The 144,179-nt window shown below is 44.8% G+C and overlaps 2 protein-coding genes and 2 pseudogenes across 6 annotated transcripts; all 4 read right to left on the reverse strand.

The window, feature by feature from the left end:
• Positions 1 to 3,310: 3,310 nt before the first annotated feature.
• On the reverse strand, positions 3,311 to 10,290 carry TCEANC (transcription elongation factor A N-terminal and central domain containing). 2 transcript variants are annotated; one of them, XM_036100009.2, is made up of 4 exons: positions 10,165 to 10,278; positions 8,101 to 8,221; positions 6,834 to 6,999; positions 3,311 to 4,388 (listed from the first exon to the last, which is right to left on the reverse strand). In XM_036100009.2, the coding sequence occupies exon 4, from the start codon at positions 4,378 to 4,380 to the stop codon at positions 3,340 to 3,342; it is 1,041 nt and encodes a 346-aa protein (XP_035955902.2). In that variant the 5' UTR covers positions 4,381 to 4,388; positions 6,834 to 6,999; positions 8,101 to 8,221; positions 10,165 to 10,278; the 3' UTR covers positions 3,311 to 3,339. The 2 variants fall into 2 exon arrangements, with proteins under 2 accessions (XP_035955902.2, XP_077920378.1); XM_078064252.1 differs by lacking the exons at positions 6,834 to 6,999; positions 8,101 to 8,221 and having other exon boundaries at positions 10,165 to 10,290.
• A 7,119-nt stretch (positions 10,291 to 17,409) lies between these two features.
• Positions 17,410 to 75,845, reverse strand: EGFL6 (EGF like domain multiple 6). 4 transcript variants are annotated; one of them, XM_036100004.2, is made up of 12 exons: positions 75,561 to 75,845; positions 56,751 to 56,863; positions 52,308 to 52,400; positions 48,181 to 48,300; positions 45,447 to 45,566; positions 42,935 to 43,069; positions 40,829 to 40,951; positions 31,381 to 31,707; positions 30,245 to 30,325; positions 28,511 to 28,612; positions 25,627 to 25,892; positions 17,410 to 18,871 (listed from the first exon to the last, which is right to left on the reverse strand). In XM_036100004.2, exons 1-12 carry the CDS (start codon positions 75,632 to 75,634, stop codon positions 18,761 to 18,763), a joined length of 1,665 nt encoding a protein of 554 aa, XP_035955897.2. In that variant the 5' UTR covers positions 75,635 to 75,845; the 3' UTR covers positions 17,410 to 18,760. The 4 variants fall into 4 exon arrangements, with proteins under 4 accessions (XP_035955897.2, XP_035955896.2, XP_077920108.1 ...); XM_036100003.2 differs by having other exon boundaries at positions 28,511 to 28,615; XM_078063982.1 differs by lacking the exon at positions 28,511 to 28,612.
• A 17,633-nt stretch (positions 75,846 to 93,478) lies between these two features.
• Positions 93,479 to 94,371, reverse strand: LOC118540718 (aldo-keto reductase family 1 member B10 pseudogene; annotated as a pseudogene).
• A 43,638-nt stretch (positions 94,372 to 138,009) lies between these two features.
• On the reverse strand, positions 138,010 to 138,174 carry LOC118540719 (U4 spliceosomal RNA; annotated as a pseudogene).
• Positions 138,175 to 144,179: the final 6,005 nt, after the last annotated feature.

The following is a 144,179-nucleotide window of genomic DNA, read 5'->3' on the forward strand; positions in this document are numbered from 1 at the left end:
CTGAACCCCATCGCCAAGGACTCCGTCAACTGTAAAGATGCAGGGAGACCATGTGGTGTACTCTTGTTTGAAACCAGTCACATGACAATGGGACCATTGCTATGGCCACCTGACTGGATGTCTCTGCATCCATCCTGGCTTCCTTCCCCATCTAACTTAACAAAGCAGCCAGAGGGAACTTTCCTAAAGGCCACTGAAGTTGTCTCACTACCAACTCCCCCCCTTCAATGGCTTCCCATTGGGCTTGGAAAAAACCCAAAGTCCTTATGATGATTGACAAGGGCCCTAATGAACCCAGTGGCTCTTGTGACTTCACCTCAGCTCTGGTCAGCTCCTGTCGTGCCCCCACCCCACCCCACCCCCCGCACCGGACCTTGGGGCCATTGTACTGGCCATTTCTGTAACGGTGATTGTAAATTAAACAAAGCTCCTTTCCCCCAGAAGCAATCTTAAAGAAAAACACTTTCTTTTTAGTGGGTGAGACATAGAATGTGAAAGGATGATTATACTTAAAAATGTAATGCTGTCTCATTGGCTAAAAGAAAAAAAAAACCCCACACTGCTATTTGCCTATCTCTGGTTCCAAAAGTCACTAACAAAGTCGAAAGGAAATGAAAAAGACTACCCAGATTTTTACATTTTGGAGAGTGAAGGAATTTCCGTTTCAAATGCTTTTATTTGTCTGCAAATGAAGTTTGCACAATTCCAGCATAAAAACTTTTTTAAAACCCCACCACACACAAAAAACAAACAATGACACGAACACTTGGTTTTCATGTGATGTGCCCTTCAGAACCCCTGAATAGTTTTTAAGATCATCCTAAGTCACATGAAACCAGTTTGTGAAACTTCAAGTTTTAGGTGACTTTGCAAGTTTCTCTTTAAAAGACTAGCATGTTACATCAAAATAGGCAGCCCTGGGAAGCCACCAGGAGAAAAGATATCAAAATAGAATTCACACTCGATGGCCTCTGATTACTTCAAACCCATTTGAACACACGAACATATTCTAGTTTTAGGCACCGTTTGGGGAATTGTGTCAGGAGGCAGGTAAACTGTGTGTCTGGTTAAGCCTTCAGAGCTCTGACATAGGAAGTTAGGAATGGTGGGAGAAAAGAACTGCTGAAAATGTGTATAACTCCGAAGTAAACTTATTAAAACTGTAACCATTAACATTCGACAAGTTCTCAAAAGAGAACAAAATCAGCTATAATCACACAGAAGGTGTGTTGTGCTTAAATAATTGCACAGGTTGGTTCAACACTGCAAAAGCCTTAAAGAAGGAATTTCCTCTTCAATTCATTTATTAGAGAAATGTTGGTAGATTCAAAGACTCAGGCAATGGACGACCTCTGACAGATCAAGGCCTGTTTTTACATTAGCACAATTGGAACTTCAGACCTAAAAGGGTTCAGAGTATGGGACCCCCAATATGCCATCCTGGCATGAGGATCATTCTGGGCTGAACGCAAATGAGAAAAGGCAGACACAAAATGAGCTCTCTGCCTGAAAGCAGAACGTAAATTCCCCTTATGAATTCTGTACCAGGAAGAAGGTAACAACCGCCTCAGGACGGCAGCGAGAAGAGTCTACACAAACAAACCTTACTAAATAACCATTATGTTCATTAGTCCCCCCATATATTTACCCTCCCAGTTTGCTGGCCCTAAAAGCCTAAAGCCCCTTTCATCTTGTTATTTCTCTACAAATGTATCATTATTTCCTAAGATGCTATTACACAAGCCCAAGTTCTAACCACCCATTTGAATTCTTCATCACTGAGTTTCTCCTGTATGTATCATGCCCGGCGTGTTAATGAACGGTTTTTCTCTTGTTAGTCTGTCTTTTGTCCGTCTAATTTGCAGGGTCCCAGCTAGAGAGCCTAGGAGAGCTTTTATCCTCCCCTACGTATCTAAACTCACATGCCCTTGAGAACATGAAGACCCCCTAACATCAGAAACCAAATTTCATAAACACTTTATATACTCTGGAGGACTTGCGCAGAAAAAACAAAAAAACAAACAAGTAAATACGCAACTCCTCTGACTAGGCAAAAGGACTCGAAACAAAATTCTACCTGTGGGATTAGAGGATAATTTTCATGGTTCAAGGGAGAGACAAGTGAGAAAAGAGAGGGGAAAGTAACAAAGCCCTAGTTATCCAATGTTAGAGCCTAAAGACACTATTCATCTTGTCCCACATCGCCAGGAATACCTTTCTCAGAAGTCAATGTTGAAGCGGTCTTGGATGGTGAATTTGGAGGAAGACACTGTGGGAGCAGTTCCAGCTGGGCTAGCTAAGTCACAGCACCCCTGGGGACCTGTTTCCTCAGGTGTAAAGTGTACAGTGACATTCTTTTCTTAGAGCCGTGAGACCATCAAGTGAGAGCCTGTGTGTGAGTAGTTCTCAACTCTGTCTCAAAATAACTTGAGGAATTAAAAAAGCCTGGGCTACATCCCATGCATTCAGATTCAATTGTTCTGGGGAGCCCCCCCGCCTTGCCCCGCCTGAGCATCAGTGGGTTGTCAAATCTCCCCAGATGATCCTCATATGCAGCCACTGTTAAGGACTACTGGCCTACTGAGAAAGCAGCACTAAACTGCCTTGAACAGGATCACCGGGGGATCCAGGAGCACGAGGCCTGGGACTCTGCATTTCTAACAGGCTCTAGGGCCTGCTGAGCTGCTCTCAACCACACTCTGAGTACAGCAAAGGACTAAGTGGCCACAAAGCACAAAGCAGACAGTCATCCACTCTCTCCCCAAACGGTCAACTTTTAGTGATCGTGGCGTGAACTTCAATGAATGACTTTCCTTCCTCTTAGGATTAAGAATATAGTGGGGGGGGGGGGCGCGCCTGGGTGGCTCAGTCAGTGAAGCATCTGCCTTTGGCTCGGGTCATGGTCCCAGGGTCCTGGGATCAAGCCCTGCATCAGGCTCCCTGCTCAGTGGGGAGCCTGCTTCTCCCTCTTCCTGCCTTCTGCTTGTGCTCTCTCTCGCTATCTCCCTCTCTCTCCAATAAATAAAATTTTAAAGATTTTTATTTATTTATTGAAGAGAGAGCGAAAGTGACAGAGAATACAAAGGGAAAGGAAGAAGCAGGCTCGCTGCTGAGCAGGGAGCCCCATGCGGGGCTCAATCCCAGGACTCTGGGACCACGGACCTGAGCCGAAGGCAGTCGCCTAACCAACTGAGCCACCAGGTGCCCCTAAAATAAAATCTTGGAAAAAAAAAAAAAAAGGATATAGTGCGTGTAAGATTTTAAAACCAAGCACAAAAGGGTGGCACCAAAAAGAACGGTATCACTCCAGTTCTCGGTTAAGAGAACATTTATTTACCATCACAGGCAGACCCACATGCTATGATACCACTGCTCCCCACATTCGTTACAGATCACATAGGTCATCATCTCCTCATCTGGATTTGAATTCCGCACCCAACTTGGCAGGAAAAGTGTTCCTCTGGCGATTACAGTGACCTTGCAATTGAACTTCTCACAGCGTCTGCATTTTATCTTCTTCGTCTGCGTGCCCTCAGTGGCGTGGGGAAGGCGATGCTCCTGTATGCCAGATTCCGTGTAGGAGGCTCTCAACTGCTTCAGTTCCTTGCTTGCCATCTCCATCACCGTCATTTCGGCGAATTCTCTCGGAGACGTGGTCCCAGAGAGCAAGTTCTGTTGTAAGTGAGAATTTTTGGGGTTCTTCAGATTGGCAACTTTGCTTCTAACACAGGTTTTGTACTTTTTGAGGTTCTTCGAATGAAGGGTAAAAATGTGCCCTTCAATTTCTCTTGCAAAGTTTTGCCACAAATCAGCTTTGGGCTGATCTGTGCAAGAACTCGTTAAAGCTTCATAGAGAAGCTCTGTGCATTTAGCTCTCACAGGTACCGTGGGATCCAGCGACTCAGTGGATCTCTGGTCAGTGGATTCTGGGTCACCACCCCTGAAATGCTCCTCCCTGGGCTCCATCTGACTCGTGCTATTTTCAGGCACAAGTGTTTCAATGGCTCCTGCAACATGGTGGGGTGATGAATTAGAACTGCAGCCGCCTGATATCTCATCCTGACTTGGGTCATGAGAAAGTCTGGAGTGTCTGCCCGTAGGGAATGATTCAGGGCTGTCCCTTGGTTTGAAGTGGAGATCCTTATAAAGAGCTTTCCATTCTGACAGCAAACGCTTGGCTTTCTTTTTCAAAGCCACCACAGGGCAGTTTTTGAGGACTCTGTACACCGCCCTGACCACGACGGTCTCCTGGAGATGCTCTTTAGTCACATGAAGAGTCTCCAGCTCAGTAAGGTGGTTGCCAAGATCCTCAAAATTCCTTTTAGACATCAGTTGCTCAATAAGGGAGGCTTTGGCAGCTACCTGCTTCTGGTCAGACATCTTTACAGCTGCAAAGAAAAGAGAAAAGAGGTTTCTGTTTCTTTAAGCTTGGGTTTAACAGTTGCAGCTTCCCGATAGTAGCGGAGCGCTTTCTGCCAGTTACCTACGCGGCGTTTTCTGAAAGAGTTATGTAACAGAAGTGGGCGTGACCTGTTAGAAAATGTCATCTGCAATGTGGTATGGTTCAGTTTCAAAAGGCTGAGTCTGGGTAGTCGGGGGAAAAAAAAAAAAGCACTGCAACCAGTTTCCACATTAACGGTTGCTTCAAAGAAGCTTACTGGAAGAGCTCTAGAACTTTTTCCAATCAAATTTTCCAAATCAATGCTCTTTCCGGATCCAGATCGGTCAATTGCTTTGGATGGAATTTGGTGGTCATGCTGGGCATGAAATCATGCCAGCGTCAGCATGAACAGGGTAAGTCTGAGCAAGGCTGGACTGTTTACCCCCATATTCAGCTATATAGCTGAACTACTTGCTGATTTTATCATCTTTAAGTGGTATTTTTCTGAATAACAGAATGAGAAACAGGGCAATAAGGGAATGCTGTTTAGATGTCCCAAGGAATCTGAAGAAATCGTGAGACAGTATAGGTTGCAAGGCAGCCAGAACCAGATCTGATGGGCCCCAAGAGTCAACGGGCACTGTGCTGACATCCGAGTCTTCTGAAAAGCAGGGTAAGGGTTCATACTAAGCGATCCGGACCATTTACGACTTTGGACCAGCTAGTCCCTAGGCCACTTTGGTTCCATTAACTTTTCTGTTTAACTCTGAGGTGCAAAAAGTTGCTTGATGATTATCTCATCCTGGGCAGGTAAATAATTACTTTATCTAACCAGTCTATTTTTCTCTCCACATAATGCACATAACCTTGCTACCTAATACCCCTGGATCTACATCTGCCCATCTGGTCTAAATATGGACTTATGCATCTTGATAGCAGGGACCCTGTCTTTTCAAAAACTCATGGGCTTCCGTTTCATAGCACTTTATATTAAATGCCCATTACTGGGGCACCTGGGTGGCTCAGTAGGCTGAGCGTCTGATTCTTGGTTTTGGCTCAGGTCATGATCTCGGGGTCGTGGGATCGAGCCCCGTGTCAGGCTCTGCACTCAGCAGGGAGTCTGCTGGACATTCTCTCCCTCTCCCTCTGCCCCTCCCCCTGCTCACAAACACTCTCTAAATAAATAAAGTAAAATCTTAAAAAAAATGCCCATCACTAAGCACATAGTCTAATAACACTGAAGCGAGCACAGAGACGATCAATGCAGTCTTCTTAGAAACCATCTGACAAGTTCTGTGAAATGCAATGTCTTTTTCTTTTAGTCAGTGATTCCATTTCTATAAAATTACTTTAGGGAAGCAAGAGATGTGGAAGCTGTCCATGTAAGAATTTTCTTCCAACTCTGAAGAAACTGTAAGGTCCCAAATGGTTAAAGTTGCACACAAATGTTCACAGCAGCATTACTCTTAATAGCCAAAAAGTGGAAACAACCCAAATGCCCATCAACTGGGGAAACAACATGTAGCCTATCCATACAATGGAATGGTATTTGGCAAAAAAAAAAAAAAAAAACCCGTAAACCCCGTGAAATTCTTATATATATACTACAACATGGACAAGCTTTGAAAACACTATGCTAAGTTAAAAACACAGAGGACCCCATATTGTATGATTCCATTTATATGAAATGTCCGGAATAGGCAAATCTATTTGGTGGTTGACTAGGGCTGGGGCAGAGGAATGCAGGGAACCAGTGGGGTGGAATGAAAGGGGGGTGGCTGCCAACGGGTGCAGGGTTTTTCTTGGGGAAAGTGAACAAACTTCTCTAAAGTTGACTGTGGTGATGAACTGCACAACTGTAAATATATTAAAAATCACTGAAGTGTACACTTTGAGGAGGTGAACTGTATGGTATATAAATTATATCTGAATAAAGTTGTTATTTAAAAACAGCATATAGGGACGCCTGGGTGGCTCAGTTGTTAAGCGTCTGCCTTCGGCTCAGGTCATGATCTCAGGGTCCTGGGATCGAGCCCCACATCGGGCTCCCTGCTCAGCGGGAAGCCTGCTTCTCCCTCTCCCTCGCCTGCCGCTCCCCTGCTGTGCTCTCTTGCAAATAAATAAATAAAATCTTTAAAAAAAATAAAAAATAAAATAAAAACAGCATATAGAGTCTGATCCAAATTTTATTTAAGAATCACATGTGAAGGGCGCCTGGGTGGCTCAGTTGGTTAAGCGACTGCCTTCGGCTCAGGTCATGATCCTGGAGTCCCGGGATCAAGTCCCACATCGGGCTCCCTGCTCAGCAGGGAGTCTGCTTCTCCCTCTGACCCTCCCCCCTCTCATGTGTTCGCTCTCTCTCATTCTCTCTCTCTCAAATAAATAAATAAAATCTTTAAAAAAAAAAAAGAATCACATGTGAAGAGAAACAGTCAAAAACAAATATGCAAACCTTTAGACAGTGACGTTTTCTGAATGGCAAGATTTTAGATGATTTTTTGTTCGTTCTTTTATTCCTTCTCATATTTTGTATGATGAGTATGTATTATTTTCATAACCGCAAAAGTGACTTGTCCAGTATCATTTCATGATAAACTCCACATATTTATAATGTTGGCCTATTGGAAAATGGCACGGTAAATGGATCAGTCTTCTACCTTCCCTCTGGAATCAGAGTATCATGAAGGTACTACGTGACGTGTGGCTTTGCCTTCACATTAGCATTCACAATTTCCTAAGAAGTCTACTGCTGGGTCTAAACCAGTTGCATCTCCTCTCAAACAGGAAGAGTTAAGCACCCTGGGTCACAGCTGTGAGGTCCCTATGGGTGTTTCCCTGCTGGGCCAGCTCAGGGACGACCGAGATTGCGGGTCTGGCAGCTGTGCCACCAGAGGGGGCTGGTACATGGACAACCTGGGCAGTCACTTGTGAGGCAGCAACTCAGGGTCTTAAGAGGCTTTTTTTTTTTTAAAGATTTTATTTATTTATTTGACAGAGAGAGACACAGCGAGAGAGGGAACACAAGGAGGGGGAGTGGGAGAGGGAGAAGCAGACTCCCCACCGAGCAGGGAGCCCGACACGGGGCTCGATCCCAGGACCCTGGGATCATGACCTGAGCCAAAGGCAGATGCTGAACGGACTGAGCCGCCCAGGCGCCCTTAAGAGGCTATTTTTATCATTATCAAGAATCAGTACTTCAAGATCATTGTTTTACCTTTTTTACAATTCCAGACTGAAAACAGTGAAGGAGTCTTCCTAAGGATCAGAGGCTCAGTAAACAAAGAGGCAAGGTAAAAATGCAGAAAAATTAAAAATACATGGCCTCCATTGCTGAACTTTCTCTCAAAATTGTCTGCCTCACATCCTAGCATCTGGAGGAAGTCACGCAGCCAAGTCACCGTGATAAGGTTTCAAGCTGCTTAAGATACTTGAGCCCTCCCCAACTTGTTGGGAAGTTTCCTAACAAAGAAGAAATACTCATCTTGCTTGCATTCCGCATTCATTCTAGAGGCACCGCTACCGAAGACATCAGGATTGAAGTTTGCCAGATGCTGGCAAGGTGGTTAGTAAGAGACAGGTCTAGAGTGCCCACAGGGAGGTTAGGCAATGTTTAACTCAGGTCAGAATTTCTCAACACTCGGTCAGAGTCTCAAGGAGAGTCTGAAGGGGACTTTATAGCTTTGGAGCTTCAGAACGATGAGAACAGCAGTCTGTCTTACCAGCAAAACTTTCTCTTCACTTCTGTAAATCCACAGACGTTAATGTATTCACACATAAGCACTCTGCTCTTTATTTCATATGTCCTTTCATTTACCTCTCCTCTGTATTTCTTTTTCATTTCTAATTGTGGTAAAATACACACACCATAAGACTTACCATCTCAAACATTTTTTCCCCATCTTAAACATTTTTTTTTTTTTTTTTTTAAGATTTTTTATTTATTTGCGAGAGAGAGAATGAGAGACAGAGAGCACGAGAGGGAGGAGGGTCAGAGGGAGAAGCAGACTCCCTGCTGAGCAGGGAGCCCGATGTGGGACTCGATCCCGGGACTCCAGGATCATGACCTGAGCCGAAGGCAGTCGCTTAACCAACTGAGCCACCCAGGCGCCCATCTTAAACATTTTAAAGCAGTGTTCAGTAGTGTTAAGTACATTCACGTTGTTGTGCGAAACACTTTTCCTCTTGCAAACCAAACTTTGTACCCATTAAACAACAGCTCCCTGTTCCTTTCTCCCCCACAGCCCCTGGCAACCATCATTCTACTTTCTGTCTTGATGAATTTGACTACGTGCTGCACGTAAGTGGAATCACACAGTATTTGGCCTTTTGTGTCTGCCTTATTTCACTCAGCATAATGTCCTCAAAGTTCACCGGTGTTGTAGCCTGTGTCCTGGATTATTAATATTCCATTGTATGTACAGACCACGTGTTCCTTATCCATTCATCATAAACACTTGGGTTGCTTCTACCTTTTGGCCATTGTGAAGAAACGCTGCTATGAACATGGATATACAAATATCTCTTTGGGACCCTGCTTTCAGTGCTTTTGGGTAAATATCCAGAAGTGGGATTGCTGGGTCATAAGGTAATTCTATCTGCAATTTTCTGAGGAACCGCCATACTGTTTTCCATCCTCCTCCATATGTCTAACAGCATTTAAATCCTGTCAAACCTTCTGTTCCCCCTGTGGGACAATGATGTGGATATAAAGCATTTATTGCCCTAGGAGGGTATACTGTGAAAGCAACTGAGATATAAAATTTTGAGTATTGCCATAAGAAGACAAGGAAAGTTGTGTATCCAGTTTATAGCTCTACAGAGTTCATTCAATAAATAATTTATTACACATCTAAGTACACATTAGATGCTGAGCCTAAAGAGATCCTCTCTGCCTTGAGGGAGCTGACAGTCCACTGGAAGGAATACGGACAAGAAAGTGGCCACTTATAACACAGGGTGTCTCCAAAGGATAGACACGGCTGCTAGAGGACACTCACAGGAGGAATGCTGGAGCCCAATCTGGGCTTCCTACCATCTGGCAGGTTCTAGCTGCCTCTTCACTGCGTTCCTTCTGATTCATGGCACTTTGTCAGAGGGATCATCCTCTACTACAGAGCTCACCAAGATATCCCCTCAACTTCCCACTTAAAGCCCTTCGGAGGTGCCCCTGTGCTCTCAGGGTGGAGCCCCAAGGCCCTTGGCCAGGTGATAAAAGGCCCCCTTCCAGCCTCTTCCGTGACCCTCCTCCATGACCTGGCGGACACCGACAGGCTCTGCCCATTCCACAGCTCCGTGCCTTCGTGTCAGTAGCTCCCTGGGCCCAGCCGAATTCTCACCGTGGGTGGCTGTCCGTCCTGACTATAAACCTGAATCGGCTGGCGTGATTAAACAGCAAAAACAAAAACAACGCCAGGGCCTCGTCCCAGGCAGAAGCGATCAGAGTCCCTGAGGGTAGGCCTGGGTATCCTCCCAGCTGTCCCAGTGACTCTGATTTAAACCAGAGCTGCCACCACTGCCCTGTACACACGGGCACGAGGCCCTGCCGCGGCAGGACCGTCTCAGTGACGCTGCCACCCCCCGAAGACAGCTCCGGACCTGCTCCTAGACCAAATACATAGAACCTCTCTGCTTTCGGACTCAGCCGGATGAGCCCCACTGGGAAATATTAAAAACACCTGCCGTGCACCGCCCACCTGAGAACCTTCTCTACAATGACAACTGGTGGTTGCAGTGTGTTAAGTGTCACGATGCACCCAATGCCCTGGACTCATTCCCTTCCTTACCTCTTAACAGCAGAAGACAATGTACATTTACTGAAGTCCATGTGCCATACACATTCATGTCATCTCCATCCTCACAATGAGCCCGAGTCAGGTATATGGCTTATCTCCAACTTACGGATAAGGAAATCTGTTAAAAACAAAACAAAACAAAACAAAAAACCATCAAATAGTTGCAGTGGTTTTTTTTCATGGTGTGTATCACATTAAAAATTGTTTTACTGTCTGCCTTCCCCACAAGACTGTAAAAGAATGATGTCTGTTTCATGCACTGAGACATGCCTGGCAAACACCTGGCCAGTGCTTACTGTTACTCAACAAGGGTTTTTTTGTTAAATGAGAAAAGAGCATCCAGAGTGCTCCCTCTCCTCTCTGCTCGTGCGCTTCATTCTTTTCAGTACAGACCAGCTTGCTTGTACCCACGGCACCGAAGCCCAGTGCCCCTCAGCTTCTTCAAAAAGTCATTTAAAATTAAAAAATAATAATAATAAAGGCAGGAGCATGGTGCCCACTGTGGGCTAATCAAGTAGACTCCAGGAATCAAACGTTTGGGGATAAGGAGGGTCAAGAAGGTATAGTTCACAGAAGTGAGGGGTGTTGAGCATGTTCGGTAAGTTCCTTGCCCGTTCTGGGCCTCGATTTCCTCATCTACAAAATCGGGGAAATTCTACATCCTAGGATTAACATGGGAAATAAATGAGATAGTCCTTGTAAACTCCTAAGAACCAGGCCTGTCACACAGTAAGCCTGACTGACAATTACACAGGACTATAATGAAAAGATTTACATGACATGTATCTATCATACCAGGCGCTGTTCTAGAGCAAGGGGTCGGCAAACTTTTCCTGTAAAAGGGCGGATAGTAAATATTTTCAGCTGTGCAGGCCATCCCATCTCTGTAGGGACTACTCAACTCCGCTGCTCTTGTGGCAGACACAGCAGCCAGAGACAATACATAAAAGAATGAGTACGGCTTTGCTCCAATCAATCTTTTTTCAAAGACAGGCAGGCTGGATCTGGCTGCAGGCCGTAGTTTGCTGACCCCTTTCTAAAGCAGTGCTATGCAACAGAAATATAATGCAAGCCACAGATACAATTTAAAATTTTCTAGTAACCACGTTAAAAAATGAACAGGTGAAATTAAAGACATTTTACCTAACCAGTGTATCCAAAATACTGCCATTTCAACATGGAATCGATAAAAACAAGTAAGTGGTATTTTACATTCTCTTTTTCATTCTAATTCTCCAGAATTCACTGTTTGATATATCTCAGTTAGGACTAGGAACATTTCAAGTGCTCATTAGCCTGTGTAACTAGTGGCTCCCTATTGGACAACACAGTTCTAGAGCATATGCTAAAATGGGTAATGCTTACACACACCTATACCCCCAGCTTCTGAATACATATCAGAAAGAGTTTATACCGGGCCGGCAAGAGCGGGTCCTATATATCTGTTGACTGAATGCATATAAAAGCTCGTAAATATTAACTAATATGGGCAGGTTGCACACATCTGCCCACATCTGGCTTAAACCCCGGGGAGAAAGGAGATCAAAGAGAAATTCTGTTTCTGGTCATAAGCCACATACGCTTCTCCAGCTACACAGGGAGGCCCTTCCTCTATGGAGAGAACTGATGCCACATGTCGGGGGGCCGCAGGTTCTCAACAGCCCCTCAACCCTGCGCTAGGGCCCTTTCATGTTAGGACGGTCCCCAGCACAGGTGCAGCGAGTGGAAGGGACCAGCCCAAGGGCCCGCTCTGGCCCGGGTTCGGGTTCCGCAGGGTGGGGCAGGGCGACAAGCGAAGCCTGCTGCAAGCCGTCCCCGTGTGCCAGCCTGGCACCCAGCCCAGAAGCGGCGGCGGGCCCGAGAGATCTGCCCACCCCGGCGACTTCGGGTGGAGAAGAGGAGCGAGGGCACGATCGGGCCTACCCGACCCAGGACGCACCGAGGGCACCCCCCGGGGCAGTGCTGGGCTTTTCAGAGCACCGGTGCGCAGAGATACCGGAGAACCCAACGCAGGGCGTCGCTCACCGAGATGCGCAGGAGCCCCGGAAACTCGGGAGACCTCCGCGTCGAGAGAGAGTTTCCGGTACGCGGGGCGGGACCACCAAGGCTCAACCAATCCAAGCCCGCAGACCAGAGAACGCTTTCCCGGGCCCCAGCGCATGCGTGCTAGGTAAATGGTGTCTGCGCAGAGCGACTAGCAGCGGCGAATCCGCCTCCGCCGCTGGCTGCGGGACGACCCCTGGTCTGGCTGACGGTCTGGCGGTCGGGCCTGAATTGAAAGAAACTACCCGCAGTAATGCTTTTCAGCTGCAAAGGTTGTTAACTATTCTACGGCGTACGCTTTCGGCTCTCATTCAAGACGTTGCTCAGCGAAATGTTGACAAAACTTTGGCCAAAAATGCGATATACTGAACGCAGTAATTAATTCGAGAAGTTATTTATTGCACCCCTAGCACACATCAGTTGATGTGTAAGTAGTAAACATTCATTAAATGGCCATGTGCATCCTGCACTTCTCACCTGTAGACATTGTTTCCCTGCAAGGGTCCAATAAAATCAAAGTGATGGTAAAACTAGAGACTTCATTTTCAAAAGGCTATTGCTTTAAGATTGTTTCTATCACAAGAACAAAGTGCAACACCTATAAATCTAATTTATTGAATAGGCTCTTGGGGGCGCCTGGGTGGCCTCAGTCAGTTAAGCGTGTGCTTCGGGCTGGAGTCCTGATTTCTGGGTCCTGGGATCAAGCCCCTGGTCAGGCTTCCTGCTCAGCAGGGAGTCTGTTTCTCTCTCTCTCCCTCTGCCCCTCCCCACTGCTCATTCTCTCTCTCAAACAAAATCTTTGAAAAAAAAAAAGTAAATCTCTTGAATTGGTAGGCTGGCTGGAGCAATTACATGTACCCGATGCCAGCTTTTATGTAATGGGGTCCAGGTGGTGGACTTTGGTGGGTTTGGGCCACTCAGCTTTCAGCCCACCTTCTGAACAGCCAATTGGGTGCCGCCATCTGCCCTAGCCAGGGGCCAGCCACAGGAACAAGCTGGGCCCATTGCACACCCCTCCCTGGAATGTGAATTTTGAGCAGAGTAATGTGGAGACTAGTATGGTGAGAGATCATTCCAGTAACATTGGCGTGCTGATCAGCAATGGCTTCTTTCCACAGCTCTGCTTCCAGCCCTGGAGCCCATTTCCAAGGCTGGATTGCTGGTCTTCCCATGCACCTGCACACTCCTGTTTCCTTACCATAACATCCCTTTGCCGTAAGTTAGCTGCGGTCTGGTTCTGTTGCTTGCTACCAGCAAACACTAACTGACACAGCCCCCATCTTAATGTAGCTGTGTGATTTGAGGGCCATCCAAAGAGAATCCCTGATCGTTGATGGTGCTGAAACTGCCTTCTTACTCGTTCCTTCATATTAAAGCACTGGAAGCTGCTATTCTAAAAGAACAAATATCAGCAAGGTTACACTTGCCGCTCTTTATTCCCTACACCTGAGTTATCTTAGAAGGGTCGTCTCTCTTCACCTGTCAGAGACCAACAGAATGGGACAGAGGACAAGTAAATGTTGACCCGGGTAAATGGGAAAGAATGAAAGGTCCGCAAGATTGGATTCTTTGAGATCTCAGGAGTCACTGAATTGGAAGATTCTAGGTATCCAGAAAGAGGCATGAGTTCACAGGACATGGGGGAGGGGAGAAATGGAGCAAAGCGGGAGCAGGAGATGCTTCAGACAGCCCTCTCTGCTGTTTGCCAGGTGGCAGCCACACACGGGCACGTAGGCCATCACAAGAGGGCACTGCCAGAGCTCTGAGAAGGGTCCAAAAACTGAATGCGAGCACCCAGTGCCTCACCTTCAGGAGGAGAGCTGTGTGACTGCAGCTTGGACCCATGAGGAAAAAGATTTGTAAAGGGACAGTGACAGCGATAAGAAACGGGGCTGTAGAAATTTTATGGGTGTCCAGGAAGACAAACAGATGTGCAGAAGGAGAGGGTTCAGGCTTTCTGAGCATCAGGCACATTTCCTCAGGCCTCAGCCCCCTCAAAATTCCAATGCCGTTGACCTCCCGCAACCCGCTTGATGTCCGGAGTCCATCGGTATCCTGGAGGGCAAGCCAGGGGACATCCCCAGTGTCAGAGTCATTGGGGGCTGGATTATACATGAGTCTGTGGAACTTCAGTTACAGCCTGCCCGGTATCGAGAGCTGAATTCACTAGAGGGGTCCCAAGTCAACTGGCACAGTCAGATAGATGAGGCTCAGCTCGGGGGGGGGGGGGGAGGGGGCTGGCTAATACTTTCACTTTCTAAAGTAAATTTTCATTGAAGTATAACCCATATGTAGAAATGCTGGTGCACAAATCCTAAGTGTACTGCTCAACGATTTTCACAAAGTGAACATGTCCATCCAAAAAGCATCAAGAAACAGCATGACCAGGCCCCCAGACGTCCCCCCTCGTGCTTCCTCCTAGCACCCCCCCCCCCCAGACGGTAAACACAACCTCAATTTCTCCAGCATAGATTAATCCTGCCTCATCTTGAAACTTATGTAGCCGGAGCCACACAGTATGTCCTTTCTGGTTTCTTTTGATCAATGCCATATTTTAAAATTCATCTGTCTTGCTGTGGGCAGCATTAGTTTCTTCATGCTCACTGATAGTATTTCATTGGATGACTATACCACAGTTTATTTTTCCATCCTACTCACAAGGGACATTATGGATATCTGAGTGGTCCCACTGTGACCATTACAAATAGTGCTTCTGTGCAGTTCTATTGAGTGTATACCTAGGAGTGGAATTCTGGGTTGGTAATACTGTTTGGGGCCATAAATGACACATGACCTTAAGTTGTTGATACAAAGTCTCTTGCATGATTTTTCTACCTGAAGTCTCTTGAAGTCTGTAAGGGAGGGACAGGAGAGACTTCCCTGGCCACAAGGAGGCTTTTCCCAACCCCTAGAGCAGAGAACTCCAGTGTCATTCAGTACCCCTCCCTGCTTATGACAAAGGCCCAGATGTGTTTTCAAAATCAACTTGGTGCTTTAGTCAGCCACTGACATTCAGCCCCAGAGAGGAGGCAAAAATGGGGGGCAAAAATTGTGCCATTGTTATTTCAATGTGTTAATATAAACCCATGAGGCCGGAGGATGTGGGACGTCCTGTGAATGTTACCTAGTCTATGCCAGCAAATAGGCAAGCACCATTCAGTGGTAATTTGGGCAGCATTCGGGGTCTGTGCAAGGTTGAAGATCATGGTTTTGTTGAAGAACCAATCTGCACAATGTGTCATTTTTTGTAACACTGCTCAGCAGTCTGGTGATGGGATAGAGAAAAGAAAGCAGTGGGGTGATCACGATTGGGGTTCTGTACGGTGGCCGTGGTGGAAGAACACAAGAGCGTGGGCCTTGGGGGGCAACGGCAAGAGTGTCTTTCAAGGGATGGTGGGCCTTAGAATCTAGGTTATGTTTTATTAGAGTCAAGATAGGAAGCCAAGAGATGGGAAGAAAATGAAAATGTCAAGGGAACAGAGCTTTCAAAAAGTCCAAAGGAGAAATGTGAGATTAAGAGAAAGCCAGATAAACTAGACAGTTTGATGTTGGAGTTCAAGTTCGGAGGTGATGATCAAGTCCAAGGTAGTGGCCATGGTGCAGTGACCAGGGAGATGATGGTAACTGGAATAGAGGTCAAAGAACTGTGGGGCTAGGACATCAGATGGGTCATTTGCATAGATGTCACATTGGTCGATGACAATGGCAACGAAGGGCCGAGAGGACTGTAGAGCTGTTTAACTGTACCCTCAAGTGGCTTTTACATGGAAATAGAGAAATAGGAGATTGTGAACAAGAGTGGAGCAACCAGGCTGCCACCTTCAACCGGACCCTGCATGTGTGCAGCATGGAAGGATGAGCAGCTTTCATTTGCTAAGGCTGCAAGGGGAGAGGTCGCCCAGGAGAGAGCTCAGCTAAGGAAGAGGTCGTTGGCAGAATTAAGATGGAGGGGAGTTTGTTTACCAGACAATGCAGTGTATGTGATGGGGGAGAGGGCAGAAAAGAGTAGAAGTTAGTATCCAGAGGAAGGAGCCCGTGTGGGGAGGAGAGTAGGAGAGGGTGGATGACAAGGGGGTTTCATGTTGAGTGGTGGCCAGGGACAAGAGATATGCATCCTGGATAAATTATCTGACCTTAGGTTCCCCAAAGGAACCCAACTATGACTCAGTGCTAGTGCAGACTAGAGTTCCATGACACGATAGCCTGTTGACTGGAATTCAAAACAATATGTTGGTATTTAAGGGTCCAAAAAGTTAGTCCCCGAAGACTATGGTCATGTGGTGGAAATGGCAGGGGCAGCCCCCAGGGGTCAGGGAAGAGTAGTCATCACCTGAGTCTGGATTGTGCTTTGTTTGAAATCCTAGATAGGCCAAGAGAGGGTTCATTTTTCTCTCACTTAATAAAATGTTGAACAGTGACCGGTTTGGGACAGGGACAGCAATGCCACAATGTCATCAAGGACCCAGGCTTCTTCCAGCTATGCACTCCTCCATAAGGTATGGTCTTTGACTTCATGATCACAAGGTAGTTCAAAGAGCTCCTGCCTGCACAACCAACCACATTGCAGGAAGGAAGGAGGAGGAAAAGCAATGGCAAGAGAGGCTGCCAACTGACAACCCTCTTTAATGAGCCTTCCTGAAAGCCCCACCAATGACTTCAGTAGGCTCTCCATCTGAAAGAGAGGTTGGGAAATGCTCTCCTACTCCTTCTAATTCAGCACATTCCACTCCTCACCCACCAAAAAAAAAAAAAAAGAAAAGAAAGAAAGAAAGAAAAGAAAAGAAAACACATACACATTTATATGGTTATACTAGTAAGGAAAAAATTCAAGAATGGATATTGGGTAGGCAACTAGAAATCTCTGCTACAGATATTAGAGAAAATGAAATACTACTATTCAATTCAACTTGACTCAGCCTTGTGCAATGATTTTCTACCCATATATAACATGATTCCCAGGCTTCCCTATTTCATTTCTGGTTCAACATCTCTTCCTCTAACCTGGATCACTGGGGCACTGGCCTTCATTGCAAGTTTTCCCTTCTATCTTCCTTTATTCTAAGCCATAACTGTGCTCTCGAATTTCCTTGGTCACTGAAGAAATAGAGGGTTTTTCTTCACGTTCTATCACAGTATTAGAAACCACCTGTATCAGTTAGCTCTTGCTGTGTAACAAACCACTTCAAATCTTAGTGTCTTAAAACGACCATTTTATTATCTCTCACAATTCTGCAGGCTGATTTGACTTAGCTAGGCACCTCTTCATCTGGTCTCCCTAGAAACACTATTTTTTGGGTTTCTATAACTAGCAGTTATCCTAACAGATACAATTACAGCTGTTGAAGACAAGACTTTGTATGCCAAAATTACTTCACACTAAAGGAAAACAATGTTTTTCCCCTACAATCTTAAAAGGTTGTATGTGTTGGTTGTATTAAAGAGAACATTGTTGAAAAAAAGGTTACTAAATTAAAAAAAAAAGGATCACTAAGAGTTTCAGTTAAAAAAAAAAACTTTAAGAGTGAGGCTACAAATATTAAAGATTAGTAAGTGGACTACCTTCTCTCTTTCCTTCCTCCTACAGCTGAAGGCCTTCATTGCTTTAGGGGATAACAGGCAAATATCTGGAGAACCTTCTGTTTATGACCCAGAATCTTAAAACATTATATACATTCATCCTCAGGGAATATACTCAAGATTCATTACCACACAAAGCTGTTGTTGAATTTGGAAGAAAAGAGAAACAGAGAAAAGAAGGCATTGGTCTTTCTTCTGAATCCTGACACTTACGTGATTTAGTTTTAGGTATTTCTCTTAGGCCTTAAATTCAACAACTTAAGCTAATTTGTATCACACTTATGAGGCCTAATAAAGCAGTTGGGTGTGCTCCCATAAAAGGAATTTCATGAATTTTTAAGAATATAGAGTATTTCCAAGGAAAAAGAAGAAAACCTACATTTTCCAGTAAAACAAATAATTATACACATAATGAAACAGAGCATTAACAACACATTTTCTTTCTTAGAAAAACTTAAACCATGACACAAGGTGATTATTTGAATATTATTACAAAGAATTTAAATATACAAGCTTGGCTATAAAAGATCAGGCTAAGCCACTTAGATAAAAATCTACCTGTGATGTCAGTTTCCAAGAAGTGCCAGAAAAGTCAAACAGAGAAACAATTCCCTGTGGGGTTTTTGTTCTTGTTATTTGTTTTTTTATAATTCTAAAAATGTTATATAAAGGTTCATCAACTCACAGAGACAAATCAGATACACTGGAGGCGGGGGGGGGGGTGGAAAGCTGAGCTTTTTCCACATTTCCACATTTTATAAATTCAGAAATGAATGAGTGGTACTATATTGAAAGCAAATATTGGCACATCTTATACAAGAAAGGCACCTTACAATAATGTTTCTGTTGGTATGTTACGATTTTTCAGTTTGTATTTCTAAAGTGGGGCGATCTATGATGTAATATCAGAAAATAGGGAACTGACATAAGAAGCCAAATATAAAGACACAAAAGACCATAGTAACATTCAGCCATTCGCAGATAAAAGGCCATCTGGACACAAGCCCGAGAGCAGCAAGACACCGTCCACTGCAATTTCTCCACTTTTGCCCTTGCCGCGTTCTGCTTCAAAAATGATCTAATAATGGAGAAGATAAAAAAATATTACTTCAAACCATTCAAGTCAATGACAGAAACAAACTATTTAATAGCGATTAAAGACGACTGAACTCGGGGCGCCTGGCCAACTCAGTCAGTGAAGCATGAGACTCTTGATCTTGGGTCATGAGTTCAAGCCCCACTCTGTGCATAAAGATTACTTAAAAAAAAAAAAAAAAAAAAAAGGACCGAACTCATCAGCCCCTACTGCAAACGAACAGGCACTGACATTGCATATATAGTAATGTATTTTCCAGATGCCAGTATCTTGCACTGAGTGGATTATATTCAGAAAAAACAGGGTCACTGCAATTCCTAAAAGTATCTGCACAGCCCTGAAAAGCTGAGAAAGGTATGGCTGAAGAGGAAATTTTGGAATTCCCATTTAAAGAAAAGAAAAGAAAAGATAAATGAATGATGTGGTTTTCTTTTCAAAAACCAGGCTAGAAGAAATTTAACACTCCTGGTGAACATCTAACATAAAACTATATAGTTGAAAGGGAATTATTTTGATATATTCAGATTCTGTTAGTTTGTACTAATATAGTTATTTTTCTTAAAATATTGGCTTTAATATTGGAAATTATTGGGAATGTCATTGTTTTTATGTGTTGAAAACTGTTACCTAATAGGCTATGATCATTTTTATCCATGATAAAATAGATCAAATAAAATATCTATTATCTATTAATAATCAAAAGAGCAGCAAACTTCTTTATATTTTAGAAATATCTAATGTATAGAGAACAGAGAGAAGATGAATACTAAAAAATGTATCTTGAAATTGGACACAAAATGACAGGAGTGACTCATTTAACAAAATTAAAGATATACAGTTACTATTTTATATTCATTCATCCAAAAATATTTACAAGAAATATTATTAAAATAGCTGAATGTTTTTCTTTTTCCCATTACAACTTTTAAAAAAATTTTAGTTCCAGTATAGTTAACATACAGTGTTACATTAGCTTCAAACGCACAATATAGTGATTCAACAATTCTGTACTCAGTGCTCATCATAAGTGTGCTCTGCATCCCCTTCACCTATTTCCTGCATCCCCCCACCCCCCTCCCCTCTGGTAACCATCAGTTTGTTCTCTATAGTTAGGTGTTTTTAGTTTGTGTGTGTCTCGCTCTTTTTTGGGGGGGGGGTTCATTTGTTTTGGTTCTTAAATTCCACATATGAGTGAAATCATATGGTACTTGTCTTTCTCTGACTTATTTCACTTAGCATTATATCCTCTAGTTCCATCCATGTTGCTGCAAATGGCAAGATTTCATTCTTTTATATGGCTGAGTAATATTCCATTGTGTATATATACCACATCTTTTTTACCTATTTGTCTACTGATGAACACTTGGGGTGCTTCCATATCTTGGTTATCATAAATACTGCTGCAATAAACATGGGCGTGTGTATATCTTTTCAATTTAGTATTTTTGTTTTCTTTGGGTAAATACCCAGTAGTAGAATTATTGGATCATACGGTAATTCTGTCTTTAATTTTTTTAAAGATTTTATTTAATTATTTGACAGAGAGGGAGAGCACAAGCAGGGGGAGCAGCAGAGGGAGAGGGAGAAGCAGGCTCCCTGCTGAGCAGGGAGCCCGATGCGGGGCTTGGTCCCAGGACCCTGGGACCATGACCTGAGCTGAAGGCAGACACTTAACTGACTGAGCCACCAAGGTGCCCTGTAACTCTGTCTTTAATCATTTGAGGACCCTCCATACTATTTTCCACAGTGGGTGCACCAGTTTGCATTCCTCTCCAACAGTGCAAGAGGGTTCCGCTTTCTCCACATCCTCACCAACACCTGTTGTTCCTTGTGTTTTTGATTTTAGCCATTCTGACAGGTGTGAGTTGATATCTCATTGTGGTTTTGATTTGCATTTACCTGATGATGAGTGATGTTGAGCATCTTTTCATGTGTCTGTTGGCCATCTGTATGTCTTCTTTGGAGAAGTATCTTCTACCCCTTTTTTTCTGTTTGTTTGTTTTAGAGAGAGAGCACTCGAACTGGGGAGGAGGGGCAGAAAGAGAGAGAATCCCAAGCGGACTCTGTGCTGAGCTTGGAGCCTGACTCGGGACTTGATCTCATGACCCTGAGATCACGACCTGAGCTGAAATCAAGAGTTGGATGCTCAAATAACTGAGTCACCCAGGTGCCCCTATCCATTTTTTAATTGGATTTTTTTTTTTTTTTTTTTTTTTGGTGTTGAGTTGCATAAGTTCTTTGTTTTGGATACTAACACTTTATCGGATGTCATTTGCAAATATTTTCTCCCATTGAGTAGGCTGTCTTTTAACTTTTTGTTAATTGTTTCCTTTGCTGTGCAGAAAGCAGCTTTTTATTTTGATGTAGCCCCAATAGTTTCCTTTGCCTTAGGAGACATCTAGGAAAATGTTGTTGTGACCGATGTCAGAGAAATTACTGCTTTGCTCTCTTCTAGGATTTTTATGGTTTCAGGTCTCACATTTAGGTCTTTAATCCATTTTGAGTTTATTTTTGTGTATGGTGTAAGAAAGTGGCCCAGTTTAATTTTTACATGTAGCTGTCCAGTTTGCCCAACACCATTTGTTGAAGAGACTGTCCTCTCCCCATTGTGTATTTTTGCTTCCTTTGTTGTAGATTAATTGACCATATCTGGGCTCTCTATTCTGTTCAACTGCTCTATGTGTCTATTTTTGGGCCAGTACCATACTGTTTTGATTACTACAGCTTTGTAGTGTATCTTGAAATCTGGGATTATAATACCTCCAGCTTTGTTCTTTTTTCTCAAGATGGCTTTGGCTATTTGGGGTCTTCTGTGGTTCCATACAAATTGTAAGATTATTTGTTCTAGTTCTGTGAAAAATGTTGTTGGTATTTTGGTAGGGATTGCATTAAATCTGTAGATTGCTTTGGGAAGTATGGACATTTTAACAATATCTGTTTTCCAAATCCATGAGAATGGAATATCTTTCCATCTGTTTATGTCATCTTCCATTTCTTTCATCGATGTTTTATAGTTTTCAGAGTACAGTTCTTTCACCTCTTTGGTTAAGTTTTTTTCTAGGTATTTTATTATTTTGAGTGCAATTATATATGGGCCAGCTTTCTTAATTTCTCTGCTTCTTCGTTATTAGTGTATAGAAATGCAACAGACTTCTGCACATTGATTTTGTATCCTGTGAACTCACTGAGTTCGTTTGTCAGTTCTAGTAGTTTTTTGGTGGAGTCTTTAGGGTTTTCTACATGTAGTACCATGCCATCTGCCAATACTGAAAGTTTAACTTCTTCCTTACCAATTTGGATGCCTTTTATTTTTCTTGTCTGATTGCTGTGGCTAGGACTTCCAGTACTATGTTGAATAAAAGTGGTGAGAGTGGACATCTTTGTCTTGTTCCTGATCTTAGGGGAAAAGCTCTTGGTTTTTCACCATCATGATGTTAGCTGGGGGTTTTTCGTATATGGCCTTTATTATGCTGCAGTATGTTCCCTCTAAACCTACTTTGTTGAGGGTTTTTATCATAAATGGATGTTGTACTTTGTGAAATGCTTTTTCTGCCTCTATTGAAATGATTGTATGATTTTTATCCTTTCTCTTATTGATGTGGTGGATCACATTGATTGATTTGTAAATATTGAACCACTCTTGCATCCCAGGCATAAATCCCACTTGATCATGGTAAATGATTTTTTTTAAATGCACTGTTGGATTTGGTTTGCTAATATTTTGTTGAGGATTTTTGCATCTATGTTCATCAGAGATATTGGGCTGTAGTTCTCTTTTTTTGTGGTATCTTTATCTGGTTTTTGTATCAGGGCAATGCTGGCCCATGGAATGAATTTGGAAGCTTTCCTTCCTCTTCTATTTTTTGAAATAGTTTGAGAAGAAGAGGTATTAACTCTTCTTTAAATGTTTGGTAGAATTCACCTGTGGAGCTGTCTGATCCTGGATTTCTGTTTCTTGAGAGATTTTTGATTACTGATTCAATTTCATCACTGGTAATCAGTTTGTTTAAATGGTTGTCTGAGGTTTCTATTGAGGCTAGATTCTTAGCCAACAAGACTCCAGCCTCAGTAAAGATTTGTGTGTCCTGGCCATGCATGGAAGTTGAAGAGATGAGTGAGTGACTTTACGTGCAACATGGGTACATAGAATATCCATGGCCCCCATGATGAAGTAAAAATGTGCTGCCCTCTCTTAATATCTGTGCTGCTTTTAGCCCCTCAGAAGCGCAGGCCACCCTAGGGAGGGGCACCCTCCCTCAATCCTACATGAGCAAATAGCCGAGAATGAATCCCACCCCATCCCCCTGCCACATGAAGGATGCAGCTTTATATTCAGATATAATTTGATTTAGAGAAAGTAACGTGCCTTACCTTGTATGCCTGTGTTCATGGAAGAAGAGTTGCATCTGCTACAAATATCCACGGCCAATGCGACCTTGACAAACTGGTATGCATGCTTTAGTCTAGATTATTCAGCATCCCCACCCTCCAGTATGCCCCAGTAAGGGTTCCCCTCATACTGAGAAAGTTCAGGGCATAGGTGCCTGCATCAGGGCCTGGCTGGGCCTGAGCATCCCTCTTGACAGAGCTGTGTTGTGTTATAGGGCCATTGCTGGCCAGGCTCTTTGGAGGCATATTTGCAAAAATGTGTATTAAAAAAAAAAAATCACTGTTTTGATGGCACATGCTGTTACCCACCCCCAAGCTACCATGTTACATAACGTATTTCTCAGTATATAAATTCAGTTATGGAGGTAATTATGAATGCTGTGCCGAGGTGTATTTCAATTCTCCAACAGGATGTCAACTATACGTAGCACAGCTCAGTGTCACGGTCCCCAAACCATGCTACAAACACAACAATGTAAATATGTGGATTGGATTTGTATCGATGCAAATATGCTGCAATCAGCATAAACTAGAATCAATGTGTTCGTCAGCACTAAACAAACATGGGCAAGAGGGAAAGAATGGTGAGAAAATTCAACTACAGCCCAATGTGTATTTTATCTATAGTCATATTGTAGGATGTATTTTAAATAAGATGCTCTGCTTAAGTGGGACAAGTAAATAAAAAGATATTGAATATAACGTCTGACACCAGACCCCAGGCTTTCTATTACTGCCTATTATCAAAAAACAGGATTTTCCTTATGTTCATGAATCATTATCTTTCACAAGCCAAGTGTAAATGGAATCCCAATTTATGGATCTACTAATTGCTCTTCCTCTTGAAACCATTAGTTGGTACTCAGGGTTTCATGTATCTCCTTCTAGCTTCCACCCTACCTCTTCTCTTCCCACCCCAACCAAGCTTTACACAAGGGTCCACAGTGGCTGCCTCCCAGGCTCTGCTCTCTTCCCTCCTCATCTCTCTATAGGCTGGCCTTCCCCTTCCCCTCCAAAGAAACAACCCCTGCAAGGGGCACCAACCACCTCCTGATGGTCAAACTTGATAGACTCTTTGTCATTTTTATCCTATTCATTCTTTCTGAGCGTTTCATCTCATTGACCAGCTTCTTCTTAGATGTTGTTCCCTTTTCCTTTATTAAACCCACTATACAGTAAAGGATTGATCCAGGAGGTCTGGGTTGTCCAAACCCTGAACATTCTAAAGAAAGGTTTGGCTCTTGACTGGTTCCTGGGAGATAACCTCTAAGTCCTCGGAATATCTTGCCTCTTAAGAGTGTCTTTGCCCATGCCAGATAATCGATGCTAACAATGTGATTTATAGCGGGGGCCCTGAGTCACAAAGAAACAGTCTGACCTCTGGAGAGTCTGGAGACTGAGTAACTAAGGTCAGCTATGCAGGCAGTCATGTGGGCAGACTGAACCCAACAAAAGCCCAGAACACCAAGGCCTGGGTGAGCTTCGAGGGTGGGTAACATTTTGTGAGTGTTGTCACGCATCATTGCTGAGAGAATGAAGAGCTGTACTTATGATTCTACTGGCGGAGGAATACCACAAGCTTGTGCCCACTCTCTCCTGGACGCTGCCTTATGCACCTTTTCCCTCTGCTGACCTTATTCACCACCCTTTCACTGTAATAAACTATATTCATGAATAGAACAGCTTCTCTGAATTCTCTGAGTCCTTCTAGGGAACCACAGAACCTGAATGGTCTTGAGACCCCAGACAACAGCCACAATCTCAGTTTAATTTAAAAAACATTAAAAAAAATGACCTCCTAGGGCACCTGGGTGGCTCAGTTGGTTAAACATCTGCCGTCAGCTCAGGTCATGGTCTTGGGGTCCTGGGATAGAGCCCCGCGTCGGGCTCCCTGCTCAACAGGGAGTCTGCTTCTGCCTCTCCCTCTGCCTCTATCCCCTACTCGAGCGCTCGTGCTCTCTCTCTGATAAATAAATAAAATCTTTTAAAAAAAGGCCTTCTAGCTTCCATTCATTGTGATAAGTGCTGGGCACAGAATGACTGAGCAAGACATTCTTGTACATATTAAGGATTTTACAGTCTGGTGTGAGAGGCTGCTGGGGAGGAGCCTGACACGCAGACAGATCGTTTCTATAGCATGTGATGCGCATGCACTTGACAACACCAGTGGTGCTGATCCATCGCCTTGCCTATTTTGCTCCAGAATATAAACTCTTTAACTGTAGGGAAAAAGTCGTAATTACTCAGCTTTGTGGCCCCAGTGCCTAGGTCCTTGAGTGTTTTGTTTTATTTGCTGAATCACTGAAAAAGAATGTCAGGATCTCATTTAACACTGGCTTTCCACTTACACTTTTGGTAGTGTCGATCCCTTGATGCAACTGAATTTTCCCAGTCTTCCACCTCTCATCCTCACTTCTGGTCTCCTCCCAGGCCAGGGCATTGTTACTGTTTTTCACAAACACTCGAAGCTTCCCTACTTTGTCTCCGGCCAGCCGGTAATCAAAGAGCAAACAGAAATTGCTTTGGGCTTGCAGGTCAGGGAGGAGGAGTTTCAACCGGCCGATGTCCTTCTTACGGCCCACTAGGGCCGGAACTGCCATGTAGTAGCCAACAGCTGCAAGAGAAAAAAAATGCCCAGTTAATGAAGCCATTGTATAGGGTCTGGCTATAGTGTCTAAAATAGGATAGAAAATGAATGATAACTGGAATTAAAAATTTTTAAAAACCATTAAAAAAAAAAAGAACATGAATGACAGTCTCCTATAGGGAAAGCTGAAGTTCTCTCCATTTCCAACACAGGAACAAAATTTACATGCTAAAATGGCTTTTAGGGATCACAAAGATGAAATCCTTTATGGTACAGAAAAGGAAACTGAGGGTCAGAGAAACTGAGGAATTTGTCCACATTCACAAAACGTGGTGGTAGCAGATATGCGGTAAGAATCTAATGAAATAGTCTTTTAGCACTGCAGGTAATTTGCAGCTGTTGGAGAACTTGCGTTCCAGAACTTTCCACCTTGGTTGTTGGAATGCATTTTCCCACAGAGTCAATGATATGTATGATGGCCAGCTCATTAGGTAGTGTGGCATTTAATCCACAACATACATGAATTTGTCCTAGCAGTTTCATGGAGCTCAACCACCACTTGCAATGTATCACTCTGAGTTCCGATTTAGGATGACAGGGACATATCTCTTTCTAAGATCCATCTCCTGAGTATCTTTTAACCAGCGGTAGTGGACATTGCTCATCACCAATCCTCTGGTTGTGGCTTTGATAAACCTGGGCAAAAAATTCTCATAGAATGGGGTCTCATAGAGTGGGGTCTGAATGAAAAGAAGGAATTCCTGTGGAAGCCGGGAGGATTACACTGGGGGCAGGGAGTGGGGGCTGGAGTCTTCTGCTGGTACCTTCCTGGAGACACCTGCAGGAGCCAGGTTGACATTGCCTTAGTTTTCACTGGACTCAGAGACTGTCTGGTCTTCTTCCCCAGCTGGTAAAGTTGCAGATTCAGCAACTAAAGATACAGGATGCTCAGGAGAGTTTGCATTTCAGATAAGGAGCATGTCTGAGATACACTAAAAAATATTCACTGCTTATCTGAAATGTAGGCATCCTACATTTATCTAGCCACTCTACCAGTGACACCCTCTCTTCTGTGACCCACTGTGGCCAATTTCTCCTTCTCTCTCAGCTAAAGCCCATTTTGATCTGTCCTTGAGATTTTATCCTTCTAAAAATGCTGATTCATCCTGTGTTTCTTTCTTATATTTAACTCTGTAGGGAAAGACAAGCCCACCTAGAGGTCTGAAGGGGGTTCAGGAGGGAAGAAAGTACGCTTTGAGGGACACAAAGGCTGAGAACCCTGGGGCCATTTGCGAATCGTGTTTGTAAACAGGGGACTTCCCATTGTTGGAAAACCCAACTTAAGACACTGCTGACCATGTGAACTGTCAAGATCCTGGAATAACTTACAGGCTCCCCATGTGATATAGCTCTGGCAGACGTAAACTTGCAGATGCCATGATGCAAGAAAGGAGAAACTCAAGTTAGCTATCGACAAGACAGGCTCTCCGAAGATGTACTGTCTCCAGACTGATTAAACTTGCCCCGTGCTTGCCCTGAATCTTTGGCGATAGTCCCACTCATGCAACTTGCCGCGTTACATGTATCCCCCCTACCCTAATCTCCAGTTTCACGAGGAATTTTTGTTAGGGGATATCCAGGTTTCCTGGTTGCATGTGAAGGCTTGAAAGGAAAGATCTAAGGGAGGAATTAATCTAGAGGAAGGATGCAGAAGGATCTGGTAACTGAGGGCTAAACTTGTAGGTCCCCAAGTTAATAAATGGACTGGTAAAGAATCTGAGTCCCCACAGTTGTCTCTAACTACACAGTCAGCCTCAGGAGACAGGGATTTGGTTTATGCTCCAAATGGGAGCTGCCAGCCAAATGCTCTACCCAAGGGAAAAGATAGGGCCCATCAGTAGTGTTTAACCAAGAAGTGGAAAGGGCTGGAATGCCACAGCTCAGAGCTGAAGTTGAGAAAAATCCAAGTTTAAGTGGCCAGAAAGAAATCTGCAAGCAATAGAGGGGAAAGTTCGGGTTGCTGACCTGACGGCTCCTTATGGTGTTGATACTTTGAGGGGTGACTTTGCTAAAACTTCAGGTATAGGTAGAGGTTATATTTCCTTTTCAGATTTACTTTTCCCACAAAAAGCAAAACAGAAGCTACAGAGCACCATTAGCCAGCAAACTGGGGAAAAGGAACAATTTCTTTCTACCTTTTCCCCCAATACTCTTAAAACGCACATGAATTCTGGGGCACCTGGCTGGCTCAGTTGGTAGAGCATGCAACTCTGGATCTTGGGGTCATGAGTTTGAGCCCTACGTTGGGCATGGAGATTACCTTAAAAAAAGTTTTCCTTTAAAAATCTTAAAAAAAAAAAAATGTACATGAATTCCAACATCTCTCTCTCAGCAGCAGGAACGACTATGGGAGTTTTGCTGGAACATCTGGGTGTGGGTGGGTGGGGGTAGGAGGGATAAGGCGGAGCATATATGCTGAACCAACTTAGCCATTCGTCACGGGAGATTTCAGGAAGGTCTAAAAGTTTCCAAACATGACAAACAACCCTGACCTAACAAGTGAGAAGAATAATAACCCCACATCACTGGAGAGCCTTCTTTACCTGTGTCATACCACAGAACACAAAAGAGTAAAATCTAAATACCATTATCTCGGTCAGCAGGATTCCAGTCAAAGTCATCCTCTATATCCTGTTTCCAGTCACAGACCCCATGGTCAAAGCTGCAATCAACTGAGATATTTAAATCTGCTAAGAAAAAGGGTACATTTCATAATCATTAAGAGTATTAGAAACACGTCTAACATTTGGAGCTTTGGAAGGCCACGTCATGTTTTCAGTTGCTGTTGAGCACTGAGCTAAGCTACTCCATGGTGTTGCTGCCTCGGCAACCATTTTGTTTGGCCAAACAGCCTACAGGAGCCTAAAACTGACCTTCATCCCTCATGCGAGTGCCAGCCATAGATCTAGAGCAGCCTGCCGAGTCACAAGGAAATGTAAGTTCTTGATATAACTTCCCAACAGCTCTTGTGATCAACAGTCCCCCCGTCTCCCAAGGCCATCCTTTTAGGGGACCCTAAGGATGCACTCCTTAGATAAGACTCCCTTGGAGCTCAACAACATCCTGACCTTTCTGGTTTGAGTTGACAAATCCAGCTTCAGCCCGGGGAACCCCAAAGTACTCCGCATAGGAACACTAATAAGGGCATGTGCCCCAGGTCCTGTCTCTCTCTAAGCACCCTGCCTCGACTTCCCCGTGTGGCCCTTGATGTGTGCCATGATCTTCCAGGACCTGTGAGTAATAAACTTCTCCATTTCAATTTCCCTTGTGGTCTTTTGTTGAACCATCTGGCACTGGGGGGCTCTACTTAACAAATATTAATTTAACAAAGTCAGAACAACTGCGTGGAGTACAGATCATGGCAAACGAAATGGCCTTAAGAACAGTGTCAAACCAGATACTCTGTTTCAATTTAAATCTGTGAAGTCCTTCTGGACAAATTCTGTTATGACCTTAAAACAATGACTTCCTGTATCCATGTTCTTCACAATATAACTTTGCGGCACCATCCCCAGCACTTAAGTCCGGCCCGGCCTCGTGACTTTCCTTGGACAATAGAATACAGAAGTGAGCTGAGCCAGTCCTGAGCCTAGACCTCAAAAGGCCTGTGTGCTTCCACTTGACTCCTTGGAACCCTGCCACCGCTTCATGAGAACCAGCGTGGCTGGCCTGCTGGAGGATGAGACACCACCTGGAGCAGAGCTGAGTCAGCCCCGTTGTCTCAGGTGAGGCCTCAGGTCCGTGAGAGAGCACAGCTAAGATCGGCCAAGTCACTGAGTCGGCCCACGGCTGACTACAGACACGTGGGTAAGCCCCACTCAGACCAGCCCAGATCAGCAGAACTACCCAGCTGATCCACAGACTCATAAACAAAAATAAATATTTATTGCTATAGGCCACTGAGGGTGTGCGGTTGTTTATTACGCGGCACTACTGTGGCAATGGGTAATGGACACTGGAACTTGGGTCCGGAATTTAGTACATGGTAATTTTCATGTTGTGGGCCCTCAGGTGTTGCAGTTGAAGCAATTGTGTCATTTTCTCCCATCTTCAAATATATACTATCTGCCTTGACCCATCACTCCAGGTGTCAGGCAGGAGTAATGCAGAGAAGACAGCCTTCCTATATTGTTACCATGGGTATTAATCATGTAAAGGCCTACTTTCATACTGACGCTGTGGGTCAAGATGTTTGGATTCTTCCCTTGGTGTTTAGGAATGAAGCAGTGATTCATAAACAATCATCTCATCGTACGAAGACATTAAAATGATATGGGACATTATCGAAGAGCATACACTTGAGAGAAAGTATTATTTACCTTTATGTTCAAATCTGGATGTTACCGGTTTTCCGTGGACCAGACCCAGACCCAATTCACCTGCTTCATTCACCTTAGGGGCTAATAAAGAACACTTGATCAGTTAAGAAAAACCCTGAACCTTCACATGCTAAGAAGGAAATGAATGAATGACCGAACAAAGAGTTTTATCATGTATTCTAATTATAGAATATGTTAGAGCAGAGTTTCCTTAACATTCCCAAACCATTCACGTTGGTTCCACTTTCCTTGTCTAGAACATTGTTTTCCAAAGATGTCCCAAGCATCTACACTAGTAACATGTCGCTTCTCACCAGGCTTTGGAAATATACTGTCTTGAGATTTTCACTCTCTATTAGAGGAGACAATGTCATTGATATGGTAGTTCTTGGATAGGTGGGCGTGGGTGTACTTTTCATTTGGTTAAATCTAACAGCCATGGAACCAAGGACAGACAAGGCCAAAAACAGAGGCAGCAACAAATGCCTAGCAAGAAAGAAATACAAAGTCTCAGCGTGGGGATATGCGGGGATTAATAAGGAAACCACCCTGGAGGGGCTGAGACTTATGGTGGGGTTCCACAGAGCGACCAGTGAGAAGGGCAGTCATCCAGTACATGGAGAAAACTTAAGCTCTTCTATAGAATGTTCCTCCCTACAACTGTCATTTGGGCTTTTTAAATTGTAGCCACAGAACTGTGAAATCCCCCTTGCAATGAGTGGGCCTGTCAAAACTGCCTTTAGGAAGTAAATACGCAGCGGTTGGCAGATCCACCTGGATCCGGGGGCTCTCTGGTTTGGGGGTGCGCTGCGTGGACAGCCAGGCAGCCAGACAAGTATGCTTGTAGGGCAAGCCCCGTGTGCTTGGTGGGGAGCAGAAAGAGGGTCTGTGTCAAATAGGAACAGCCCCCTGGGGGGGAAGGGGAAAGTTCTTATCCTCCTTGTTTCCCACGCAGCAAATTTGATTTGGGATTTGCAGAAGATGTTGGTTTCCACACCTTACAGACAACCCTGCTTCTTAAGGATCAGCACCGAACCTAATTTTGCTTCAGGCACGAAGCTGTCTTCTTTCACTTGCCAGGAGAAGTCACAATTCATTTTTCATAAAATGTGTAAACTAACAAAAGTTTTACTCACAGAACACATCTCCTCGAAGGCTTTGCTCCCACTCCACGTGGTTTTTCAGGGCTTGCTCATTTTTTTTCTCTTCCTCAAGCCCCTCTTTCTTTCTCTCTTCATTCTGTTTCTTTCCTCCATTAGAGTTCCTAGCTCTGGAAACAGTCTCTTCAGAGTTGAGGGGCCGCAAGTTAACCTTAGGGGCAGGAGTTCCAGAAGGTTCTGTGATGACATTTTTAATTTTTACCTTCTTTTTCATGCTGTTTTTGTGAGCCAGCAACTTCTTGATTCTGTCTTTGATGACACCACGTGCTCTGAGGACTTCCTTCACAGAATTTTCAGGGATAACTAAAATAAACAATAAAGGTGGGACGTTTCACATTGGCCATTAATTAGGTCACTCATGAAAAATGCAGCATTTAAAGTGCAGTAACAAATGCTTCCAGAATCAACCCACTCGAGGCTCTACCACCCGATATTTTAATTGTTTTTGAAGTAGGCTCCACGCCCAACATGGGGCTTGAACTCACGACCCTGAGATCAAGAGCCACATGTTTTACCAACTGAGCCAGCCAAACTCCCCACTACCACTTGATATTTTAGGAAGAACTGTATTTGCATCCATTTAAAGCAGTTCCAATGTTATGGTAGTATCTTAGCTACCTTTCGTTAGAGGACACACTTTCGTCTTGCGTCAGAAATTACTACAATGAAATAAATAGCTGCTCCTCCCAAGGTGGGCTACAGACCCCACAGTGATGGATTTTCCAGGGTCCTCTACTCTTTCTGCATTCAGACCGCTGTTCTTCAAAGCTGGTGTTGTCCGGGCAACCTACTGATTTGTCCAAATTTGACGTTCTAAGATTACAACCATAGCGATAGGTTGAACCATATAAATTGCCAATAATGGGTCACTTATAACCTACAAAAATGGTGATTTATGGTTCAATGTATACAATTTTTCTTCCCTGTTCTCTCTCCCCTTTGAATCTCTTCACCTCAACCAACTACTATCTAAAACTAAATGATTTTACTTATTGAATATTTAGAGAGGCTTCTGTATTTACTATCTTATACTCATTTTTTATTGCTCACCACTAAATTAAATTGCTTTTAGAAATGCACTTCTAAAAAATATAAAATAGGGCGCCTGGGTGGCTCAGTCGGTTAAGCATCTGCCTTCGGCTCAGGTCATGAACCGGGGGTCCTCGGACTGAGCCCTGTGTCGGGCCCTCTGCTCAGCGGGGAGTCTGCTTCTCCCTCTCCCTTGGCCCCTCCCCACTGCTCGTGTTCTCTCACTCTCTCTCAAATAAATAAAATCTTCTAATAAAAAAAAAATATATATATATATATATAATAAAATAACACACTTCCGGGTTGATTCCTCTTACCCCCCATGGACCAATGTCCCTGGGGTGGGGGCAGAATATGTTTGTGTGGAAGAACGCAAGAGGTAGAAGAATGGTCATTTAGCTCAACACCTGTGTTTTGTAGATGAGACAACTGGGTAATGTTGAGTCACTTGCCTAAAGTCACTCAGCTACCAGGGGCAAAGTTAGAATTTGAGGGTCAAGAAGATGAATGACTCCTTTTCCAGTCCTATTTCCATGGCAGGTTTATTCCTGCTTTAGGGTTAAGGGTTACTTTTCTACAGACTGGTTCAAATTCCTTGAGATCTAGAGTCCAAAGATACATGCCCTTTTTCCAGGGATCTACTCATGATAATTAAGAATATCCAACTGATATAAAAAAAAAGTAATTTTTATTTTATTTTTTTAAAAGATTTTATTTATTTATTTGACAAAGGGAAAGAGCACAAGCAGGGGGAGTGGCAGGCAGAGGAAGAAGCAGGCTACCCGCCGAGCAAGGAGCCCCGTGTGGGGCTCGATCCCAGAACCCTGGGATCATGACCTGAGCTGAAGGCAGACACTTAACCAACTGAGCCACCCAGGTGCCCAAAAAAGGTAATTTTTAAAGAATTAAAAACACTGATCTTTAAAATCAGATATATTGTCTTTTTATAAAATATCTAGGCATGTGCCAGTCTAAGACTAGGCAAGAAAGGGTCTAATAACACCTGAACCAATTCACTCAATTCTACTACTTGGACATAGTTTATAGGAAAATGAAATAAGGGAGTAGACATTAAGTTCAATGTCTATAAACAATGCTAGAAAAATAAACTGGATTGGGATTTTATTAGAATATTTTTCTTGGCAATTTTCTAATCTCTTCTCCCACTCAGTTCTTTCTCCATCATTTGGCTGATTCAATCTGTACCAAAGTGGTAGAAAAATAAACGAGAAGAAGTCTCCAATATTTGGGATAATCAAAAGAAGAAGGAACAATGCTTTGAAAATATATATGGTCTTAATTAACACGTTGCTTTTACTTTGAAATCAATCTAAAGCTGTTATGGCAAGAGCTGCATTTCCTTTTTCAACAAAATGTTCTAGCTGTTTATCAGTGTGACAGTCCGTAGTTATTGGTTGGAAACCAACTACTAGTAATACAAGTAATGCATCATTACTCATTTTCCTGACCTTCCAATGGCCTGTTTTAGCTTCTTTGCAAGAGGCTGCATGTTAAGTTTTGATTGTAAGGTGCTGATAATATGGACCTTCCTCTGGAGGTCCCACTGTGTAATTTTGTCAACGGTTCCCTGAGTCTTTTCCCAAGACCTCACATGAAAAATTAACAGGAAACACCCATTCTCTGGAAATTTCCTTCATGCAATCAGTAACCTAAAACTAAGGACCTTTACTAAATAATGGGAAGAGGGTTTCAACCCACATCAGGCAAACCTAAACATCTGCTTTCAGTTTCTGCTTTGAAGTTTCGATTTTTTTCCAATTGAAAAAAAAAAAAAAAATCAAACCATCACAACCTTTGTGGTGTCAACAATTTCACTGCTTTAGTATGTAAAAAGAGCTGGGGCAAGGGATAAAAGCTAGGCATGTGCATGACTATGAATGGATAGATGTGGCTTTATCTAGATATTGCTGTTTCAGTGCTCGCTTCGGGCAGCACATATACTAAAATTAGATATTGCTGTTTCAAACTTAACTGGTGATTGTTCCTCTTAAACATTTCTTGATTAATGCATCATCTTTGTGAGAATACAAACACGTGGGAGTAGTTACAGTAGGAGGGTCATTGGCACATTTGGGGATCGCTGACCTAAAAACAGGGAATTCCAGAGTTTTCAGAATCACAGGCCAGTCTTCTGTAAATGAAGTTGACAATTTCTCTTGGGAGAGATTTGAGAGTTCTCCAAATATCCACTTTGTCAAAAACTTCTATCTACCTGAAAATCTTAGCTTTAGAGAAGATCACTATGATGTGAGAACATCTTTCCCAAGAGGAACAGGACTCTGACATTTCATTCACCTGGGCTTGGTTCATCAGATGATCTCTAATAACCTGGCAGGAGAAACGTTCCTCTCGTCTGAACTTTGCACACACTGCTGGGAGGAGAGGCTTAATCATGGGACCCAGGAAACAGGGCGGGGCTAGGATGGCAGAAAGGCTGAGCCACAGCTGTTTGTTGCGAAAGGGCCCACAAGAGGTCTCCATCTCCAAGGAGTAGCCACCGGTCATGGACACACCTAGCCTGTGTTTAAGCACACAGCCCCAGAGCCCAGTTCCCTTGGTTTGACTCCTAGCTCCTGCCTTCTCTGGGCATTTGTCCTCAAACTAATACTTAACTCCTCTTTGCCTCAGTTTGCCCATTTGTAAAGCTGGGATAAGAATAGGGTTTTTATGAGGTTTAAATGAGCAAATACCTGTCAAAAGATTAGTGCCTGGGGCACCTGGGTGGCTCAGTCAGTTAAGCGGCTGCCTTCAGCTCAGGTCATGGTCCCAGGGTCCTGGGATCGAGCCCCGCATCAGGCTACCTGCTCGGCAGGAACCCTGCTTCTCCCTCTCCCACCCCCCTGCTTGTGTTCCCTCTCTTGCTGTGTCTCTCTCTGTCAGATAAATAAATAAAATATTAAAAAAAAAAAAGATTAGTGCCTGACATATATTTGGCCTATTTGCATTTATTTATTTATTTATTTATTTATTTTAAAAAGTATTTTATTTATTTATGGTTTATTTTTTAAAATATTTTATTTATTTATTTATTTATTTATTTATTTATTTATTTATTCAAGAGAGAGAGAGGGAGAGGGAGAGAGAATCTGAGGCAGATCCCGTGCTGAGCACAGAACCCAATGAGGGACTCGATCCCACAACCCAGAGTTCATGACCTGAACTGAAACCAAGAGTCAGATGTTTAACCAACTGAGCCACCCAGGTGCTCCTGTTTGCTATTATTTTTTAAAATTCACCACTAGAATGTTTAAAATCTTTTACTGAGTTAAAAAGAAATTTTTTCCAGGCCATACCTCCAAACTTCTAATGTTTATACTGTAATCAAAAGAAGCAAGTTGGAATGGCCCATTTTAGCAACGCCTGTGATCTTGAATATGTGGTCTATAAATGGAATTAAATCAGAAGCACATTTCTAATGACCAAGGAAACTGCTTTTAATGGGAACAACTGTTGAATTCTGGTAAAGAAGCCTTGGCCACTACCACTCCTAGGACTAGTGCACGATTATCGAGCATTTAATATAATCTCGGCTGGAACTAAACCCTTTATATGGACATTTATTTATTTTGTTGGGATTATTTAATGTAATCATCAAAAGAATATTAAGGGCCAGATACCATTATCTTTATTTTGCAGATGTGGAAACTGAAGCACTAGCGTTTAAATCGAGTTTGTTGACAGCCCACAGGTAGTAGGCCAGGGAGCCAATAGTCAAGCCAAGGTAATGTGATTCCAGAAGCCATGCTCCTGGTAACAAAATGACATCGTTTCCATTCCTAAATTGACTTACTGCCCAAGTTGGGTGATATTGAAGTTTTGCTTAGAATGAGTAGAGCTACTGTCAAATTAAGACCAAATTATCTAACAGTGTATTACCAATACTCACATATATTAGACCAGGAAAAAACCATACATGTCTACATTTAGGGTACTCCTTCCTCTGGGTACGTATGAGCATAAGGATAATCCACTAACTCCTCTTTTTTTTTTTTCCTTGGGGACGGGGGAGGAAGAGAGGGAGAGAGAGAATCTGCAGCAGGCTCCATGGAGGCTGATACCCCGCTCGATCTCACGACCCTGAGATCATGAAATCAAGAATCAGACGCTTAACCAACTGAGCCATCCAGGAGCCCCCTAACTCCTTTTCTGTACTGCAACATAGAGTCTGGACTTTTGCAGAAACAATGAACTCATAATAAAAGTTGCTATATCAGTGCTGTATATTATGTAACAGTAATTCACGTGCATACAAATGTATTTTACAATGTAACATTTTATAATGCTGCATGCTAATTGGATGGGATTCTCAATTTTGCTTGCATGACTTTCCCGTGCACACAAGAGTGAATTTGGGGCTGTCCTTTAAGCACTGTGGTTAAGAGCCTGTTAAGATCGGGGGGCGCCTGGGTGGCTCAGTCGTTAAGCGTCTGCCTTCGGCTCGGGTCATGATCCCAGGGTCCTGGGATCGAGCCCCGCATTGGGCTCCCTGCTCCGCGGGAGGCCTGCTTCTCCCTCTCCCACTCCCCCGCTTGTGTTCCTGCTCTCACTCTCTCTCTCTCTAATAAATAAATAAAATCTTTAAAAAAAAAAAAAGAGCCTGTTAAGATCAATTTTCAACAGAGATATGGCTATCTATTTTACAAAGAATCAAAGCAGAATGGAAAGGGCTGGACAAATAATACAGTGAACGACCCAAACACAGTTTTCTCTTTTAAATAAACACTCTGGTGAGAGATGAAAGAAAAAATTCAGCTGCAGAATGGGTAGTAACAAAATGAATGGTTTCAAGGTATCAAACAGAACATTGTGAGGAATTTGAGGTTTCAAAGAATAAAGAAAAATTTGTTTTACCCAAGAATATGCCTAAAGCTGGAGGGTCAAAGAAAAACAAAAGTCTTCTTGACATAAGAAATGTTTGTGTTGAGGTGGGATTTATAATTTCAAAATGCTGTGGGACAATATAGAAAATGTGGGCTGCAAAGAGCTATCGTGCTGCATGCTTAGGGACGTTGCCTTCATTTGGACATGAATAACACATTGTGGGGGCGCCTGGGTGGCTCAGTCAGTTAAGCATCTGACTCTTGATTTTGGCTCAGGTCATGAGCTCAGCGTCCGGAGACTGAGCCCCACGTTGGGCTCCACGCTCAGCAGGGGAGTCTGCTTGAGATTCTCTCTCTCTCCCTCTCCCTCTTTCCCTCAGCCAGCTCACACACTCTCCAAAATAAATAAATAAATAAATAAAATAAAATCTTAAAAAAAATAACACATTGTGGTTTCAAGGAGGTTCAATGATCAGGAAGGAAGATGACTTCAGGTTTATTCTGGGCAGTTCTTGCTTTGATTCTTAGGCTTGGGGCCAGGGGTGGGTATGCAGAGGTGAGTTGCTCGCTTTCTGAGACAAGTGTTTTCCTGAGGCTTTTGTATGCACAGCATTTGTGCATCTACCTTCACAGAATTTCAGATTACAGAGTAGCTGGCCCTTAGCACACAGCTCTTTGAAATGGCATGAATATCAATAACCGTAACTAACTTTATTGAGCATCTACTATGCGCTCAGGTGAACTAAGGTCTCTACTTATATTACCTCAATTCGAATCTCGCAATGCACTTGAGAGGTACCTGTCTTCATGAGCGTTCCGCCAAGGAGAACCTGAAACAAGGGCTTGGGTGCAGGGGGTTTATTTGGGAGGTGATCCCAAGAGGCAGGCGTGGGGGAAGGAGGAGAGCAAGACAGGGAGGGGGGAAAAAGCTAAAGATGGTGCCTCAATGGGCAGGAAATCACCGTCGGTAAGGGGCTCAGTCCTGCTGGGGACATCTGGAGGCCAATGTAGAACACAGCTCAGAACTGTCCGATCCTGCGACCATCTGGGGTATTTATCCAGACCCCTGGTGCCCACTGGTTGAAGGATGCCCTTGCAAAGGGGCTGAGCAGTACTCTAGAGAAAGCGCAGGGCCACGTGCAGGGAGCCCGCGGCACTGGGGCTAAGGATCCGCATGGAACTGTCCACCCTGCCTTGCTGAAACTAGGGCGTGTCCAGAGACTGAGGCCTGGCTCGTCACACGCTGCACAGGAGGAAACTGGGTTTAGAGAGGTTAAGACAACTTACTAAAGGTCACAGCCAGGAGGGGGCAGAGCTCAGATTCAGATTCAGGCTTTCCTAGGTCCTGAGCCTCAGCTGTTGACCATTACCCCAAACGGCCCAAGACAAGTGAGGCTGGAATATACATGTTCACGTTTGGTGGCATGAAGGAGCCCTTGACCATCATCCAACACAGAACGATGATTTACTCAGTTTCCTCTCTGGGGGCCTCTCCACGTTACACATCCCTCCTCCCGATCCACCCATGTACAGCCCTGCACAGTCAGCCAATCTCTCTCTCTCTGTCTTTGAATAAAGTTCCGGAAGGAGATCATGAGCACACTGTGCACAGAGGGACAGACACCACAGCATCGAGTTGCTGGAGGCTGAGTGGCTCTGTAATCCCACCTCTAGCCCAAGGCAGGAATCCTGCCAAGGGCCAAGAGTAAAGAGCCGGGCCTGGAAGGCTGCGTGGTGGAATGTGCCCCTTGGCAGGGCTCCAGGGTCCACTCTCAGATACCTGGCCGTCATTCGTAAGAGAGAATGTAGCCTCCACCTTGCTCCTAGTCTCCACATTGCTCCTAGTGTGCTTTGGGAAGTCACTTTTATTTTTAAAGATTTTATTAATTTATTTGACAGAGAGAGACACAGCGAGAGAGGGAACACAAGCAGGGGGAGTGGGAGAGGGAGAAGCAGGCTTCCCGCGGAGCAGGGAGCCTGACTCGGGGCTCGATCCCAGGACCCCGGGATCATGACCTGAGCCGAAGGCAGACGCTTAACGACTGAGCCACCCAGGCGCCCCTGGGAAGTCACTTTTATTTCACAGTCCTTCAAAGATCTATAGGCACCATTTATACTTTTCCACACTGTTTCTTCCAGACGAAATGCTGCCCAGTTCTTCTGGCATTCCTCAGAGAATGTGATTTCCGGACTCCTCTTCCTTCTCTACACACTCTCGTCCAGTGGCACTCAACCACAGCCCACGGGGTACTGTGAACCTTTACTCCTCCGCTGCTCAATGTCTGTCACGTAGCGGACACTCTGTTTTTGCTCTGCTGTGTCGTCAGGAGCACTGGCCGCCCAAGGGCACATGACAGGTCAAGGCACAACCTGCAGCCATACGTGTTGGAAGACGTGGGGACTCTGCTAAGGGGTCCACAGGAGAGTGGAGTCGGGGCAGTGAACAAATCCAGGCACATGATAAGTCAGTGCTAAAAGGGACAAGAGCAGGGGCGCCTGGGTGGCTCAGTCGTTAAGCATCTGCCTTCGGCTCAGGTCATGATCCCAGGGTCCTGGGATCGAGCCCCGCATCGGGCTCCCTGCTCCGCGGGAAGCCTGCTTCTCCCTCTCCCCTCCCCCTGCTTGTGTTCCTGCTCTCGCTATAAAGAAAATCTTAAAAATAAATAAAATATTAAAATGTCAAATAAAAAAAATCTTAAAAAGAAAAAAACAAATCTAGGGGCGCCTGGGTGGCTCAGTCGTTAAGCGTCTGCCTTCAGCTCAGGTCATGATCCCAGGGTCCTGGGATCGAGCCCCACATCGGGCTCCCTGCTCGACGGGAAGCCTGCTTCTCCCTCTCCCACTCCCCCTGCTTGGGTTCCCTCTCTCGCTGTGTCTCTCTCTGTCAAATAAATAAAATCTTTAAAAAAAAATAAAAGGGACAAGAGCAGCCAGATAAACCTGCTCGGGTCATGATCCTGGGGTCCTGGGATGGAGCCCCGCGTCGGGCTCCTCGCTCAGCAGGAAGCCGGCTTCTCCCTCTGCCTCTGCCCCTCCCCCTGCTCGTGCTCTCTCAAATAAATAAATAAAATCTTTAAAAAAAATGTGAATGTAGGTTTGAGGATGACAGATAAAGTGACGTTAGCTTCATCATACTTTCTTTCGGTTGTGCATTCTGGAGGAAGTTTGGTTAAAAAGTTTGTGGTTCTAAGGCACTGATGCTTTAGGATCGCTTGTTACTGCCACCATAACCTACCCCATCCTGACAGATAACATCTGCAGAGCGCCATTTGTCCTTAAAGCTTATTTTCAGTATTTGAAAGTAAGTTGTGACCAGAGAAATATCCAGAACCTTTGCTGGTCTTTAAGCTTAGTGCCCACAAGTTCAGTGAGTAATGAAGATGTGGTCCGATTAGCAGAAAAGACAAGACTGAGGCAGAGTGAAAATTCTCGAATACATGCATGCAGACAGAGATAGACAGACACAGGGAGAGAAATGAAGGGAGGAAGGAAGGAGATATGGAGAGAACGCTTTAGCGAGAATAGCTAAGACGCCATGAGCAAACGCTACTTACCAGAACACTGAAGTCCATTGCCTTTATATCCCTGCTTGCATTTACACTTGAAGGATCCTTGGGTATTGAGGCAATTGGCGTAGAGGCTGCACGTATGGGTATTCACGGCACATTCATTTATATCTAAAAATGTGAACATTCCCGTGAACAACTTTGTGGCAGCAGGGCTTGCTAAAAGACTATCCCTTACTATAAGACTACCACTTGGGCAACTCCATGGCCGACCACTCAACACTGCCAAACAAACCGAGTGGGGCCTGAGAAGGGAGAGGTGTTCAAAACGCCCGACGCCTTGGCCCAGAGCCCGGCCTTTGCCTGACACCAGCACACGGGGAGCTGGGGGGCTCCCTGCAGCCCGCCGCCCCCATGGCATCTCGACTACTCATCAACACTACCGAAATCTGTAAGACGTTCAGGTTTTTTTTTTAACTTTTTCATCCGTCTAATTCAGAATTAAATAACAGTACCAGAAAATAAATTCTACACGTGGAAGGGCTTGGGACTCCTAACCAACAAAAGATAAGGGGGCGCCTGGGTGGCTCAGTCGGTTAAGCATCTGCCTTCGGCTTGGGTCATGATCTCAGGGTCCTGGGATCGAGCCCGACATCTGGTTCCCTGTTCGGTGGGGACTCTGCTTCTCCCTCTCCCTCTGCCTGTCTCCCCAGCTTGTGCTCTTTCTCTCTGAAATAAATAAAAATCTTTAAAAAAAAAAAAAAGGATAAGGTGGGCTATGAACCGTTGACATCATCTGAATTCATCAGCATTTTGTTCAAAGGCTGCCAGGAGCAGGGTCAGGCTGGTCTGAGCTCGTCTGCTGGATGGAGACCAGGAAAGTTTGCCGAATCCTACCCTAGTGAGAAGTTCATTAGCCAGAAGCTCTTCTCCATCTCACCCGCTCTCCACGCTTTGGGAGACATACGCACACAAAATAGTCCATTGTTTTTAATTTAGCCACCAAAGGAGCTCAGATGCTAATCTTAATCACTTAGAATCACAAGATGTGTTTCTCTTGGAAGCTCTCCATGTGCATTCCCGCCCTGTCCAGTGGAACCTCCTAGGTATCAGCGAACAGGCTTCTTCTCCCGATGGGTCTGTAGCAGGGCCTGGGGGCCGAGCCCACGAGAAACATGGATTTTATGAGCCCGTGTAGGCCAGCCTTTGTGTTTAAAAAGATCTGAGTGAAGAACTGTGGAGGCTTCACGAGATGGTTCAAAACCCTGGAACCAACCGTTGCCACAACATGGTTTCGCAGGACATGTCCTGGGATGCTCTGGATGGAGGGTTGAAAGAAATCCTACTTCCCCCCCAACCCATTAGCGTTCCCCATCATACACACATTTGCTCCACATGTTACATGAAGAGGCATCTACAGGGAGCCTGAATCTCCCTTCACGGTAGGGCAGGCCCCGTCCTGCGTTATATCAAGGGCAATGTGAATGCGTGCCAGGGCTCCCAAACACCCCCCTTCGCTTGCTCATTCAGGCTTGGAATCCCTTCACTGAAGGCCAAAATATTTTATTTCACACTGAGACACAGAATCTTATCAGAGTAGCTTCGGTGACCTGGAAAGGGCATATTTTAGGGGATTTGGACCTTGAACCATGACAGGGCCGAACAAGGAAAGAGCATGCACCTTCATCTCCCTCACACATTTTTCTAAAGCCTCCCCTGAAGGACGCTGTTATGAACAGATCAATGAGATCAAGATCAAACAGACCTTTTTATTCTTCCTTTTGTGCTTTATTGTTCCCATTTTTAGATATGTATCCGGGGAATCAAACATTAAAAAGAAAACCAACCGAATTTTCAACAAATCCACAAAAATCATCTCAAGATATTTGAGGTATTTCCACAAAGCAAAACTATATCCCCGACAGCCCCTTACTTTAAACTTTTACTGACCTGGCTTCACCTAATTCATCTCACCAGAGTTCCCTAAAAGCCAGAAACAAACAAACAAAAAAAGTGACTTCTTCTGTATTGTCCAAGTGGTCAGTACAGTAGATTGTTCCACTACTAGACTGAATTGACATCCAAATACCTGTAGACAAAGCCTACAGGTTTGGCAGGGAGAGGGCAAAAGGAAAATGTGCCATGCACTCTTACCTACGCAGTCATATCGGCCCCTGACATATTTCAGTTCAAAACCAACGTGACATTTGCAGTAGTAGCTGCTGAACGTGTTCACACATCTTCGATTATAAGGGCAGACAGCTTTACCGGAGGCACATTCGTCGATGTCTAGGAGGTAGAACCAAAAGGTGTCAGTGATAGCAAGAAAAGCGCTCTCCCTCGAAAACACACACACACGCACATGCGCACGCACACATACACAGTTTCTCTAGTGGAAAACTCTGATTATTCTGCTGCCCACATCACGCCCCCTGGGAAGTGTTCTAGATGCCCTCAGCACACTCACAGCTCCTCCTTTATGTGTTTCTGTCACGTTGTACATATCGTTTTCGAGACATCAACTCACTGTCTTGTCACTACTCACATCCCCATCTCTCCTGGGGCAGGGAGCGGATGTCTGGCACTTGGCACAGAGACATGACATGCGTGTTGATGGAATTAATATTTCTCTGGCTATGTGTATTGTATGGCGTATACAACTTTTGAAAACCGAGTCAGGTAACTACACATTAAACAAACCGGATACACCCCTTCGATGTTGTCTTCTACGGAAGAATTATTTCATCGGTCAGCTCCCCCAAGGCTCCCACGATACTGACCCAAATACTAGAGACGTGGTTTCCTACAACCGCACTTAAACATAAATTGTGGGTCAAGTGTAATGATGTTGTGATGCAACTTGAGCAGACAAGAGGCTTCCCTGCTTTCCTTGAGAGTCAGGTTACTGAGGGGCTGGCAGCTATGCTGACCCAAATAGCCAGACTCAGGCTTTGCTTTTACTTTAAAATGATAAATCGAATACATGTTTTATGTTGTTAATTTGGACCTGTGGTTAAACATGCAAGTTGGTGCTGGCTTATTGTTCTCTTTGCATTCTTAAAATACTAAATACGTGTTGGGTTGACCAAAATAATTTTTCAGGGACCACTTTTGTGTAGATCATCTTTCCCTTCAATAAAAATGACACCCTTCAAATCAGAGCTGGGTAAAAATTGACTTCAGTTTGGTCAAGAATGAGCCTTGTCATATAAATCTTATTTCACCGAGGAATGCTAAACCCTGTGAATCTAATTAAATCTGATTACTCTCAAAGAGCAGGGCCAAAATTTTAATTGTACAGGGATTTTTTAAAAAGTATTTAACTGACTTAGGACCTATTTGGCTGAATTTTCTAAATGCAGCTTATCAAGGTATGCACATTTGGGATAAATAAACGTCCAGCACTGAGAAATGGTTCTACTTCAGTAAATGAGTAAGAATATTAAATTGTACAGATATTTGCTTATTTAAATAAAAAAGATTAACAACTCGTTGAACATTCTGATTTGGCTTGATATCCCTTATTAATGCTATGTGCTCACTTGCATATAAGTACAGAAGGATGAGTATATACAGTTTGGTTACTGAACATAATTCAGATCCACCAGGGAACTAAGGCCGAAAGTGTTGCATCAGTCACTGAGGGTGCCCTGTGGGGTGCCCCACCCATCGCCCTTGGCACTCAGTGTGTCCGTACCTGCCTAAGGCTGCACCTGTGACATCCTGCAGTGACCCTCATCCAGGCTGGGCTGGGTGTGCCGGGGAGTCAATGTTCCAGAGCAGCGCCCCTCCCCCAGTCAGTAAAGAACAGGAGTTGGTGCATAAATCCCCAGCGCCCTTGACCCAGGAGGAAAACTTAGAAGCAGCTTCCCCTGTCTCCTAGAGGGGCACAGATGCTTAACCTGCTCCTTGAACTCAGCCTGCGCTGGGGCCTTCCCCCACCTCCTCCTCAACCAGGGTTCCCTGGGATCACCTCCCAAATCAACTACTTGCTCAGGGTCAGCTTCTGCGGGGCCCAAAACTAAGACACAAAATAAGACGGGGGAGAGCAAGAGACAAAGTTCTAATCCATTGATTTGATTAAATTCAAAGCTATAAAGGAGGGCTCTATCTCCTCCTTTAATATCATGGATTTAATTTGCTCACCATCTCCAAGCAGAAATGATTTTGGAATACTTCAGAGCAACCTTTAAAGACAATGGGAAGCTGGTTACTTGCTAACTTAAACAACGTAGAAAGGATATACTATTCTCAATAGTCTTAGATCTAAAAACAAAAAATACGTAAATACATTTTTGTAGGAAAATATTAGCTGGAACCCAAAACGGAGCCCAATGGCCCTTGGGATTTCATTCACTGAATGACAGTATGTAGCAGGTTTCTATGGTAATTGAAGTGAAACATGCAGGGTAAATATACTAAAATAAAATTACCTTTATCCTTTTTCCACTAGGGCATTAGACAATCCCAAAGTAACAGAGAAGTGTTCTTTCTAGCATCCCAAAGTGTGTCTAGAGTCTATGTGGCCAATCGGCTCAGAAATGGGCAGAAATCTCTACTTTCAGGAGCTTTCAGTCTAGTCAACAAGCAGATTGTGCTGAATGACAGAGAAGGAATTCAGCAGAGGGGGAAGGAGGAGGAGTGGAGGCGAGCCGGGCCGCCCTACCTATACAGACTCTTCCATTGGGGGCCAGGCGCAAGCCCGAGGACGGACACAGACAGCGCGGCCCCTCCTCCGTGTCTTCGCAGGCGTACTGGCAGCTCGTCACGGCACACGTCCTGGAGTCTGAAAACGTATGCAAGTGTTAGCCTTCTCCTCCCAAGCCGGTAAAAAGCCCTCACTGAGAAAGGATCTCTGCGTCCTAGGACATTCGGTGTCATATATGGGATGTATTACAGGATGAGCATCACTGTCTGAGACCCAAATGGAATCTGGGCAAGGGTGGTGTCTTGGTGGCGCCACGGTCTCTTCTGTGGGCCAGTGTGTTAAATTTGCCTGTCTTTAGGTCGGGCAGGCACCCCTCAGTTACCAAAGGCTGCATCCTTCTCTCCTCTTGTACATTTTCTCATCACGCCTTTATGTCACCTGGCTGGCCTCTCTAGGCGGAAATGCAACCTCTGATGGAGATGATCAATCCGAGTCATCAGGGGGACAAAATCCATTCTACAGATCTCTCCATACATACCTAGCTTCAACGAGAGCTACTCAAGTTGTGAGACCTGGTCATTTCCATGCCTGTATTAAAACGTGGCAAATACGACTGACTGGCTACCCCAAAGCCATCCTGGACCTCTTTTCCTCTCGCCACTCCCATCATTGAGGCTTTAAAGTCAGTGACTTGTCTTCATCCCAGCTTCCCTTGCAGCAACAATGGGTGGCCATAGGACCCAGCTGTGGCCAAAGAGATATAAAGATAAGTCTGATGGAGGGAGCAGGGCTTCTGGAAAAGATGCTGCTGCATGATGAAAGGGACAAGCGTGAAAGAGTCATTCATTCACTGGCATTACTCCTCTCCCCTTTGTCAGGCCTCCCTTAAATGTATGTGTGATGTCTGCAGCTGGAACAGCCATCTTGTGACTGTGAGGTCACAAGTGTGAGAATAAAATCAGTACCCTGAAAATGGCAGAGAGTGAGTCCTTGCTGAGCTGTTCTGGAACTGCCTGCCTCCAGCTTTTTTGGTAAATGAGATAATTTAGGTGGATTTTTCTGTCACTTGTTGCTAAACACAACTTATCTCACAAAAATGCATTTCCTTAGCAGAAGTCTACTATATCTGGATCACAGGTGTCTCCAGCAGGGAAGTGCAGTGAATACGCTCCCTTTATCCAGCGCCATCCATAACATGCCGATCACCCAGCGGGACAAAAGAAACTGCCAGGAACCAGGTGAAATAAAATCAGGAGAGGGGTCCAGGACTCCCTGCACACTTTGAGCTCTAAACAGGGAGGCCCGAGCAACCCTTCCACGTACAGAAATAGACAAAGAAGGTACACACATCAAGGTAATAGATACACACATCAAGGTAATATAACAAACACCTACCAATGATAACATTTCTCCTTTATTCTCTTTTCTCTTTAGTTGCCTTCTTTTAAAATTAGTCTTCAACATTTACCTAATCCTATCCTTGCATTTGGGAAAACATACCTTTTTTGGCATTGATTGGGCTTTCATGGAATGTTTCAAAACATCCATTAGCATAGATCTTTTTAAAAATGTTAAGTGATCACTACAAAAGCCTAGATAGTGGTTCCCGTGATGGGGTATGGAGGTGGGGGGTTCTGGTAAAGTTCCCCTTGGTAGTGGTTACACGGGTGCTCGCCTTATAAGAATTCATTCAACTACATATTATGTTATATATATCATATATATTATATACATATTTGTCTCTTAATTTATGACAATAAGGATTTTTAAAAAAGACTTCGAGTGTCTGCTTTATCTCTTAAGCCTTCTTGCCAACAGAGGATCTAGGTGACTGGTGGTGTTGGGGCCCTTTGCCAAGGATGGAAAACACAAGGACAAGCCAGGGGAGCAGCAAACCGTGCACTAGCCAAGACTGTGTAACTGTGGCAAAGCCCCAGATGGGCTAGGGAGTCCATAACTCTGTAACCCTAGGAAGCTAGCAAAAGCCATAAGCTTCCAGGTTTGGTGGGGGCTACGGTACAGAGGAAAGAGAGATGGGAGCGGGGAAGAGGGGAGGAAGGGAGACAGGCAGGGAGGATGGGTTTGCCTTTCAGCTGCAATATTAAACCTGATTCCCTCTGGATAAATGACTGGATATACTCTTACCTCCCACGGGACATGGGTTTCTCTTTATCACAGAAGGACTTTTCTTTTTCAGGAACGTGAATCGGAATGTATTTCCAACAAGAGTCACTAATCTTTGAGCATGGGGCAAGGGGCGTGAGAAAGGCAGCTGGTGGGAAGAACTGATGTCCCAAGATGGAATTTAAACGTTATCACCTCCCTAAAACAATATGCTTATTTTCATGAAGAAACCCCATACACCCTGCATATATAGAGATATAGAATTTATTTTTCTCCCCAATTAGCCTCTTTCTTTAAAAAGCAGGTATCCAGAATGGGCAAATCCAGAGAGACAGAAAGCAGATTAGTGGGTGAGGTGGGGGGTGGGGGGGGGCTGGGGAGGAAGAATGGGGAGTGATTGGTAATGGGCACAGGGTTTTCTTTTGGGGTGATGAGGATGTTCTAGAATTAGACAGCAGTGATAGTTGTACAGCATTGTAAGTGTACTAAATGCCACTGAGTTGTACGGTTGAAAATGGTGAATTTCATGTTATATTTATTTTACCATGATTTAAAAAAAAAAATTGTTCCTATGGCAAACATCTAGTCTCAAAGGATGAGCGCGAGCAGCCTGGCCATTGGAACTTACTCGCACATGTGGCATCCGGCATGAGCATGTGGCCGCTGAGGCAAAAGCACTTGTAGCTCCCGTGCGTATTCACACATCGGTGTTGGCACGGCCGGGGTTTTACTCCACACTCGTTTACATCTGCAGGGGGCAGGCAGAACATGAAGAGAGGCTAACTGGATCAGGAAACATCAAGATGGAGAGTTGGGTTGGCTTCCCTGGATCCCACCGGTGGGGGTGGGGACACGGGGCAATGACTCACCTCTTCTCCAATCATCAGTAAAACCCCATTCTGAAGGACTGATGACGATGTGGGGCAAACAGGACAATCATGCACCGGTGGAGGGGAGGCAAATGGGCACAACCACTTTGGAAAACTGTTTGGCAGAATCTACTGTAGCTAGAGACACGGATACCCATGACCTAGCAATTCCACTCCCGACTAGATCCCCAACGGCAACATGGATGTGCGCCCACCAAGAAAACATGTACTAAAATGATCACAGTAGCACTATTCTTAATAGCCCCAAGCGGGAAAGAACCCAAACATCTCCCAACAGAGGGCAGGAGAGATGACTTGTATATTCGTGCAAAGGAATACTATACAGCAATGAGGCTGAACGAACTATAGCTCCAAGCCACAACGGATGAAGCTCACAACCACAAGAGTGAGTGCAAGAAGCTGGAGACAAAGGAGTACATTAAAAATCAGGCAAGGGGCGCCTGGCTGGCTCAGTCAGTGGAGCATGCAACTCCTGATCTCGGGGTTGTGAGTTTGGGCCCCACATTGGGTGTATGGATTACTTAAAAATAAAATCTTTAAAAAAAAAAAAAAAAAAAAAGCCAGGCACAGGGGCACCTGGGTGGTTCAGTCAGTTAAGTGTCTGCCTTCCGCTCAGGTCATGATCCCAGGGTCCTGGGACTGAGCCCCATGTCGGGGAGTCTGCTTCTCCCTCTGCTCCTCTCCCCACTAATGCTCTCTCAAATAAATAAATCTTTAAAAAAAGTCAGGCACAACTAATTTGTGGTGTAGAAGGTCAAGATAGAGCTCCTTGGGGGTGGGGGGCAAGTCACTGGAGGGGAGCAGGAGGGGTCTTCAGGAAGGCTACTGAGTTTCTGTTTCTTGGTTATGTGGATGTATTTGAAAATTCATTGAGCAGTACATTGTTGATATATGCACAATTCTGTGTGTATAATAGAATAAAAAGCTAGAAATACAATTTAGATACTTTAGCCTTTAGTACTGTCCCAGGCTACCTATGACAGGGGCCCACAGCGATGCCTCCTTTCAGTTGTTCCTGTTTTGGGCAGCCCCACACCAACTAACTTGTGTGGGCTCACACCCTTCCAGAGGGAGCCCTGACAGGCAGCTATCGGTGGTGAGGCTGTAGGACGCCATTTAAGCCTGGGAGGCTATGCTCTAAATGCCAATAATGGTTATCTCCAGGGACTAAGATTGAGGGTGACTTTCTTCTCTGTGCGTCTCAGTGCTTCCTAAAAAGAATTTAAATACTAAGAATTAATGACTTTTTGGGGCACCTGGGTGGCTCAGTCGTTGAGCGTCTGCCTTCGGCTCAGGTCATGATCTCAGGGTCCTGGGATCAAGCCCCACATTGGGCTCCTGCTCGGGCGGAGTCTGCTTCTCCCTCTGCCCCTGCCCACCCACTCATGTGCTCTCTATCTCTCTCAAATAAATAAAAATATTTTTTAAATTTAATTTTATTCATTTATTTGACAGAGGGAGAGCACGCACAAACAGGGGGAGGGGCAGAGGCAGAGGGGGAAGCAGGCTTCCTGCTGAGAGAGGGGAGCCCAACGAGAGACTCAATCCCAGGACCCCGGGATCTTGATCTGAGCCGAAGGCAGATGCCCAACTGACTGAGCCACCCAGGTGCCCAAATAAATAAAATCTTTAAAAAAAAGCAATCATGGGTAGAGGAGCTTATCTTTGGAAATGTGGTCATGTGGGTGCCTCATGGCTTAACTTCTTCAAGGAAGATATAGGAAGGAGAAAAGAGCCAAATTCTGTGTAAGACCAAAATTCAGCAGGGCAACAGGCAAAGCGTACCCTTGAAAATAAAGAAGTGGCTGCTTTCACCTCTGACAAGAACCTTGTACAGGAATTTTCTGACGTCTTAGTGGGACATTTGAAAGCTCTTCGTCCATTGCTTATCCCCTCTACTCTACCTTCTCCTGCATGGGTTCTAACCCCTTCAAAAGGGGGAACTGGAAAAAGCTAATTGGACATTAATGGGAAATCCAGAAATACCCCATCCCTTGGCCCTAACTCAGAGGTGACTCACTCGTCGTGTGGAAGAAGGATTTGGGGGGAAAGACACCACAGTGGAGGGCTGAGGCCTGTCACCATTAATGGATATATAAGGACTTTGATCATGCCACCCTGGGGCCAGGAAAGCTGCGGGAACCTGAGCCAACTAGACCACTCCCTCAACACTAATATTTTACCGGGAATTGAAAACCAGCATGAAAAATATCTTCTCTCTTCCAAACCTCTGCAGAAGATATGTTGGTACAGAATCCAGGACAATACAGAGAAACAGGTTTTCTGGTGTGAACCCCTCTGGTAAGGGACGTGCTGGATCATTACTTATGAGAGCACGATCCTTGACGCGCCTCAATCAAGCCGGTGGGTGCAGTTCTCAGAAGCACCCTAGGGTGCTGGCCTCTTCTGGTGGTGGGACAGCAGAGACTCAGAGGTTCCCCTCTGAGCTGCAGGGCTGGTAGCTATTTCAGTGTATGCGGCCAACCTTGGGGCTTGGCAGTGAGGCCTAGGGGTGGCACAGTGGAGTGGCTGCCTGCCCGTCTCTAGGACTCCATCCTTCCTTCCAGAAGGCTGGCAGCCCCAAGGACAGCTGAACTTGATGTGCTCTTAGCTCAACTGCATTATCGGACTGTGGACACTTTCTTAATTACAGCAGGCTTCTTCACGCCCAGGTCTCTTGGCCTCAGCACTGCTGACATTTGGGTCAGATCATTCTCTGCGGTGGGGGCTGCCCTGCGCACTGTAGGAGGCTGAGCACCTCCCTGGGCCCCACCCACTAGATGCCAGGAGCACCCCCAAACGTCTTCAGACCTTGCCAGATGTCCCCTGGGGTAAGGTTCCCAGATGGAGCAAACAGAAATACGGATGCCCAGTTAAATTTGAATTTTAGATAATTAACTAATACTTTTTTCGTAGACGTATGTCCCATGCAATATTTAAGACCTATGCACCCTATAAAATTATCTGTTGTTTATCTGCAATTTAAATCTGAACTTGAGATCTATAATTTATCTGGCAACTCTTTCTGGGGAATAAAATTGCCCAAGTTGAGAACCACTGTGGTTAATAGTATAAATACACTCTTTAATATCTTCGGATAAACAGCTTATGATAAGTCCTAAAGTACCTTTTAAAATATGTCAATTATAATAAAAACATGCATGTCATTCAACCCAACAATTCTATTTTCAGACGTTTATCCTATAAAAATACTCAAGGGTGCAAGGATATGTGTAGAATGACGTCTGACTTAGCACAGCTTGTAATGGCGAGAAATTGGAGACAAAGTAGATGAGAGTGGTTAAACAAAGTATTTTTTACACAAATGATAAAAGCGTTTGCATCGGGGCTGAGGATACAGCCTTAAGAAGCACAAGCTAACTCTGTATGTGCTGACCCGTACATGCAGTAAGAATGGACCGACCCAGAGAAGGGCCCTTCAGAGACTGAGGACAAACTGTTCACACTAGTTCAAGGAGGGACTGGGGGGGGGGGGGCGGAAACTCCCACTTTTTAACTTATATCCTTTTGCATCGTTGGGGTTTTTTTTCAGTAAAAAATATGCATTACTTTGGTAGTGGAAAAACACAATGAAAATCATTTTAGAAGACAAAAGTTATTTGACAGGAGAAAAAAAGGCCTTTGATCTGGCATCTTAACAAAAACATCGGAATGACTTTTATACTTTTCTGGAAGAGACTGATTGAGAGACCTAGGTCTGAAACCCTTTCATTTGAAGATTCGACTTACAACCTACAAAATGGCGGGCACGGGAGTGTCTATCACAAACGCTGCTGCAATGACTGCGTAGCTTCTGAAAGCTCTGGGGTACGTCTGTACTTGGACCCCGGCCCGTAGTACTGACCTTGACTGCAGGTTTTCCCGGTGTATCCTGGAAAGCATCTACATTTGTTTGGTCCCACACACTCACCAAACTTGCATCCAGGTTCACACGTAGCTGTGGAAGGGAAAAGTGTTTTGATGGTAAAAGAACAGGAGTAGTTAGAGAAACGCACACAGGTCAAACTCAGCAGCCTTCTGTATGGCGGAGAAATCCATGGGGGCACAGAGAGGATGATCTGCTTCCTCTCTAGTCTGTTTTCCCCTTCGGGATACTGGAGAGTGTTTTGCTTGTGAACTAGATCACTCTCCTCCACCCCTCCACCCCAACTGAGTGCGAGTTTATCCAAGTTTATCATAACTTTGCTTAGCACTGCCATGCCTCCAAGTGACATTCAAAGAAAAACAAAGCCTCCCAGACCACAGTCAGCTAGTTTTGCATATAAACACAAAAACATTTAATAAAAGAACTGTGATGTGGGAGCTGGAAGGGACTCCAGAGCCATCCTGGGTCAAGTGCCAAGGTCCTCCTTCTTTCTGTCACTGGCCTCTTCTTTGTCTTCCATATTTTCTCTCCTATTTTGCTTTTGAATGATCAAACTCTATTTTTAAAGCTGTGTGTGATCAGTCAAAATGATGGAGCCACAGACTGTAGGCAGGGAGGCACAACTTCTAGCCCTAAGGATGGGAACTAGAAGCATCATGAGGAGGAGGATGGTGGCATGATAAAGGCAGGATTTGTTTCTTCTGGGTTTGGTTTTGTTTTTTTTTCACTTCTGTATCCAGACACCTGACACAAATTGGGCACTCCATAAATATTTGCTGGGTGAAAGAAGTGATGGGAGAGACACCAAGAATAGAAAGTTTTACTGGGTTGGGGGCAAGAAAAAATAGTCAAAGATGATGGGATGTTTGAGTCCAGCTCATAGGGAGGAGGTAGGGAGAAGAGGCAGTGGATGGGACAAAAGGAATATGGGAAAACCCAAAGAGAAGGAGGCGAGAGGACAAAAGAAAAATGAATGAGAGAGGAGTCTAGAGCGAGTCAGGAGCCCTGAGCAGCTTCTGGATCTAGTAGGAGCTCAGGAACTAGCCAGCGCCTGAGAAGATGACTCAGCAATGGCCCAGGAATGCTGTCTACTTCCCTTCCCGTTGAGTCCCTGGCTCAACCCCAGCATCTCCCCCTTGACCCCAAACCCTATTCTTTGTTAATGTTAACATTTATCTCCCAGTCACCTGGACTCAAAATCCCATTCATCTCTATCTTCTCTTGTCCCCAAACTCATCAGTGAGAACATCCTATCCCTGCTTCTACCACCCAAGTCATTCATTGAACAGACACTCATCTAGCTAATGGAAATCATGCTGCCCACAGAGATCTGGGATATTACACTGCACCTCTCCCCCCCGCCCCCCACCCCCGCCCTGCCCCTGCTTCTCCCCACCACAGCCTGTGACCTGGTGCTTAACTGATATGGGGTCTAACAGCCTAGCCCCTGCTTTCGGGGCAGGACAAAGTCTGTGGTGTAGAATTCCCTGTGGGATCAGGCTGAAGCTAGACTTCTCTTGAAACCACATCTTTGCCTGGCTCCTTCCCCTATTTCCTCACTCCCTTACAGATTTCTCTGCAGAGCACCCTGCAACAGATGTTTGATACAAGAATCCCCTTTACAGGCTCTGCTCCTAGGAAATCTGATGTCAGATACAACATTAAACTGATATTCCAAGAGCACGACTCTGATCATGCCATGCCTTGCACAGAAGTCACCAAATAATCTTTATTGCCCTTTGAGTATCGTACAGGTATCATCACCAGGACCCAGCTTCCATCTTAGTTTGTACCTTTGGCCTACTCTGCTCCCTACATGTAGGCAACACTGTGGTCAAACTAGATTGTCTGCTGTTCTCTAAACTGGACCCTTTCTGCCTCTTCCTGTCTTGTTATCCCTGCCTTGGGGCACCCCTTCCCCACCCTCCAGTGGTTAATATCCTCCTGATCCTTCAAGAGCTACCTTGCATGAGCCCACCTTCCAGAAGCCTTCAGTGATTTCTCCGGCCATATCAGAATCCCACTCAACTTTGAGAATTCCACAGAACTTGGGCAGGCCTCGCCCATGAAATCGATCAGGCTCCATCTTATGAAATAATATATTTGGCTTCTATCCTTCACTTCTATCTACTGCCCGATTCCCAGCCCCTTCAGAACGGGGACTTAAACATTCATCTTTGTTTCTCCTGCTGCATTTAATAGTGCTGTGGGTATGTTAGACACTCAAATAGTTTCGAATAGTAAATAAAGTAACCGGTATAGACCTTTTAACAGGGAAACATTTTATGGCTCTGAATAAATCATAAGTGAGAAGGTAAGGAAAAAATGCTTCTCAGCAAAATTCTTTCCCTCCTGGAGACAAAAAAGAATTTTGCTTTCCAGTGTCTATTTTGTTATGGATATGCTCTTGGAGATGCAGCTTTAAGTTTAGATGTTAGAAAAATAAATTTTTTACTTTTTTAAGCCTTGAATGCCTCTGATTGCTCCCTGGAAAGTTATTTCCAATGTGGGCCAGATAGGAAAGCCAGGATCAACGCCAAATAGAACATAAGAGAAATGGTGAATAATACCCTTGCTGCTGTAAGGTCAAAGCTCCAGCAAGATGTTTTCAATTTCCAGCGACCTTGGATCTGTGACTTGTACAGCCAATCTACAGCACAGGGAAATTTAGTTTATGTCTAAAATGGCCTGAGATTTAAGTGTACTTTAGCTAGAGTTCTTGTTCAATCCTCCCTCTAACTCCTCCATCTGCAGCTGTTCATTGGGATTTGTTCAGGGACGACTCTTACCACATCTTGCTAAGTGACATACATTTGAAGGTTAATGATACAGAGCTGAGCCATCCCGCCCTGGGAGCAGATTTAGGCAGGGCAGGAGCCAAGATCTAGAAAGCTCCAGCATGGAGTCAGGGCCTCTGGAGGAACGAAGGGTGAACAGATGGATGGAAGAGGAGTCCGGGAGGACTGGGATCTCCCAGGCTGGGGTGCAACTCTGCCTGTTCGGGCAAGTGGGCATGGGTTCTCATCTCATTACCACACAGCCCACACTCTGACTTAGGAATCCGAGATCTGGCAATCAGGGGCTCATCACCCCGTTACTTGGTGCTTCAAGGAGCAGATGACTTTACTGTCAAGAAGGACCATACAAATTGGATATAATACAATAACAGATTTTAGATACAAACATCATTGCAATTTAATACGTGAACACTTCACCAGGGCGGCGGGGGTGCTGATGAGCTCTTGCGCTTGCCAAACATGCCTACTGAGCATTGTGCTTGAACCCTCGGCACGTGCTCTTTTAACAGTTCGCTTTAAATTCTTTCCTGCCTATGGTATTACATTGTCCACAAAAACATCAAGAATGTGACCGGCTGTCTGCGGCGTGGCCAGATTGCTTTGATTTAGTAACAGAATAGACCTTACAGAAAGCCAAAGCTCACCCTCATTTATTCACCAGAGACATGTAAGTTTTATGGCAGGAGGTGCTGAGGCTCGTGTAAGACTCCAAATCATGCGGTCCACGTGGTTTTTGCCCCTTTCCACCTGACTGCCTTCACATAAAAATGTGCTGTGTCTAGAAAAAGACTACAGCGACATGTAATGCCTGCATCACATGTGCTCTGAAGGGACAGGAGAGTCAGCCGTCCTTTCTGAGTCAAGGGTGCTTTAGGAGATATTTTCTATGCATGCCAGGTAATGAGCATACCCTTCAATGCTTACACTCTTTCCCCTCTGAACTAGGGATTAATCTCTCCACGTTGCTGACGAAGTGGAGCCTCAGCCAGCTTACCTACGCACCCAAGGTCACCCACATCATTCTGACATCCCCAAGACAATGCCCTTGATCATGACACTATAGACCCAGTCAGCGTGAGGACCCACCCTCTTTTTGAATTGACAGAGCCCCAGGGGGATCTTCTAACTTTCTTTATCTGGGTAGGCAATAATGCTCTTCAAATATCTTTTCTAGTATCTTGATACTCTTGTCATCTTGTCACCAGGAAACTGCTGGTGGAAGGTTTTGCATGAGACTGAGCCCGTAGGAGCCTTATCAGTGCTTTTCAATGGTTTATAGATTCTGGATATTATCAAGTTCTGTCTTCACTTGTGGTCTATCCAGATATTTTTGAACCAGCTAGAGAGGAGGAGTTTGGGGCAGAGACAGAAAGAAGGTAGTACTGTTATTCTTACCAAAACAAGCTAAGATTTTTGTGCTTTACCGTGTATAATCCAGCATGATCCACAGTAGCACCTAAAGTGTATGGGACATGTGGTTGTGTGTTTATCCTATTTAACAGATTAAGGGATTTGGTGACAATGGGTGGACAATTTGGTGACAGCTTATGGTGTCCCGGATAAAAACCTAAGGACACTGGCCTACGACTTGATCCCAGGGTGGTCTGAGTTTTCACACAATTACCTTCACAGACTCCCTTGCTGTTCCTTCTCCAGCCATAGCAGCAGGCCAGCTTAGTCCCATAGCGACAGACCCCGGGCTGCAGCGCGGACGTGGACAGCCCATGATCCTTTGGACTGTGGGTAAAGAGTCGCATGTTAATATGGAGAACACAAAAAGGGCAACAGAGACTCTTTCCTGCCAGTAAATGAACAGGAGAGATGACAATTACCTGGTGAAATTCAATAAACCTGCCCTAAGGGCTCAATTAGATCCAGAAAGCCTGAATTTGGGGTTGCCAGCCTTCTCCAATCATGGGTGTTGTCCATTTCTCTCTTCCCCGGGGTTAAAAGAATCCGGTTACATAATCTATAAAACTAGGGCGCGTGAAAGTGGCCAAGAGCTTGTCTCCAAACCCTGTCGAGCGCCAATTTTCCAATCTGCTCTGTACAGACACAGGGGCGGTCCAGGTCTGTGTCCGCTCCAGCGCCGAGTGTGGTAATGTGACGCCGTGGCCCCGTGGCTCTGTCCCTGACAAGACTGCTGTGCGTTTACCTCATCGGCCACCTGGGAACCACCACACAAACTGGACTCTCCACACACCCCAGACAGTTCGGAGCTGGAAGGGCTCTAGAGAACCTCCAGCAAAGCCCTCCCGTGCCCAGATGAGGAAGCGCCAGCCCAGTGGGGTACAGCCACGTCCCCAGCAGAGCCACATGTCAGGGACTCCAGCCCAGGGTGGCTTCTCATTCCTCACTGCCTCCTCGGAACACCATTTGCTAAACTCTTTAACCGTAGAGCAGGGGTTGGCAAATGCTTTTCAGAAAGGGTCAGATGGTAAATATTGTAGGCTTTGCCATCAAGAGGGTCGAGCGGTCTCTGTCCATGCCCAAGAGCAGCTAGACGGGCAACAGTGGCCAACAGCAAACAGACGGGCATAACTGGGTTCAATAAAACTTTTATTTATGGACACCGAAACTTGAATTTAATATACTTTCCACGTGTCATGTAATATCATTCTTCCTTTGGTTTAGCTTTAACCAGTTGAAAAGGTAAAACCAGGGGCGCCTGGGTGGCTCAGTCAGTTAAGTGTCTGCCTTCGGCTCAGGTCATGATCCCGGGGTCCTAGGATCGAGCCCTGCACTGGGCTCCCTGCTCAGCGGGGAGCCTGCTTCTCCCTCTCCCTCTGCCTGCCGCTCCCCCTGCTTGTGCTCTCTCTCTGTCAAATAAATGGATAGAATCTTTAAAAAAAAGGGTAAAACCAGGCTTAGCTCACTGGTCATGTAAAAACAGAGGGCCACCAGCCTTGGCCTGCAGGCCTTAGCTTGCCGACCCCTGATCCAGAGACCCGAAGGAGTGAGCCTGGCCACCAAGTGCCCCTCAGCATTCTGGGCCACGACTGGACCTCACTGCACAGTTACGTACTTACTGACCTAGTTAGTAGTGGGCGGGGCTGCCACCAGCTTCTGGAAGAAAAGACTTGAGTTGTGTATTTTGTGGAGGGCTGGGATTGTTTCCTTGGGCAGATTAAATTAAACGTAAAATGGTTCCTGGGCTCTTTAACAGACAAGGGATGCACATTTGACCACGTGCTTTCTGCTGCAGGACTGAATTCTCTGCAAGTTAATAATCCTTAGTCAAGGCTGGGAAGTGCCACAGCCTTGCAGTTCTCCCCTGCGCTCTGCCTCTCCCACCCACGTGGTTCTTCAGTTAAGAGCCACAAAGATATGGTCTGCGACATTTCATTAACTGAGAACACCAAATGCAAGGATGATTTTATGATTTAATTTTCCTTAAAGGGACCTTTTTTTTCATCTTCTGATGAAACTAATTTGGGGGATTTGTAAGTCATTTGCTCAATCATTTATTTTTTTAAAAATTTCATTTATTTATTTGAGAGAGAGAGCACAAGCAGAGGGAGTGGGAGAGGGAGAAGGAGGCTCCCTTCTGAGCAGGGCGCCCGACGTGGGGCTCAATCCCAGGACCCCGGGATCATGACCTGAGCCGAAGGCAGATGCCTCGCCATCTGAGCCACATAGGCACCCTGCTCAACAATTTAGAACAGGGTTTTTCAACCTCTGTACGACTGACTTTTGGGCCAGAGAAATCTTTGCTGTTGGGGGCTGTCCTGTGCATCTCAGCCAGGGTTGATGTACCAGCATCCCTGGCCTCTACCTATAGATGGCAGAAGCACCCACTCTGCAGTTGTGGCAGGCAAAAACGTCTCTGGGCACTGCCAACTGCCCCTTGTTAAGTCCTACTGCAAGTGAAACATTTATTCAGTACCTGCAGTATCTCAAGTACTGTCTTAGGCACGCAGAGTGATGAAAAAGACCCAATCTGTACTCTCTTAAATTCCCAAACCATCATAAACAGATATATTGCAGCAGAGGACAGCATGGTAAGTATCATAATAATACAGTCACCTTACATAATCTAATCTGGACATGACTAACAATTCTGCAGGGGATACCACAATCTTGACCCCGTCTGCACATAACTAACAATTCCCAAACAAGAAACTAGAGACTACTGAACATAAAGTGTGTCAAGTAAATAAGTGCTAGTCCACACAGAATGATGGACTTAAGAATCTTTGTGTAGCATTTTTAAAATGGATATAATTCACATAATAAAGTGCAGTAATTTTTAGTATATTCACTATGTTATGCAACCATCACCACTATCTAATCCCAGAACATTTCCATTCCTCCAAGAAGAAATACCATACCCATTAGCAGTTAGTCCCAATTCCCCGCCCCCCAATCCTCCAACCCCTGGTCACCACAAATCTACTTTTTGCCTCTGCATTTACCTTTTCTGGACATTTCACAGAAATGTAATCGTACACTATGTGATCTTTTATGTCCGGCTTCTTTCACTTAATATGCTTTCAAGGTTCGTCCATGCTGTGGCATGTAATAGTACTCCATTCCTTTCTATGGCTGAATAACCTTCCATTGTATGGATGGACCACATTTGTTTATCCAGTCATCAGTTGATGGACATTTGGGTGGTTTCCATGTTTTGGCTCAAACGAATAATGCTGCTATGAACACTGGTGTACAAGTTTTTGTATGGACATATGTTTTCATTTCTCTCTGGTATATACCTAGGAGTGGAATTGCTAGGTCATATGGTAACCATGTTTAACTTTTTGAGGAACTGCCAGACTGTTTTCCAAGATGGCTACTCCATTTTCCAATCCTACGAGCAGTGTATAAGGGTTCCAATTTCTCCATCCTTACCAGCACTTGTTATTGTCCATTTTTTTTATTACAGCCATTCTAGTTGGTGGGAAGTGGTATCTTACTGCAGTTTCTTTTTAAGACTTTATTTATGGGGGCACCTGGGTGGCTCAGTCAGTTAAGCATCTGCCTTCGGCTCAGGTCATGATCTCCAGGGTCCTGGGATGGAGCCTGCATCCGGCTCCCTGCTCAGCAGGGAGTCTGCTTCTCTCTCTCTCTCCCTCTACCCCTCCCCACCACTAGTTCTCTCTCTCCAATAAATAAATAAAATCTTAATTTATTTACTGGAGAGAGAGTGAGTGAACATGAGTGACGGTCTCCTTGAGTTTGAATCATGACTCTACTATACATGAACCTGTGACTTTCAGCAAGTTACTTTGCCTTTCTATGCCTCAACTATCTCATTCGTGAAATGGGGATAAAAAGGGTATTTACTTTAAGGGTTTTTGTGACAATGGAATGATGCAATATATATAAAGGGCTTGGAGCAGTGAGTAACACAGGAAATGTTCCCTAACTCATCACTTTTAGTAGTACTAGCAGTAGGATTAAGATTGCTGTTAGATGTGTTGAATAAGGTATAAAGTTTAAAACTGCCATGGACTCATAATCAATGAAATGAATTGCAGTTTGAACTAGGTTTCTGCTTTAGTCTGAGTCCTCTGAGAAGCAGAAGCCATGAGGGGAATAAACACGCAAGGATGTTATTACAGGAAACACCTGGGAGAGAGAGCTGGGGAAGGCTGGGAGGGCCATCGGATCACCATGCGAGGCTGACCCCGAGCAAAGCAAAGATGGAACAAAGGTCGGATGGAGGTATCCAAGGCTGCTGGGTAAGTCTAAGGAGGGTTTGGCAAAACTGAGGAGGAGTCTGGGAGCCAAAACTGACCTTCAGAGGAGAGTGGTATTTCCCACAAACAGTCCTGCCGTGGTATCCCTGCCATGCTCCTTCTGGAAGGTGGCCTGGCAGAAGCAGCCCGTGGGAGGCATGGCCTTGCTCAAATGTGGTGATGGCTTTCCAAGAGCAGAGTAGTGGGGGCCCTGGGTCAGTCGCACTCCCAGCAGCTGGAAGTCTGCAAGGCACATTCTCATGGCTGCCACAGTTCCCATGTGACTTAACTTTTTAATGTATGTAAGAATCAGTTTTCACTGCAAGGGGAGCTCACTGTAGAATTTCACCTTAAAGAAAGTGACCTCAGACATCAGCCAGTTCTAACCTATCAATTTACACATGAAGAAACCAGGGCCACAAAAAAAGACCAGGTGACTTTACATTCATATTAGAAGTCAGGCAGGAATACAGCTGACCAAAGTATGGAAGGGGAACAGGATTTGCCACCCCAAAACATGCTTCTTTGGCATAAGGATTATTTTGGGCTGATTATTTTTAAGAAACAGCAGACACAGGAGAAGCTCTGAAAACCTGAGTAGAAGTTACCCTTGTGGGGCGCCTGGGTGGCTTAGTCAGTTAAGCATCTGCCTTCGGCTCAGGTCATGATCTCAGGGTTCTGGGACTGAGCCCCAAGTCAGGTTCCCTGCTAAGCGGGGATCTGCCTCTCCCTTTCCCTCTGTTGTCACGCACATGTGTGCACGCTCTCTCTCAAGCAAATAAATAAAATCTTAAAAAAAAAAAAAGTTACCCTTGTGTAAGAGATATTTATATTTATAAGGGAAATCTCCATATACAAGGCTGTCTCCCTCTCTGAATCTCAAGAAGCTGTTATCAGCGGTGCCTGGGTGGCTCAGTCGGTTAAGCATCTGCTCTCGGCTCAGCTCGTGATCCCAGGGTCCTGGGATCGAGCCCCACATTGGGCTCCCTGCTCAGCAGGCAGCCTGCTTCTCACTCAGCCCCTCCCCCCTACTTGTGCTTTCTCTCTCTCAAATAAATAAAATCTTTAAAAAAAAAAAAAAAAAAGGAAGAAGAAGCTGTTATCAATGGAGAAGGCCAGGGCTTAAATCTGTGTAACAACCTTATCCTTACTTACTGTGCTTTGCCTGGTCACCTCCCATAACCTGCTCCCCCAACCTCCAACAACATCTTTTATCTTTAGCCAGGTATTAAGGTGGTGGCTTGTGCCATTTTGAGTTACTCAGTTTTCCTGGGTATCTCCCAGGTGTACAGCAGGTATATAAGTTATTTACTTCTGTCTGGTTTTCTCCTATTAATCTTTTATTACAGGGGGATCTCAGCCAAGAACCTAGAAGGGTAGAGGGAAAATTATCTTTCCTCCCCTGCACTATTCATTCATCCATCTATCCACTTTTTTCACCTAAAATGTATTAGGTAATTACACATGTCAGGCACTGTAGTAGGCACTGAGACTCTAGACATATATGAGAACAGCCCCTGCCCACAAAGAACTTACAGTCTAGGGATGCAGCTGGGCAAGTGAACAGATTATTATACTACAACTTGACAAATATCATGAAAGGAGTAAGTTCTTGGAGCTAGGGGAAGATGTAGGAGTCGTTAGGTTAGGGGTGGGTGGGTGAGGGGTTTTCTGGAGGAAATGGGGCCTGATATGAATCCTGGAGACTGGTGGGACTTACCTGGGTAAAATGGAAGGAGGCTGTTGGGTAGGGAAGGTGTTCCAGGCAGAGAAAACAGCCTGTGTCAAGGAGGGAGCCACCAAAAATCTGAGGAGTTGGTGGCCTGTAGACTAGAGTCTAGAAAGTGGTGTGTGCTTAGAGCAGGGGAGTGGGAAGGGAAGTGGGGAGGGAAGTGGAGAGAATAGAGGGGAGGAGAAGGTAGCAGGGAGATAAGCAGGGGCCGCAAAGAAAAGGCCTGTGACCATGCAAAACATTTTGTCCACCCTGAAGGCTCTGGGGAGTTATAGAAGGATTTCAAGCAGTTGGAAATATCAGGGATTTTGCAAAACAAAGCAGCCTCCATAAGACTAGGGGGAACTCAGTAAGCAACAATGTACTGAAACTTGACACCAAAAGCAAAAGCAAAAATTGACAAGTGGGACATCAAACTAAAAAAACTTCTGTACAGCAAAGGAAACCATCAACAGAATGAAAAGGCAAACTACTGAATGGGAGAAAATATTTGCTAATCATATATCTGGCAAGAGGTTAATACCCCAAGTATAGAAAGAACTCATACAACTCAATAACAAAAAGACCAATCTGATTAAAAAATAGGAAGAGGATCTGAATAAACATTTCCCCAAAGACATCCAGATGGCCAACAGACACATGACAAGACGCTCAACATCACTCAACATCAGGGAAATGCAAATCAAAAACCACAATGAGATATCACCTCACATTGGGCAGAATGGCTATTATCAAAAAGACAAGAAATAACAAGTGTTGGTGAGGATGTGGAGAAAAGGGAACCTCGCGCACTGCTGATGGGAATGTAAATTGGTGCAGCCGCTGTGGAAAACAGTATGGAGGTTTCTCACAAAATTACTACCATTTGCCAGCAATCCCACTTCTGGATATTTATCCAAAGAAAATGAAGCCACTAACTTGAAAAGATACATGCATGTCCCATGTTCACTGCAGCATTATATACAATAGCCATGATCTGGAAACAACCTAAGGGTCCAATGACGGATGAATGGGTAAAGAAAATGTGGTATACATACACAATGGAATACTATGCAGTCATTAAAAAAAAAAAGAGTGAAAACCTGTCATTTGGGAAAACACTGATGGACCTTGAGAGCATTATGCTAAGTGAAATAAGTCAGAGAAAGACAAATACCACATGAGCTCACTTATATGTGGAATCTAAAAAACAAAGAACAATAAAAAACAAGCTCATACATACAGAGAACAGATTGGTAGTTGCCAGAGGCAGGGAGGTGGGGGGTGGGGTGAAATGGGTGAAGGGGGTCAAAAGGTATAAACTTCCAGTTATAAAACAAGTCACAGGGATGTGACGTACAGATGGTGACTGTAGTTAAAGTACTATTTTGCATATTTGAAAGTTGCTAAGAAAATAAATCTCAAAAGTTCTCATTACAAGAAAAAAATTTATAAGTATGTATGGTGACAGATAGTAAGTTGACCTATTGTGATCATTTTGCAATATATACAAATATTGAATCATTATATTGTATACCTGTAACTAATATAATGTTACATGTCAGTTACACCTCAAAAAAAAAAAAAAGATTATCGAAACTGTTAGATGTGAAATCACAACAAAAAAAATTGAATCTGGTTGAAATATATTTTTTTAAAAGCCTAATTAAAAACTTTAGTGAAAGAGTCCAGGGTCCTCTGTACAGGTGGGCAAACCATTTCATATGTATTGGTCAAAGTGAATTACTTTTGATTGTAAAGAACACTGGCTGGGGTTAACTAAAAGGAGAAAGTTACCAGAAGATGAAATTCATATACTGTTTGCACATTACCACAACTCTCCAGAGAAATCCTCTTTCTCGAATTTTATTGCTTTCACATGCTTGTCTTTAGGTGAAAAGGTGAAGCTGAGAAATCTGAGGTGTATCAATTTCTCCCAAGTCATCATTTTTGACATTGTACAAACTATCACTTGTAAAGCTCTCCAAAATGTTAATGACTAACACTTGGGCCACCAAAAACTTGTTAATCAAGTAAGGTTTCTTATCCACTGGAAAAAAATCCTTCTTCAGTCACAGATGCATTTTACGATTACAGCTTTGTTAGAAGATAACAAATTTGTTATTGAATCTAGCCTTATTTTCACTTGTTTTAAAAAAAAAAAAAAAAAAAAGGGAAACAATCAGTAAGAATCGACTCATGACTGAGAACCATAAAGTGGATTCTGATGTTTGGGCAAGTACACAAACCAGAAAACAGCAGTTTGGCCCACAGCTGCTCTGTAGATGCAGTGACATGTTCTGTGCATATTTCCTAGAGAAGACCAAGTAGCTTGCAACATCGTAGGAAAAACCATCAGAGAACCATGCACGTCCATAAATGAGCAACATGCCTTTTAATTGATGGACGTGCCATCCCTGTATTCACCCAGTTTTGAGAGATGCCTCAAAGGGACAGCCACAAATGGGATTTTAGTAGTTTAATCATCAAATTCTACATCTGGTCATGAAAATGGAAAAACAGTTTAAAGGGGGGAAATCTCTGGTGGATAAAATGGCTAATAATCACTTGCTGATTTGTAGATGCCAGAGGAAATTGATTTATTACACCAAGCATTCAGCTCTGCATTCTAAGCCTGCCAGGGTTTTTTTTAATGCACATATGCAGTCATTTAAAATTATGGATAAAAAAGAAAAGTAAATACTAAAATATTTCTGTTTAAGTTGAAACAATATTATTGGGGGGAAGAAAGGAATCCAGCACACGCAAGCATGACATTGACAATAAGAGCAGGGCACACTATCTCATAAACTTTTTAAAAAACTGCTTAAAAAGCTTTAATCTATAGTTGCATACATAGTTCTTGCATGGCATTGTAAGTTAATATTAACAAATTATTCACATTACTTCCCCAGCATCCTCTCCTTCTACCTGTCCTTTGCTCTAATTCCTGTGCAATCACTAACTTTCCCATCATCAATTCAATTATTCTTTTATTTTAATATCTGGTTGTGAGTGTTCTGGATAAGGGACGTAAACGATTAGGTTAAACTACATGAAACTTCTATAAGTTAAAAATGGCCAAATATCTGTAATTTCATGTTACAATTTAATGATCATGGAAGAGAAGTTTCAGTGCTCAGCAAACCTATTTCTCTCTCTCCTGGGCACAAAGCTACACCATGCTCCCCAGCCAGCCTGCCGGCTAGGTGGACCCACGTGACCGGTTTAGGCCAGTGGAACGTGGGCAGACCACCTCCAAGCCTGTTCACAAAGCCTCCCACGGGATCCTGGACATGCTCCTTTTCTATCAGCCCGCTGAATAAAAAGGACTCTGCTGGCCTGCAGGAAATGGCCCTTCAAGATGGATGGAGCCTGGTCCTGTGTGAAAACACACAGCAGTCTCTCCAACATGTCGGGGACTTCAAGGCAGACAAAGAAATAAACTTTACTGTGTTCAGCCACTGCGATTTTGAGACTGTTTTGATGTAGAAATTAGCCTACCCTGATCAACAGAGTAGTATTTCAAGAATCATTTCTTTTCCTAAAGTCTAGGGCACATGATCTTTTTCCTCATATGTGAATCTAGTCATACAAAAAGAAATCTTATAAGGGGTGCTTGGGTGGCTCAGTCGGTTAGGCGTCTGACTCTTGATTTTGGCTCAGGTCATGATCATGGGGTTGTGAGATCAAGCCCCGCATCAGGCATGGAGCCTGCTCAGGATTCTGTCTCTCCCCCTCACCACTCCCCCTTCTCTACCTCTCTTTAAAAAAAAAACTTACAAAACTATCAATATGAATTGCATTTAGTTCCATATTTAGTGAAGCACGTATTTTTTAAAATGTATAAAATTGGAGCAGCGCATTCCAAGATACCAGGGAGGCACGGTTCTGGCAGAGTACCAATCACTGGAATGTAATACATGTCTGAGTATAATGAGCTGGTATGCATTTGGCTGGATTGACCCAACCTCACGGGACCCGATAAACGTGGGGTAATCAATCAAAAGGAATTTAGGAACCTAGAAAGAGAACTCCTGATCTTGGACGGAAATGACCCCAGCAACATCCTCTGCCATCTCAGGAGGTCTGGCCGGGCCAGCCAGCAGCTCTCTCAGATCTCTCTTGCTGAACCCTGGTTGGCATATGGAAGGCCCAGGGAGCCTGGTCCCAAGGCAGGGAAGTGTCCGTGCAGGTGAGCGAGTCTCTGTGGAGAGGAGGCCCTGAGCTGTGGGAGTCTGAACTGAACGCTCAATTGTCCCAGTTCCTTTAACGCATTATACAGCTTGCTGTCTACACTGATCAAATTAATCACAAATGCCGTCTCCACAGCTGAGGTTAATTTAAAAACATTCCAGGGATTGTGTAAGTAGTGTAGTGTTTCTTCCTGGGATTCCTTATTTTCTGCGAAAATATACCTTGCCTGAATTCTTAGTGTGCTTGTTTATGGTCAGGTTCCAGGAAACTTTATGACAGTGTTTCTCCAAGACAAATTGAGAAGTTAAAACTTCTTTTTGCTGATATTTAAATGTGGCCCAACAAATGAAATAAATTTTTTTCTAAATAGAGACCATAAGGTCCAGCCATGAGGGTTCTTTGTTTTGTTTCCTTTTGTTTTCATCAGCATTCCCAGTACGGCAAGTCCATTGTACCGTACTGGTTAAGATTAATTCTGGCTTCCACCCATCTTCAACATACAGAGTCCAGGTCCAACAGGCCCAGGGATGCCCCAAAGCGTCTCAGCTGCCTGGATGTGTGGGCATCGAAGAGCCTCGTCAACAAACGGCTGGTTATCAAGTGCGTACCGGTGTGTGTTCTCCATCTTCAAATTTCCCATGTCATCGGCGGTAGATCAAACCTCAGCACCTTCCCTTGCTTCCTCTATTTCTCTCATTTACCTTCCACGCTCGGGACTTGGGTGGAAATCGGGCATGGGGAGTGTCTTAGTGTGGGCTCCCCCAGAAGTAGACTGAGACAAGGATGTGAGCGCAAGTGGTTTGTCTACGAGGTAAAGGCACATGGGTGGGGGGTGGGGAAGTGAGATGAGGAAGAGAAGGTAGTCAATAAAGCAAGTGTCATCCAGGCAGCTCCTTTAGTTTCCATCCACAGAGAACACGGTGGGGAATGACAGAAAATGGGGAGTTAGAGAAACGGGCAAGACCCACAGGGCCTTTTACGCCATCTTAAATAGAACAGATCTTATTCTGAATCCAATGCAAAGTCACTGGAAGGCTTTAAGGAGATGGCTAACACGATGTGATTTAAGTTTTAAGAGGAACCCTCTGGAATGTGAACTAGAGGGGGCAAGAGAAGCAGCAAAGGGCAGCTATTGTTGGGGTTCAGGTGAGAGATGACAGTGCGTGGCTGGGTGGTGGTGGGCAGGAGAGAGAGAAGCAGATGGGCTTGAGGCTCCGTCTGCGATAGGATTTAGCACCAGAGTGAATACAAGTGGGGAGAAGAGTAAGTTGTCAGAAATGACGCCCAGGTTTTTGGCTTGGACCAGTTTGGATACTGTTTGTCCTGGAATAGGGAGAATGGGTGAGATGGGGGACAGTGAGTTCTGGAGAGCTGATCCAGAGCTCAGTTTGGGATGTCCAAAGCTCAACGGGACATCCCAATGGCTAGGTGAAGAATGCAGCAGAGAGAGGATGGGGCTCGAGATTCACATTTCAAAGTCATCTACATCTATATAGGAGACAGAGCTCTGTGGAAACCAAGGCTGGTAAAAGAGGCTGAGAAGGAAAACCAGAAGGTGTGATGTGGTTTTAAAATATGCCCACAAATTCTTTGATAGTCCACCTTCTAAGAGGTGAAGTCTAATTCTCCCCCCGCCCCCACCTTATGTAGGACTGGACTTAGTGCCTGGCTTCAAACGAAGAGGTCGCGGTGGGAGGGGATGGAGGGTAACTTCCAAGATCAGGGCACACAAGGCAGAGCTACTTTCACCTTCTCTCTCTCTCTCTGGGTCCTTGCGATGTGGAAGCCAGCTGCCGGGCCAACGAGGACACTCAAGCAGCCCCAGAGGGAGCTCCACCAGGCGAGGAGCTGAGGCTTCCTGGCCCCAGGCAGCGAGTCACTGAGGTCCCCTGCCCGAGGTGGTGAGCGCACCACCTTGCAGGCAGGCCCCCCGCTGGAGTCAGGCCTTCTGAGGACTACAGCCTCGGCCAATAACTTGGCTGCAACCTCGTGAAAAACCCCAAGCCCCATCCAGCTAAAGTGCTCCTGAATTCCCAGCTCACAGAAACAGTGAGGGGTAATAAATAAATGCTGTTTTAAATCTCTGAGCTTCGGAGTATTTTGTTGAATAGCAACAGATAACTCATACACGTCGTGCCCAGAAACAGAGCAATACTTGAAGAGCAAACGTGATGATCTTTGTAAAGATGGTTGCTGCTTTGGTATGTTGAGTTTTAATTTTGCATTTGTGTTCATCCAATCTGAGCTACCATGGATTATAAACACACTGATAGTATGTACATTCGGAAAGGAAAAAGGCTGCCAATTTCACTAAACTACAGTGTATTACCTTGAAGATAATTCTGTGCGATTGTGGGATCATTCTGAGCGTGAATTGGTCACGATGGGGTTATCTTTACAGAACACAGCCTGCAATGCCCTGCTTTGCTCTCTGCTCTCACAACAAAGCCCAAGCTCCTTGGCTCAAAATACAGGGCTCTTCGCGGCCTGTTTCCAGCTTGCCTTCTTGGCTGTCACTGGGCTCGTGCCCCCAGATGCTGGCCAGTGCACTTCCTATCTGGGGCCAAAGCCTTCCTTTTATATCCCTTTTGCAGCTATGTATCGATCCAGCCAGCCATTTATTTATTCCTATGGAATACCTACTGGGAAGTAAGTACTGCAAACTTGCCTTCTCCCCTCTGTTTTAGGTCAGGTGGGCTCACGTTCATTCCACAAGGACAGTTTCAATGTCATCCCCTGTCCTCCACTTTCCCTGACTGACTCATGCAGACTCAATTTCTCTTATCTGATTTCTATGGAATGGTTCATATGTTCTGTATGTTCTCTCTCTCTGTATACACACACACACATAATTTTGCATGCATATATATACACATAAACATACACAGTTGATCGGTGAACATGGGAGCTAGGGGTGCCGACCCCTGGCACAGTCAAAGATCCTTGTATAACTTTTGACTCCCCCCAAATGTAACTACCAAAAGCTTACTCTGGACTAGAAGCCTTACCAATAACAGAAAACAGTTGATTCACACATATTTTGTATATGTATTATATATGGTATTCTTCCAATAAAGTAACCTAGAGAAAAGAAAATGTTATTAAGGAAATCATAAGGAAGAGAAAACACATTCACAGCGCTGTACTATAAAAAATCCACGAATAAGTGGACCCGTGTAGTTCAAACCTGTGTTATAGGTCAAGTGTAATATGTAAAAACATAAATATACATAATCATTCTTTTGAATGCTTATATATAGAAGTATAAACACACGTTATTTATATGTAAGTAACATTATCTGCCTCTCCACCAGAGTCCTGTGGTCATTCATTAATGCACCAATTTTTTTATTCAACACCTACTATGTGCCAGGAACTGGGCTAGGAGCTAGAGTTAACAACCCTCACCCTGCACCCCACTCACCAAAAAAGACAGGTATGTTGCCTGCCCTCCCAAGTTGTTCAGTGGGGGCAGCAGATAGATATGTATCTCTGGCATTCAGGAGAATGTTTGAGTATGTCATTTGTTCATGTTGAACCTGAAGTGAATTAATTTTAGCTACTTTTAGAGTATTGGTCTTTTGCCTTTTGTTTGTTTTCATAAGCACAACCTTCAGACTTAAAACAGGTTATTGGAACCACTACGTTGAAACCCAGCAAGTTAACTGATGAAACAGGAAGTACTGCTGATTACTCTGGACAAAGCACCCCATGGAAAGTGATCTAATTATCCTTGGGAGACAGCCATGGCTTTCAATCTGCCACCTGTTCACTGTGATATTTTAGGCAAATCACTTAATCGCTTAATCTTTTGAAACTCACTTTATTCATCTGTAAACGGGATATGATCCCTAATTTACACATGGCTGACATTGCAAATGGTACCTCAATATCTGTTCTCCCCTTCTAAGTAATAAGACCCTGATTACGTGGCCCCTCCTCAGAAGCCCTCAACCAATGACTGTTGGGAGTATAAATACCCCAGCTCCCTTGCCTTCAGGGGGGTTAGCTCTGAGGCTTGTGTCCTACTATCTTCTAGAATTGCCCAGCAGGATTGAATCACAGTGGTAACTTATTTCCATAACATTCTTTCCCTATTAGAACTTTCTGGGGTCATCTCACAAATAAACCACGTACACTCAAATCCTGATCTCAGAGTCTGCTTCTGAGAGAATGTAAACTTAGAGGAAGGAAGTGTACTGGGGAGGGTGGAGCCTCAGAAATCCCTCACTTATTCTACACACATCCCTGGGTCATACTGGGCAGGAGTCAAGCTAAACAAGATCATCGGCAATAACGTATGAGAATGTATTTTGCAAAAATGTCAGCTTTTATGTATCCAATATTTTTGGAGAAATAAATGTGGAACATTGGAATGGCACTGCTCTTAAAGCAGAAAATCGTATCAAATAAAGTTCTTGGAAATTCATCGAATTTCTTCAAGTTTCTCCATCCCAATGTCTGTCAAATAGGCACAATTACCTATTTCTTAGGGTTGATGAGAGAAGTGATTGAAATCACACTGAAAAGTGTTGACACGTAGTAGAGTCTCCACCAGTATTTGTTGAATGCCAATCGGATTTATGAAGACTAGATAATAGACTTATTTTCATTTTAATGTTTACACAACCTTGGCTTATGCATATAAATCACATATAAATAGGACCGTAATATCCTCTAAACCAATGAAACTATTGAAATAAGGTTGCTCAGAAGTGATTTCTATGTTGTAATCAAACATTTCATGGTCACTATTTCCTAGAAAAACTCAGCTCTTGAGTTTTGGGGATATTCCCACAAATTCTAGTTTTAAGAATAGGAGATGAATGATACCTCAACCACTCACAAATCACTAAAATCATGTTTCAAAATGAGAAACCAAGAACAACCGACTCACAGTTCACACTTCCTATGCAAGGCTGAATAATGGCCTCCCCAAAGATGTCCACGTCCTACCTAATCCTTAGAACCTGTAAATGTTATCTTATATGGCAAAAGGGAGTTTGCAGATGTGATCAAATTAAGGATCTTATGATAAGGAGACCATCCTGGATTATCTGGGTGGGCCTGGTATAATCATAGGTAAGGGATAAGGGAGGAAGGAGGCTAAGAGAAAAAAGAGCAAGGTGACGAAGAGATTGAAGTGACGTGGCCACAAGCCTAGGAATGTTGGAAGCCTCTAGAAGCTATGAGACAAGGAACGGAGTCTCCCCTGGAGCCTCCAGAAGGAACAGCCCTGCCAACACCTTAATTTTAGCCCCTTAAGACTTACTTTGGATTTCTGATCTCCAGAACTCTAAGAGAATAAATCTGTGTTTTTTTAAGCCACAAAGTTTGTGGAAAATTATTACAATGGCACTTCCTTAGCGGGGCTCTGAGAGGGATCAGTTCTCAACGCAGGTGTGATTTACAGAAAGCAGGCATCTCTCCCTGAGTGTAGACCCTCAGCATGAACCCAGTCATTCCTTCATCTCACGTTATTTTTATTTGAATTCAATAAAGAAAAAAAATGTATAACAAAAATACACTATAAATAGGGAGTTGCTCCAAACGTGAAAAGAATAGCAAAATTAATATTTATCTTATGTGCTCAAGGCCAAAAGATGCCAGTGTTAGGTCCTAGAACCCTGTGGAGAGGGAATTCAGATCAATAAATGTTCTAGACTGGCAAATGGTCCCCATGCCCAAAGGGCATTTAAAAAGTCTAGGGTTCGACTGAATCTCAGCTGGTCCACCCGACACCCCCTGAGCGCCAACCCTAGTCCCCCTCGCGGTCGCATTTCTGCTCCAACAAGATGAAAGAAACCATCACAAACCAGGAGAAACTCGCCAAACTGCAAGCACAAGTGTGCACTGGTGGGAAAGGAACTGCTCACTGAAAGAAGGTGGTTCAGAGAAGGGCTACAGTCCATGATAAAAATAAACTTCAGTTCTGGGGCGCCTAGGTGGCTCAGTCGGTTAAGCGTCTGCCTTCAGCTCAGCTCATGATCACAGGGTCCTGGGATCGAGCCCCGTGGCAGGCAGCGGACAGGAATACTATGCTACCTGGCATCTGACACCAACTTGGTGCAGATCGTCTGACTCATTTAAGACTAGCTGAAGCTCTGCCCACACAATCTGTGGGTGGAAAAACACCACTTGCTACCGGAGACCAGGATGATGAAGTTCCAGATCTTGGGGAGAATTTTGATGAAGCTTCCAAGAATGAAGCAAATGGAATTGAGTTACCTTCTGAAGAAGACAAAACTTGAAGAAGTTACTGGGAGCTGCTATTTTATATTATGACTGTGTTTTAAAATTTTGTTTGTGGATCTGATAAAACCTAGATCTCTAGTATTTTTAAGCCCAAGCCCCTTGGATACTATAGCTCCTTTCAGCTTTTGCTTAGACACAATTCATTCTTTGCAGCTAATTAAGCTGAAAAAGCCTGGGAATAAAGTTTGAAACAAGGTTAATAAAGTCCTTTGCCTAGTAAAAAAAAAATAAATAAATAAACAAACAGAAATAAAAACAAAAAGTATAGGGCTCAAGCCAAATTCTGATGCTTATGACCAGGAAAATGCATGCTGATGATGATTTATTCATTTGATGAATGTTAACTGTCTACTATGCACTAAGCATCATTTAGGTGGCATGCAGTTTTCTAGATCACTAAAATTATGGTGCAGTATTTCTATTTAAAAAAAAAAAAACAAAACCCACGGGACACCTCAGTCAGTTAAGTGTCTGCCTTCAGCTCAGGTCATGATACCAGGGTCCTGGGATCGAGTCCCACATCAGGCTCCGTGCTCAGCAGGGAACCTGCTTCTCCCTCTGCCTGCCGCTCCCCCCTGCTTGTGTGCTCGCTTGCTCTCGCTCTCACAAATAAATCTTTAAAAATCTTAAAAAAATTTTTTTAAATAAAAAAAATTAAAAAACACCCCAGTGCTTATATTAGAAATTTCTACAGAGCAGTCACAGTGGGCTGTGAAGCCCCAGGAAGCAAGCAGTGGGCACCTTGCCTTTTCTGTAAAGGTATCACCCCTCATGTGGAGGCTGGAGTTGATGGAACACGGTGTATAGGCAGCTCCCAAAGAGCTGACCGCTTCACATTTCCAAGCCTGTTGAGCAGATAAGAAACACACCAGCTTGGGAACCTGATACTGTGTAAAGAAAGCACATTTCACAAATTGAAAACCACAGAATTGTAGAATCCGGACATGGATTCTTCATTTTAATATTCCTTGGTTTATAGGGGGGCTTTTCAGCTTTTCATTTAATTTGGTGGCGCTTTGAAAGTGAAGCTCTTGGAGGTCCGTTTGCAGGCTGCTAAGGAACTGCTAATCTCATCTCCCAAAAGCAGTTGGTCTTTCTTAAGTGGGCTTTCTAACAATACAAGAACCTCCAACGTTCAGGGAGAATGTGATTATGAGCAAATTGCATCTGCTTACATTTTTATTGTGGAAAGGAAATTGAAACTTACGATCCTACATTCTGAGAACCTGGTTTGAGGTTTGTTCTGTTTGAACTTCAAAATCCCTTAATACTGCGGCTGACTGATGAAAGATTTTTTTCCTGTAAGTCAAACAAAGATAGTCAGGCTCACCTTTCAGAAGCCTGTTCCAAACCAAGGCTCTCAGCCTGCTCTCCCCAGGAATTGTTTGACTAAAAAAATCTCCACAAGGCAGTGATTCTGCAAGCCATTGCCCCCCATCTCCACCTTGGGCAAAGACTGGAGACATTTTTGGTGGAGAGGGTGCTACTGGCATCTAGTTGGTGGAGGCCACAGATACCGCTCAAAATCCTACAACGCACAGGACAGCTTTCGGACCATCCCCAACCGAGCACTATCCAGCCCAGCGCAAAAGGTCAACAGTGCCCCAGAGGAGAAACGCTGCTTTAGTGCTCTGAGCAAGGCAAGATATCACAGCCAGAGAACCAGGAAAGCTTTTCCAGTGAGTGATTCCTAAAAGGCTGCCCCAGTGCCCTAGAGAAGAGCAGGCCCCTGAGCCAGACCACCTGGGTTTGAATGCCCACTCCATCACTTACTACTGGCTGAGCCTCCTTGGGCAAGTTATTCAACTTCTCCATGCCTCATTTTTCTTCTCTGCCACAAGGGGATTATAATACTAGTAGTTGTCACACAGAACACTTACGGGCTCTCAAATGGGTTAATAGTCCTAGAGTGTTTAGAATAGTGCCAAGCCGACAGCACCATGTACGCGTGCACTTACTAAGTGGCTTTGCTGATCTCAGGAAAAATAAGTTTCAGGGCTTCGACAAGTTTACCAACAGTAGAGAAACGGCTTCAGATTCTAAATTGCCATAGACTCCTTTTTGGAGTCGATTTCATCTGACAACCACATCCTTTCTTTCCAGTTCATTAACCTTAATCAGAAAGGCACGGAGTAGAGGAGCCCCCTTCCCAGCGGGCTCAGCCCAAGCACAGCAAATGCTTACTCTGTTGTCCTGTTTCTGCAAAACCAGCGACTGACAATCAGTTGGTGCGCTTCAGATAGAACGGCAAACACAAAACTACACAGGCCCAGGACCCACCCGCCCACCGCCACTCGCACCCCCGCGGGCACAGTAGATGCGCGCCGACCACCAAGCCAGAACGCACCCACCCGGCTGCGCGCAGAGCCTCCCTCCTCCGTGGGGCCCGCTGGGTGCAGAGAGTCTGGGAACAAGTCTCGCCAAAGGGGCGCGGGGAGGAAAGCCGGTGCGCGCCCCGGGCCTGGCACCTGGGGAAAGCCCGTCTCAGCACGCACAACCACACGCGCGCACACCCCCGCGGGGTACCTGGAGGGACCGAGGACAGAAGCGGCCGCGAGGAGGAGCTCAGGCCGGGAGAGGAACAGACACTCACCTGGCCGTGTTCGCTAATCCACCTGCCACCCAGGGGAACAGCAGCGGGAGCGCCAGGGCCCAGCGCGGCCGCATCTTCGCGCGGGGCCTCCCTCCGCCGCCCCCCGCTGCTCCTCCTGAGCCCCCTGTCGGGAGGGCGCGGGTCCCGGGGCGCTGCGGGCCGGCCGCCTCCGCTCTCCTCGGCCGCTCGGGGCCTCCGCTCCTCCCGGGCGCGGTCGCAGCGGGCGGCGGGGGCGCCCTGGCGAGGCGCGCGGCGGCTCCTCTCCCGGTGCGGCGGGGCCCGGCGCGCGCGGGGAGGGCGGGGCGGGCCGCGCACATCTGGCTGGGACCCGCCTCCAGCACGACCCGCGCATCCTCCTCCGCGCGCGCTCTCTGCTCACCAGAGAAACGTCCCCCAGACTCAGTGCGCTTCACTCTGGTCAGAGTCACCACGTCGCGCCATCTGTTTCAGACTGCTGTTTCGCGGCAAGTTTCGGTGATACCTGCGCTCGGATTTCAGAATCTGGTTAAGTCAAAGCGGGAACCAAGAACGCTGGTTCAGAACACTTCTATACCACTTTTGTTTAGGTTCTCCTCATACTCTGCTAGGTGTTCTTCCACAAACTGCAAATCACGGGCTGCTACAGCTGGAAGGTCACCAAGTCCTGGGCAACCCCATTTGACAAGTGACCTCCCATGCTCATGTGCGACAGCTTACTCACATGGGACCACCGGACGATACTGTAATATAGTAACCAGTGCAGAAACTAGTGGCAGAAACACGACTGGTCCCTCCACCACCCCTTCTCTGCATCCATACCCTTCGGTTTCATCGCTTTTCCTCGGGACTTGGCTGTGACTTGCTTCGACAAATGGCCATGGCATAAGGGCAGAAGCTAACCAAGTTGCCAGTTCCAAGCATAGGTCATAAGACACCTGAGCCTCTCTCACTGCCGCCAGAAGACCATGCCCCAGCCGGCATCGTAGCCCAAGGAGAATGAGGAACAGGTGGGACGGAGCACCTCAATCGAGCCTAATGTACGTCGTCCAACCCACAGATACATGAATGAGCTCAGCCAAGGTCAGCGGTGCCAGCCAAGCTACTGAGGCTTATTGTGACTATCCATTACACAGCAATAGCTCTCTGACACCCCTATGACCTAGTGTTAGATATAAAAGGAAGAATATGGAGAAAGAGGAAGTTTGTCTTGATAAGCTTGATTTGTGGTTATATAATGGGCATATGCCTTAATCCTAGCCAATAAAATAAGAGAAGTGGAGATGGGGAAGATTCTTGCTGCAGATTCTTCATTTACACCATAATGGATCTCCTTATTGGCATAAGTCGTGTTTAATTGGATCTTTGGTTTTATGGTTGAAGGTATCCTAATGGATTCAGTGTCCTTGGTTAGTAACCAGTTAGGCCATTGAGCTGTTCATAGAGAAGAGTGACAGGCCCTGTCCTAAACACTCTACATGCATCATCTTACTCAACACCCACAACTCTATAGGTAGTGATCATTGGTTCCCCCATTTTTGAAGTGTCAAGAAATGGAGTCAGAGAGGTTAAGCGACTTGCCCAAGGTCATACAACTGACAAGTGTAGAACTGGGATTGGAACGGAGGGCCCTTCTCCGCTGGGCTCTGCTGTTATAGAAATCTTTTTCCTCATCTTACTCCTCGGTGGCTTCAGATGTCAAATGAGTCTCATGAATAAGGTAATAAGATGACCTCTTCCAGGCCATTACTCTTTGTACCAAAACTGGTTTGAGTTACTGAAAATATTAAAAGTGAAAGGAAAGAATAGAAATATGAACCGCCTACCTGCAAATATCTTAAAGGAAATGGAATCTAAAATGTGCCTCAGTGTGGCTTTCCCCACAAGCACACCACAAGGCAAGGGGCGGAGGGGAAGTGATTTTCTCTGCAGGTGCCGAGGACACTGGCGGGGGAGTGGGGAGTCAATCAGGAAGGGAAGGAAATAGCAAGTATGTAGCATCGGGTCATCACTGAGGGCAACTGGAGCTTTGTGCACTGAGCATCATGCCAGAGCCAGCCTAGAACATGCCTCTCGACATGATCTCATCCAAAAGGCATCTACCAGGGTACTGATCCCAGGACTTACTGCTGTGCTGACAACCAAAGGCAGCCCCCAGCCTTGTAGATGCTGACTGTGGAAGTCCTACTAGAATGGGAAGGCCCAAGGGAGTTTGGGCAGGGCACCACGTTGGTGGCTACCTCATGTCTAGAAATGGAATTAAATCAGCAAGTAGGAGTTTTTCCTCCCTAAACATGCTGATCCAAATGACTCCCTCCTCCAGATAAACCATTACTCCAAAAAATCCTAATAAAACATGAGTAGACTAACACATGAGGGCCATCCTGCCTTCTTAGCCCTGAGTTATCAAGTCGACAAGGTTTCTGTTTTTTGCTTTCATCAGAGCAGACTTCTCTTCTGTAGGCTTAACGGAAGGGATGAGCATTACAACAGGAAACTTCCAGAGTGGTCAAACTCTCCTCGGCCAAACCACTTACTATCTCCTGAGGGGAGCTGTGGACAAAGGTGCCGTCAGGTAGCATGAGGAACAGAGAAGGAGCCTGGAAATGATGTGTGGCCAGGTGAGAAGACACTGGATCCAAACGGCCATGCAGAGGCAGGTGTTTTTAATAATCACACTGGCGTTGCTGACTTTGAAGAGCAGGGCTCTTTAGGGGGCCTCACTGCATTCTACAAAGGAAAAAGCAATCTTTGATCGGAATCTCATAAAATCATCCACACCTCTTATGGTGCTACTTTTGTTTTCAATCTATTTTCACAGAGCCCCCTATGTGGTACAGGTGTGACGGGATATTTTTGTGCCTTCGGAATATATATCCATAACACACGTATAGAACTTTCAATACTTACATTGTGCCTGGCTCTGAGATCCAAAATTATATTGAAATAGCAGCACCAGAAGCAAAACATCATCAGATGAAAGAGCTGGACGCAAGAGTGGCTAAGCCAGACTTTTCAGACTTTAAGGTCAGTACAAATTAGCTGGGCGTCTTGTTAAAATGCAGATTCTGATTGTGGAGCTCTGGAGTAAGGCCTGAGTCTTGATTACTAACAAGATCCCAAGTGATGCCTATGCTGCTTGTCTGAGAACCTCTTAGGGTAGTGAGAGACTCGAGATCACCTGGACGAGTAGTTCTCAAGTTCAGCTGCACATTGAGATCATCTGGGAAGCTTTGAAACTACTGGTGCCCCAAGCCCACCTCCAGAGTTTCTAATGTATGAACAATGGCTTGAGCATGAGGACACGTAGAAACTTCCCTGGTGGTTCTAATGGCAAACCAAGATTGAGAACCATTGATTTGGACCAACTCCAACATTTTACAAATGGAAAAACAGCTCCAGTGTGTGAAGCACCTTGCCCAAGGCCACACACAGGATGAGTTCATGTCTCTGTTTCCATCACATGGCCCTCCCCTCAAACTTCACATTTTTTTTTTTTAAGATTTATTTTAGAGAGAGAGCACGAGCATGCATGAATGGGGGGAGGGGCAGACTTCAAGCAGACTCCCCACTGAGTGCAGAGGCCACCCCATCACAGGGCTCGATCCCAGAACCCTGAGATCATGGCCTGAGCAGAAATCAAGAGTTGGCCACTTAACTGACTGCGCCACCCAGGTGCCCCAAACTTCACGTTTTCTTGATCACTGTTCCTACTGAAGAGGAAGATGGCACTTCTTAATTCTTCATCTTCTAATTGTAGCAACGTGTTCTAGAAGTGGATGGGTTTTCCCAGTCTGTTTTTCTTTCCATTCTTTATTCCATGAAAGAAGTCAACGAAGACGTGTAAGAGTCTCAGTGCAGACACGGCTACATTGTGTACAGGAAGGTGTGTCTTCGGGGATGCACTGCTTTTCTTCATCCTGTGCCTGTCGAGCACCCTGTCCTTGGAGCTCGATGACAGAAGAAAAATCCCAACCACTTTCAGTCTTCCTTCCCTTCCTTCGCCCCACCTCTCCTTCCTTCCTTCTTTGTCCTGTCCCTCCATTCTTGCATAAATGTTTATCTGGAACCTACGAAGTGCCAGGCCCTGTGCGGCCCACATGGTAGAAATGTGTCCACGGGACAGTCACTAGCTTTTTCCTCCCTGGAGACCTGGGCTGGCCAGCTAACACGTGGTTCTTAGAACGTCTGACCTTCAACATAATGGACCACACCTCTTGAGGAACAGAAAAAAGTGAAGGTGAGATTAAAAGAGAAAAAAAAAACAACAACACTGATTCATTTTCCCTCAAATTTTGCCAGCTCGTAGAACCTCCCACTTGATAATTGAAGAGAAATTGCTATTTGTGGAGTGATTATTATATAAGAGAAATTATTTACTGTTGACAACAAGGTAGATCTTATCGTGCCATTTTACACATGAGGCATGTGAAGTTTAGAGCAGTTACGACTCATCTATGGTTATCTATCCATGGAATGGAAAGAACATGGTTTTGGGAGTCAGAATTCACTGGTGGTTAATTTGGCTGCCAGACTTCATTCTTCATAGCAGGGATTCACGGCCTGGTGGGGGTGGGGTAAGGTCAGTTCACCACCAGAAACAATGAATATTTTAAATATGTCGGTGAGGATCAGCATGGCTTTCGTCTGATTTTTAAGTGACTGAGTCTATGATCTGTGACCCTTTAAATGTCACTACTATGGGACGCCTGGGTGGCCCAGTCGGTTAAGCATCTGCCTTCAGCTCAGTCATGATCCCAGGGTCCTGGGATTGAGTCCCGCATCAGGCTCCTTGCTTAGCAGGGAAGCTGCTTGTCCCTCTGCCGCTTCCCCTGCTTGTGTGCTCGCTCGCTCTCTGATAAATAAATAAAAATTTTTTTTAAAAAAATAAATAAATGAATGTCACTACTACACAGAAAAATATCCTTGCCTGGGAATGAAATTTCACTGTGTGAATGTTAGCGCCCTTGGCTTTGACTAAATATATGTTTGCAACTTAAGGCACTCAGTCATCGAGGGCTTTTCTTTTTGTCTTTCTTGGGGGTAGATAGAGCTGGAGTCCACCCTGTATACTTCCTTCCTGTTCCATGTGTAAATATCCTTTGCTATTTTCCTGTTCACAATTGAATGTAATAACTTGACATACCCCTGCAAGGCTTGTCTATTTATTTTGTCCTAAAGAAATGGTATACAGGGGCGCCTGGGTGGCTCAGTCGTCAAGCGTCTGCCTTCGGCTCAGGTCATGATCCCAGGGTCCTGGAATCGAGTCCCGCGTCAGGCTCCCTGCTCAGCAGGAAGCCTGCTTGCTTCTCCCTTCCCACTCCCCCTGCTTGTGTTCCCTCTCTTGCTGTGTCGCTCTGTCAAATAAAAAAAAAAAAGTTTAAAAAAAAAGAAAGAAAGAAATGCTATACAATGATTTCTGAGAGTGAAAGTCAGGCACCTCCATTTACATGGGCCTTAAAAGAACAGACGCTTACTCAAAGTCACTCCAACTTGACTTGGGAAAGCTTGGTTGAGAAATATGCTGTGGACTGTAAAATTGGAACTATATTTGTGATTTTTTTTTTTTGAGAATAAAAGTAGCAAAATTTCCTAAAACAAATATTGCTTTTCTTTCTCTCGCTCTTTTCTCTCGCCCTATTTGCAAAAAGTTCTCATATGGTTTACAAACTTATTCCCTTAACAAACATTGATTGTCCTCTTGCCAATCATGGGCTGGACACTGTGTCCGGTTGGGATGTAAAGACGAATAAGAGATAATCCCTTGCCCTGGGTGACAGACATGTAAATATATTAGAATTAATGGTTTAAGTCTTAACAGAAGTACTTTGGGGTGCCGTGGAAACAAGGAAGGAAGAAGATTAAATTCTTTGGGTTCTATACATATAAATGCTGCTCCTGGATTATCCCCTACATTCATGAACTGTTTTCCTTTTTTTTTTTTAAAAGGTTTTATTTCTTTGACAGAGAGAGACACAGCGAGAGAGGGAACACAAGCAGGGGGAGTGGGAGAGGGAGAAGCAGGCTTCCCGCAGAGCAAGGAGCCCAACATGGGGCCTGATCCCAGGACTCTGGGATCATGACCTGAGCCGAAGGCAGACATTAACGACTGAGCCACCCAGGCGCCCCCATGAACTGTTTTCTAAAACAATTTTGAGATGGCAAGATTTTTACGAAACAGGAAATCTTGAAAATTCTTTGCTTGGAGCACTGAGTAATGTATAGGATTGGTCAATCACTATATTGTACACCTGAAACTAATATCACACTGTATGTGCTATTACTCTCTTTGACTCATCGGCCATCCAAGTGTCCTCATCCTCTTTAAGTACAGAGCTACACCCCTAGCACTCCTTAGGAGTAATAAGTAGGCATATTTTAGGGTGCTTGGACATCTTATGATTCCCTCCCCAACTTTTATTTTTTAAAAGATTTTATTTATTCTTTTTAGAGAGAGTGAGCCAGCAGGGGGAGGGGCAGAGGGAGAGACTCTCAAGCAGACTCCGTGCTGAGTGTGGAGCCCAACGTGGGGCTCCATCTCACAACCCTGAGATCTTGAACTGAGCCAAAATCAAGAGTCACACGCTTCACTGACTGAGCCACCCAGGCGCCCCACCCTCCCCAAATTTTAAAACTAGATCCTACAATCCAACTAACGTGGTAGGCTTAGTAGTCAAGTTTGTGCCCTGTGACTCACCAGGACTTGGCCATAACTGATTGGACCAGGGTGGATATAAAAACCATACTTTTCCTCTCCAGGACTGTGGAACTGGGACACTAAGGTCGTTAGTCAGCAGTAGAGGCTGGAGAGTGGCAGTGGGACAAGTCAAGCCGTGTCCAAGCTGAAGTTAGGGCAGGGGACTGATGGGGAAGCAGGAAAGGGAGCAACAAGACTACTGAGTGGAAAGGAGCAGATGCTCAGGGACTAGGTGGTCCCCTATCAATCTTTATCTGCATCTATATCTGTATCCATATCCCTATCTGTATCAATACACAATCTATATTGTAGCTAGACAGCCACATATCTATAATCCTATATCACAGTGTATCTCTACAACTGTAACTATATCCATGTCTGCCTATATCTATACATCTCTAAGTATATGTCTATCACTCTCTGTGTATGTTTAGTTATTTCTATATTTCCACAACTATCTAATACTGTATCTACATGTCTGGAACTCTACTACTATACCTCTATCACTATATGTATAATTAGATCTCTGTATCTATAGTTATCTATGTCCCTAGATCTATCACAATATCTCTATATATTTACGTCTCTATTTCTATAACTACATCATCTATATGTCTGTTTCTTTATCCCTGTCTGTATCATATCAATATCCCTCTATATCTCTAGTTTGAAGATTCTTCTGTTCCTTTAAGGCCTGGATCTATCTGCTGCTCCCCATCTCTAGGAGTCCCTGGATCCTTCTAATATACTTTCTTTGAACTTGAGATAGTTTTTATCTCTTGTATCCAGAGAAGTCCTGACTAAAACAGTATTACATTCCACCTCCTACCTTTTGCTCAGTCTGGCCAGCCCGCACTGACCCTTTCAAGCAAAGAAAAGAAGAGGTCCATTTGCATCAAACATAGAACCTTAAGATGGAAGAAATGCTCGAGATCATGTGGTCCAGGCCTCCCGCTTTACAGACAAGAAAACAGGGACAGGGAGTTCCAGCCTGGAGTCGGCTACCCCAGTTGATTTTCATTGGGAAAAGGAAATGCACCAAGAACTGAAAGACACAGTTTCATCAGTTGAACTTTCAAAATCTATTGTAACAGATGCTACCAGGAAGTCACCCCTAGCTTTCTGGCGCTCTCCACTGATCGCCAAAGGCTGCTTACCTTGAACACCTGCCAATCTTCATCAGAGGGCTTTTCAGTCACTGAGGACAGCTCAACTAGTGATGGACAGGGATTTGGTGGCTCAACACCCCAGCTACCTCATCTCTTGCTAGGAAGAACTCTACACGGTCTCCCCGTGCTCCCCAGGGGGATGGAGCTCCACATGCCTAGCGTGGAAACTGGCTTGATTATTTACTCTTTACTGGCTTCCTTCTCCTCCCCATCTCACTTCCCCATTCCCTTGTTAATATTTCCTGGGATCACCTTCCAAATAACCTACCTGCATTCACCCCCTTGCCTCTGGGGAAACCCCCAACAAGACACCTATGTACATTCTAGTAGAAACAATTTCCATCTGAACTTTGGGGATCTCCTTTTAAGTCCATTTAACATAAATTCTATAGTATATATATGAGCTCTGAGGTTCTCCATGGTCAATTTCAAAACAGTGAGGTACTTTGGTGTTCTTTAGATGGTAAGTGGCCATTTTGGTACAATTCTTTTTATCCTCATCTGACTATAACCAAGGGGATAAAACCCATAAATCTAACCCTAAATTCATTGTGTGGCCCCATACCTTTCATTTTACTGAACTTACAAACATGTGGTGTTTTTGGTGTGGTATAATATTTGTATGGTGTGAAAATAAAGAAAATGCATCTTTTAAAATTTGTTCTCACTATAACAAAGTGCACTATAAATTCCCTAAATGACAGATTTATGATGTATGTAAATTCTAGTATTCCTTCTTTTGTCAAATTCCTGATACTGCTTGGATGCCAGAGACAGGAATTTATATAACTGTGCTTATGTTAGAAACACAGTATAATAGTTATGATATATTTCATAGATACCTTTGCTAAACAGAAAAATATGTATTAAAATTTTATTGATGTTAAATAATCTTCATATTATGAAAGTAAGATACCCCATGTTTGCTACCAGGCTCTATTAAGATAAGTCAATTACTAAAACATTGTAGATGATTGTATATATTCAGGAATTAATAATACAACATGGGTCTGATGGAAATGTTTGTGCTTGAAGCTTACTTTTAAAAAGTTGATTTTATTTGCTCTTTCGTTCAAAAGCTTTCCCCAACACCTATCTACAGAACAGAGCAGAGATGGGATGCCTGGGTGGCTCAGTTGGTTAAGTGTCTGCCTTCAGCTCAGGTCATGATCCCAGGGTCCTGGGATCGAGCCCCTCATTGGGCTCCTTGCTCAGCAGGGAGTCTGCTTCTCCCTGTTCCTCTGCCTGCAGCTTCGCTTCCCCTGCTTGTGTGCATGCTCTCTGACAAATAAATAAAATCTTAAAAAAAAAAAAAAAAAGCAGAGAACAAGAGAAAATTCCTGCTCTTAGAACTTCCTTATGAGGGAAAATAAATAATGAACAAGTAAGTAGATATAATATAACTTTTGCTTTTTAGTTTTTTGTTTTTTTTTTTAAGTTGAACATCCTGTTACATACATAGGCCCTTTTTCTAATTTGGCTTTATAATGACAGAAAAACAAAAACGGAGATTTTAGTGAAGTCAATGGTCCATGTTTAGCTCTACATAGCATTTATTTAAACCGCACCTACTTCTTTTTTTTAAGATTTTATTTATTTATTTATTTGAGAGAGCACGAGAGCGGGAGAGAGCACAAGCGGGAGAAGGAGAAGCAGGCTTCCCACTGAGCGGGGAGCCTGATGCGGGGCTCGATCCCAGGACACTGGGATCATGACCTGAGCTGAAGGCAGACGCTTAAGGACTGAGCCACCCAGGCGCCCCTGCAAAATCATTTATATCTATAGATATGTACATCCTATGCCCTGGAGGGTCAAGAGACTCTCCTCCCCCATGGTGGAAGAGGCCAGTTTGCCTCCATCTACAAGTTCATTTCAACCTTCCTGAGCTATGTGTCTGTTCTTTGGTTTCTCCTTCGAACTAATTGTACTATCTTACTAGTTCCCACAGGGAAGAGTTAAATCAAATCTTTAATCATGTAGTCATGTGTTCATCTTACATTTTTATCAGAGTCATGATTTGACCTTTTTTGAAAATTTTCCTTTAATTAATCTTAATCTCTAATCAGAGTTAACTAATAATAGAGCTTAAATATTTGAAAGCTAATATGAACATATATAGAAAAAATACGTTTAAAATATTGGTTCTCTTTATTTGTGGGGCACTGATTTGATAACTAGAACATTCCCAGTTGCTGTTGCTCTAGTCTTCATTACTTTCATCACCTGGGATTTCCAGTTTTGTTTTTTTTTTTAAATCACAATTTATTTCCATTTACCTCCAAAGGAGTTCTTAAATTTGAACAAAACAAAGTATCTCCCCCACCCAAATTCACTCAAATAGAAATAAATTTAAGGAGCACCCAGCTGGCCCAGTCTGTGAAGCATAGGACTCGATCTCAGCATTGTGAGTTTGCGCCCTACGTTGGGTATAGAGATTACTTAAAAATAAAATCTTTTAAAAAAATAAATTTTAGGGGCACCTGGGTGGCTTAGTCATTAGGCGTCTGCCTTCGGCTCAGGTCATCATCCCAGGGTCCTGGGATCGAGCCCCACATCGGGCTCCCTGCTCCGCGGGAAGCCTGCGTCTCCCTCTCCCACTCCCCCTGCTTGTGTTCCCTCTCACTGTGTCTCTGTCAAATAAATAAAATCTTTAAAAAAAATAAATTTTAATTAAAAAATGAATATATTGGGACCATCTATGTTGACTGGGAAGGGCTATTAAAAAATTAAATGGCAAGTTAGGAGAAGATTGATTTCTCACCAGAGAAGCTAAAAATGACTAACAACATAGGCTAGCTGTTATTCTAACTACATCCCATGTGTTTTTTTCCAATACTGCCAAACCCTTCACTCAGTTCTCCAAGGACACTGACCAAGTGTCCCACAAATTCCATTCGATTCTGACACTATCTACCCAGAGATAACATCCGGTTACACAGGTTAAGGGCTCAGTCTTACAAGACCCCCACCAACGTCAGGCCCCAGTCCCAAGTCCAGGTTATCACCTGTGCTTCTGACCAACAAGCTATAGATCGGAGGTTTCAATGATCCCTTCCTTGGGTTTAACTTGCTAGAGCCGCCCACAGAGCTCAGAAACATTTTCCTTACTGGATCACCACTGCATGAGAAAAGGATATAACCGTGGACCAGCCAGATGGAAGAGATGCATAGGACAAGGCATGGGGAAAGGGTACGGAGCTTCTATGCTGAGTGTGTCACTCGTGCAACCAGATGTGTTCACCAACCCAGAAGCTCTCCAACCCCTGTCCTCTTGGGTTTTTATGGAGGCTCTGCTACATAGCCTCGATTGATTAAATCATTGACCATTGCTGACTGAACTCAATCTCCAGCCTCTCTCCCCTCCCCAGAGATCAGGGGGTGGGACTGAAAGTTCCAATCCTCTCCTCACTTGCTTGGTTCCCCTGGCAACCAGCCCCCATCCTTAAAAGTTTTCCCAAAGTCACCTCATTAACATAACAAAAGACACTTTTTATTGCTCTCATCACAAAGGAAATTCTAAAGGTCTTAGGAGCTCTGTGCTAGGAACTGGGATGGAAGACCAAATGTATATTTCTTATTGTGAATCACAATATCCCACTACCATTTTATCTTTGTGGACAAAGTCAAGGCATTTTGTAGGTGATTTAGACCAAGGTTACTTTCTTTGGAGGTGTGTGGGGGAGGCTTGGGTTTGATTATACAGAGTGACCAATTTGTCTGTTTGCCTGGGACTTTTTGGTTTAGCGCTGAGAATCCCCCGTCCTAGGAAAACCCTCAGTTCAGGGCAAACTGCGATGGTTGGTCCCCTTAGGTTTGAGTTACCAAAAAAAACTAACTATATTGAATATAATTATATTAATTTTTTAAAAGATTTTACTTGCTTATTTGAGAAAGAATGTGTGTAAGAGAGAGAGCACAAGTGGAGGGGAGGGGCAGAGGGAGAGGGAGAAGCAGGCTCTCCACTAAGCAGGGAGCCTGACACAGGGCTAGATCCCAGGACCCCAGGATAATGACCTGAGCCAAAGGCAGACGCTCAGCCGACTGAGCCAACCAGGCGCCCCCATCATATTAAATTTTCAATCATCTTCATATTATAGTAGAAAAAGTATGGGCTTTGAAATCTAACTTGGGCTCAAATTTTGGCCATGCATCTTACCAGCTGTGTAGCCTTGGGCAAATTACTCAACCTCTCTGGTGCCCGGGTTAATGAGGATAACATTACATGAACTTAACGCATGGACTCCAATGACTTTCATGCACAGCAAGCTGGCCACGTGCGGGGCTCACAGATAGGGCTGGTGGTGCTGAGGTGGGACGTGCAGGGCACTGGGACATGGTTAATGGCATCATGCTAACAGCACAACAAACAGCAACAGCAGCTCCCATTTGCGGAGTCCTATGGGCCAGGGACACGTCTAAACCTTTCCCCTGAATTAACAAATTTAATCTTCATTCCTCACAGCAACCCTAAGAAGTAAGCACTGCTGTTAGCTCCATTTTACAGGTAGGGAATCTGAGGCAGAGAGAGCATATGTGATCAATAAATGGCAGAACCAAGGTTCTGATCATGAGATGGGCTGGGTTAAATTTGGAGGGACTGCTAGGGCATCTAACAGGTGGCTAGAGGTGCAAGTCACAGGCTTACAAGAGAAGTCAGAACTAGGGCTCACGATGCCAGAGTGTCTTTCCCAGAACAGCCACATCCAGGAGGGCAGCAGAGGAAGGGGAGTACTGAAGAAGGTGGAATAGGAAAGACCAGGGAAGGAAAGAACATCAAAATGAAAGGGAAACTTTCAAGAAAGCATTCCGTTATGTCGACAAATTCGAGATCAAGGATGATGGGAAAAAGGCCATTGGGCTGGGCAGGCAGGCCCCTGAAGGCTTTCCAGTGCATTTCCAGGGGGCTCAGGGAGAGGAATCCAGCTTATAGTTACAGCACGTGCCTGTCCTTTAGAACCATCTGGCAAACTCTGCCAAAAGTAGGAGTTAGGCCCTACGACTTATCTCTAGAGATTCTGATTAAGTTGGTTGGAGGTGGATCGCTGGCTTCCTGGTATTGGTGTTTCTTAAAAAGCCCCCGAGGTGATTCACTGTATTAATGTACCACTCAGTTAAATAAGGGCAATGGCTTCAAAAGGAGTGAGGGTAAAATTGCAAGTAAGTCTAGAAATGGGTTTAAAGGAAGGAGAAAGACAATTGAGGAACAACAACAGCAACCATATGAGCTCCTACTATGGGCCAGACTCTCTCTAAACCCTTGGCATACAATTTTGCATTGTGACCATCGGAATAGCCTATGACATAAGAACTCTTATCATCCTCATTTTCCCCATTAGGAAACTGAGGTCTGAAGAGATCCAGAACCTTGCACAAATCACCTTGTGGTTAAGCAAAGAAATCAGGATCAACCCCTGGCAGCCTGGTAAATACAAATTAAGTTATTTTCAGGTTATCAGAGAGGGGGGCATATTAATGGTCAGGAGGGGAGACTTTTCTATCACCAGTTTACTTTCCAGCGTAACTTGTATTAATTTCCTCTCTACAGATTAATTTATTTTTAATCCTATAGATTATACTTCCATGTCCAACATCCATATTTTCCTCTGTATCTTCTTCCTCCCACCCCCAAACAGTATCCGTGAGCAAGTGTGATGGTCTTCAGAGTGGAAACCACTCTTCTGGAAACTCAATGCCAGTTCTGGAAACATGGCCGGCACAGATCTTTCACGACTCCAAAACTCCAACGCACTAGGAAGGGATCTGGGAAGACAGGACGCTATCATTCGAGGAGGCGGAGGGCTTTGGTCATTTGGAAAGTGTTCTCTCTGAAAGCTGGAGAATCTAGACGCATCTGGGCTAGAGAAACAGATGCACATCCTCCTGTCTCACCACCCACTCCATATTCCACAGTATTGCCCAACACCACAAAGCTGAAGGGGTCTGCTGCACAGCCTTCAGCTCATGTGGGCTTTCCATGACAGGGTGGCTAAACCCACCCTGATGATATAGATTGTTCCAGAGAGGTTCTGTTTATCACCCATGGGCTCAGCTATGCTGATTGTGCTCCACAAAGATGAACAGCATCACAAATCTCCAAACCTGTACCTCCCTTGACTGCCCTACCCCACCCCACCCCAATCCCTCACCCTGGCAAGTGTCCGGAGAGAAATAGGGTACTCTAAGCATCTCAGGCAAATACTGTGCTCTGTCTCTTCACCACTGGCTAGTACTACTCCTACTCTGGCCTAAGATATATATAATCCTCAGGAACTCTTTTTGCTTAAGATCTAGGCTACTGCAGACCTATACAACTTATCCTCCAAGAGGGGCGTGCTTCTTCTACCTTCTGAGAGGGAGACAACCCAGGGCCCTGGCCACAGAAGTCCAAAGAGAGAGAAGAGTAATGGAAAGATGATCCTGTGGAGTAGGGGATGGCAAACTTGCGGCAAAGGACCAAAGAATAAATAATTTAGGCTTTGCAGTTCATATGGTCTTTGTCGTAACTACTCAACTCTGCAGCTGTAAAACAAAAGCAGCCCTAGGAGACACATAAATGAATGAATGAATGTGGCCCTGTGCCAATAAAACTTTATTTATGGACCTTGAAATTTCAGTTTTATGTAATTTTTAGGTATTGAGAAATATTCTTTTGTTTTTCAACCATTTAAAAATGTAAAAACCAGGGCATCTGGGTGACTCAGTTGGTTGAGCATCTGCCTTCGGCTCAGGTCATGATCCCGGAGTCCCAGGATCGAGCCCCGCATTGAGCCCCACATCGGGCTCCCTGCTCAGCAGGGAGTCTGCTTCTCCTTCTTCCCCTCACCCTGCTCATGCTCTCTCAAATAAAATAAATACAATCTTTAAAAAAATGTAAAAAGCATTCTTAGTTCCCAGAATGTACAAAAACAGACTGTGGGCAGGATGTGGACCATGGACCCTACTTTTCTGATCCCTGCTGTAGAAGGAAGATCACCCGGTGATCCCACCCAGTCATATTTATACATGCTTTGATTTCTGCCATTACACGTCCAGGTCTTTCCAGTTTTAGTCTATGTGCTGCCAAAGCACTACACACGCCCATGTCGTAGCAGACCAACCTTGACGTACAATCAGAAAACTGTTTTGTCCACAGCTATGACGAGTCTCTTTCTCTCTTGAGATAAGAGTTGGGAGAGACCTAAGTCCCCTGCAAAGTGAAGTTATGGGGCCAAATTTTTCACTGGTTGGTGAAATTTGAAATTTTTAAATATTCAACTGCAAACTGGAAGAGCTTTCCAAAGATTTAAGGAAGCCATTCTAAATACACATACATGTTTTTCTCAACTTGCAACAGAACACAAAAATATTCTGGGAACTGAAGCTTAACTGAATAAGCATGGCATTTGGTCTGAGTTCTGGGGGAATTAAGTTATGGGAAACACCAAAACCACTTATCTGTGGAAAGTCCTCAAACCCAGAACACAGTAGCTGATCCAAAGTGAAAGTTCCAAACTTGTAACTGGGTGATAAACATTTTGGGTGTGAGGGCTTCCTCAGGGATCACAACGCTTTATTTTCTGTCAGAATGCGTTTCTCACTGTTCAGCTAGAATAGAGGATGGTCACTTTTAGTAAACACTCTGTCCTTAATATAGAAGAAAAAGGAAAGTCCTATTAAAATGACTCAAGTGTTCTGGTCAGTTGTATAGGAAACAAAGAATATAAAGGTCTTTCAAATATGGGCCTCTGAGCATTATACATGTTGACATTCAAAAATCAATCAGTTAAGCTGCTCTCAGCAGCTAATAGGAGCCTTTGGCATTTAAATTTCCAGAAAGAAGCTTTATTTGGAGAGAAACCTAGCGGCAGGAAGGTTATAGTGCTAGACTTTAGGGAGTTTAAGGGTTTTTTTGTTTTGTTTTTTGTTTTCTTTTTTTTTTTTGCCGGGGGGAGATTGGAGGTGATGGAGGTTGGACTGGTGTTTGAAATAAAGTATGGGTTTTGACAGCAACCCACACTTTCTGTGTTGTAAAGATGCTATCCTGAGTTTAGACCTCTTGAATTTTTTCTGCATTTTTTATTAAAGTTTTTATTTATTTATAATCTCTACACCCCATGTGGGGCTTGAAATCACAACCCCAAGATCAAGAGTCACATCCTCTGCTGACTGAGCCAGGCGCCTTGGCTGCATTTTACTTTTGGAGAAACACAAGACAGACCATTTCACGCTGAAGTCTAAGAGGCAACAATCATTCCAAGACCACATCAAGGTGTCCTGTTCATTCCTAGAAATGGAGTCCCAGGGACTATAATCTATAGGTATGGAGAGCCTAGACCTTGTTGGGAAAATGAAAGCTTTAGGGTTCTGGCAGTAGGAATGGAAGGGTCAAAGGAGGAAAAAACAAACAAACAAACAAACAAACACACCCAGCAAGATAACATAGTGGATATAAATGATAGAAGAGTGGGCTTCTAACGTTTTCATTTGGGAACTTCCACAGAAAACAAGCAGTTAAAAAAAAGGCATCACATCTATAAGAGAAATAGAGAGTCTAGTCTTAAATAGCATCAGCTGTAAGTTAGAGAAACATTCAGTGGGTGATGTCCTGTGTACATTTGGAAGCATAGAACTGGGGTTCAGATAAGTTGGGGCTGATCCAAATTAAAAGATAGTTATCCACAATTTTAGAGCATTCTTCGAATGGTAACACGAGTCAAAATTAATTTTCTTTTTAGGAGTTTGACTCAAATTATCATTAAAAGACAAACAAACAAAAAAAAATAGAATTTATTGACTAGCAATAGTATACCCCCTGAAGTTGTTATACTATTGAAACTATTAAACAGAATAACCTCTGGCAATATGTAATTTATAGCATTTATATCAATGAGTGAGGCAGCCCTGGCCCTTGATATAGACATGATACAGACACATGGTGCCTCTGAGGACAGAAGGTGGGCCCTGGTGAACAAGGAACCCTGAACCATAAGCAGGGGGTTGTGGAGGCAGTGGGGCCTGGCTGTGTCTTAGGAACTTGCTTCATCCATTCAGGCTACACTCTGCAGGCCCCACTGGTCTTCCTGTTCATTCTGATCGCAGAAAGATTTCCTCTGCTGTTCCCATCGTCGGGACCACTCTGTCCTGAACTTTACAAGGCTGGGTCCTTCTCACCATTCAGGTCTCAGCTCAAACATCACCTCCTCGGAGAGGTCTTTCCTCACAATGACATCTGAGGCTGTCTCCAAAGCTCTCAATCTGTACTGCACACACAGATCTGTTACAAAGCAGACTTGGACTCAGTGGGTTCAGGAAGGGAGCGGGGGACAGCGGTGGGAGGCTGAGATTCTGTATTTTTTTTTTTTTTAAGATTTTATTTATTTGTCAGAGAGAGGGGGAGAGAGAGAAAGAGAGCAAGTGCACACAAGCAGGGGGAGCAGCAGGCAGAGGGAGAAGCAGGCTCCCCGCCGAGGAAGGAGCCCAATGCGGGACTCGATCCCAGGACCCTGAGATCATGACCTGAGCCAAAGGCAGACGCTTAACCGAATGAGCCACCCAGGCATCCCTGAGATTCTGCATTTCTAACAAACTCAAGAGATGCAAACCTGCTGCTCCCCGCACCACACCCCGAGAGGCAGCCCTATCCCTCAATATCTGTCACAGCACCTGTTTCTCTTTCTTCATGGGGTGTCTCACACTTTGAAATTATGTTTGTGTACTGGATCATTCATCGGTTGTTTGATTTACTAGAAGGTAAATTCCACAAGAGGAGGGACTTATTTTTTGCACTATTAGTCTTTTATTTCTTTTTAATCTTCATTAGCAGAGTTCCCTGGTGATCAGATCAAATAATTATTAAACAAAAACAAAAAAAGGCAAAAACACCACAGTCATTTGTTTCTCAGTCATACCCCCCTGTGATAATCGGTTTGTAGTTGAGCACACTGATCGAGATACAACGCTGCCTAGATTTGGGCCTACAGCAGGGCCAGGCTCCCTGATTGCAGATTAGCTTGGCTGAAACAGGACTCTGGTAGAGAGTTACACCACAGTAAAGTGAAGAGAGAATATGCCAGGTAATCTTGTCAGGAGATTCAGCCTCAATAACCTGCATTAAAGGGATAATCCTCCAAACGAGACATACAATCACAGTCCAGGCCCTCCAGTTCCTGTTGAAGCTAGGTATGGTCACCATCTCCTCATCATTAATCCATTTAAAGTCAAAGGCCTCAAAGTTCTCAACAATGCATGTCGGTGACAAACCTGAGGATCGCAACTCTAGTCCTCTGGATATGGAATTGGATCAGACCCTGGGCTGTGGGTTTTTTGTGCTTCATATCTATCACCTGAATTTTGGGATCCTCCAGAGGTGAAGATCCTCTGGCTAGGCCCAAAGTCTTTCGGGAGAGCCCAGAAGGCTTTAAGTTGTGACAGCGATGCCCTTGGAATGGCTGTCCTGGATCCATTTTTTCCTGTGAGGCAAGGGGGACACTCGATCTGGTCAGTCACTTGTTTGCATTTCAGCCTAGGTTTGTTCAAGAGCCTTTTGATCTGGAAGTGGTCGAAGACTGCAAAGGCTCTCACCAGCCCCTCACCCACCAGCTCCTCCATGGCCTCCCAGGCACCCAAGAATGTTAGTTTACTGGTGAGGTCATTGCCTTTATGGTCTTCAGGGGGAAAAGTCCTTCGCAGGCTGTAATCCTTGTGACCAGTGAATAAGATAGATGTCCAGATAGTCCTGTTTCAGATTCTTGGCAGTCTTCTGATCGGCTTCCTTCACTAGGATTCTCTCAAAGGTAGGACCTAACTTGCTAATGATGAAGAGGTCCTCCTGCTTCACGACCTTCTCTTGGATGGCTTTTCCCACCTCGTTCTTACCTTGATAGACACAGGCACAGTCAATGTGATGATATCCTGCATCAATGGCCACCTTCACAGGCTCCTTGACTTTGCCTGGGGGAGACTTCCAGGTGCCCAGGTCCACAACAGACATCTATCTCAGCTTTAGTATTGGGCTCCACAAGGGTGGCAGTGGCTGGTGCGGGAACATTTCTGAGCAAGCAGGCAGACCCACCGTGCTGAGGTTAAGGGCACTGGCCCTCAAGCAGGGACTATTGTCCAGGGTTTTCACTTTTCTATTCCCAACACTTAACACAGGACCCGGCATGTTACAGATGCTCTGACAGTACTGTTAAATGAATGATGTTTTCCAAAATTCATTCATTCCTGGAACTCTTTAGTACCTGCTTACTGACTCAGCAACTGCTTCCTTATACAACAGGGTCTAGATTGTAAGTGAAGGGCAGAGGTACTCAAGTGCCAGGCCAAAGTGGGATAAGAAGCTTGTACTAGAATGTAAATCTGATGTTACTCAGCAGTATTTAGTTAGTATGAACTTCTTTTTCATAGCAACTTTCTTGATGACGTAAATTGCTTTCCCTTTTGGCACAGGCTCCTTTTCTCATCACAGAGCACTGTGAACTGGCAACTGTGGGTAGGCGGCATTGTTCCTAACACTTATACAGAGGCAAGCAGCTTGGTAAGATATATACTCCAACTTCAGGAGCGCCTGGGTGGCTCAGTCAGTTAAGCGTCTGACTCCTGATTCTGGCTCAAGTCAAGATCTCAGGGTCATGGGATGGAACCCAATGTCGGGCTCTAGGCTCAGCAGGGTGTCTGGTGGAGGGCATTACGGGAGGTGAGGGGGCATTACGGGAGGCGAGGGGGCATTACGGGAGGCGAGGGGAGCTGTGTGTAGAAGAAAAATATAAAAGTGGTAAATTATAAGAAAATAAAATTGACAGACCATGGAGAATTGTGAGGGAGATGACAATTATAATAACAAAAATTGTGGAAGAGAATAGAGAATTATAGGAGATGCATATAGTTACAGGAGGCTTGTGGGAGCCGCAGAGGCTTGTGGGAGCCGCGGAATATGAAAGAATTGCTAAAGAGAATATAAAATTATTTTAGCATAAATTGTCAGCATGTATAATAATGAGGCAGATGGAAATTACAATATTGAAAATTGTGTGAGTGGCAGGGAGACCTGTGGGAAGAACTGAGAGAATAGAAGCTTAGTGAAAAAATTTCTGGGGGAATAAAAATTGGGGTAGCTGATGAGAATTGGGGGAGAAAATAAGAACAGAATAGAATTGTAAAGGAAAACAAATTGTAGGAGAGCCTGGGAATCACGGGAGAGCAAGGCATTGTGGGAGAGGATGAATTGTGAGAAGAGAATCTGAGACGGAGAATTGTGGGAAAGAATGAGTTGTGAGAGACAGGGCAGTGTGGAAGCTGAAATACAAGAGCAGCACCCTAAAACAGTGAGGAATGGCAGGTTTGGAAAGGGGACTCATTTTACCAGGACCGAGTGTAATTCAGCTGGCAACTCGCACAGCTGCTGCTTTTAACTCTGCTGAAGCCTCGCGTCTGACAGCAGCAGTTCCTATCACATTACTATGGACTGGCAACCTCCTCGGCCCTGCTTCCATTGTTCAAGGGCTAGGTTAGTGTTCCGGACCAGCTCCATGCCGTCCTCACAGGACTTGCTCTGCGCCTCAGTTCAGAAAGTTCAACAGTAATTTAGTGCCTCTAGGCTTTGCCTTATCTCAGCCCCTACTTTTGGGGGCTCTGAGAGGTCTAACTTAAACAGTCACAAGACACTCATTTCTCATGTCATTTTCAGTTGTCCAGAAAGAAAAGGAAATATAGATGCCTTGCTAAGTGACATTTTCCCCCTTTTGTACTGAATTTTCCAATGAATGGTAGGAAATCTGCTCATTCATCAGGAAATGGCCCATTTATCATTTTCATGAATAAATGTAATGAGAATGCTAGTTTGGGCTTGGAAGTGTTATAAATATAAATCACTGGCTTCAGAATTTAAAAAAAAATCTTTGCTCGCCTCTGGCCAAGAGCTGAGGGCTTCATCGTACTGCTTTTATACATCAGAGATTTCCTAAGTGTTTGTAATTACAACCAGGGAGATCTCCTGGATGTAATTCAGGACTCTTTCACTTCTTGGTCTATAATATTTTCCATATGTTGGTTTGGAAATGTACCTCTGTTAGCAGCCTTCCCCCCCCCCCCAACCCGGCCTTAAAAAGCCATCAGCTTTAAAAAGGTAAAATATTCCTCACGTTTTTAAGTAGGAAGAACACTGTAATGTTACAGAGAGTTACTTTCTCTTTGAGGTACTTCTGTGCCTATACATATATATGAGCGCTTTAAAGACTATCTTTGGGGCGCCTGCGTGGCTCAGTCTGTTAAAAGTCCGACTCTTGATTTTGGCTCGAGTCATGGTCTCAGGTTCCTGGGATCGAGCCCTGCGTTGGGCTGCCGAGTCTGCTTGTCCCTCTCCCACTGCCCCTGCTGTTTCTCTCAAATAAATCTTAAAAAACAAAAAACAAAAACAAAAAAACTGAAAGCTGACCATCATTGGTAACCAAGGGGGGGCGGGGGCGGGTGTCCAATTAATCCCTCCTCCCAGGAGCAAATGAGCGAGTGAAGGCAAAATGAGAATCAGACTCTACATTACAAAAAGAATGTCATTGGAGGAGACAAGCCATCCGGACCATCACCATCCAGCTTTGATGGCAGCAGGCCAAGCATAGTGTTACCTCGTTGATTAAATGCTAAGTATCTACACAGTCCAAGGAGTATCCCATTTTCATGGTTTAGTGGCTTTTTCAGAGTTCATTTTTTGTTGTTTTAAAACTTAGAAAAAGTGTATTACTTCCTCAGTACAAAGTAATTGAAAACATTCGTGAGCATTAAGTGAGAAGTCAGCCTCCCTGTGGCCCCGTCCTCCAGTCCCTCAATAACCCTCCCTGGAGATAATACTATTACCATTTCCTAGGTAGAGAGGATTCATTTTCAAAATAAACACCAGTGCTGAGCTCAAAGTGTTTTCCACTAATATTATTCAATATTTGATGTGGCAAAATTCCATTCCAACAGAACAATCTGCCATGAACTGAAATGATAGGACCCATGTTTGTGTAGCCCCACAAGGAGTGCTAAGAGATTTAGTAAGAGTCCGTGGGTATATTTGAATGAGAGACACCTGAATGATCATGGAGTCAGTGACTTCTGTGCCCGGGGAAACTTTTTGGGTCATTTTTAATCTAGCAGTTGCTCTCCTGTACCAATAGCCGGGTGGCTTTAACCCTCAACTTCAGTGCAACTTGGACAAAGGCCAGAATGTCCCTAAATTCTGCAGTTCAGAGACAAAAGACATGCCCAGGTCCACTGGGGATTCCAGACTAGCAAAGGAGAAATGCAATCTGCTGGAATTTCTTAAATCTGTGCTGTCACAATTAGGGACATGAGAATCTGAATCTTGAAGACACAGTCATCAAAGGCTGTGTACTCCACAGACAGACATCACAGGAGACTAAGACTTACTATGATCGGGAATGACAGAGCACCTGAATAGGACAAAGTAACCTTCCTGATAAGGCTGGCAGGACATGCCCAGCAGGGCGCGGGGCCATGAGACAAGGAGGCCCAAGGTCAACAATCAAGCTAGCCAACAGAAGCAGCAGGACTCTGGATAGCACCACGGGTTAGTGTAGGTCCTCCACAGACCATCGACCAAGAGGAGGTCAGATGTGCAAGGATCTGACCGGGGAAATCCCGCAGGAGAAATAGGGTTGATGCTAGTGGAAGGCTGTAGCATCAGAACTCGCTGCATGTCTGACCCCAGCAAAGGAGAGCAGGAAGGCATGGTGGCGGAAGGATCCTAGCTACTGTGCAGACTAAAGAAGGTTTGGCCGAGGTGCTGGGAAGTGTTGGAGCCAAGGTCCACCAGTAGAGGAAAGTGGTGTCTCCCATCCACAGGCGGCCTCAGTTTCCCCCTCGAACTTGGGTAATTGGCAGGCAGTACCACAAAGGAGGGATGGCCTCAGCACCAGCGCAGTGATGGATTTCAGAGCCCACACGCTAGGCCCCAGGTCCCTGGGGCGGGGGCGCGTGTCCCCTCCGTACAGCTGAAGGCCTGAAGGGGATATGCAGATGGCTGGCCTAGGCCAAGGCCGGGGTTTCTCTCAGGCCTTTCTCTTCAAGAATCCACCATGTCCATCTGAGGTGGAGTCGGGAGTGGAGGTCACAGCAGTCCCCTCCAGCCTCATCCTGATCAACCCCGATTTACTGCAGTGAACTATTTAGGAAGCTACATATAGTTCGTTTCCTGAGAGGATTTCATGTTGCCTAACTTTTCTGTGGTCATTTTCTCTTCAATAAAAGAACCCTGTTAGCTATGAAGAGAATTGAACGGGTGAACGTGGCAACGGCCCTCGGGTTGCTGGCGCTCAGAAGAGGCAGGGCACGCTAACGTGCGCTCCGTGCAACAGGAGTCCTGCTCAGGCCCGCATTTCAGGATGCGGGAGCACCGCCTGAGGCCCGTGGACAGCCAAGGCCTCAGCCGGAGTAAGACGGAGCAGAAGCTCCTGGCTGAAGCCGAAAAGGTCTATTAGACAAAGAGGAGGCCCCAGTGGTGGAGAAAATCCCCCAACTCCGCCACCTCATCCTGTCAGCCCTTCACAAGGGCTCCGTGTGACAGAGGCCACAGCGCATCACAAAATCCCTTGAGAATATGAATGCCCCCCCCCCCCCCCCCCCCGGTTTTCACATATACTCGGGCTACAGTCCATCTCCCATTTCATGATCTGTTCAAGTTTGTCGAAGCGGGGGCCGGGGGGGGGGGGTTCAGGAGCAGCACATCTGTGGGAACAGAACACAAGGTCTGCCTGGGCAATGAAAGCCAGAGAGGTAGAAGCGGGTTCTGCAGGGTGGCCGGCCGGACCCACACGGTGCCCCGCCTGTCTGCACGAGCAAAACTCGGAACCCAGTCATCAAAACCCTGGCGACATTTCTGGCCTCGCAGCACTTCCACCCAAGTTTCTGTAAACACAGCCCAAGACCTCCTTCTCCATCCAGAACCATTTTGGAAGAACTCTGAAAAGGGGTTTCTGGAATTCATGGTCTTCTATTTGAAGATTTTTAAATTTTACATGAAGATTTTGAGAGAGAGAGAAAGAGAGGGCACACAAATGGGAGGGGGAGGGGGAGAGGCAGAGAATCTCAAGCAGACTCCCTGCTGAGCGTAGAGCCCGATACTGCGGGGCTCGATCTTACCACCCTGAGATCAGGACCTGAGCAGAAACCAAGACTCCAATGCTTAGCCGACTGAGCCACCCAGGTACCCCTAAAAACTTTCTAATTTGGGGTATAATTCAAAAGTACAAAAGGATTTGCCATGAAAAAATATATCCTGTTCCTTCTCTCCAACAACAGTATTGAACTCTACCTGAGCCCCATGCTCCTGGAAGACAGCAGAAAGAAATCTCCCCAAGCTCTTGTGTTTCAGGAAACCACTTATTGCTAAGAACCACCTTTCTCCATAGGACTTTGAGAAGAGTTGTGGAGAAACCCTTTGTTTATCTCAAAGCCAGACACAGACTCTCCTAATTGCCATTTTTTGCCTTAAAAGTGATTAGCTCAATTGTTCTGCCCCCACCAATCCATTGGAACAAAATGCTGGTTGACAGAAGTTTGACTAAGTACCTTGCCTTCCTCCAGATCTGGAACTTTGGCTCACCCTCAGCCCGAGCCCGAAGACTGCCCTCCTTAGGACAGGCTGGCCTCAGGGGAAACCCTTCTTGCAAGAATCCTTTTTAATAAGGTCTTTATCAAATCCGGGTTTTTTGTTTGACCTCCAACTCCCACTTCTCCCCAAAAGCAACCCCTGTTCCTGGCTTCTTACACATCCTTCCCTAGATATTTCTGTAAATACACAGACTAGGTTTGTGAACATTTGCATCATTTCTACCATCTTATTTCCATAGAACAGTGTAGTTTACAGATTATTCCCTGTTAGCATACGTGGATGGCCTCATTGTGTTTTGAGCTAGAGTCTTCTAAGGCCTTTTGTGGACACCCTTTTATCTACACAGTCCCCCATTGATGGAAATTTAGGCTGTTGCACAAACTCTAATGTGAGGAATTTTGCATACGTTTGTCATCTTGCATCTAGGTGCCCATGTCCCTAAAGAGAATACCTAGTTGGGGAATTCTGGGTCAGAGTACACAGGTATTTTTCATTTTGGTTGATAGTGCTGGATTGTTCTAAGATGCTGTACCAATTTACACTCCCACTGGCCAATATTTTTCTAAAAATGCAGAATCTTGGGAGCGTCTGCCTTCGGCTCAGGTCATGAACCCAGGGTCCTGGGACCGAGCCCCATGTCGGGCTCCCTGCTCAGCGGGGAGCCTGCTTCTCCCCCCCCCACAACTCGTGCTTGTGCTCGCTCTCTCAAATAAAGATCTTTTTAAAAATGCAGAATCTTGGACCCCAACCCAGATTTACTAAATCAGTTTGCCTTTCCCCGAAGCCCCAGGTGATGTGCACCAGGTGATGTGCAAGCACATTCAGGTTTGAGAAGCTGCCTTAGAGCAGGGGCGCTCACCCCAGGCCACTTATTAGAATCCCCTGGGGAAGAGTTCAAGAATTCTGATGCCCGCACCACACCAGCCTAACGAAATCAGAATGGGGGGATTTTTTAAAGCTCCCCAGGTGATTACAAGGTACAAAGCAATTACCTTAGAAATTAGAGGTTACAAATGACCTGTTTTATCATTATCTGCCTCTTTGAAAGTGAAGAAGTAGAATGTAGCACAACAGTGATAATTTAAGGGTTCTTATTTAACTTCTGACTTTAACACCCTCAAATTGGAGCAAATAAAGCAGGGGCCATTTAATGTTGGGGACCAACAGGGAGTTCCTTTACCCTACTGAATCTTTTGTTTTAACCCCATCTGTGACCATTTAATGCATCCCATTTCTTAATAGCCACCGCGAGACTGCCACCCTGCTGGGTGGGGGGGGGGTGGCAATCCCGAGACTCTCCTCTGTTTCCCTATCATATTTCTCTTACGCACGATCTCTTAGTAAGTTTCAAAGTTTCTACCTTGTAGACGAGAGTCCCTAGACTCCCCTCAGCCTATTCCTATTCTCATTAGTTAACCTAATGTTCTTATTAGCATTTGTAAGACACAGGAGGGGAAGCAGAGACAGCCAATTTGCTGCTCTTAGGTTAAATGGGGTACCCCTGTGAAGGGAGCCCCCTTAACCGCAGCAGTTACCGCGACCTGGGTAACAAGCATACTTGGTGGGTGACTATCTTGGTCATCATAAAGCTGGTCCCACATGGCTTGCAGAGAAACTTCTGAGCTGCTTTATCTGGAGCATTCCACTTGGTATTCATAAAGGGAGGTGGGCAGTCCCCCTTCTCAGGGTTAACAGATCTTACAGTGGCTTTTATCCAGCCCACTAGGCTGGCTGTTCCTTCAGGAAGAACCTCCTAGGTGTCTGGATCACACAAAGCCATCTCTGATCGGTCCGTGGTGAGCTGTGCGTTCTGTACCAACTCAAAACCTGCTCTTCCACTCTGCAGCATGAAAAACCAAAGACACTCCTAATTAGTCGCTTTCATAATCCATGTCAGCAAAGGCTGCTTAGGAAACTGATCCACAAAGCGATGATACCAATTCACAAACTACAAACAACTTCATACTATACCCCCTGGTTTCAACAGTTTCTTAGCTTTGCCCTTCCATCATGTTGACTAACTTCTTGGTGACCACAGATCTTAGACTTTGTGTCATCCCTGCAGAATTCCCCCCTTTCTAGGTGGCTTCGAGGCTAGTAGCCAAAGCTCAGACTCACTGAAATTTAAGTTTGGTCTAGCATCGAAGCCTGACCCAACACTCTTTTAATTTCATTTTACCTATTACAGATAATAACCCAAGGTCCAAAATATTTGCCCTTTTCTTAGTAGCCTGTATTTCCTTATGCATCCAGTGAACCAACTCCCCAGCAGTTGGATCCGTCTCTAGGTTCCAACGGCAAACTTTTACCTTTCATAACTCAGGAATGGGCCCGATGGGAGAGACGCACGGGGCTAGGGCGCGTTGCTTCCAAGTCCTCTCCAAGCACGCACCCAGCTCCTCTGCACCTCCACGCATTCACCACTGGGTGACCCCCGTCCTTCTGGGTTTTTATGGAGGCTTCATTACCTAAGCATGATTGAGTAAATCATTGGCCATTGGTGAATCATTGGCAACCAGCCCCCATCCTTAGGTGCTTTCCAAAAGTACCCCATTAACGTAACAAAATGCACCTTTACTGCTCTCCTCAGGCAATTCCAAGGGTCTTAGGAGCTCTGTGCCAGGAAATGAGGCCCTAGACCAAATATATATTTCTTATTATAAATCACAATATCACACTCAGGCAGAATTTTTCTGAAAATACAGCCTAAATCCTGTTACTACTATCCTGGAAACTTGAAATGGTTTTCCATCCTCTTCTGCAAAGTTGAGTTTTTTGTAAATAGATTCCTGGACCCACTGCCCTGAGCTATGGAAGAAGAATCTCTGGGATAAAGTCAGGAGTGACCAGCAGACCGTCTGACATCTTATAAGATCTCCATACATATGTGTTGAAAGAATGAATGGATCACACATTTATACGCTTAAGCTGGAATGCATATTGGAACCACCGGGTGGCGACCGTTAACAATACTGGTGCTCAGAGGCTCCCACTGGGCCAATTAAATCAAAATACCTGGTGGTGGGGGCAGGCCACCTCAAGTGATCAACTGTTTCAGAGTTGAGCACGACTTTATTCAAGCCTTCTAACCCTCCAGCTCAAACTCACCTGCAAGTTCTTTGGGACGAACTGATTTGTCTTTAATTTTTATTTTGCCACCCTTGTGGATTTGTTCATCTCTCTCTCTCTCCATCTGTGCTGTACGATATGGTAGCTACTAGCCCCACATGGCAATTAAAACTTAAATTAAAATTAAAAAATCCAGTTACAATAGCTGTTTCAAGTGCTCAAAGGCAAATGGTTATTTAAAATTAAAACAACATTCCTTAGTTTCACATTTCTGGTGTTTAATTGGCATGTGTAGTTAGTGATCACCATATTAAACAAAGCAGACCCAGTGAGGGCTAACAGGATGGAGGAGAGTATATAGTAGGTAGTGAGTGTATGCTCTAACAAGGGATAGTTCAACTATTTTTTACTGGGGAAATTAAAAGGATGGGGAAGGCATTTATCATCTTTCAAATATTTCAATTATCATTGGTGGTAGTGAGGCCAGGCACTTTAGTTCCTGGACCTATTTTTGAATTAGAGTTGTTTTGTTCCTTACTTACTTAGGTTTTAGGCACCTCTCTTTTTGTTTGTTTTTGGTTTTTGTTTTAGGCACCTCTTAACCTCATGCTTGACCAATCATTAACTTTGCCTTTTTGACTCCTCCTCCTTTCCCCACTGAATGTAGACATTTAAGGGGACCTGACACCTGCCGGTAACACTTGCCTTGAGGTATCTGATCCGTATCAGGCCCCAAATAGCGCCTCATTGTCCGGAAGAACGCTTACCTCCGGATTGTTTCAAGGCCCCCTTCCCTCAAGGTTTTGTAACTGAACCAACATGAGTTCACTCCTTGATGAGTCCGAAACTGCACCAGCTTGAATTGTCACACCAAGAAAACTTTCATTTGCAACAAATAAGGAGATCACGGGGAATGGCTTGCAAAGCCATGACTTCTCAAGAGAGGGGAATGGTTCCTTTTGTTTAGGGTTAGGATATTTTGTTTTTTTTAAGATTTTATTTATTTATTTGAGAGAGAGACAGTGAGAGAGGGAACACAAGCAGGGGGAGCGGGAAAGGGAGCCTGACAGGGGCTCGACAGGGGCTCAACATGGGCTCGATCCCAGGACCCCGGGATCATGACCTGAGCCGAAGGCAGATGCTTAACGACTGAGCCACCCAGCGCCCCAGGATGAATATTTAGACAGGGAAGCCGTGGGGTCGGCCGGATGGGGCGTCATGTCACACATGCACCTTAAGGAAACATGCTTTCCCGTACCTTGTATGTTATGTAAATGAGGCTGAGGCTCCTCCCTGGGTGGAGATTTTAGTAGTATTATGAGGTAAAGGAGACTGTAGGTCATTCCAGAGGTCACTCCAGGGTCCGTCTGCACAGGTGCAAGCCAGGGGGTTTAGCTGAAAAGGTCTGGGTGGGTCTGAGCCCTGTTGCAGGTCTTGTCAGGGCAGACATCACCTCAGGTTTCATCTGTCTGAGTCCAGAGGTAGCCCGGCAAGAAGAGCTTAAGGAAAAATATAAGACAAAGGTGGGTGAGTACAAGCAGGTGGGCACTAAAGGTCAGGTCTTGGGATCCAGCTGGTGACGCTCCCTCTCGCTTTACCCGCGACCTCACTGTGTGGCCCTTGGGCGTGCCATGTACCCTCTAGGTCTTGTGATGTAGCTTGTTCTTCAAAGTCCCCTGAGGTTTTTGCTAAACTGCGTCCTGCAACTGTAGTAAGAACCACACGGACTCGTCCCACCACAACACTGGCTCTGGGCATGGAAGTACCAGTGGTGGCTCACGGGTAGTGTGGGCCCAGGTGAGTGCCCCAGGCCTCCCTAGCCAAGAGCACCACTATCAGTAGGCTGAGAAGACACAGTAGAGCCTGAAACATCTTTTTTTTTTAATGTCTTTTTTTTTTTTTAAAGATTTTATTTATTTGACAGAGAGAGACAGTGAGAGAGGGAACACAAGCAGGGGGAGAGGGAGAGGGAGAAGCAGGCTTCCCGCCAAGCAAGGAGCCTGATGCGGGGCTCGATCCCAGGACCCTGGGAGCATGACCTGAGCCAAAGGCAGATGCTTAACGACTGAACCACCCAGGCACCCCAGAGCCTGAAACATCTTATAACACCAGATAGTAAGGACAGTTTCACAGGCAATTAGGATCATGTCAAAAGACTCAGGAACCAACTTGATGAGGCTCCCACTAGCCCAATATGGTGCAATTTGAGCTTTAATAATGATAATAACTGCAATGGATTGAAATCCTCAAATGTTTAAATACATGAATTTATAATAATATTTAGAGTGATGATGATGACTGTCACCTCTATAAGAAGACAGGAAACCAATGTGCTGTCTTGAAAATTAATAAATAAAGGAAGCAAATCAAAGATTTATCCCACCCTCCTCTATGAACTATAACACTTTAACAAGTAGTAAATGAGTGGAAGTCCCTAGAAAGGGTAAAATTAGAAAAGAACCATTTTGCAACCCCTGATGAAGATATATAGATATGTATTAAGCATCAGTGGGTGGTAACATCATCAAAACAGAGACAACCAGACATCATGAGCTTCCATCACCATCCTGTGGTTTTGCCAGAGAGATCTGACCTGAGTCTGACAAGTCTCAGGATCCCATTGCTGAATTGCAGGAAATATGGAGGACAAAGAAACACAGTGAACTGCGTCAGGAGTGTTGTGTTAGTTATCTACTGCTGCATAACAAATTACCCCAAAACTTGGCGGCTTTAGGCAATAATTCACACTTACCATCCTCATAGTCTCTGGAATTCAAGAATGGTTTAACAGGGTGGTTCTGGCAACGGCTCACACGTGAAGTCACAGACAAGATGTTCTCTGGGGCTGAAGTTATGTGAAGACTTAAATGGGGCTAGAGCAGCTATTTCCAAGGTGGCCTCCCCACGGGGCTGTCAAGTGCATGCCTGCCGTCGGTGGGAGGCCTCAGTTCCCCCTCACAAGGGCCTCTCTCAGGCTGCTTCAACATCCTTGTGAGGTGGTGGCTGGCTTTTCCTGCTGAGTAATCCAAGAGAGCAAACCAGAAGCAGCACATCTTCTATGACAAAGCCTCAGAAACCACATGCTACCACTTTGCCTGTATTCTGTTGGTCACACAGACCAACTCTGATACCAGGTTGGGGGTGAGGGGAGCTAAAGTGTGTGAAGTGAGGCTCACCGGCACCCATCCTGAAAGCTGGAACCACAAGTACGCAATCAGTGAACTCCACACTGTGAAAACATGACTCTTTAAATAGTCTAGGTTCTTTTTTTCTTTTTTTCAAGATTTTATTTATTTATTTCAGAGAGAGAGAGAGTGCAAGTTGGCGGGGCGGGGGGCAGAGGGAGAGGGATAAGCAGGTTCCCTGATGAGCAGGGAACCCGACGCAGGACTCAATCAATCCCAGGACCCCGGGATCATGACCTGAGCCAAAGGCAGACGCCTAACCAACTGAGCCACCCAGGCGCCCCAGTCTAGGTTCTTCATTAGATAAATTGTAAGCAAAAGAAAGGAATGGGCAAGGAGCCTACAGTTTGAAAGAGACTTAAAAGACATATCAAATTTTAAAATATGGGCAAGACTATATGTCCTATCCAGGTACACATGTCTGGGTAATAATATTAAAACCTGCAAGGAAGTGATTATCAGAAAAGCCAAAGTGGATGGTTACCGATGGGGAGAGCGAGGGAAGGGACTGGAAATGGGTACGTAGAAGGGGCTTTGGGGCAGCTAGCAACATTCTTTCTTGACCTGGTGATGGTTACGAGGGTGCTTACCTTCGAATCCTTCACTAAGGCATGTGTTCACTTTATGTGATTTCCTGTATCTATTTCTTTTTACAATGAAAACACTTAAGAAAAAATTAGAAATCTTAGCCCTGAGGTACAATGTTAAATCCTCCTGAGGGTATTTGTTGGACTTTTGTGCAGAAGTCACAGTTCCTTTGAACACTATAAATTAGGAGGCCAGAACATAGGTCTTTTTAAAGACCTTTTTCAAAAGTACAAAATGAAATGAAATGCAAGCATGCCAACATATTTACAACATTCCTACTGTTTTTTTCTCCCACCCCTCTTCAAGGTAGTAAAAATAAGGAATTTCAAATGACGTCTCATGCACTGTAGAGGCACAATACTCTCTCTTTCCTCAAGTCCAGGTTATCGTCTTTGGAATGGAAATAGGAAATTGAATGTGATGGAATGTCCTTCCACCCACCTTTCATGAAAGGAATTTTTATTGCAAGTAGCACCAGTATCCCAGGCGTGCCTTTTGAATGAAAGAATGAAGGCCATTTCTTCCTACCTCCTCTGTCAATAAGCTTAAGTTATCCCAAATATTAACAGAGATAACCTCCCAGCAAAAGATATAGTTCTCATGTTTCCTCACAAAGCCCTAGAAGAAGAAAAAAAGAAAACACACCACCCTAATCCCAAGCAATTTCTTAGCTATGCAGCTAAAACAGAAAACCAAATCAAATCGAAAAATCATCTTTTTTCTTAAGTGAAAACTGTTTTGCACTAGAAATCAGGGTTATTTTTACTGGTAGGTGGCTGAGTGAATAGGTCCCATGGGTATCTTTGAATTTTCTAAAAGCTGTTACAAGTTGGGGGCCACTCATTTTTGGTGGAGAGAAACCAGTTCCTGATCTTCTTCCCTTCAACCAATCCCCTAAATTCAGCTGAATTCCCTTGTGTGCTTATTCTTCTGTTATGCCTCACTCTCATTTCCAGGAATAATCTTTTACTTTTTATTTTATTTATTTTTTAGATTTTATTTATTTATTTGGCAGAGAGAGACACAGCGAGAGAGGGAACCCAAGCAGAGGGAGTGGGAGAGGGAGAAGCAGGCTTCCCGCTGAGCAGGTAACCTGATGCGGGGCTCGATCCCAGGACCCTGGGACCATGACCTGAGCCAAAGGCAGATGCTTAACGACCGAGCCACCCAGGCGCCCCAATCTTTTACTTTTTAAGTTAAATTTTTTTTTTTGAGAGAGAGCAAGCGCAGGCGGGGCAGTGAGGGGCAGAGGGAGAGGGAGAGAGACTCTCAAGCAGACTCTGCACTGAGCACTGAGCCCGGTGCGGAGCTTGATCTCATGACCCTGAGCTCATGAGCTGAGCCAAAATCAACAGTCAGACACTTAACCGACTGAGCCACCCAGGTGCCCCAGGAATAATCTTTTACAAAGGTAGACAACAAGGGAAGAAGAACCCCAATGAAAGTGTCTTTGGAACACTTGGGGGCTAGGCCAGAGTTTAAAGTAGAGGAAATTTCTTTCCTGACATGCATCTGTCAGGAGTAGTCCAAGCCTGTGTATTGCCTTCACAACAACCTAGGGCTCCGCCTTTTTTTTTTCCTTTCCTTTTCTTCCTCTTCTCATTTTCCTTTTTTTGTTGTTGTTGGTATTTTAGAAATTAAATTTTATGATTTCAGGTTGGTTCAGGAATCTTGAGGCACGCCAAATTAACCTGGGCCAGGTGGGTAGTTTCTCTGTCTATATTGTTTAATGAGAGGGAGTGTTATTCATATCACCATCATTATTATATATGAACTTAATTCAAATCAATTCGGTAAACACTGAGAATATGCGATGTTAGAATTTTTTAAGCATCAAATACATCACACCAATATGATATTTTTCTATCAGTGGCCTTTAGAGCAGGGCTTAGATGTACAGAAGCAGATTCTCAAACCACAGGGCACCTCATAAGGCCAAGGATTTAAGGAAACAAAGTCTGGACTCTGACCAATAGAATATGTTATCTGTGTCCAGAGACATGTAAGTAGGCACAGGAGGGAGACTGTCTCCTTGTCAGTTTCCCCTGCTTTAATCAGCGGTCGCCTGTGCCGCAGTGGGGTGAGATTAACTGGTAAATTCATCATAGGACTGATCAACTGGAACGACAGAGGAGTGGTGCTCCAGTTGTGTTCACTGGGGAATAGACTTTGGAATTCACCCCTTTTGAAAAATTTTCTTTAAAAATATTTAGGAAAACTCACCCAAACGGTACGTGTTCTGTCCATCAATCTAGTTAGCACTTCTCAAAGGAGTTTTGCACCAGAAGCATGTGGTAAGGGAGTTAAGAATACACACACATGGCTCCAGCCAAGACTCCTTGATTCTTAGGTCTAGGGAGGTCTAGGCAGATCATGGTGAAAGCTCCCTAGGTGGTCTTTATGCCTACACCTGCTTACCCTCTCACCACAGCCTCCATTCTCCACCTGCTTCCCACCCTAACACACGAGGGAGTCCTTGCAGGCTCACTCTTAATAAATTTGGGGACAAACATTCTAAAGTCCCATCAAATCCTGAGGGAGGATGGCAATAGAGGAATGTTAGATGTCAGATGTCAGTTTGAAAAATCTCCCCAGCTGATTCAAATAGGACTCCTCATTTTCCCACTTACACCAAGAATCACAGCTCTACAGTTTATCCTTGGATGAAACAATATATCTGAAAGCAGTTTAACTGGACAAATACATTTTGATCCCAAGCCCTTGTTTAAGAATTGCTTTTGGAAACTCTCAGAGTTGCACATTTCCCTTGGCCTTACTAGAAGAACATATATATCAAACTTGTCTATTTGTCACAGGGTCACTGATGAGGTCCTTGCTCAATTTTATACTGTTCCCTTTGCTAGGACTGAGGGAGAACGGAACCTCTTCCTAAGAATTAGCTTATGCTGTATGGACGCTGGATCATGTAATTGTCTGTTTCTCTCTTTGGCTTGGCTATTTGAAAGCTCAGAACCAAATTTGTGGCCACAGCATGGATGCTGAGCAGTTCACTCTGTTTTCTTTTGCCTAATTTCTTCGCTTATTTTTAAAATTAACCTCATCTCTGTTTAAACGTGTTCCAGTTGATACATTTGAAATATACTTATAATCAGTACATTTGACACAATGTATAAGTATACATGTAGCAGTTGAAATACTTGTAAATGACTGATAAATTTGTAACAACTGATGAGTTTATTTATTTTTTAAAGATTTTATTTATTTACTTGACAGAGGGAGAGAGAGCACAAGCAGGGGGAGCGGCAGGCGGAGGGAGAGGAAGAAGCAGACTCCCCACCGAACAGGGAGCCTGATGCGGGGCTCGATCCCAGGACTCTGGGATCATGACCTGAGCCGAAGGCAGAACCCCAACTGATTGAGCCACCCAGGCACAACTGATGAGTTTAAAAAGTATGCAACATTTTATATTTGTGTCAAATCCATTCTTGGAAGATAGCCTGGTATAAAAAAAAACAGATAAAAAACAACAGATATACACTATTGCTTTGTAGATGTACTGATGAAATGCCTGGTAATTTAGAAACAATGTAGTGGACTACTGGGGGGGATGGGGTCCAGTGAGTGTTCATTTTAGTCAGTGGCTTTTCTAAATGGTTCTCATATAGGGCCTTCCAAAAGAGGATCACTTGGGGAAGCTGAGGCAGCTTAATGACTTTTTAGGCCTGGAGTAAATCGGGTCTGTCTGATGGCCTGCATCCAAACTGATGATCCTTCCCAGATTCTTGTTCTCGCTGATGTCTAATTCATCAGTGTCCCTAGTATCTTCTTGGTATTAACAGGGAACCCAGAAAAAAAACTTTCCATTTTGGCATACACATGAGTGCACACAATGTATAAACTGTATTTTCAGAAAAAAAAGACATTTAAAAAGAAGCCATTCCTCTTTATCAATTCTTCTATTCCTTCTTCCTCCTATTTCCTGACTATGGTGGGATGTACTTTATACGGTGCATGCATTTTCTTTAAAAATAAGAGAATGGCATTCCATGAATATCTGCTTTGAATCTGGACTTATTTTCTTCCCCACGCTGGTGAGATCCTTTATAATATGCTATAAAATGAGGCCCCAATTTCCTCAGCCTATAAAATATCCAGAGGTATTCAAAGCCACCTTCAAAATGCTGGAAACCGCGCCATGTGAGACTGGCCCCCGCGGAATGGCCTAGGCCTCACATCTGCGGAGGAAGCCATTAAAATCCCATCCCAGAGTGTTCCGTTTTCCTTCACTCTGGAAATCTGCTTTCATTTGTGTGCAATGTGTCCTGGTGGAAACAGCACATGCGAGGCTGGTTGGGGGCTGCTTAGACCCTGTGAGTGGGTGCCATGGGCAGAGGGGGGTCGGCTGGAAATCATGGAACTTGAAAGTGATGAACTTGTACTTGGCAGGGTTTGCTTGCCTAGTGGTTCCTGGTTCCCCTGCAGCTCATTCAGAGATCTGGCCTTAATAAAGGCAAGGTGCCCTCAGAAGTTTTGGTAAAGGACCAGAAAGGAGGCTCTAGGGCACATCTTGTGAAGAGAAAAGCACACGGCTTTGCGGCACCCTTAGATGCACGCTGGACAAGAGAACTCGGCAAGAATGCAAATTGTTTTTATCTGTGCTGTCCCACAGGGTCACCACTAGCCACGGATAGCTGCTGAGCACTGGAAGTGTGGCTAGTGCAACCCGGGAACCGAGTATTTTATTTCATTTCATTGTAATTAATTTAAATTTAAATCACTACCTGTGGGTAGTGGCTACCGCATTGGCTGGCACAGCCTTTGACAATTTCATGAGGATAACTTGGCTTGCAGACATGCTCAATGCGAGGCCTGCTCCGTAAGTTATTTCTTAGCGTCCTTCTATGTTTCTAAGGCTGTGGTCCCTGAGGATTTGCATCACTCAAAATAAGCATGTCTGCGCCCCAGCTTGTCCGTCTCTGTCATCTTTTCAATGGGTTCCTCCTTTGCAAATAAACGTGCTTTCTTCCTTCCTAACCTGCTTCTTGCACAGCCAGAGGACAGGGCTGCCTGCCAGCGCTCTACCCCGTGCCTTAACTCAAGAGGATGAGAGCTAGTCCCTCGGGGAGGATTTGCTGAGACAGATCTCTCCAGCAGAGGGCTGGGGCCTTCTGCCTTGACATGACGCCGCTCCCTTCTTTAAACAAAATGCCAGGTGAATTTAAATTGATGAGGAATTTAGGTCAAGGACAAGGCAAGAGCCTGAACAAATTGTGAGCTTGACAATAGCTACTTCTAGTTTAACTTGAGCAGGGGCTGCCTGGGGGCTGAAAATCAATACAGGGCCCTGAATTGGGGTTTGCTCACCAAGTCACACACTCATCTCCCACAAGCAGTAAGTCCGGGGGGTCTTAAGCCCAATCAGGAACGTGGCCCAAAATACGAGCTGTAGTCAAGCATCCTGACCACATGGTACAGTCTTCATCGGGATCACTGCAGGGGCCCCCAAATCCCCAAATCTGATGGTAGCAACTAAAAACTGGCCCCAAAGCACATGAAAGACAGTAGTGTATCTATCAGTACAACAATTAATTTTAAAAACATGGGTTAGTGGGGTGCCTGCGTAGCTCAGTCGTTAAGCGTCTGCCTTCAGCTCAGGTCATGATCCCAGGGTCCTGGGATCGAGCCCCGCATCGGGCTTCCTGCTCGGCGGGGAACCTGCTTCTCCCTCTCCCACTCCCCCTGCTTGTGTTCCCTCTCTCGCTGTGTCTCTGTCAAATAAATAAATAAAATCTTTAAAAAAAAAAACAAAACATGGGTTAGTGATTAGTAAATGCTGGTCCTCAAACTGGGAGCTGGAAAGACAGAAGAGAAGGAAACCAGCTCTCTACCTTCTAGTTGCTCACTGGCCAGTGGCAGGAATAGCAGGAAAGACCCAGACACTGTGATAGGCTGTGGTAAGGACTCTCATAAAAGAGTGCATGGGAGGCCATGATGGCACATCGAAGAGCCCAGTGCAAGAACACTGTGGACAGAGGCATCTGTCCCAAGGCCCAGAAGCAGGAGAAGCTTGGTGTATTTGGAGGAAGGGAGATGCTATATTCTGCCCCTCAGTATGTAAACAATGCATATTATAATGATTCAGAGCACACAGAACTGGTGAAAGTAGAAAGTCAAATGAACCCTTTTGCTCCAAATTCCATGCCCCAGGGACAGCCACCATGAACTTTGTGATGTATCTGTATTAACTGTACACAGAGCTTTGAAAAATAGTGCTTTGCACATAGTAACTACTCAATAAAGTTAGTTCAGTAAATGCCAACCCTGTGTGCACGTGCGAACGGCCACAAAATCCAGAGGCAGGCTCCCTCATTCTCTCCCAAACATGAATCTGTCCACGTCCTTCTCGATGTCTCCTTCCATTTCCATACCCGGAAATCATCAGAGCCAGCTCCCACGGCAAGTTTGAGGGCTTTCTTGTTGGTACGCAGTCTTGCATAGAGCTTTGAGGCCCCCGAGGGTCATGCTTTTGCTGGAAGGTTGTTTTAGAACCTCTCACATAAGAATTTCATCTCGTTGAAGGCTATTCCCCATTTGAACCCTGGAGGGACTCCCCCTAGGAGCACTGCCGTGGAAGCCAGAAGCTGCCATCTTAAATCTATGGTGCTCCTATTAGTCTAGTCTCCTGCTATTCCAAGTGGGATGCGTGGGACAGCTTTTAGAAATGTGAGGGATGCCTGGGAGTTTGTTAGAAATGCAGAAGCTCAGGTCCCGCTGGATCAGAATCTGCACTGAAGACCCCAAACTGACTCAGGGGCACAGGGCAGTTTGAGAAGCTCCGGCCCCGTCAACACAATTCTGATCCCCGGGAGAAACCCAAGTGCTAGCCCGTGAGCTCAGCCCTGCCTCCCCACTCCCCTCCCGCTCACAGGCCCTGGCTTTTGAAATCTCCCCAGACAGAAATCGGTCTGTTTCTGCACTGTGCGTTGTGCCATTTTCTTCTGGCTCTAGCTAGGGGCCCTTTATCCTCTTCCCGACCCTCTCTACATCCCCAGTAATCCTCAAAATTGCCACTCTGAGCCTTGGTCCTCTGCGGGTCCTTCTTGGTGGCTTCTGTCCCTCTGACCTCAACCTCACCCCTTTAGTTATGCAGAAACAGCTCAGCAGTCTTGGAGCATATGACCTATGTCGCTGCCACTGTGGGTTCAAATCCCAAGCAGTTGTACCTTGGGCAAGTTATGTCACCTCACTGTGCCTCTTGGTGGCTCCCGAATTCATTCACAGACACATGTCCACACTGGGGTGTAAATCGTACCTCCTGTCATTGCAAGCCGGCCATCTCTACCCTCTCCAAGCGAACCTGTGCCAACAGGAAGCTCAGAGAACTATTCCTGAGACAGTAAAAGGACTTACTGTTTTCCTGATTGCGATTTACATAGACTGGCTGGCGGGGGGCCCTACCCACGGGGTAACACATGGGTAACCAATTCCTTTTCTTGGTACTACTTAGACTGAAGTAGGTTCTAAGTAGGTTCTTGGGTAGTGTCCCTCTCAGACAGTCAAGGGCTTCAATAGAGCCAGGTTGATGCACACTTTCTCAACATTCTGTTCATCTAAGTAGTGAGAAGCTGCAAAAAAGCTGGATCTGGATACACTAAGAATTACCCAGATCCGCCACTTTGCTGGTGTATAAAATGTATAGCTCTATAAGAAGGATTTTAATTTTAAAAGGAAAGTTCTTTAAAAAATAAAATAAACTAGGGGCGCCTGGGTGGCTCACTCAGTTAAGCATCTGCCTTTGGCTCAGGTCATGATCCCAGGGTCCTGGGATCGAGCCCCGCGTTGGGCTCCCCGCTCAGTGGGGAGCCTGCTTCTCCCTCTCCCTCTGCCTGCCGCTCCCCCCGCTTGTGCTCGCTCACTCTCTGTCAAATAAATAAAATCCTTAAAAAAAAAAAAAAAAAGAACCCCATTGATTAGATATAAAATTCCCTGTAGCAAAATGTTGCATTGCCATGGGTGAACCTTAAAATCATTATGCTCAAAGAAGCCAGATACAAAGACCACATACTGCACAATTCCATTTATGTGAACTGTCCAGAAAAGGCAAATCTAGAGAGACGGAAAGTACATCAGTGGTTGCCAGGGCCGGGGGCAGGTGTTGGGAGGGTGAGTGAATATGGGTAGTAGGGATCTTTTGGAAATGATAGAAATGTTCTTCGGGCGCCTGGGTGGCTCAGTTGGTTAAGCAACTGCCTTCAGCTCAGGTCATGATCCTGGAGTCCCAGGATCGAGTCCCGCATCGGGCTCCCTGCTCAGCGAGGAGCCTGCTTCTCCCTCTGACCCGCCCCCCTCTCATGTACTCTCTCTCATTCTCGCTCTCTCAAATAAATAAATAAATCTTTAAAAAAAAAAAAAAAGAAATGTTCTTCAACTGGATTGTGGGGATGGTAGCACAACTCAGTAGATTTACTGAAAAGCATTGCACTATACATTTCAAGTGGGATCATTTTATGATACAAAATTGTATGTCAACAAAGCTGCTAAAAGTTCACATTGCCACACTTGACCAGCAGCAGCACGGTGACTTTCTTTTGGGGCTCAGTGGTTTCGTTGTGGCTCACCCCTGCCCTTTTAGCTATACACCTTTTGTTCTTTGATCACCACCTTTAGTTTGTGAAATGGACAGAGTAAATGCAAAGAGACCTGGGGTATTCTGGGGAACGAGTGGGGGTGGGAGACACGTCTCTGATGTCACTTAATGTTTGTGAATTTCCAGTACCTTGGTACTACCATAATTGTTGTCATCAGCTTACTGGAGCAATACGATGAAGACTGGAAAATCAAAGTCATTCCGGCAGTTGCAAGCTGATCTGGGTTCTCTTTGAGTCTTACATTCAGAGTTGGACAGATAACTGCCCACTTACTCTAGGCCTTCTCCCTGTGGGGCTGGAGAGGTTTTTTTTTTTTTTCCACGTTTTTCAGAGAGATTTTAGGTTCATAGCAAAACTGAGAGGAGGGTACAGAGGTTTCCCATACACCCCCTGCCCTACCCCCACACGCGGCCTCCCCCACTGGCCACGTCCCCAGCGGACGACACATTTGTTACAGTCAACGAGCCTACACTGACATCATCATCACCAGAGTCCACAGTTTACAGCAGGGTTCGCTCTTGGTGTGCTACATTCTATGGGTTTGGACAAGTGTATCATGATGTGTAGCCATCATTACCGGGGCTGGATTTGTGAGGTTAAAACTACAGGGAAACACTGGGCATTCCTGGAGAGATAACATGGTATCTACACAGAGCCATGACGGATCTGATATGCACAGTTGTCTTAATCCTCCTTTTCCCTTTTGGAGGTTTGCTAGGTAGATACAGCTGAACCTACTATGAATTAATTAATTAATAATCTATTAAAAGATTTACTTGAGAGAGAGAGAGCATGTGAGCAAGGGGAAGGGCAGAGGGGGAGAGACAGAGACAGAGAGAGACACAGAGAGAGAATCCTCAAGCAGGCTGAGTGCTGAGCCTGACTGCAGGGCTGGGGCTCGACCCCAGGACCCTGACTGAGCTCATGACCTGAGCCGAAGCCAAGAGTCGGACGCTCAACCGACTGAACCACCCAGGTGCCCCCCCCCCCGCCCTTCTTACAAATTTAGAAAGACTTGGGGGAAATTCTGATGGCCAAATCCTGCTATATTGTTCCACTGTTGTTAAAAACTGTTGCTTGGAGACTAAATCCGATTTATAGAAACAATTTTGTTCTTCTTTACCTTGATGTGATTTATCACGGGGCTGGGCTGCCAAACCGATTTCCTATTATTCTGTATAATTGTACAGCACATAAAAATAAGGAGATGTCTTAAAAAGTTAGCACGGCTTGCTGCTAGTACGGAATGCTGCCAGAACCCCTCTCCCGGCAAATGAAAGTGTTACATAAGGAGTTTTAAGCCTTCTGTGGGACTTAATTCAATCCAGCAGACGTTCAGATGATGCTTAAAGCTTATCCTTCCTTAGTGATCTGAAATGTTTAGCAATAGCCGGAAGAATTTTTCTTTGACTTAGCCGTTCCTGTTTCAAAACATTCTTGATGTTAATCTCATCAAGAGGGCAATCTTGAGCCCTTACTGCAATTATGGTTTTGTAGGCGCTCCTGATAACCAAAGGCCTCCTCCTTCCGTCTTGGAGACCCAGCCAATTGTCAAAAGTGGCTGAGACGAATGGTCTGAGATGTACCCTATTTAACAGCCACCAAGTTGGCCTGCCACAATTCCCTTCGGGTAGGCAGAACACAGACAGAATACAGAGACGCCCAGGACAGAGCCAAGCACAGCAGGCAGCACAAGCCCCCAAGTCGGACTTGTCTGATGTGCAGGGGGGCCCCGCGTGCACGCTGTGCATGCTGAGGCTCTGTGTCAAAGCTGAGGGACACAAGATTTGGAACCCCCTAATGGGCCAAGGGGGCAGCAAGCAAACCTGCCCACCTTTGCCCTGGAGGGACCCATTATCTTCATTATCCTGGTCAGGAAGTAAACCTGCCCTTTGCCTCAGAGGGAGACACTATCTCTGGATTCCAAGGCTGGGTCCTATACAAACACCCTAGGAAGAAAGATAATCCAGAACAAAGGCTTTTGTCCATGCCTTTGCTCAAAAGATGGGCAGAAATGCAAGAGAACTGCCTAGATGTCCCCTCTCTAAAACAGCCCCCCTATGTCACTTGCTCCCCCTGCATCTGCTTTACGTTTTTGCATACCACCCACCACATTCTGATATTTTCCGTAGTTACTTGTCTGTTGTAAGTTTCTTCCACTAGAAGGCAAACCCCACGAGGGCAGGATGTCATCTGTCTGTCATTGCTGTACCATCAGGGTTTAAAATAGTGCTTGGCTATTCAATAAACACTTAACTAAATTCGTGAATGAACCAACAGGCCGTCATTGAGTATCTCCTGTATCCTAGGCGGTCTATGTTGAATGAGAGCACTATGTTTATCTGTACTTATTAATTCTTCCCAAACAAATTACTCCGGACACTCTGCTCAATAATGGGGTGCCCTGCAAAGTGCCCAGGGTTCTTTAATCACCCTGTACTCTGAAAGATCCAGCCAAGTTTGGGATCCAAGCTCGTGGTTCAAAGCAGAAGCCTCATTTCAGCCTTCAACACAGAAAGGAAAGGGGCAGATGAGGACCTGTCTCTTTGGGGAAAGGCCCCACTAACGACATGGCCAGTGCTCGTAAGCTATTAGAGATCTGAGGCTGGGCTCAAAACGCCTCAGGAACCAATCCATGGTGGTATGGCACACAGACCACAGACTCAAGAATTTCAACCAAGACACTGGCATTTATAAGAACTTTTTTCCAAAGGAAGAGGAAAATGCTCACCGGCCAGGGACTGGGAAATCCCATGTCCCAGTTCCTTGACACATCGAAAGTAGGAGTGGTCTTTTAGAACGGGGCATAGCCGAAATATGCATCACAACCCCCAACCCCTGTGTGAAAAAGACTTCGGATTCATAAACAAGCTTCAAAAGACTAAGCTGATACTTTACACCGAGAACAAGGGCAATCAGAGACATCTAGCTTAGAAGAAGCTTTGCCAGTTCCCCCCTGCTGGGCTCTTCCGTGAGGGGACATGGGAGGGACACCAGAGGAGGGAGAAGGCTGTGCTCCTTGTTTACTGCGGTTTCTGTGAGGTCTCCCCCAGGAACAGTCCCTCCCCTTGGGCCTAGCAGCTGGTTCTAGTTCCTGCTTTTTCCCTACATCATAAGACCAGCCTTACCACACCTGCTCAGCCACATCGGAGCCCTGAGATCGGATCGGAACCCCTCTTAGCGAGCTGGGCGGCGGCCCCATGGGGACCCTCCTACAATCTTGCACTTTCAGATAACCCCAATCTCTTCCCAGTGAGCCCAAGGGGGAGGAGCTGCTTCCAGCAGGTACTATCTCCGGGACAATCCAGTACTTGATGTGTCGTGGGACGCAAGCACAGGATCCTATGTTCTAGTTACAGTAGTTCCGATGCCTACGTCTCAACTTATAATAGCCAGACATTTGTCATCATATCATAAGGAAGTGTGATCTGTGCCAGATGTCACCACACTCTATTTTAAGGTTTTCTGAATGACAGGCATTTCCACATTACATGTACTACTGGTGAGAAAGGGAAATTATTCACAGATATGTAAGGGAAGGAGACATTTAGTACAATCCCAGGACCTGCTTCTGACCCTCCGTGCTCCACAGAGCCTTCCTCGGCAATGTTCTCCGGGTTTCCTCTGGGCAGGGTTACTGAAACACAGCTGGCCTCCTTGGGGGGTGGGGGATGGCTGTCTAAGTCAGTATCTCACACCTGACGACAGACAGCATACATTTTTCTTATAAAAATAACTCAGGGGACAATGAGATGAAACATACCTCCTGAGGAAAGAACACAACACTGCCTGTGGACTTGCCAAAGACATTGAACTTGAGTCCATTCAGTCCTCTGGATCCAGATGAGAGTGGAAGGAAATAAAGAAGACAGAGGTCAGGGTCAAACTGCCCCAAAATAGAAAACAGCAGAATCCTGACAGTGGGAAATGTTATAGGTTGAATGGTCTTAATGGTTCAATAGATAAATCATAAGAAAAGAAAGGGACAGAGAGGAAACCTATGGATTCAAAAAGATTCAAAAGATATATCAAGTTTTTGGGGCCCCCGGCTGGCTCAGTCGGTAGAACATGTGACTCTTGATCTTGGGGTCATGAGTTTAAGCCCCATGCTGGGCATGGAGCCTACTTTAAAAAAAAAAAAAAAAATTTTTTTTAAAAAGATTCAAAAGATATATCAAGTTTTTTAAAATGAGTAAGACCAACCTACAATGTCTAGGGACAGACACTGCGTGACAGAATGATTAAGATACACCGAGAGGTGACTGCTGTGAAAATCAGGTGGCTCCTTTTGGGGCTGTGACTGAGACCAGGGCTTAATGAATTTTTATGAGAGAAATACCTTTGTAACCACCATGCTGGTCAAGAGCTCCATCTCATTAAGCCCCGCTGCTGTTGTACATGTGTAGGCATTTGTATTTGCCCTCTATTTCACGATAAAGATCGGGAAAAAGCAAAGTAGCACCTGAGAGCCTGACGCTGTCAGCGAGGCTTTGATGTTGCCAGTACTTAGGCTGGTACTCACAGCTGGGTCTTGGCACGGTCCTGTTTGACACAAATATGTTACAGAGCACCAACGTCACACGAGGCCACTCTGTGACCAGGATGGAGCCAAACGAAAATAAGACCGCCCCACAGTCAATGTGTGAATACAGAAGACAAAACACGACCCTTGTAAGGTCCCCAAAATGAGCACACATGTCCCTCTCCCGGCAAATATGAGTGACTGCTGCTTCTACCAAGGATAGCTTTGGCTTCAATTTAGTCCCTCTGCTTTATAAATAAGACTGGATCTAAGATACCTAATCATAAAACTGCCCCCACTTCTTCACAGCATCTATTCTAAAGCAAGACCCCACTTTTTGAAACTCTCCACCAAGTCACCTAACACAAGCCCAAATCCTCAAGTAAGTCCCTCCTGAAAACCTCTTCATGAGATGCGCGGTGGCTCCCCAGGGTGTGGGGAATCCATAGGTTTCCTCTCTTGTTGTAAAGCGCAATAACCCCAACATGTCCAACCAGATTCATGTCAACCACAGGTGTCCCTCCTGGTCTTTGCCAGGAAGTCTTTGGACAAGGCAAAGAAACGAAGAAAGGGGGAAAAAAAATGCTCAGAGGTAACACTCCCGGTCTGTCTGGAAAAGAATGTTCCAAGCATCCAGAAACCTCTTCAAGTCGAGGTTCACGTTTGCTGTGGCTAAGTATACAGTGCTATACGTGGAAACATTTCTAGTTCCTGGTTCATTTGGGAAATGGAGAAATACCACTGCAGTTAAGTGTAAATTGGAAAGCATGATGAACACACCTGGATGTAAATTCCAGAACTATCTGGCTTCTCTGCTGGCTTCATCCAGACAGAGGAATCCATACTGCTTTGGCGTAATCGGCAAGTCACCGAGACTACTTGGCAATGACCAAATTGAGGAATCTGAATTAGTCTGAGACCCAACACAGAAATATTCACATTCACTTCAAGTTGGAAAAGATGTGTGCACATTTCACAGCCGCTCTCCCTTATATTTGTGAACTTGCATACATCTTGAAAAAAGCTTTCATATACCTTGCATTATTTTACCCTCAAAGCAACCCTGAGAACAACTGAAAACACACTTTCATCCGTCTTTTACAGATGGGGAAAACAGAAGGGTGAGTTGACAGTCTCAAGCACACCTAGCATGCCTCACTAGCCAGGGCGAAAGCCAGGCCTCCAAGCCCCCTTAACTTCTCACTGTTGAAAATGCTTCTCCCTTTTGTGGCAAACCTTGATCGTTTTGGGGTTGATTTGATTCTTTGAAAGAGTCACGTTTTGTTTCAACAAAGTCTGGCAAAGGAGAGGAGTAAAACTTTTTATGTTTCCAGAAATGTAAAAGGTCTTATCCTTAAGAATAAGCCTGATGTTTCCTGGCTCTTTGACCAATTCTCCTTCCAAAATATCCTATTGTCTCTGGGGGGGCCATTTAAACTTTGTGCTGTGGGGTTGTGTCCCGGCACTTCAAGGGCAAGGAGGGTTCACAAGAAACACGTCTAATATCATCATTCCATTGCCCTTCAAAGATTGGTGAACATGAACCAAAAGGGTAACTTCTTTGGAAACAATATTATGGTACAATTTCTGCTTCCAGAACTTTCTGTTCACTCCCTCCAGGAGTGCAGTATGAGGAGGCCACACTAGAAGGCCTTTCGCATGCTGTGGTGACTGCGAGGACCCTTGCAGAGTCTCTGTTCCCTCATCCGTACAGTGGGAGGTGGGGTTAGATGAGTCGAGGTGGCTTCTAGCTCTGCTCTGCAATCCCGCAACCTCAGCAGGGTCCCACAGCCCACATCCCCTCTCCTTTCTTCTGGGCGCATCTCTGCTGGTGCGGCGGCCCAGGCCATCACCCTCCCGTTATGCTGAGGTGCACTGCTGCATGGTGGCTCGCCGCCTGATTGGACCGTAGCCTCTCTTAGGACACGTGGTTTATGGCCCCCACTTTCCTATCCTTCAGTGAAACTCACAATGTAATCTGCCTTCCCAAACCTTTTTCTTCCCTTCAACAACTACTCCTCTAGTAGTAACACACAAAGCAATTCATAATGAAATGTATTTCGACACATAAACAGCCAAGCATGACAACGCTGGAAGCATCACTGCCCTCTCCTTATCGGAAATCCTTGTAAAAAAGCCTCCATGATCAAATAAATTTGGAAAGTTCTGGATTAAATAAAGTATAGCATCTCCCAGGACTTCTCAAGAGACTTGAACATACTACCGTCTATTGCCCAGTTACAAGGGAGAAGCCGGTATGTAGCATTTTCCCAAATCATGAGACTGCGCAAGCCCTTCTTTAGGGATGTTTCACACAACTAGCGATCTTGTGGACATGCTTTGAGAGACATTTTCCTACATTGGTCATGGATTACGTCCGATCCTGAGTGACATCATCACAGCCCCGTAAACTGTTCATTCTCAAGGCCAAGTGTTATGGGGTCTAGGGATGCAGAATTAGAACAGAAGCTCATTTAGCAGCATCCTGGCCTCTACCCGCTCGATTTCAGTAGCAACCCCCTCCCAACTTCTGACAGCAAAAAATGTTTCCAGACATGGCCAAACGTCCCGTGGCGGGTGAAAGTATTTCCAGTTGAGAACCACTAACTCTTTTTTTAAATACACGTGTAACATAAGACGTGACTTTAGAATGTTGTCCTGATCACATTTTACAGAAGATATTTTCTTTAGATTCTCCACATGCATCTTCCAACAGTGAGGTCTTCGTCATTCTGGGAGGCGCTTTTTGAGTTGGCTAAAGGAATCTTTCAGATTTCTATTCACTACCTTTCTATCTTACTTGTTTTGAGATATAGCCACTTATATCTTGGGGCCACTGAACATTTTATTCTCAGCCATGGTTTTTTCATTCATTGTGTAGGTATTTGTGATCTTCAAACCTAATGATACATTCCATCGCTTTTATTTTTTATTTATTTATTTTTAAGATTTTAGTTGAGAGAGAGAGCACAAGCAGGGGGAGAGGCAGAGGGAGAAGCAAGCTCGCTGCCGAGCAGGGAGCCGGAGGTGGGGATTGATCCCAGGACCCTGGGATCATGACCTGAGCCAAAGGCAGATGCTTAACCAACTGAGCCACCTAGGTGCCCCTTTATTTATTTTTTTTAAGATTTTATTTATTGATTTGAGAGACAGAGCACAAGCTGGGGGAGGGAGAGGGAGAAGCAGACTCCCCACTGAGTGTGGAGCCCGACATGGGGCTCAATCCCAAGACCCCGAGATCATGACCTGAGCCGAAATCAAGACTCAGACGCTTAACCAACTGAGCTGCCTAGGCACCCCTCCATCGCTTTTAAAGAGCTGCTGCAAAGGCTCGTTCACACTCACATGCACGGACCGTGGCTGCAAGAGGCGGCTGGTGCAGGGGCCGGAGCGCAGGCCTCACAGCCAGCCCGCCTACGGCCCTTCCCTGGCTCTCCCGCTCCAGTGTCTATGACCTAGGGCAAGGTACTTAGCTTTTCTGGGCCTCAGTTTTCTCCTCTGCAAAATGGGGGTATTAGTACTGACCTCAGAGGTGTTCTGGGAGGATTAATGAGCGGATATGAGTAAAAGGCCTAGCCAATGCTTGGTAGTCAAAACATGGTAGATATTATCATATGCACAGGAATCACAGCCCATCTGTATTAACAGGTGTTTTACTCCTTTTCACTAGGGACTTCTTTCAGTGACTTTTATAGGTCTCCAAGATTAATACCGAGTGAACTCATTTTGAGTAAGTAGAGGGTTAAGGTATGGGCAGGGAGAGATAGGGGGCCCTTGACTAGGCTCTGAAAGAGTGAACAAGAGATAAGGGAGTAGACCAGACCACCGGGCCCCGGATGTGAGGGAGTATTTTTCTTTGGTGGCTACAGTGTAATCACAGAAATTGACCAAACCTCAAAGAAGTCAGTCATTAAGGGTGTTATCAATAGTCCCTGCTCAGACCGAGATGGCCCAAGAATCTCAAGGCCACAAGCTCCCCGGGTCAAGTTTTCAATAAAAGATCGGCCTAAAACCCCTCAGTGGCAACCCATTCAGGACCCCTCTCATTCTAGAGAGCTTTTTCTTTCCTTTCTGCTCTCACCTTCACTTAACAAACTTTCACGTCACCCCTTTGTGTCTGAGAGGTCATTCTTCGACTCTGTGAGACTAGAACCCTGCGATCCTGCAACAATATCAGGCTAATTTGCCTTTCACTCAAAATACTTCATTGTTAAAATAATTCAGGGAGGACCCTGTGATATGAAAGACTTCATATAAACTCAAATTTAAGATGACTCCTTTCTTTTCCCCCCAGGGATGCTTTTGAGAATTACTTTCTTTAAACTCAGGAAGCTATGGTAAATTAATTCTCAATTTAGACAAGAATGACCAGAGCAAAGTATATTGCTTGGTTCGGGAGTTTACAATGTTTACTGAGAGCTGACTATGCGTAAGCGGATTTCTGGGCCTGAGCTAAGTGCAAGCACCAGCTCACGCACTTGAACATGAGCTCTCGCATAGGCATGCCCCTGAGATGGCCAGCCCCTCCCTGACTCTTAGAGGCCCGTAGGTAACCATATGTCCTAGTATCTCCTCCACTCAGCACTAAACTCGCACGTCGAAATCTATATAATCTAGCTCTTCCATCGTGGAAATGAAGGGTAAGTTCAAAATAATCAGGCCCTGCAGGTCCATGTGCCCTTGACCCTGCTTCCTCCCTTTCCTCTTCTTCCACCACCTTTTTGCTCCCGTGTCTAGGACCCACCAAGCAGTGCACTTCACCCTCAGTGTCTCTTTCTTCCTTCCGCGTGGTCTCTGTATCTTTTCCTCTCCTTCTGCTGTTCCTTGCCATGGCTCATTCATCCTCAGAACTGACTTCATGGCCTTGCTGGAGAGAATACAGTCCACTTTGCTATCCGTCTGGTCCAGTTTGTCTTCTCCAGGAAACCAGGGACAGGCACACCTCAGAGATATTGCAGGCTCAATTCCAGACCACCGCAATAAGGCGAATATCATAATAAAGCCAATCAAGTGAGTGTTTTGGTCTCCCAGTGCATAGAAAGTTCTGCTTGCACCATACTGTAGTTGATGAAGTGTGCCATAGCATTATGCTTAAAAAAGCTAATATACATACCTTAATCAAAAAATACTTTCTGGGGGCGCCTGGGTGGCTCAGTTGGTTAAGCGACTGCCTTCGGCTCAGGTCATGATCCTGGAGTCCCTGGATCGAGTCCCGCATCGGGCTCCCTGCTCGGCAGGGAGCCTGCTTCTCCCTCTGACCCTCCCCCATCTCATGTGCTCTCTCTCTCTCTCTCTCATTCTGTCTCAAATAAATAAATAAAATCTTTAAAAAAAAAAAAAAATACTTTCTGGCTAAAAAAAATGCTAAACATCATCTGAGCTTTCAGTGAGTCATAATCACGTCACAGATCACCACAACAAATAGAATAATAAAGAAAAAGTTTGAAATATTGTGAGAATCGGGGCCCCTGGGTGGTTCAGTCGGCTAAGCAGCTGCCTTCGGCTCAGGTCATGATCCCAGGGTCCTGGGATCGAGCCCCACATCGGGCTCCCTGCTCAGTGGGAAGCCTGCTTCTCCCTCTCCCACCTTCCCTGCTTGTGTTCCCTCTCTCGCTGTCTCTCTCTCTGTCAAATAAATAAATAAAATCCTTAAAAAAAAAAAAAGAAATATTGTGAGAATCACCAAAATGTGACAGACATGAAGCGAGCACACGCTGTTGGGAAAAGGGCGCCGACAGAATTGCTCTATGCAGGGTTGCCACAGATCTTCACTTTGTCAAAACAAAACCTCAGTATCTGTGAAGCACAGTATAGCAAAGCACAATAGAACAAGGTGTGCCTGTATTTCTAGATTTCTGCTGGGAATCCTAGCCCCTGAATAAAATGTCAAGTAATAGAATCTAACCTCCTTTGGGTCCTTTCTCCTAGAGGATGGAAAATCAGTCTGCTATCTCGGGCTATCACTGGGGCTCTTTTTCCTGGTGCCGACCGATTGGCCTTATTCTCCTCCGCTCTTTGGTCCCTGGGCATTCCTGTCACCATTCTGTCTCCCCATGTTTCCAACTTTAAGACTTCTGGAGGTTTAGGGCGCCTGGGTGGCTCAGTCATTTAAGTGTCTGCCTTCAGCTCAGGTCATGATCCCAGGGTCCTGGGATCGAGTCCCACATTGGGCTCCTGGCTCAGCAGACAATCTGCTTCTCCCTCTACCCTTCCCCCCCCCTGCACGTGATCTCTCTCACTCTTTCTCTCAAATAAATAAATAAAATCTTAAAAAAAAAAAAAAGACTTCTTGAGGATCACTGGCTTATGGTACCATGACCATATCCCTCCCTGGCATGGGGGAACAGTCTGTGATTCTTGGCCATCTCAGGGCTCTGAGAAACTCTCGGAGGCTGCCTTACCCTTCCTACAGACACCACAAATGGATGTCTCTTCCACTTCCTCAGCAAGCTGAAACAGGGAACCCTGGAGCCTTCCTGCCCACTTAACTTTTAACCATGGACAGGGCACAGGTACCCTTTGCACTCGGATCTCCAAACCAGGCTGGTCTTATGTGATTCCCTCCTATTTGCCCTGATTCAGCCTGCTCAAGGGCACAGACCTCCTAAGTGACTCACTGGCATCAAAACAATTCTCAATTGCCTTCTGGCTCTCTTCCTGCCCGGCATCCCAGGTCATTTTCTCCAGGCTTGAGCATGGAGCAACGGGGCCCTTCTCTGCCGCGCATTCTGGGCTTCATGTCATACCCAGGCCTCGGCTTTGGGAAGCCACAACTTTTGACTACTTGGTTAGTTGCTTTTACCTATGTCATCACTCCCCTGAGGGAAACGAGGCTGCCTGCCTAGAGGAGAGTAAGGGTAGGGCCACTGAGAAAGCAGAAAAAGTAGCAGAGGCTCATCATATCATGCCATCACATGGTTAGAAGTGTTCCCAATCATGGTTTGAGACAGACAACAAAGGAGGTATGTATTTCAGCTTGCTGGCTGCCCTTACAGAACACAAACTGACTAGGAGATGGGGAGGAAGTTGGACTGGTTTAACAGCTGTGATTCACTATCACACGCTCATATTATTTTAGCAGTATTTAATGAGCATTCCAAATTCTGCGACAGTACCAATAAGAGTCACCATTTCTGCCCCCGAATGAAGCCGCAGGTGATGGCATAATAGATAAATATCACTGAAAACGGACTAATAATTTTCTGAAGTGGTAGGTTGAGTTTTTGCTCATTCACTATTTACTTGGCAGTGGAGAGGGTGGAGGATGGGGACTGCATTTTTGGGCCAGAATGTAATGGCATTTAAAAAAAAAAGATTTTATTTATTTATTCGAGAGAGGGAGAGATAGCGAGAGAGAGAGAGAGAGAGAGAGAGAGAGAGAGAGAGAGCATGAGCAGGGGGCAGAGGCAGAAGCAGGCTCCCCACAGAGCAGGGAGCCTGATGCGGGGCTCAATCTCAGGCCCTGGGGGATCATGATCTGAGCTGAAGGCAGATGCTTAACGAACCAAGCCCCCCAGGCACCCGTGTAATGGCATTTTTTGGTCTATAATTGTGACTAGGCATATCAGTGGTATCATTGACCTGGGAAGGCCCTCTTTCATGTCTCTGGCCCTGGGGCGGGACATAAAGATTTATGGTCTCCTTTGCTTATAATGCAAGCATATTTCCAGTTTCTCTCCCCAAGTTTGCAGCTTCTAGAACAGGAGCTCAGTCAGTAGTAGTTCTATGAATGTGATTCAGTAAAGATCATCATCATCAAAAAAAATTCAAGTGAGTCACTCTGTCTTGCTGTGAAAGTTTTGAAGGGCAAGTATGGCCATCAGTTTCTTTTCCTGATCTGGAAGGTTCTCTCAGTAAACAAGTCATCTGGGGGTCCTAAACTAGCGGTGATCCTGGTCCAGGATCACAGTCAGGACATGGAAGGCATGGGAATGCATGCTTTGTTTCCAGGGCCTATAATAGTGAGAAGCAACTGAGTTGAACTCAATCAGCCCATCTCCCTAAATGTCCACCTGATTGAAAAAGGGGACACTGGTTACCTGTCCCGAGGATGGCATCACCTGAACCAGGCCAGGACAGTGGCTGCTCCTGACAGCTTAGAGAACTAATTTTCAGATCACGTATCATGTTAACTTCATAAAACTAAGAAAAAAAAAATGAATGCAAATATCCTCTGAAGAATTATAATCGTCTATCTGAAAAGCTGGACCCCAGCAGTTCTCACGTATGTGCTGGTCTCCATGTGAGCAGCTAGCAATCAAAGCTTTGGTTCTTTAACACATGTGAGATATTTTGAACCATGAGGGATTTGAACTCTCTGCATTTCCCACAGGAAGCAGCATGCTGGTGAGAGCCAAGAACACACCAGGGCCCCCAGACTCAGATCTGAGGCTCGTTAATCAGACACTACAATTAATATATATCTGTAAGAAGAAGGAGAAATTTCTCTTGAGGTTTGCCTTTCTTTTAATTGCCTAATTTCCTGAGATAGATGCAAAATTATTCTAATTCGTACAGATCTGGATTTGACCTTCATGTGGCCAACAGATGTGTCAGTGGGTTACAAAAATCTATTTTTCTAAAATGAAACTATGCAATGGTAAAAGAAATGAAGAGCTACATCCTTACTGTAGCACCCCAATTCCCACCCCTATCAAAGCATCCCCCAGGCAATATATGCGTCAGGCCTCAGTCAAATATTAGGTAGGCCCGCATGAATCGAATATAGACACTGGCAAGGATTTAGAAATTTAAACATTCTTCTAGTGACTTAAGTACATCGTTCTCATGGGACTGCTGTCAGCCCTCCTTGGGGGCAATGCTTTTAGAACTTGGAAAAATCTGGGCTTTGAGTCTTTAAACTCGTAGAAATGGGGTTTTGATAAGCTCAGGCTCTAGAGGTTGACTGGCCCTATGTTTGCTAAGTAATAGACCAGCCTTGGTATGAAAACCATATGATGAAAGAACACAACTGGCTTCTTTCTCTTGTCAGGGCCCACCCAGGCAAGTTGCAGTAGGTAGCTTGTGCTCTAAATTCTAGAAGCTCAGACAGTGTCAGGAAAAATTTCGGGACACAGACTTGATTTTTTTTTTTAATTTAAATTCAATTAACATATAGTGTATTATTAGTTTCAGAGGTAGAGTTCAGTGATTCATCAGTTGCATAGAACACCCACTGCTCCTTACATCACATGCCCCCCTCAATGCCCATCACCCAGTTATCCCATCCCCCCACCAGACTCAATTATTGAGAATTGTGTGAGGAAGGCTGTTTCTCTGTTTTGATGCATAGCCAAATTTCTTAATAAATATAATTTTTATCTTTTTTGTCCTTTTTGTGGTCATTCTCCATCTTTCTCACTGGCTTGTTTTCAGGTTCTTTGCTTTCAATCTAGGCGACCTCATTGGACAAAATAAATGGGATTTCTTCTTTCACTTAAAATCCTTCAATATTTTATCAACGTGCATACAGTAAAATCTGAGGTCCATGAAATTGATAAAGTCATGTGAAATTGGTAAATTGAAGTCATATATTATAGAATACTAAGATATATATAGAATACATACATAAAATGTAATATATGTTTAGAATAGTGTCGGGGAGGAAAATCTTCTGCCCTATGGCCCTTCTAGCTGGACTTAGAATCAAACTGACATGAGACAGATTAACAGGAGAAAATCAAATTTAATAGATGTGCATATGAGGAATCCACACAGACATGGAATTCCAAAGACAGTGAGGCACCAAGAAGCTTATATGAGCTAAGGAAAAAAGTAGGGGCCTGCTGACACAAAGGGGAGAAAACTCATTAGCAAGAGGTGAAAGGAGATGTTTGGAAAAACAAGATTGTTCTATAATGCAGATGAGTTCCTTCTGTAAAAGGGGCCTCTGTGCATACTTCCCCTCCTGTTGCAGGCTCTCCTTTCCAATGTAAATGTAGGCAGTCATGGGGGAGGCAGAGCACCTTTCCTGCTTATTACTTTTAACTCAAAAAGATCTTTATGTCAAAGTGGCACATTTTGGGGTGCTTCATCCTGCACCCCTTTAACAGCAAAAGATTTAAAACAATCTAAATGTTGATTAGTGATTAGCTAGTTGATTAGTGATTAGTTAACTAGTGATTAATAAAGTATTGTAGATTCATACAATGGAATGCTATGCATCTGTGAACAAGAATGAGGAAGCTCTTTATATATGGATATGGTAAGAACGCTAGGCCAGAACCCCCACTTCATATCCTCAAAACCAAAGCCCTCATTCATTCCCCCTGCTACTGGAAATGTTGACAAATGACACTTCATAGCTGAGTTCCCCTCTGGAGATTGTCCAGATTGTCTCCACTTGCTTGCCCCTCCCTTTACTTCTTTTTTCTTTTCCTTTTTTTTTTTTTTAAGTAGGCTCCACACCCAGCGTGGAGCCCAACATGAGGCTGGAACTCACAACCCTGAGACTGCAACCTGAGCTGAAATCAAGAGTCAGACACGTAATCGAATGAGTCACCCAGGCGCCCCTGCCCCTCCCTTTACTTCTAAGCCCACCACAGTCTGGTCACTATGCCCGCTGCCCTGTTAAAATTCCCCTCATGTCACCATATTAGGGCAACTAACACTAGCTGCAGTAACCTGCAGAACCTCAGAGTCTTAACAGAAGTAGTAAAGGATCGTGTAGAAAGTTTCCTGACTAGGCATACCTCACTTCCTCCACATCCCAGGGCTCAGCAATCAGTCACATGGCCTCAACAGAACTGCAAGGAAGTCTGGGAATGCAGACCTCTTGTGTGCCCTAGAAATGGGACCACGGAGCATCTGGATGGATGGAACGTTCCACATCAATGATGGTGACCTCCTCGCTGCCACCCAGTAGCTACTTTTAAGCTCTCCTTTGCCCTGACCTCCCTGTGACATTGCTCATCCTTGATGACTACTTCCTCGACTCATCTGCTTTCTGGAGCTCCCCACCTGCCTCCAGCTGGTTGTCTGCCCCTTTAGCGCCTCGTTCTCATGTCCTTCATAGGCTCATCTTCTCTGCTGCTTTCATTATGGCTACATCTCTCTTCTGCCCAAAACACTGAGGATAGGGGCCTTTCCCTACTCTTTTTGTATCCCCCATTCTTTTTTTTTTCTTTTGCATTCCAATTCCTAACAAGGTGACTGCCACTTAGTAAGTGCCCCATGAATGTTTGTGAATTAGATTGGTGAATGATTCTTCGTTGTCAACACACTCATAGTCCATATACACAAAATTAATCCCAGAGGCAATATGAGCAAAGTGTAAACATTAGGGGTCTCCAGGTGCTGTGCAAGGTCACAGAAGAACAAAGTCTCTTCTTGCTGAAAGGAGATAAGGAAATCCGCACGGATGAGGCAAGAGTAGAACGGGGAGGTCAGACTCTCCTGTGCCAAGATGGCCATGGAAGTATTTGGAGTGAGAGCTACTAGGGCAGAGAGAGTGTGCAGGTGACTTTGGCTGAAAGGGAGGGTATGCACAGGAAGGAAACAAGAGGCAAGAGATAGGTTTGACGAAAGAGAAGGCTTGTTGGTAAGGATCCTGAGAATTATGTACCCTTGACTTTATTCTATCAGCCCTGGAAAGCACTGAAGATTTTTTATCAGAGTGATTATTAAACATTTCCTAAGCACTTTACTATGTGCTGGACACTTTTCTAGGTACTTGGGTCCATCAGTGGTTAGAACACAGAAAGAGCCCTGCTTTCAAGTGAGTTATATTATAGGAGAGGGAAAAGACAAGAATAAAGACAAATAAGAATATTATAGGAGAGGGAAAAGACAAATAAGAATACATATGTAAATTACATATCATTTTGGAAGGTGGTAAGTACTATGGGAAAAAGAAAATTAGAGCAGGGTAAAAAGGAATCATGGTTCTGGGGGCAGGGCAAGAGAGTGGGGACAGATTACAATATTGAATAGAATGCTGAGGGTAGGGGCACCTGGGTGGTTCAGATGGTTAAGCATCTGCCTTCAGCTCAGGTCATGATCCCAGGGTCCTGGGATCGAGCTCACATCAGGCTCTCTGCTCAGCAGGGGAGGTCTGCTTCTCCTTCTCTCTCTGCCCCTCCACCTGCTTGTGCTCTCTCAGAGAAAGAAAAGAAAGAAAAGAAAGGAAAGGAAAGGAAAGAAAGAAAGAAAAGAAAGAAAAAAAGAAAAGAAAGAAAGAAAAGGAAGAAAGAAAAAGAAAGAAAAGAAAGGAAAGGAAAGGAAAGAAGGAAGGAAGGAAGAAAATCTAAAAAAAAAAAAAGAATGCTGAGGGTAGACATCACTGGATAAGTGAGATTTGAGAAAGGATTTGAAGGAGGTGAAGACATTAACCAAGTCAGCATCTGGAGGGGGGAAGGGTTGTATTATGTACTGCTGGAAAACAAATCACCCCAGAATTTAGAAGCTTTAAACAATAATAAGGATCTATTATCTCATAATTCCTGTGGGTCAGGAATTCAGAAGCAGCTTAATTGACTCAGAATGTCTCCCAAGACTGTAGTCAAGATGTTGACTGGGGCTGCAATCATATGAAGACGTGACTAGAGAAGGAGGATCTACTTCTAAGGGGGCTCATCCATGTGGCCGGCAGGCTAATGTGTCTGTTACTGGATGGTCTTCATTCCTCACCACATGGGCCTCTCAACAGGGCTGTGTGAGCATCCTCATGACAGGGTGGGTGGCTTTCCCCCAGAGCCAGTGATCCAAGAAAGAGGAATACAGAAGTCATAATGTTTTTTATGACCTAGCCTCAGAAGTCACAAGCCATCATTGCTGTAGCATCCTACTGGGTACACTGGTTGGCTCTATTCAGCATGAAAGGGGACTATACAAGGGCATGAATACCAGCAGGTGAGATTCACTGGGGGCCATCTTGGAGGATGGTTACCACGGGAGTATTCCAAGTAACAAGAGGAAACAACTAGAACAAAGGTTCTATGGTGGGAATGTATGTGGAACAGCAAAGTTGGTGTGGAGAAGATTGTGCTGGGGGGGCACTGTAGATGAGGAGCTCCAAGAGGTAATGTAGGGCTTTGTAGGCTGTCATGAAGACTTTGACTAAAAGTGAGGGGATGGAAAATATTCCATGTAAATGAAAAACAAAAGAAAGCTGGGGTAGCTAAATTTCTATCAGAAAAATAGACTTTAAGACTATAACAAGAGACAAAGAAGGTCATTGCATAAAGGGGTCAATACAAGAGGATATAACATTTGTAAAGATTTATGCACTCAGCATAGAAGCACCTAAATATATAAAGCAAAATTTAATAGACCTAAGAGGAGAAATAGACAGCAATAATGATAGGGCCTTTTAATACCCACTTACATCAATGGAGAGATCATCCAGACAGATCAATAAGGAAACACTGGCCTTAAATGACACATTAGACCAGATGAACTTAACAGGCATATTTAGCCATAAGAGACTCTTAATCATAGGAAACAAACTAAGGGTTGCTGGAAGGGGGGGGGGGGGAGGTATGGGGGATGGGGTGACTGGGTGATGGATATTAAGGAGGGCATGTGATGTAATGAGCACTGGGTATTGTATAAGACTGATGAATCACTGAACTCTACCTCTGAAACTAATAATACGTTATATGTTAATTAATTCAATTTAAATTTTAAAATTGTTAAAAAAAAAAAAAAAAAAAGACCCTGGGTGGGGGGGAAACAGGCATATTTAGAACAGTCCAACCAAAAGTAACAGAATACACATTCTTCTCAAGTGCACATGGATCATTCTCCAGTATCAATTTAGGAAGACTGAAATCATACCAAGTACCTTTTCTGACCACAGTGGTCTAAAATCAATTACAAAAAGAAGCCTGGAAAATTCACAGATATGTGGAGATTTAACAACATATTCTTGAACAATCAATGGATCAAAGAAGAAATCAAAAGAGAAATAAAAAAATACCTTAAGACAAGTGAAAATGGAAATGCAGCATACCAATACTTACTGGGTGCAGCAAAAGCAGTTCTAAGGGGAAAGTTCATAGCAATAAATGCCCACCTCAAGAAATAAGAAAGGGGCATCTGGCTGGTTCAGTCGGTAAAGCATGCGACTCTTGATCTTGGGGTTGTGAGTTTGAGCCCCATGTTGGGCACAGAGTTTACTTAAAGAATAAATAAATTGTCTAAAAAAAAAGAAGAAAGATCTTAAATAAACAACTTAACTTTACATGTCAAGGAACTAGAAAATGAACAAATGAAACCCAAAGTTAGTAAAAGGAAGGAAATAACAAAGATCAGAGCGAAAATAAATGAAATAGAGCCTAAAAAGGCAACAGAAAAGATGAAACTAAGAAGCTGGTTTTTTGAAACTAAGAGCTGGCTTTTTGAAAAGATAAAACTGATAAATGTTTAGCTGGGCTCAGCAAGAAAAAAAAAAGAGGACCCAAATAAATAAAATTAAAAATGAAAGACAAGATGTTACAACTGATACCACAGAAATACAAAATCATATGAGACTACTATGAACAATTATACACCAACAAACTGGACAACCTAGAAGAAATGAACAAATTCCTAGAAACATATAGCCTACCAAGACTGAATCATGCAGAAATAGAAAATCTGAACAGACCAATTACTAGTCAGAAGATTGAATCAATAATCAAAACTTCCCAATAAACAAAAGTCCAGGACAGATGGCTTCATTGGTGAATTCTACCAAACATTTAAAAGAAGAATTAACATCAATCCTTCTCAAGTTTTTCCAAAAAAAGAAGAGGGAATACTTCCAAACTCATTTTATGAGACTGGAATTACCCTGACATCAAAACCAGACAAGGACATCACAAGAAAATTACAGGCCAACATCCCTGATGAACACAGATGCAAAAATCCTCAACAAAATATTAGCAAACCAAATTCAACAATTCATTAAAAGGATTAACACTGTGATCAAATGGGATTTATTCCAGGGATGAAAGTATGGTTCAACATATGCAAATCAGTCACTAACAAAATGAAGGATAAAAGTCAGATGATCATCTCAATATATGCAGAAAAAACATTTGACAAAATTCAACATCCATTAATGATAATTCTCAACAAAGTGGGTATAGAGGGAATGTAACTCAACATAATAAAGGTCATATATGACAAGCCCACAGCTAACATCATAGTCAATGGTAAAAAGCTAAAAGTTTTTCCTCTAAGATCAGGAACAAGACAAAGATGCCCACTCTCACCACTTGTATTCAATATTGTTTTAGAAGTTCCAGCCAGAACAATTAGGCAAGAAAAAGAATAAAAGACATCCGAGTTGGAAAGGAAGCAATAAAACTGTCACTATTTGTAGATGACATTATATAGAGAGAACCCTAAAGACTCCACCAAACAAAACCAAAAAACCCCACAACCTGTTAGAACTAATAAACACATTTGGTAAAGCTGCAGGCCACAAAGTCTACATACAAAAATCTGTTGCATTACTATACATTAAAAACAAGCTATCAGAAAGAGAAATTAAGAAAACAATCCCATTCACAATTGCTTAAAAAATAACATACCTAGTAATAAATTTAACCAAGGATGTAAAAGACTTGTACACTGAAAACTGTAAGACATTGAACAAAGAAATTGAAGAAGACACAAATAAATGGAAAGATATTCCATGCTTGTGGATCAGTAGAATTAATAGTCAAAATGTTCATACTACCTAATGCAATGTATAGATTCAATGCAATTCCTATCAAAATTCCAATGGCATTTTTTACAGAAATACAACAAACAATCTTAAAATTTGTATGGAACCACAAAAGATCCCAAATGGCCAAAACAATCTTGAGAAAGAAGAACAGAGCTGGAAGCATTATACTTTCTGATTTTAAACTATATTACAAAGCTATAGGAATTAAAACAGTATGGTATTGGCATAAAAACAGACACATAGATCAACAGAGCAGAATAAGAGAGCCCAGAAATAAACCCATACAAATGTGGTCAATTAATTTATAACCACATAAATGTTTGGAGCCAAGAATACATAATGGGAATTTATAACACTGCTAGAAAAACTGCACAGCCTCATGCAAGAGAATGAAACTGGACCACTATTTTAACCATACAAAAAAATTAACTCAAGATGGATTAAAGACTTGAGCATAAGACCTGAAACAATAGAACTCCTAGAAAAAAATTTAGGTGGTAAACTCCTTGATATCAGCCTTGACAACATTTTTTTTTTTTAATTTGACACCAAAAGGAAAGGCAACAAAACCAAAACTAAATAAATGGGACTGCATCAAACTAAAAAGCTTTCACACAGCAAAAAGGAAACCCTCAACAAAATGAAAAGGCAACTTACTGAATGGGAGAAAATAATTGCAAATCATCTAGCTGATAAGGGGTTAATACCCAAAATACATAAAAAAAACTCATACAGCTCAATAGCAAATGAATAGACATTTTTTCAAAAAAGACATTCAGATGGCCAACAGGTATACGGAAAGATGCTCAACATCACTCATCATCAGGGAAATGCAAATCAAAACCACACTGAGCTATCACCTTATACCTGTCAGAATGGCTAGTACCAAAAAAAAAATAAGAAACAACAGGTGTTTGTAAGAATGTGGAGAAAAAGAGAACCCCGTGCATTCCCCGATGGGAATGTGAATTGATGCCCCCAAGAAGGAAAACAGGAGGGAGGTGCCTCAAAAAATTAAAAATAGAAATACCATATGATCCAGCAACCCCACTTCTGTGTATTTATCCAAAGGAAATGAAAACGCTGACTTGAAAACACATATGCACCCCCATGTTCACTGCAGCATCATTTCCAATAGCCAAGACATGGCAGCAACCTAAGCGTCCAATGGTGGATGAATGGATGAATAAGATGTGGTATATACAGTTGACCCTTTAAAAAAAAAAAAAAAAAAGATTTTATGTATTTGACAGAAAGAGAGCACAAGCAGGGGGAGCGGCAGAGGGAGAGGGAGAAGCAGGCTCCCTCTGGGCAGGGAGCCCGATGCGGGGCTCGATGCCAGGATCCTGGAATCATGACCTGAGCGCAAGGCAGACACTTAACGGACTTAGCCCCCCAGGTACCCCTCCAGTTGACCCTTGAACAGCATGGGTTTGAACTCCGTGGGTCCACTTATATGTGGATTTTTTTCGATAAACATAACAGTACTATAAATGTATTTTCCTTAGGATTTTCTCAACATTTTCTTTTACTTACTACAAGAACACAGTATATATTACATATAATATACAAGATGCATGTTAATTGACTGTGTTATTGGTAAGGCTTCTAGTCAACAGTGGGCTATTAGTAGTTAAGTTTTGGGGAAGTAAAAAATTACATGTAGATTTTTGCCTGCGCAGGGGGTCAGCACTCTCAACCTTGGCATCATTCAAGGGTTAGCTGTATAGATGCAATGCAATATTATTCAGCCATAATAAAGAAGGAAATCTTGGGGCACCTGGGTGGCTCAGTCGGTTAAGCGTCTACCTTCAGCTCAGGTCATGATCTCAGGGTCCTGGGATTGAGCCCCATGTCTCATTGGGCTCCCTGCTCAGCGGGGAGTCTGCTTGTCCCTCTCCCTCTGCCCCCCCTCCTGCTGTCTCTTGCACCCTCTCTCAAATAAATAAATCTTTAAAAAACAAAAGGAAGGAAATCTTGCTGTTTGTGACATGGATGGACCTTGAGGGCTATATGAAAGACACATGTTGTGTGATCTCATTTACATGTGGAATCTTAAAAAACCCCAAAACCAAAACCTGAACTCAGATATAGAGAACAGATTGGTGGTTGCCAAAGGCAAGGGGGGGGCAAATGGGTAAAGGGGGTCAAAAGGTACAAACTTCCATATAACGTACAGATAGCGACTATAGTAATAATAATGTTTGGCATATTTGAAAGGTGCGAAGAGAGTAAATCTTAAAAGTTCTCGTCACAAGAAAAAAAACTGTACCTGCGTGCTGACAGATGGTAACAGACTTATTGTGCTAATCATTTCCCAATATATACAAACGTTGAATCATTATGTTGCGCACCTGAAACTAATACGTTATATGTCAATTACATCTCAATTAAAGAACTGCATATAAAAGAGACTTTTATACTGTGAATGAAATGGGGAGTCACTGGAAGGTTTTGAGCAGAGGAATGACGGGAGCTGACATATGTTTTAATTAGCAATAATCGCGCCTCGGAGAAACCTCATTGGCTATGATTCTGCCACTGCGCAAAGCTGACTTATATTTTAGAGTCTCGCTCTTGCTGCTGTGCTGTGTCATTATCAGCATTTTTGAAGATTAATATGACCCTGCCCTTGAGGAAGTGCTCAAACTCCGCTAAGGGAATCCATTAGGATGCTAGAGTAAGAATCTAGATAAGCCTGGGTCTTCATGTTAACAAGGACCTGCCCCCTGCAGAGGCAACAGAAAGGGAAGGGGAAATATGATTTAGAAAGGTGCTATAAAGGACAAATGCCCCCGTTAATGACGGATTTGATACGTGAGGTGAGACAGTGACCAAAAAGATAAAAAATACCTAGAGTCTTGGAGCCTTTGAGACCCGAAGAGTCCATCTAGAAGCGAAATGTGACGTCAGTGGAGGGCGCCCTCCTTAAAAATCAACGACCCCATTCCTCTGAATGGAGATGAGCCGGAGCTGCTGGGACAGCCCTGATAGAAGATCCCAGCTTACAGTAGTGCAGGAGAGCACAGCTAGTGGGATTAATGCAAGGGCTGTCAAATCCACCTTCCGTCTCACTTCCACACTCGAATTTGACCCGAATTCAAAGCAAGGGACTATGGGAAAGAAGCAGTATTTATGGCCATACGCTCCACCATCCACGTGAAAACAATCGCCTTGATTGGCAGCCGCCCCCACCCTCCCCCTTACCTTGCTCACGCTCGTCTCCTCGTGGCTCTTCGCTTGCACGTGTGCACACGCGCAGGTCCTGACGCCTGACTGCGGCCCGTGCAAGTCGAGCAAGAGTGCTGGGCATTTGTCTTTTTCTGGGTTCCTCGGTTCTTCAAGTACGCAATTCCCAGGCATATTTGGTGACAGGTTGCAGAACAGCAGAAAGAATCCCTTTCCAAATCTGTAAAAGGCGGCAAGGTTTCCAGCGGGGCCTGAAGCCTGCACTGATGGGTCTGGGAGCAGCCCGAAGGGGAGGAAGGCTGTGGGCAGAAGAGCGGCCTCTGGCTTTGGAGGTCGGGAAGGAGGGAGGGAGAGGGGCGATCTGTGCGCAGGAAAGCTCCGTGGCCTTGCGCGAGCACGTCCCCTCTTCTCTGTGCGGGCCCCCCCCCCCCAGCCCGCGGCCCTTGGGCCCACACATCATCACAGACCGAGGCTCTCCGTGCAGTTCCCAGTGGCCGGGCCCTATGTGGTCCGGAGAAAAGCTCAAGCGCAGTTCCCTGGTTCTTGTGCGTGTGGATGGACGATGCAGGCCTCTTGGGCTCACCCGCTCAAAATGACCTGCAGGAATCCAGGCGCACCCTGGTCTGTGGATAAGAAATCAAACCCGCACACGAACTAGAATGAGTGATGTACTGTTTTCAATTCGATATGAAACAACGGGTCTGATTCTCCTGAGTTCCTTCCTCACGGTGCCTTTCCCGGTGTCAGACTGTGGGTTTTCTGGAGGCAAGGGTGTGAGGGCAATCCCGGGAGGTGGTCCCAGGAGAGCTCGCAGGAGGGGAGGAGGACTTGAACCGCTGGCAGGGGGAGGGAGACAATAAAGGCTGGCCGTGGGCAGCGGGGGCTCCATCCGGAAGGGGACGTTCTGGCAAGTTCGCCTCGCCAGGATGGCAAGGGAGCTACCGTTCCTGTACACCCGTTTGTCATCTGGCTGCTTGCTGCTTCCAGAACGTTGCCTTTCCAACACTTGGGCTTGTCTGCACAGCAAACATCCTCAGGCCACCAGGAAAACAGCGCTGGGGCCGAGAAACACAGGGTTCACGGGAAACAGCCTTGGGCGCGCGCAGAGGAGGGCCGAGAGCATGCGCAGCAGCTGCCTCTGGCACACAGGGTTCACGGGAAACAGCCTTGGGCGCGCGCAGAGGAGGGCCGAGAGCATGCGCAGCAGCTGCCTCTGGCACACAGGGTTCACGGGAAACAGCCTTGGGCGCGCGCAGAGGAGGGCCGAGAGCATGCGCAGCAGCTGCCTCTGGCACACAGGGTTCACGGGAAACAGCCTTGGGCGCACGCAGAGGAGGGCCGAGAGCATGCGCAGCAGCTGCCTCTGGCGCCCCTCAGCCATAAACCAGCAGCGAGGCCTCCTGAGCGCCCCTGCTGTTCCGGCCCGCTCACTAGCAGGTGCTGTCTTCATTGTTCTGGAAAAGGATCAGCTGGAGCCCGTGGCCTACCTCCGCCTGCACGCCAACATACTGGAACTACAAACATGTTCTCTCGACTCACAGATCCAGGCCCCAAGCCTAGCTCTGCTGCCCGATCGGAAGCGGAATGACTCCAGGAAATTGTTTAACTTCTTGGATCTGTCAAAACAGAGAAAATAATAGCTAGCTTGCAAGCTGAGGCAAAGTTCTATGGCCACGTTATTACTGTTTTTGTTAGTGGTCCCCTCCTCGATCTTGACTCTGATTTCATTAGACTCGTCAAATTCTGGGTTGTCAGGGTTGGAATAGATTTAGCCATTGTGTAGCCTAGACCTCTCATTTGACCCCTGAGGAGCGAAGGCCCACAAAGTGGAAGGACTAATGGGTGGACACGAACCTAGTTCTTACAGTCTCTTTTTTTCTGATTAGAAGAATAATGCAGATCCGCTGGAGAAAAATTAGAAAACTCAGAAAAACGTGTTAGGCAAATATAAAAAGGAATTATTTTAGCAGATCCTTGGCTTTACTTGGCTCATATTGCAGTTTTCATACATCTAAGACTACATTCGGGCTCTGTTAAAAGTTGATGATTTACCGACTCATTTGTTTGGAAAGTGTCTAGGATCTGTCCGAGTGAAGGTGATTCCAACAGGCAGGAGAACAGCTAATAAAGTTCAGCCACCAAGGCAATCTCCTGGTTCGTGGGGCAGTTCATGGCAGTATGGACAGATTAAAATACTTATGTGAGAAACCTACTTTTCTGGAAGCCCCCAGCGGATCTGCTTCAGACCTCATTGCACCGAATTCAGTTTGAGGCTCACGTTGACCAAGCGGCAGGGCTAGCACAGGTCATAAGATTAGAGAGAATGATTGCTCAGACTCCTTGACTTTTGCTTAGTTTTCTATAGATCCAGCAAACAAGGAAGATGAGGCTTATTCATAGGACCAGGGGGCTGAGCAGAAGCGGCTTCTCGGTGCTTTCCTCACAGAGATGCGCCTGAAGTTGGGGGTCCCAGCAAGAGACCACCAGGGCAGAGGAGCTCAGAAATGTGCATTTTCTCCTTCTCATATCATGTGAGGCTGGAGGTCAGGGCAGCACCCCTATTTCTGTGAAAAGACATTTTTGCTGCCGGACGTTAATATAACTTAGCTACTTATACATTCTCTTCGTGTTTTTGGCACAGGGCCCTGGCTCTGGCCTGCCACCACGCCCATCCCAGAACCAATCTCTTTAGCCATGGGACATCCATGCTCAACTTGGCTGAGGTTGAATCCCAAGGGAAGTGATCCTGATGAGGTTAAAACAATTCAGGCTGGGAGCAATGAGGAATAAGTGCTTAATGCATATGGGGTCTCCTTTAGGGGTGATGAAAATGTTTCGGAACTAAATAGAGGTGATGATTGCACAACATCGTGAAGGTACTCAATGCTGCCAAATTGTACACTTTAAAATAGTTAATTGCATGCTATGTGAATTTCACCTCAATACAAACAAATAACAATTACAGCCATACTTGATTGCAAGAGGAGTCAACCCCCCCCCCAACTGCATGGCTGATACAGAATGCAGAATGGAAGGGTTGGGTGTTGGGTAGATAACCTGGTGTCTACCACAAAACTCCTATGAAGAGAACAGCCAGTGGTGGAGGGGAAGAGGACAGGGTTTGAGGTCACAGCAGTCTTGGGATCTAATACTGGCTTAGCTTTTATCACCTATTTGCTATGTGACTTTGAGAAAATTACTCCACTGCTTTGAGCCTTGCCTGTTAAATGGGGAGAATGCCATATGGTGTATGGGTGTCCTGGGGATTAGCTGGGGCAACCCATAAAAACCACTGGCACACATAATACATACTAAGCAGGAAACTAAGTTAGAAAAAGAAGTCTATGGGTTGTGTCACCTGACAATGAGAAGAAAGTCAGGGATGACTCTCAAATGTCCAGCTTAGGGATTGGTGGATGATGTAATGACAGAGACTGGAAAGAGTGGTTCTAGTGGGAAGTTGAGGAGTCTGGTTTTGGCCATGTTAAGCTTGAGCTGGCCAAAGAAAATTCACATGGAACTTTCCAAGCACACAGTGGGATGTGTTTATCTGAAAGAGTAGTTAAGGCTGGAGACGCATCATTTGTAGGCTACAGTGAAAGTCATAAGAGTAGATAAAAATATACCACAACTGTATGTAGTGAGCAGAGCAGTGGGCCACGGATGACGCTGATGAACACCGAGATTTAGAGTGGATTTAGGAGGCCATAAAGGAAACAGAGAATTAGATAGAAGGGAAAGTAGGTGAGAGTAATATCATGGGGATGAAGTGAGTCTAGAATGTCAAGAAGGAGCAAATGGCCAATAGTTGTTTAATATGGCAGAGAGGTCTGATAAGATATGGACTAAAAAGTGTTCGCTGGCTCTCACAGCGTGGTGGTGATTGGTGATTTGTGGCCATTCCCAGACCAGATTTGGTGGAGTGATTAGGACAGAATCCAGACTGCTTGTGGGGTGAAGGGGAGATGAGGAGGTAGTTAACAGCAGGTGGGCATGCCCCTTCTAAGTGACCTAAGAGCAGGTGGAGGGGGGGCAGTGAAGGGAGAAAAGGCTTGTTGGAGTGGGATACTTAAAGAGATCTATAGGCCTAAAGCAAAAGCCAGTGCAGAGGGAGAGGATGAAGACAGAGAAAAGTGAACGGGTGACTGATGAAGTTTCCAGAGAAGAAAGAGGTTAGAGTCAGAATCAGAGATTGAGGGGTTGGCCTTGAGAAGAGATGTCTCGTCCTTGGGGACTGATGGCAAGAGGTAAGAACAGGATCTGATGCTAATTAGTTCATAGGTTGGATGGGAGAAGATAAGGAGAAATACCTGATGACCTTAATTGTTCTGGAACAAGAGTCAGTAAAGTTTTCCAATAAAGGACCAGATAGTAAATATTTTAGGCTTTACAGGCCACATCATCTCTGTCACAACTACTCAGCATTACCACTGTAGTGCAAAACCAACCACAGACAATATGTAAAGAAATGGGTGTGGGCTGTGTCTCAATAAAATTTTATTTATAAAAAACATGTGGTAAAGTGGGTTTGGCCTGTGGTGTTTGGAGTTTGCCAACCTGTTCTTAGAGACGTAGGAAAAGTGAGCCATCTGCTGAAAGCGGCAGGGTGTGGAGACTGAGAAGCATATTAAACATCTTGCAGTCATGAGGAAGGTTTCCATCAGCCCTGAGGGATAAGCCGTGGCTGGAGTCTAGAATTTTGTGATTGCACCAACCTGTCCCACTGTGGATAGTGGAATCACCTATAGTAGGGGTAAAATGCAAAGGCAGATTGAGTATGCCGATTTGGAGTTTTGCCCGCTGCGTGGGGTGGTAGGACAGGGGTACGAGGAAGTTGGGTGTGCTGATGAGAGCTCGTTCAATCCCAGCTATGGACTCTACCTTTGGCAGAGAAATCAGGCTGGGAGTAGACTGCTAGACTGGGAGAAAATGGGATGGCCAGAAGCAGGAAGAGAAGGGATGCTGGAGATGAGGCAGGGATAGGAGACTGTGGCTGCATGTATATTGAGATTTAAGGCACTGGGTGGAGCAATGACGGGTTAGACAAGATCCGGAGTGGGGCTATGGAACGGGGCTGCTGATGGAGAGTAGAGGTGAAGGTCATCAATGGGCGTTCTTGGGAGATGCCCAGCTCCGCCAGTCCACTCTGTGATTGTACAAATTGGTGCCTGCAATCCACTTTACTAAAGGCTATTCCTCCTTTCATTAGCCCTCTATCTTTTATTGATGTAATATAGCTGTGTATCGAGCATTCCCTTGTAAGTGTAATTGACGTGGGAAACAAAGGCAGAAGAAAAATTAAATTTCCTGACTACTTACAGCCCACTGACAGGTCCCTGAAACAGGCAGAGGGACCTTCCTCTAGAAAC

The sequence above is a fragment of the Halichoerus grypus genome, chromosome X, assembly GCF_964656455.1.
Source record: "Halichoerus grypus chromosome X, mHalGry1.hap1.1, whole genome shotgun sequence".
Classification (NCBI taxonomy): domain Eukaryota; kingdom Metazoa; phylum Chordata; class Mammalia; order Carnivora; family Phocidae; genus Halichoerus; species Halichoerus grypus.

Bases quoted from the DNA above. Each gene is read 5' to 3' on its own strand.
- TCEANC (XM_078064252.1), bottom strand. From the start codon at position 10,222: ATGAATGTGTATGGCACATGGACTTCAGTAAATGTACATTGTCTTCTG. The intron at 4,389-10,164 runs GTAAGGAAGGGA...TTTTCTTTGCAG, and splicing joins TTGTCTTCTGCTGTTAAGAG to CTGTAAAGATGTCTGACCAG.
- EGFL6 (XM_036100003.2), bottom strand. From the start codon at position 75,634: ATGCGGCCGCGCTGGGCCCTGGCGCTCCCGCTGCTGTTCCCCTGGGTG. The intron at 43,070-45,446 runs GTAGGGCGGCCC...TCTACCTCCTAG, and splicing joins CAATGGAAGAGTCTGTATAG to ACATCGACGAATGTGCCTCC. The intron at 25,893-28,510 runs GTATTTAGATTT...TTTCTCTTGCAG, and splicing joins TCCTGCTGACCGAGATAATG to CTGTTGGCTACTACATGGCA.